General features: G+C 42.8%; 12 protein-coding genes and 1 long non-coding RNA gene across 18 annotated transcripts in view; 6 read left to right on the top strand and 7 right to left on the bottom strand.

The window, feature by feature from the left end:
- Positions 1-2,712, top strand: part of LOC146271805 (uncharacterized) — a 3,015-nt gene extending 303 nt beyond the window's left edge. Inside the window, exons 1-2 of the mRNA XM_084708111.1 lie at positions 1-170; positions 1,212-2,712. The exon at positions 1-170 is cut by the window's left edge and continues 303 nt beyond it. Coding sequence (XP_084564237.1) covers positions 1,344-2,204 — 861 coding nt within the window. The 5' untranslated portion in view covers positions 1-170; positions 1,212-1,343 and the 3' untranslated portion in view covers positions 2,205-2,712. The remainder of the gene's footprint in view (positions 171-1,211) is intronic.
- Positions 2,713-3,375: 663 nt separating this feature from the next.
- Positions 3,376-5,039, bottom strand: tmem70 (transmembrane protein 70). The gene is made up of 3 exons (XM_084708112.1): positions 4,748-5,039; positions 4,176-4,290; positions 3,376-3,951 (listed from the first exon to the last, which is right to left on the bottom strand). Exons 1-3 carry the CDS (start codon positions 4,922-4,924, stop codon positions 3,506-3,508), a joined length of 738 nt encoding a protein of 245 aa, XP_084564238.1. The 5' UTR covers positions 4,925-5,039; the 3' UTR covers positions 3,376-3,505.
- Positions 5,040-5,517: 478 nt separating this feature from the next.
- LOC146271803 (retinol dehydrogenase 10-B-like) lies at positions 5,518-8,300 on the bottom strand. Its single transcript, XM_084707475.1, has 6 exons — positions 7,886-8,300; positions 7,119-7,348; positions 6,909-7,007; positions 6,462-6,607; positions 5,834-5,965; positions 5,518-5,696 (listed from the first exon to the last, which is right to left on the bottom strand). The coding sequence occupies exons 1-6, from the start codon at positions 8,145-8,147 to the stop codon at positions 5,561-5,563; spliced, it is 1,005 nt and encodes a 334-aa protein (XP_084563601.1). The 5' UTR covers positions 8,148-8,300; the 3' UTR covers positions 5,518-5,560.
- Positions 8,301-10,984: 2,684 nt separating this feature from the next.
- On the bottom strand, positions 10,985-25,970 carry kcnb2a (potassium voltage-gated channel subfamily B member 2a). Its single transcript, XM_084707828.1, has 2 exons — positions 25,376-25,970; positions 10,985-12,991 (listed from the first exon to the last, which is right to left on the bottom strand). Exons 1-2 carry the CDS (start codon positions 25,952-25,954, stop codon positions 10,985-10,987), a joined length of 2,586 nt encoding a protein of 861 aa, XP_084563954.1. The 5' UTR covers positions 25,955-25,970.
- Positions 25,971-29,679: 3,709 nt separating this feature from the next.
- Positions 29,680-38,702, top strand: trpa1a (transient receptor potential cation channel, subfamily A, member 1a). The gene is made up of 27 exons (XM_084707545.1): positions 29,680-29,751; positions 29,905-30,055; positions 30,426-30,601; positions 30,784-30,891; positions 31,215-31,323; positions 31,556-31,701; positions 32,026-32,162; positions 32,276-32,324; positions 32,488-32,587; positions 32,680-32,780; positions 33,072-33,241; positions 33,514-33,678; positions 33,820-33,934; positions 34,175-34,341; positions 34,937-35,036; positions 35,228-35,287; positions 35,382-35,480; positions 35,596-35,666; positions 36,066-36,225; positions 36,325-36,414; positions 36,561-36,730; positions 36,933-37,062; positions 37,181-37,363; positions 37,646-37,714; positions 37,899-38,003; positions 38,228-38,337; positions 38,465-38,702. The coding sequence occupies exons 1-27, from the start codon at positions 29,680-29,682 to the stop codon at positions 38,700-38,702; spliced, it is 3,351 nt and encodes a 1,116-aa protein (XP_084563671.1).
- On the bottom strand, positions 38,116-45,665 carry dnajb6a (DnaJ heat shock protein family (Hsp40) member B6a). 2 transcript variants are annotated; one of them, XR_014767153.1, is made up of 11 exons: positions 45,518-45,665; positions 43,804-43,899; positions 43,573-43,682; positions 42,938-43,003; positions 42,641-42,751; positions 42,115-42,258; positions 41,785-42,010; positions 41,579-41,649; positions 39,505-39,804; positions 38,456-39,403; positions 38,116-38,305 (listed from the first exon to the last, which is right to left on the bottom strand). XR_014767153.1 is itself a non-coding variant. In XM_084707546.1 (10 exons), exons 2-10 carry the CDS (start codon positions 43,866-43,868, stop codon positions 39,339-39,341), a joined length of 1,158 nt encoding a protein of 385 aa, XP_084563672.1. In that variant the 5' UTR covers positions 43,869-43,899; positions 45,518-45,665; the 3' UTR covers positions 38,116-39,338. The 2 variants fall into 2 exon arrangements, 1 of the variants encoding a protein (XP_084563672.1); XM_084707546.1 differs by having other exon boundaries at positions 38,116-39,403.
- Positions 45,666-48,373: 2,708 nt separating this feature from the next.
- LOC146271799 (uncharacterized) lies at positions 48,374-50,473 on the bottom strand. The gene is made up of 3 exons (XR_014767109.1): positions 50,361-50,473; positions 48,889-48,957; positions 48,374-48,654 (listed from the first exon to the last, which is right to left on the bottom strand). It is a non-coding gene; the product is annotated as an uncharacterized LOC146271799 (long non-coding RNA).
- A 4,013-nt stretch (positions 50,474-54,486) lies between these two features.
- shhb (sonic hedgehog signaling molecule b) lies at positions 54,487-57,721 on the top strand. The gene is made up of 3 exons (XM_084707166.1): positions 54,487-54,786; positions 55,872-56,133; positions 56,533-57,721. The coding sequence occupies exons 1-3, from the start codon at positions 54,487-54,489 to the stop codon at positions 57,207-57,209; spliced, it is 1,239 nt and encodes a 412-aa protein (XP_084563292.1). The 3' UTR covers positions 57,210-57,721.
- A 9,791-nt stretch (positions 57,722-67,512) lies between these two features.
- On the top strand, positions 67,513-75,587 carry cnpy1 (canopy FGF signaling regulator 1). 4 transcript variants are annotated; one of them, XM_084708348.1, is made up of 8 exons: positions 67,513-67,638; positions 68,924-69,012; positions 69,143-69,175; positions 69,718-69,823; positions 69,993-70,108; positions 73,367-73,576; positions 74,395-74,491; positions 75,269-75,587. In XM_084708348.1, the coding sequence occupies exons 4-8, from the start codon at positions 69,721-69,723 to the stop codon at positions 75,307-75,309; spliced, it is 567 nt and encodes a 188-aa protein (XP_084564474.1). In that variant the 5' UTR covers positions 67,513-67,638; positions 68,924-69,012; positions 69,143-69,175; positions 69,718-69,720; the 3' UTR covers positions 75,310-75,587. The 4 variants fall into 4 exon arrangements, with proteins under 4 accessions (XP_084564474.1, XP_084564476.1, XP_084564478.1 ...); XM_084708350.1 differs by lacking the exon at positions 69,143-69,175; XM_084708352.1 differs by lacking the exons at positions 68,924-69,012; positions 69,143-69,175 and having other exon boundaries at positions 67,518-67,638.
- Positions 75,588-80,709: 5,122 nt separating this feature from the next.
- en2b (engrailed homeobox 2b) lies at positions 80,710-84,433 on the bottom strand. Its single transcript, XM_084707593.1, has 2 exons — positions 83,964-84,433; positions 80,710-81,807 (listed from the first exon to the last, which is right to left on the bottom strand). Exons 1-2 carry the CDS (start codon positions 84,427-84,429, stop codon positions 81,488-81,490), a joined length of 786 nt encoding a protein of 261 aa, XP_084563719.1. The 5' UTR covers positions 84,430-84,433; the 3' UTR covers positions 80,710-81,487.
- A 7,683-nt stretch (positions 84,434-92,116) lies between these two features.
- On the top strand, positions 92,117-100,217 carry paxip1 (PAX interacting (with transcription-activation domain) protein 1). Its single transcript, XM_084708380.1, has 20 exons — positions 92,117-92,350; positions 93,256-93,390; positions 93,613-93,656; positions 93,911-93,974; positions 94,126-94,236; positions 94,963-95,613; positions 95,809-96,706; positions 96,829-96,923; positions 97,035-97,130; positions 97,248-97,385; positions 97,468-97,589; positions 97,705-97,889; positions 97,984-98,095; positions 98,343-98,445; positions 98,658-98,826; positions 98,991-99,091; positions 99,224-99,358; positions 99,514-99,589; positions 99,729-99,789; positions 99,878-100,217. Exons 1-20 carry the CDS (start codon positions 92,270-92,272, stop codon positions 99,891-99,893), a joined length of 3,393 nt encoding a protein of 1,130 aa, XP_084564506.1. The 5' UTR covers positions 92,117-92,269; the 3' UTR covers positions 99,894-100,217.
- Positions 100,218-101,812: 1,595 nt separating this feature from the next.
- Positions 101,813-125,449, bottom strand: LOC146271794 (sickle tail protein homolog). 2 transcript variants are annotated; one of them, XM_084707845.1, is made up of 22 exons: positions 125,342-125,449; positions 121,986-122,296; positions 118,768-118,987; positions 118,425-118,623; positions 117,901-118,000; positions 114,910-115,195; positions 114,497-114,707; positions 113,666-113,998; positions 113,367-113,497; positions 113,046-113,212; positions 112,576-112,772; positions 110,632-110,780; positions 110,362-110,509; positions 109,964-110,207; positions 109,558-109,731; positions 109,012-109,345; positions 108,395-108,645; positions 108,105-108,272; positions 107,666-107,785; positions 105,145-106,833; positions 104,409-104,522; positions 101,813-103,530 (listed from the first exon to the last, which is right to left on the bottom strand). In XM_084707845.1, exons 1-22 carry the CDS (start codon positions 125,385-125,387, stop codon positions 103,504-103,506), a joined length of 5,619 nt encoding a protein of 1,872 aa, XP_084563971.1. In that variant the 5' UTR covers positions 125,388-125,449; the 3' UTR covers positions 101,813-103,503. The 2 variants fall into 2 exon arrangements, with proteins under 2 accessions (XP_084563971.1, XP_084563972.1); XM_084707846.1 differs by having other exon boundaries at positions 106,735-106,833.
- Positions 125,450-138,629: 13,180 nt separating this feature from the next.
- The window catches only part of c10h10orf67 (chromosome 10 C10orf67 homolog), a 14,212-nt gene continuing 11,904 nt past the window's right edge, over positions 138,630-140,937 (top strand). Inside the window, exons 1-5 of the mRNA XM_084707776.1 lie at positions 138,630-138,945; positions 139,285-139,405; positions 140,063-140,206; positions 140,495-140,569; positions 140,696-140,848. Of these exons, the coding sequence (XP_084563902.1) occupies positions 138,851-138,945; positions 139,285-139,405; positions 140,063-140,206; positions 140,495-140,569; positions 140,696-140,848 (588 nt within the window). The 5' untranslated portion in view covers positions 138,630-138,850. The remainder of the gene's footprint in view (positions 138,946-139,284; positions 139,406-140,062; positions 140,207-140,494; positions 140,570-140,695; positions 140,849-140,937) is intronic.

Below are 140,937 nucleotides of genomic sequence, written 5' to 3'. Positions count from 1 at the left end.
TGACGCCACCATTTAACTCTTCTCGTCATCCGGATCGTCGGTTGGTCTTCACCTGCTGCCGCCCTCCCTCCACTGTGTGTGTGGCTGCACACATGACTGAAGCCTTGAAGTTTGTGGCCATTTTTGAAGTCTGCAACACTACCTCTGGGACAACAAGAGCTCCACCAGAGGTACCTCCTCTTAGTGTCCTCTCCTTTTCTCCTCTCCTCTCTCTTCTCCTGACATATATCCTCTCTTCTTATGTCTCCTCTGTCTTTTTTCCTCCTACGTTTCCTCTCTCCTCTTCTCCCTCCGCTTCTCTCTCCCTCATTTCTCTCCTCCCCTCTCTTCTCCATTTCCCTCTCTCTATAGCAGGGGTGGGGAACCTTTTTTCTGCAAAGGGCCATTTGGATATTTATAAAATCATTCGGGGGCCGTACACAATTATCAACTTAAAAATGTGCCTGCTATATTTGGTCAAACATTAAATTAACTCGCCCCTAATGTGTGATGGCTGGAACTGCTTCTCTTTGTGATGTTAGCTGGCACGTATGCAGCCTGCTTTGACTGGGGGTGCAGTGAACATTTCTGAGTGGTATCATGATTACGGAAAGGGATCGTATTATTTTTTATATTGCTACCATTTTTGAGACTGCTTATCAATCCGAGTGTTAATCAGGCACGGAGCCAGACGTTGTAAACATTCGGGGCTTAGGCCAAACCAACAACGTATTCTGGGTTTGATTTGCTAGAAAGGAATTCCACACTTTTTGGTACATTGGTACGCAACGCTGCGCGCCTCCACGGTCCTCTTCCACATATGAAAATAGTGCTGCTGCCAACGAATAATGCACCTAATAATATGGTTCATGCAGTGCCATGGCGGGCCGGACCAAATGACGTTCCCCACCCCTGCTCTATAGGAAGAGTGGTGGGACTTGTAACATTGAGCCACACAAATCACTGACTGCAGATGTTCTTAACCTACAATATTATTGACCTTAACTGCATTCGTATAGTACAGGACTGAAATACAAGACCATTGATTTTGAGTGAAGTTAATTTCATGTCAATACTTCATTTGTCTCTCTTCTATTACTACCTACAACCATTAAACCCACAGACCAGGATTGCAACCTGTTAATCTCTCCCTTACCAAAGCTTGTCATTTTAAAACTATGTCGTTTGTATTTAATTGTATTACATTTATTAATTTGCTCTTTCTCTTCCAGGACCAAGGATAGAGTCTTCCCAGACTTAGGTGTTCTCCTGCTCCCAGTGTCCTCTCTCCTTCACTGCCCAGATCTACCTCCACAAGCACATCAAGAGGTGCCACCACGACCTGTATGTCTCTCTGCTGAGGAATGAAGGGATCAGGCCAGAGATTCTGTCCTCCTCGACCACGCCCCAGCACCACTTCCTCCCTCCCCTCGGTCCCCACCCAAGGAAGCATAGACACGGAAAAGGCCAGACATCATCTCTGTGACCAGTGTGGGAAGAGCTTCAGTCAGTCAGGACACTTAAAGACACACCAGCGTCTTCACTCAGGAGAGAAGCTGTACCAATGTGACCAGTGTGGGAAGAGCTTCAGTCAGTCAGGAAGCTTAGAGAAACACCAGCGTGTTCACTCAGGAGTTAAGCTGTACCAATGTGACCAGTGTGGGAAGAACTTCCGTCAGTCAGGACACTTAAAGACACACCAGCGTGTTCACTCAGGAGAGAAGCCGTACCACTGTGACCAGTGTGGGAAGAACTTCCGTCATTCAGGAAGCTTAGAGATACACCAGCGTGTTCACTCAGGAGTTAAGCCGTACCACTGTGACCGGTGTGGGAAGAACTTCAGTCAGTCAGGAAGCTTAGAGACACACCAGCATGTTCACTCTGGAGTTAAGCCGTACCACTGTGACCAGTGTGGGAAGAGCTTCAGTTTGTCAGGACACTTAAAGATACACCAGCGTGTTCACACAGGAGAGAAGCCGTACCAATGTGACCAGTGTAGGAAGAGCTTCAGTGATTCAGGAGTCTTAAAGAGACACCAGCGTGTTCACTCAGGAGAGAAGCTGTACCACTGTGACCAGTGTGGGAAGAACTTCAGTCAGTCAGGACACTTAAAGATACACCAGCGTGTTCACTCAGAAGAGAAGCCGTATCACTGTGATCAGTGTGGGAAGAGCTTCTGTCATTCGGGAAGCTTAAAGACACACTTTTGTTCTGGGAAGACTTGAGATCCTGGACTCTAGATATCACTTAATAATCCAACCTATATGAACATAGGAATTGTAAGTATTTGTATTCATTATTTAAAGTATAATTGAACATAAGATATTTGATTTATAATGAAAATGTATATTGTATATAAATGTAAACACTAAATACAGGCTATGTATGATTGTTTCATTGTTTATTATATAATTGTATAATAATAATAATTGATTCTGTATGACTTAATATATATTTGACTTATAAACATAAACTTACATAACATGCTATGTTATGTGATGTAGACAATAATAAAAAATCAACCATAAAATACATGAAATTATTGAATGCTACTGTCTTAGATGTTTGTCTGATCTATACTGTGAGCATCATGTTGTTATCAGACTTCGAGCCTCATTTCCATATCGACATTGTGTGTTTATGTGACTGTGTTACATCAGGATGGGAGAAATGATGGTCATAGACACACAATACAAATTATTAATCATTAATTAAAAACTGTTAATGACGTTATGAGAACGATCTCACTTCCCTCCACAATTAAACACATTAATAAATATTAAAGCTGTCTCTCCGCCACTTCCCAGAAATGCTGTTATATTGAATATTGTAATATTCTTAAGTGTTGTCAGTCGACGTAATACAGTCGTGTTTGGTTTGCTCCAGCTGGAGTTTGATAGACAGGGCTTTCACAAAATACACCAAGGAGGAAGACCTATCAACACGTTTATAGTGGAAAAAGCTGTTATTTCATATTTTTACTGAAATAACATGTTCCTATAATTGTTCTTATTAATCAAATGTAGGGAGCAAAAGTAACTAACGTGAGCACCTTCATAAGACAGTGAATGATTACCTTCATGCATTTCAATAGTCACATTTTGATTATGAAAATAAATTAACAAGAGGATGGAAAAATAGACAGCCCTCCTTTGAGGATGTAGCACACTATATTTTCAGGGCACACCATCTACTGAGATTTTCTAAAACAAAGTCTGACATTAGTACAGAACAAAGACCCCCTTTCAATTGAGAAACATCCTTGTGTTTCTTCCACTTGTCAGATGTGTGAGTATACTAAACAAAACCAATTTTAGAAATCTTGAAAACTTGGTATTATGGTTTAAGTGATGTTATTTATCCTTAAGACAAAGATGATGACAAGTCACACAAAAGTCTGTGTCCTACAAAACAACTTTATTTACTTTTAAACTTTACATTCATCTAACAATGGTTCAAAACAAATGTGTACAAAAATGTTTTCACCAGATTGCAAAAGCTTGGCTTGGTCAGTCTCTTTTACACACTAACTCTTATCAGGATTATCAACATCGTATATGTCAAAAGAGAAAGGCTTATCATATCCCATAAGGTGGTTATAATCATCTTGTATTTCAAAGAGTTGAGGGTTTATCAGCAGGCCTTTCTTGCCGGCAAAAAAAGTGGTGAAAATTCGACTGACATCCGGTATCTTCACGTCTTTTTGATGAAATACAGTTTTTTTCTCCATCAGCAGGGCACTGTAGGTGACGGCTGTGTACATGTCTGTGTCGGCATTGTGGTACAAGCGCACTACGTAGCCTTTAGTGACATGGTGGAGAAGGATAGGCGTGAGGAAAGTGAAGAAGCCAATAGCCCCGCAGAAGACAGCCTTTAACACCAGGCTATTCACACCGATGCCTTTCTGCAGCAGGATGTAAGCAAGGAAACCCAGACTCATGCCACTGCTGGAGTAGGAGAATATCTTCACGCCTGTAACACAACACACAAAACAGACAGCAACTTTCCGGTAATGTGCTGTTGTCGGATGGATCGGAAGGCCAGAAAAGTTTACAATATTCTAAATCTAAACCCACACTAAATACAAATGAATGTCAAGCCACCGCATGTTAACAGGACATGGCTTAGACTAGTGGCTATAAAGGACTTACAACATTAATAAGCTACTGATGACAATGAGCTGATGATCGACATACCACGAACAGCTGTGCCCAGGTTTCCTGTGTAGATGAGACTACCTTCCTCAGAAAAGTGTGTGGTTGATGTCGAGAAACAGCGAGCCAAGAGAGGCTGTGAAAAGGATGACTGCACCTATATCAAAGAAGCACAAATTGTGAACACAATTCTACATTTCTCGCACAGTTAAATAGACCCATTGATTGTATTTGTTTAGTTAGGCTTAAAGCACTGTCATTTTTACCCCCAAAAAAACTGTAAAAAATGTATTTGACACTAATAAATCTTACTGGATCTCAGATTAGGCAGTGAACACATCAAATGCAGCAGCACGATCGTACAGTACTGTCAATTCTGTTCAGCAAGCTAGCAGGTGGAACAAACGAGGACATAGAAAGCTAGCTGAGTTAATTAGGAGACTACAGCTACATAGGCTAACTAGCCAAATAGATTAACGCTAGCAATATCTCTTAACAGAAACTGTTCCAAGTCACACTGGGACTCATAGAGGGAGAACTCTACTAGACACTCGAGTACAGTATTACTATAGCTATTTTATTGCAAGCTAAAAAGAAAATCTACAGTACAGTACCTTGATGGCCTCATTAAGAAACGACCTTCTGGCAACATTAAATAAGTGCTCATGTCTTTTCATAGGCGGTCTTGCATGCCTGCATGCATTCGAAGAGGACCTCAAATCCCGTAAAGACCTAGTTAACGTTTGGTTGAAACCCGCACGGAATCCACGAGCAATGTAAAGTTGAAACATTACAGCTGAAAATGTGTTAGCTAGCTAGCTAGCCTATTTGAAATCGAGGTGCTTTCAGATTGTGCATGAAGGCTGGTGCGTCGACCCACAAAACTAAGCTCCTTCCGCCGGCAAACTGTGAGGGGAGGCGTCTTTCGGACGTCAGATGACGCCAGATTGGTAAGGGTGGAGTTACGAATCCATAGCGGGCACAGTGAGTTTTGTTAAGAAGTATATGGTGGGACAAGTGTGGCATTATCAAATGACGCGTTGTGGTTGCGAACAGATATCCAACACAAGTAGACTAATTCACCCTTTAACCAACCACTCCCATAAATTATATCTAGAAATAAGGTATAAATAGTAGGCCTACTTACACTGAAAGTGTGGAAGTAAGATTAAGTTATTATCAAATTTGAAATGGGTGAACATATTCTACGATGATGTCCACGATGTGTCCTCATCTGATCACATCCAGTTGGCAATTTTTCCAAGATGATAATACAGTCTGTAATGACAATTAATTGATAGGCCACTAGCACCAAGTAATGACAACTAAATAATTTGAAAGCTAAATAACAATGAAATAACTAAGTAAGAATGAAAAATAACAATTTAAGTTGACAACAAGTTTATTGAGGGACTAAGAACAATCAATCAACCAAGCAAACAACTCTCAGATTTGCCTTGATTGTTGTTTGTGACATCAGTCCTGCGGGCCAGGAAGGGGTACATGCACTTGTCCGCTCCAAGAAACCGGTACATGCACACCGTGGCATCAAAGGGCAAGATTCTAACAACAGTGGGGAAAAAAAGACAAGGGTCAGCGACAGTGGGCGTGGATATGAAGGAATTCTGAATAAGTAGTAGCTGTGACTAAATAAAAACTATGCATCTATAGATACAGTCCATGCCTGTGTGTACACTTACGTCTTCATGAAGGCGACTATATACATGGTTCGTGGGGTGCAGATCATAGGCTGGTCTGTTAGGATGGCCCTCATGGTCTGCTTCACACACTGCTCTGCTTTCAACGGAGGGAACATGGGAGCCAACTCTTTCCTGAGGAGTAATACATAAACATTATCAGGGGGTCAGATGCCTAAGTGGTTAGGAAGTCGGGCTATCAATCAGAAGGTTGTTGGTTTGATTCCCGGCCGTGCAAAATTACGTTGTGTCCTTGGGCAAGGCACTTCACCCTACTTGCCTCGGGGAGAATGTCCCTGTATTTACTGTAAGTCGCTCTGGATAAGAGCGTCTGCTAAATGAATAAATGTAAAGGTATCAGAATCAGAATTCGGTTGATTCGCCATGGATGTTATACAAACACGGAATTTACTGTTGCAGGGAGGTGCAAACACTAAACATATACGAATCTTAAATTAAGTAAAGGTACAAAAGTTTAACTATTCCTAAGAATTAAACAATCTAAGAATAAAACAATTTAAATACAAAATCACATCAGCAACCTCACTCACAAAGCCCATATCCTCTTCATCACATTCGCAAAACTTGGAAAAGTCAGTTGTGCCAAGTGTGTGTGATCAATGGTACCCACCGGATTCTGCAGCCCGTGAACATTCTTGTGTCGACTAGAGAGGGACAAACAAGCGTCATCTTGATGCCTTCTTTCTCTGCTGCTTTCAGCTCGTGGCTGAGAGACTCGTGGAAACCCACCGCACCAAACTTACTGGCACAGTAGTCCTTATAGAGAGAAGGAAACTTTAGAAGTTATTCCAGTTTTCTTTCACGTTTAGAAGACTTTGGTTGGCTTTAATAATCAGTTTTTGTATTATTGAGCTAAGATCAGGTATGTCTGTAATAGGCGTAATTTGTACATTTGGTGCTTTTTTGGTATGTTGCTTTGGATTAAAGTGTCTACTAAATTAATTAGATGTACATTTTAATATAAAATATGCCTATTCTATACAGTAAATGTAAGTGGATTTGTATTTATTTTGGTAATCTGTTTCTATGGGATGGACTAGGTTGACTAGATTTTTACCTCTACACCAGCAGTGGTGAACAGACCCAGTGAGCTTGCGATTGTCACTATGTGTCCTTTGTTCATCTCTAGCATCTTGGGGAGAAAAGCCTTGGTAGTCTGAAATCATAGAAAGGTTCAGAAACAATAACATCAATATAATAATGAAGGGGCTTTGCGACATCATAGCTCCTTTGTAATCACTCAAAAAGCTAAACAAGACTGACTGACCCAAAAATGAGCATGGCAGTTGACCATCAAGGTACGCTGGATTAGCTCATCAGGACACTCCAGCAGGTGTTGCCCTGACACAACCCCAGCGTTGTTGACCAGGATGTCCACACTGCCCACCTCTCGCTGCACTTTCTCTGCAGTCAGGTACACATCCTCTGGCTTGCTGACGTCACACTCGTAGGTGTAAACCTGAGTCTGACAAAGAGGCTCATCCCTATTACCCTCCCCTGTGGATGAAAGAGTTGCAGACACGTTTCAATGTTCATCTGTCAACATCCACTTCTCCCCATACACAATATCCAATAAATGGCAATACTGATCGAGTGTTCACGAGTTAAGTAGCCACCAAGACATGGGCAAACATCTCTTGAGTTGGTAAAACAATAGGCTTTTTTTGCAGAACTATGGAAGACAGGGCATGGTGAATTAATGGCACGGTTTATTGTAGTTTTAGTTGACTTCACCAACTTTTGTATTTCATCATCAGATGTTTAGACTGCAGTGGCTTTGAAAGTGCAAATGACACCAACTAACATGCACGTCATCCTATTTGGGGGGAATTGATTCGTATTCGGGGGAGTTTTTTTCATTTGGGGGATGCTATCATGTTAGTGGGAGTCAATTGCACTTTAGGGCCACCGTAGGCTATTAGACGAGTTTGAACTGCTGTTCACAATTATGAACAGATTAAATGTACTCGAAACAAAAATAGCGCTATTCTCTCTTGGTTAGTACCTGCCTGGACATTGACCAGCGAGACTCACCGTGGCCAGCGTGGATAAGTCGCACCATCTCTGCCGTTTCCTCATTGCTCTGCGGATTGATGTCCCACAATACGACCGTGGCACCTCGGCGTGCAAACTCAATGGCAAAGAGCCTACCTAAACCGCTTCCACCACCGGTTATAATACATACTTGGCCGCTAACATTTTTTTCCTTCGGACGCACAATCCATCTCGCCGCAGCTAACACAAAAGCCCACACAACTTTGCATGTCACCAAGCAAAACTCGACAAAAACATTCATTGTTGGTTAACTAACATGGGGGTAAACTCGTCACACGTCCAGAGCTATCACCGTGGACACAGATACGAAGAGATAAGTGGTCTGGCTGCATGTAAGAATTGTAAACTTTGTATCTTAGGTGCTGTGTTGAATGTTTGCACGCCTGTACCAAGAGGTGTTTATGCAGATCATCATAGGGTTGATTTGCGCAAGAATTCCGCACTCCCAAATCATTCCAAACGCAAGGACTGCGCAGCTTTACAACGCCTTTTCTCCTTCTTGAACAAATAGCCACACTCTCGGCACCACCCATTTTCTATATTTCATGCATGCGATTAGATGTAAACAAACACTGTAGGCTACTTTGTATTAAGTCACCACGTGACCGATCTTCATACCCGGTTATCAGTGTTCTTTAGGCCTCTTCTAATTCATTGGTACTGGTAGCGTGTGGGATTTTGTGTTCAGAAGAACAAGCATGTTAGAAGGCAGATGTGTCTAATAAAATGGGATAAGGGGTTTAGTTGGGCTCATTTGCAAACTGCATAGCTACGTAAAATTATACCAGTCTAACTCTTCATTGATCTATTTCCACGTCATGACCACTATGGAAACATACAAAGAACAAGGGCACATCACATGAACACATTTTATTTGTCTTGCATATGGTATCAACTCATTGGAAACAATAAGTTCCTATTATTTCACTAGTTATGTTGACTTACAATTAAAAAGGACTAATGGTCACATACTGTTAAAACAACATGGTAGGGATGTAGGGGACATCAAAAGAGAACAAAGAAAGCAGGCAGGAATTAAGAGGAGGAATATAATACTGTATGTTGTGGTTTTATGTAATGACTTGAGAATCTGAGATACGTTAAAACTAGTTGTACAAAATAAATGAGTGATAAGTACAACAAACATACACATGGACATGGAGAGTATGAAGTTTGACAGATGGCCTGGATGTGAGGATGTGTTTCAGTGGAGGATCAGCACGGTTGCGAACTCCCTGAACGCACTGACATCTCCACAATTGACAAGAACTGACATCAAACAATCATACTGATATAGGGGGACACAAGCCAGATTATGGCCAAGTTCTCAGGTTGCACATTAAATCTGAGAGCTCATTACAAACTACTTGCATATCGCCTCATGCCTCCCTTAAAGGAATAAAGGAAAAAAAAAAACTTTAAGAGATTTCTAGGACCAAGCCAAATTGTATGTAGTTTTCGCCTTCTCATAAATATCTTTTTATGAAAAGGCACACAATTCATAATTTTATCAGAAAATAACACAGTCCTGAATTATTTCTTAGAAAAATAGAATCACTGACTGATTCAACCAAATATATGGTACCGTAATTCTATAATAGATACTATAATAGAAGCACATACTTGATACATTGATCATATAATTCAGATTGTCAGCACTCATAGGGTGGCCATTATGACCACATATGATTTTGTGAGTATTCTTTTAAAGCTGTAATTGTAAAGATACCCACCTCTTAATATTGTGTGTGTATGAGCCATGCGATACTTAGATGCACAAATAATTCAATAAAGATGTTAATTTCTTCTGATATTAATAAAGATTGCCATTAGAGATATTTATTGTGTCTTTGATTAATAAAGTGCCTTGATATTATCTGCCTCTAGATGGCAGTGCCACCTCTTTCCCTCTGTGAGTGCCTGGATGCTCATGGCCTCCGTCATCCACATACAGTTACAATTACACACATCAAGAAACACCCACCCACACACACAGTGTTCATTCAAACTATCTCCAGCTAACTGTTTACATTTCTGACTAAGCGAAAGGCAGCATATAACATAAATACTTTGTGGAAAGTTACAATAAAGAATGATTAGTTGATACTCAGTCACAAGCACATCACTTAAGGGTGACTGAGCCTGACTGATTATTCAATTGATATTGTGAGTGTTCGCATGTGAATGTGCAAGCGCTGTCCTTACTGCGTTGTGTACACATGGTTGCCTCACAGCATGGCTATGACAGATGGGACATGAGCTCACTTTTATGAATATAGAGTAAAACATAAAATACTAAAATGTAATCTTAGATACTGATGTAAAAGCTATTGATAATACTGTCTACTGTACCTATTTCCATACAGGCAGAGGAAGAAGAATTGCTATATAATATGCTGCACTGCAACTCCCTTATTCTTTTGCTCAGTTTCCATTGTCACATCACAGAACAAACACCATTTGTCTTGTTCCATATACAGTATGTCTCTCAGATGACAGTTAAATAAATTATATATAAATGGATCATATTACATGAACTAGAATTGAGCTTTTGTGAATGAATGCATGCCATATTCGGTTTCGGTTAAGATATGAATGGCATTTAGTGATCCAACACATTTAAATTATTGCAGAACAGAATCTCCACAAATGATTAGTATTTCCTTTCCCTGTCCCTGTCTTCAAGTGTCCAGTCAATATTTCAATCAAAAATAGTGAGCAAGCTAAAAAAAAAAAGTATTGCAATAAATAACTACTCCAATACATAAAAAGAACAGGACAGAAAATCATTTTATAAAGACAGTAGAATGTCCCCATTCATACTAAGCTCTCTTTGCTCACACTGGAGCCTCCTGTGAATAAAATCCACAGTCTTAGGTCCACTCTGTGCAGCAAACAGCAATGTCATTGGTCTTCACAAAATCCTCAGTAAACACACTTCTCCAGCTCTGCAGACATTCCAGAATGTTCGCTACGTCACTGTGAGTGTGTGCTTCTATCGTTTACTCACGAAAGCGAACCGTGACGGGCTCTGTTTGTCCCTTTTCCCTCCCACAGCTCCATAACGATGAGTTAGTGTCACATGCTCGTTTCGCAAGGTGGAGATAGACTGCCATCCAGAATGATGTGGTTCTCTACTCCAACACCCTGGCTTAGGCCGCTCCCCGCTGTGACTTCCCCTCCTCCTCCTTCTCCTTCACCTCCTCCATCCTCCACCCCTGCCACCTCCTGCGAGCAGTTGGGAGTGCTGGGTTTGGGTGACAAGGGACTAGCGCTGCTTGCCACCCTGTCCATGTGATTCCTCCCTGTATTGCTTAAGCTGGATGGCTGACCCTCACCCTCTAAGCCCTTGGCTGCAGTCTCTCCTCCCAGGGAGCCCGGGGAAACAGGGGACGTCAGAAGCCCAAATGGAGACTTTGCTTCCACTAGACTAGCACTGAGAGACTGTGGGGAACGGGACACTGTGTCTTCTGCAGTCACCTGAGGCAGCCTGCCTTGTGCGCTGGTTGGTGTTGACACCTTTGTCTCCTCCTGAGATTCAATGAAATTGACTTTCAGGGCCTTCGTCTTCTGGGGGTTGTTGCTTTTGATGGAACTGCGGATGCTCTCCACGGTCATGTCAAAGGCCTGGTTATCCTCCCCTTGGGAAGTTGTGCCTCCACTGCCCCCTCTGCTGTCACCACTGTCTGGCTGGGTGGACACAAACTCATACAGCCCCTCCTTAATGATGGAGGATGGCTGGACATTCTCAGGGCCCATGGCATCTATGGCGGAGATCTGGCTGAGGTCCAGTGGAGGTGGCCGCCTCTGCCCTCCAATGTTTGGTAGCAGGGAGCCCTTTTCCCCTTCGGCGAACTCAGCAATGCAGCTGGTAAAGCTGTCGGGGCTGGCTGTGTTCTTGATATCGGTGGAGGGTCTCTCCTTGATCTGTGGAACTCTGGAGCTACCGGTGACTATCGTCATTTCCAGCTCTTCTTCCAGCCTCTTGGCCTGCTCTTGAGAGGCCGCAGCTCCAACTTTCAGGGTCAGGCTGGAGGATGTGGTCATCTTGTTGTAGACGTCCTCCAGGCGTCGGGCATTCAGGTGCTGGGGGCTGGCTCTGCTGGGGGTCAGCCGGATTGGAGAGCCCAGTTGGGCTACTTCCTGGTATCTGGGATGCAGAGTATGTGGGCTGCCTTCATTGGTACCGTGCTTTTGGAAGTTCCACCTGCTGGGTGAGAGGTGGTTGTCGATGGGGTGTTTCTCCTCTCCCTTCTCCACCACCACGTCCATCAGCTCCATGCTGCGGGCAAACGCGTCCTTCATGTTCATGGAGACGATGCTGCCGTTCCTCTTGGCCCTCTCCAGGGCCTCCCGCCTCTTGATGGCCTTCTCCTGCCTCTTCTGCTCACGGTAGAACTCGGAGAAGTTGTTGACGATGATGGGGATGGGCAGGGCGATCACCAGCACACCGGCAATGCAGCAGAGACCGCCCACTATCTTCCCTAGCAAAGTCTGCGGATAGATGTCGCCATAGCCTACTGTCGTCATGGTGATGGTAGCCCACCAGAAGGAGGCAGGGATGCTGGTGAACTTGGTGGCGTCTTCGTCCTTCTCGGCAAAGAAGACCAGGCTGGAGAAGATCATGATGCCCATGGCCAGGAAAAGTATGAGCAGGCCCAGCTCGTTGTAGCTCCTCCGGAGGGTGAAGCCCAGAGACTGGAGTCCCGTGGAGTGACGGGCTAATTTGAGAATTCTCAGGATCCTCATGATCCGGAAGATCTGGACCACCCTCCGCACGTTCTGGAACTGCAGCACGCTCTTGTTGGACTCCGTCAGGAAGATGGTGACGTAGTAGGGCAGGATGGCCAGAAGGTCGATGACATTCAGGGGGCCCTTGATGAAGTTCCACTTGTTGGGGGAGGAGAGGCAGCGGAGGATGTACTCCATGGTGAACCAGGCGATGCACACGGCCTCTACGTGGGCCAGCTGGGGGTTGTCGTTGAACTGTCCAAACTCATCCACCACCTGGAGCTCAGGCAAAGTGTTGAGCGATAGCGCAATTGTAGACAGGATGATGAACGTGATGGAGAGGACGGCCAAAAACTGAAATAGAGATAAAATAAATAAAAACAAATGCGTTATTTGTCAGCTTGAATATGATCATAATCCCACCATAGTTAATAAAATGCGGGTATGCATTTTGAGTGTTGTTGTGTCTACTTGTTATGTGTAAGAGCTATAAATAAATAATCAATTTAGATTGATTGCATTGTTCTATTTTAAGGTGTACGCTTATACATAAAACAATAAGGCCCAGTAAAGGTCCACACAACACATTTTTCAGGACCACAGCATCCCACCAACAATGTTAACAGTTGGTTAGACAAACGGTGTGCATGTGCACATTATGTAATATCAGATTAGCATTCCCTGATACAAAGGATTATCAACTTGAGGACGGAAATCTGTAATAAGAATAAGATTACATCTTACTCAGGCAGTCCACCAAGTCATGTAATATTTATCTGTGGTTGTGTGAGTTAAGAATGCAAACCATCTGAATGTGATAGTAGGTCCCAACTGATTTCTTCATATACCCGCTGTCCAGACATGGCACATAGGTAGGCTGAAAGGCTTTTTAAAATCAATGCCTGTACTAATATTATCTCAACAACACCTTTTAGTAATTACATATTTCTGTCATAGTTTGTACAACTTTATACTATAGGTGAAATGAATAACTGAATCTGAAAGGGGTAACACTCAAACACTCAAAAAAGTGTGTATGTGTGTTTTTTTATTGTCATGGAAGCCCATTAGAGGACAGAGGCTGATACACATTCACAAGTGTTGTTAAAAGTGCTGACTAACAGAACAATAACTGTATAAAAATAAATAAAACATGTATTGACTGAGATTCATTGACATAACCCTGAAATAGGAACTGCATGCCAAAAGTTTGGTTCTGTTTTTAATGTATGGGAGTAAGTAGAGTGTGACTTTCACAGTTTTGTGTTGTTGTTTTTCTGACAAACTTATTCAAGGGCACAAGTGACGTTCCCTATATTAAAATTCCCTTATATTTACACTATAACCTTCTACATCCTATCCCAGTTAATTTTAGATGAATGATGAATTCCAACCTTTCCCTCTCCTCCGTTCTTCCCCTCTTTATAACCTTTCCTTGCTACCTCTCTCTCTCTCTCTCTCTCTCTCTCTCTCTCTCTCTCTCTCTCTCTCTCTCTCTCTCTCTCTCTCTCTCTCTCTCTCTCTCTCTCTCTTTCTCTTTCTCCTAACTCCGCCCCCCCTCACTCCCCACTTCCATCTCTCTCTGTGTCTCTCCTGGCTCCACCTGTCCCGGAAATGACGTGGACAACTCGCAGCACTCACTTAATCGCTGCAGCGGAGGAGAATTAACCCCAAGTAACAGTCGAATCGTTCACTAAAATAGACCACTCCCAGTCACTACACTCTGTGTGACAGAGGGCGGAAGTGCAGTCTTTCTGCCACCACTGGCACCTGAGGTTTACTGGGAAGTTATGTGGTAAATTTACTTCTGGCTCTTCAGTTCAAATGATTAAATGGTATTTCCTGGAGTCAGAAAAGGTTGCCAGTTCGATTCCCGGCCATGCCAAATGACGTTGTGTCCTTGGGCAAGGCACTTCACCCTACATGCCTCTGGGGGAATGTCCCTGTACTTACTGTAACTTGCTCTGGATAAGAGCGTCTGCTAAATGTAAATGTAATTTCCTGCCGGTGCTCTTTATTGTTGGGCAGTAGTTGCAGATGACATGGGCAAGATTTTCTGGTCTAAACAGTTTGTTACTTAACTCCTCCAGAGGATGCATAGGTCCTGTGCTTCGCTTCTATTGCTTCACCGCAAGGTCTCAAAACACAACAGGAAGACAATATATCCAAATGAGTTAAGAACCTAAGCGTGTCCGCGCCGGAGATTAATCTTATAATAAATAATAATTTTAATAATTTGTTCTCAAACTACTAAACGCTGCATTCTTCTGTGTGGAGAGAGAAGGAAGAGGGCTCCCAGAGCAGTGACCAATGAGAAGGTGTGATGAATCTGACTTGATGGGACCTTAGCGAGACATGATCAGTTTCACTCCCCACAATCCCTTCACCTGCCCGACAGATTCCTCATGACCCAATAAAGTTACAGTTAAATAGCTCTCGTTATTTTTCCAAAGACCTTAACATATTATCAAACCCATTAAGGCAGTAAGTACTAGCTTAACATCTTGGATTGTACATGACTTTCAACAAACCACCTGGTTTCATAATGACACCAGACAGAACTGTATGCAGGCTCACTAATCTTATGATTACTGTGGACACCCTCAAAATTATACAAACAATCTCCTATGAACGATATCTTATCCATGTCAAATGTTCACAAGTTGATGTGTAGAATTACAATGTTGAATAAAGATGTATCAAATTATTGGTTGATTTTTCCTGTTGGGGAAAGAATGAGTAACTACTTCTAACCTTTCTCTATCCTTACTATAGATAGCAACCAAATCCTATTACAATTATCCTGAAATGTCCTCACGCAGAGACAAGACAACGCAAGCACATGGTCAGGTCTCTATACTTATACCTGACAGGACTGGACGTTTAAGTCCTCATACAGGAAATGGATCACCTACCCCTTTTCACTACCAATTACATATTTTATTTGAATGAGATGTTTTATCAAGGTGCACACAGGGTGGTTTGGTGTCCAGAAAGGTAATTGGTGTTCCTTGCCTCCAGCTGCCACGTGATAGGGCGACAACCGTCAGCACTTGTTCTGCCAACTTCTCTTAGAAAAGCCTCCTGCCATGAGGAGCCAGGAGCTAAGTACCCATAATGCATCACTACGCAACGCACCTCACCTCACCTCATCCTTACATCTACTCTGGCAGAGGTCTCCTGTAGGCATGTGGGGTGGTACTCAAATGTGTCCGTCAAACCTTGGACATACGTAAGGTGTGCTTGATTTCTGTGGAATGTTGAGGCAACCTAAGCAGAAACAAGAGACCAACAATAGACCAAGTCTTGTAAACTGATCTAAATGTGCATGTAACTGTAGCCTTCATGAAGTTATCAAATCTCAGCCTTGATGGAAGACAGGAGGAAAGCGGAAGTCTAAATAATATAATTAGACTACAGAATCTGCTGATTATGTAGAAAGACATGAAACTACACTGACTAATTAAAATGACTGTTCAGACTAGTTGCAAGCAGTGTCCCAAGCTAACCTAACCCTTACTGTGACCCTAGCAAAAATCCAATTAGCGCAGTGAAAATAAACCTTCAAAATTCCTACATAATACACACATCAGACTGAGCTGTATTTAAATTGTTTGTAGACTCTAATAAACAGAGTATGTCGATTTCAGATTAAAAAACACTTGGTGGTGGGAGCTGTAACAATACAGACAGATGATATTCTAAACCTTCTAATTCTAACCCCAATTTAATGGGGTTTGGTTGTTACAGGTACCAGGTTATGCGTTTGTGTCTAAGCAGGACAGCTGAGCAGGAGGAGCCGAGCTAGCAGAGGAGAAATAAAAGGACAAAGTCATTAGCGCAGCCTTGGTGACCATCGCGTGATGGAGGGATTGTCTCAGCCAAAGGCAGGATGAAACCTCCGTCTGGCCACTTGTATCTACATCGTGGCTGAGGTTGAGTCAAAGGTCACCACAACACACTATACGGTCTTCCCGACGACACCGGAAGAGAGATTATGACATGTTCCCCATGTTCTCAGGGAAGGGGAACACGAGGGAGCCCTCCTTGAGGTGGGCAGAGTAAGACCATCGTGTTTAAGATTTCCGTTGCTACAATTAGTGTGGTGCAGAAGCATCGCTGTTAAAAGGTTCGACCTTGACTTGGCACCTGGGAGCTGAGGCCACTGTAAATCCTCTGACATTCAAGCTGCTTTAGAACATGGAGCGTACAAGACCTACTTTACGTCATGAAAGCCTTTGCTGAACTAGCCTTGTGAGGACAGGTAGATTTCTAAAGAATGACAATTGAAACCTTTTACTGACTAGCTATAAAACCTTTTCATGGATACAAAGAACGACAAGCAATCAACTGACATGACATGATCGTTACAAGTAAAGTTCCTCATTAAATAAATAAATAAATGGACAGGCTACAATGAAAATATTTTAGCATTTATGGCACGGTATACAATCTTGCAGCTTTTGTCTTTAATAAAGAACAACATAACTGTGTGCCTTGCGTGTGCCTTGCATGTGTGTGAGAGCCAGGTAGACAGGCCAGCGTGGTTCGAGGAGCGACAGAGTGTGTGTGTGGGTGGTGGAGCAAGGATTAGCTGCCCGGCCTTATCTTTAGATCTGCACAAACGTGATTACATGAGCCATGATGGGGATATAGAGAGAAATAGACAAGGTGCTGTGTCTGTGCCAGGGTCAGAGCATGCGTGGAAACAGGGAGACAGAAGGGAGGAAAGGTGGAGGGGCGGATGACACAGGAAGACAGGATACGCTAACATCCCTGAGATGGAACGGCCCTCCTCATATGGTACGAACGTCAAGATAGTTGGATGTAGAGAGGTCTCACCATCGTATGGGTTTGGTGCTCTAAGTGTATAAAGTTACTCTCTGTGAGAAAACACACCAAGAATTTGTGAAATGTAAATATTCTAAATGGTTGCGTCCTGCTTGGCAGGTGTTGCTGTTATAATGTGGTGCTCCAGTCATAACAGAATATTTTGTTCGAATATTATGTCAAGAAGAGGCTTGTACACTCTCTTTTAGAGGTGGGGGATCTGAGCTTTCCACATTCGTGAGTGCTCGCTAAAAACTGGCCCTACGTCAGTCCTAAATGTTTTCAGTGGTTTATGATGAAAAGGTTAACAGAGGACAATATATGTATGCCTTGTAAGTCTTACAGTATATGCAATACAAGTTATTTACAAATTTGTAAATTCTTTTAACATTTCAATCTTACACTTCGGCTGCAGAAACTGTACTCACTGACATAATCCTAAAGGTGGCCAGGTGTCTTTTCCAGTACAGTTAGGCGGATGCCAAAACCCTCATTAAGCTTTAAAGTTGACCCCAATGGTGGAACACAGCTCAGTTTCCAGGTAAACGGCCTTATACTATACAAACCGCCACATGTAATGAATCTTGCACAAATATGTAATTTTTAAAAATATTAATACCTGAATTACACATAAAAACTTTATTTTTCCTTGAGTCGAAACGGTTACTTCTTTGAAATGTTCATTATTTTGTACCACTCCAGATTTTATTTGGTATTTCTGGCTATAGTAATCTTTGTGAGGTCCTTGTCCACAACATTGGATAGAGAATTTGATTTCAAATCAAATCATTAAAAGAATGTCGAGATAAGAAAAGTATGTTCATTTGCATACAATATGCCAATCAATATGGCAAAACTCTCCAAGTATACAGTTGGTGATATACTGTGCATTAACATTGACCTCATGCACAATGGCGTGCTACAATGTCAGCCAGGTGAGGACCAGGGTTTGTTTGCCTGACAGAGTTCTGTGATGGTTGCTCCTACCACCAGCATGTTCTCTCTCTGAAACATGCATAGTGAATCCCTACTGTCGCAAATGCCATTCTAAAGGTTCTACTGTATGTGACACAAAAATGGCGTGAGAAACACTGTGCATGAAGCTTGTTTTCCATTATAGTGGTGCATTTAAGTCAACCTAAAGTGTGCCAAGTGGAAACCCCTTTCTTGAGGAAGTGGCAAATTGTGCAGTCCCAAGACTTGGCAAGAATACAGTGTTGCTAATACAAACTACATTTGCTATTACTGACCTATAGTGTGCATTCTTTGTAACATCTGGCCAGCCTAGAGGTAAGAAGATTAATTGAGAGATGTAGATTTATGCTAGTAAGCCGTAATGTCTCCCCTCTTCCCCTGCTGTTCTGGTGCTTGTGACTAAACTTAACAACAGCACCAGGAAACAACCTGACAAACAAAGACAACAACAGTGTTCCAGAGAAGACTGTTCATTCAGTAGATGCCAATCTGGCTAAACACAGGGATTAAACTGCAGAATATAATCTGCATCAGTCGGAGTCCTGGAAAGGAGCACGTTGAAGACTGGAGCTGTGTCTGTGTGTGTCTGTGTGTGTGTGTGTGTGTGTGTCTGTGTGTGTGTATATGTGTGTGTGTATATGTGTGTGTGGGGGTGTGTGTGTGTGTGTGGGGGGGGTAGTCTCACAAAAGGCAAAATGGAAGATGACATCTCCATTAATGGCATCAATTTGGCATATACAGTATACCTGTTTAATAACTGTGATTTAAATCAGTCAAATAATCTACAGTTAAAAAAATACAGTTCGAGTCAATCAGATTATGGAAATCGGTTTTGTAAAATTGACTACCGTGGGGTTTATGTATTGTAGCTTTCATCTTAACAGGGTACCAATTCAGATCTCAATTGTGTTTTAACTGCAGGGTAATACAATTCTTATCAAATGAGCTAAAAGGTTCAGCTCTTTAAAGATCCAATTTAACAGCAGACAGCTTTATTTCTGATTTAACAACTTGCTGAAAACAGAATAACTGCAAATTGCTTCAAATAGAAGCCGGCCTCATATAGTATAAACCACCATTTCTCCCCGATTAGATTTAAAAGTACACGAGGACACCACATAGAGGATGAGGATGGGAGGAAGGATGAGGGCTAGACTATTTCTAGAGGAAGTTATCACTGCAGCAGAGTGCCTGGGAGGGGGGAAACCGACCCAGCGGAGACACCCAAGACCGTCTTGATCAATATCCCAGGATATTTATGGAAAGGGACACAGGATCTATTGGATTGTTGGTGTTTTCACGGGGCTAATGTATTTGAAGCCAACCTTCCACATTCGTCAAAAAGCTTGTGCTGAGTAAGTGACACAGTTGCAGTTCACTGTCCTTTGTACTGCTACATCAACTGAAATTATGGTTTAAACACTAGACAAGACCATGGCTAAAACAGTACCGGCTGGGTCTCACAAATTGACGAGAGTGAAGATAAAACATATACTGGACACAGCAGTGAGAAGCTGGGATGGATATGCAACAGTTTAGTTGGATTGGTTATAGTCAGAGTGCGTGGGTGTGGTCAAATGCTGATGGTCAAAGGTTGATTATGCATGTCATGCATACCACCTTTTTTTGCATACCAAGATGCTCACTGAAGCTTAAGTCCGCAGTTTTCATTACATATGTAGACATTACATTGAGGTTCAACTCAAATGGACTCAAATTCAAACCCCAAGTGAAGTAGAAAGCTCTTGATAACAACCTTGCTTATTCTCAACCAAAGCTTTCAAAGCTTATCTCCATAACAGACAACATACAATTACAGTCCAAAGGGTTTTCATTATGTCACTCTCTTGGTGCTCCAGCTATTGTCTTCAACTTCGAGGGAAGAGGAAAAAGACCTTGACTATAGTAATTAGTCAGAAACATGCACTTAATTGGGCATCCAGACACACAGGCCAATTACAGACTAGTAATTAGTAACATGTGTGTCCATGTGACGTGATACTTATGGATAAGGAGGGGGCGACACTGTTACTTAACTAATAGTGAGTGAATATATATCAAAACCCAACCTATCCACATAGACCACTGTGTACCTCATACATATTTACACCGATCGAGCAAGAATAGCCTAACAATCTCTGGGGCCAACCTACTGATCACCCTGCCAGCCACAGTGGCATGTCTGCCATGTTTACACACAGCCAGGAGAGCATTTGAGCTGAGTGCAGCCTAAACAAATCAAATCTTATCTCCATCCAGCACATCTTATCGCCCACAACTCTTATCGCCTGCAAACCATGCAATAAAATACCTCCACAAAACGTAACTACCAATTCGTAGAATAAACCAAGGTCAAACTTTAGAAAATGTTAATAAGCTTTACACAAGTTGCTCACCATGGTAACAAAGTTGTATTTTTGTATGATGTTTTGGTGATTTCTACATTTTTGACACATTGGTTGGTTTGCTTCTTACAACCAGTGGCCCAGGGACACACTTACGTTTCCAACATCACTAGATCAACTGACCATATCAATCATTATTTCCCTTTGCAGACCAAGATCAAATTAAATCAAAGTGTAAACCTGTGATGGGACATTGTATGGAGTGATGGTGAGAGCCAGTTTCACCAAAGAGCAACAAAGATGATTTAGCCCTGCACTATAGACACTTTAGATAGAGGCTGGGCCATAATGGAATGAAACGCTCTCTGTGTTGCCATAAATCTAGGAAAAAAAAAAGGCAAAGTCATTATTTGAAAAGTTTAAACAGCAGTTAATGAAAAATAAGAGTGGCTGACGGTCGCTCATGTCTTGAATCTTAACAACTTCCTAAACATAATGTGGAGAGCAAGGGATGAAACACACAACGGATTCATATCTAAAGGAAATACTGGATAATGTGCTCTGACGGACAGAGTCTGAATACATCTTCCCTGGAGATGGAAATGAACAACAATCTTATTGACCATCAAGTTAAGCCTGGGCAAGGACTTGGGCCCAGAGAGGAGGGGGAGGAAAACGGCATGCAGAGGAGAGGGAAAAGAGGAAGAGACACCGATATGTATTACTGTATTATGTATTATGACAGGGGAGCATATTATAGTGCTACATGGAACCCTGTGACATCATTTTCCTGCATGGCCCTGTGCTATGGCTGCCAGGATATGAGCAGAGGGAGATTCTGCTGCAATGGCACATTCCCTGCCAAGACCCGACATCTCCACTCCTATATATCAATAACAGCATAACATCCCTAGAATAATCATAATCATAATCCAGCCCTGCCTATGAATTTTGTCCTTCGACTGCCAAAGATCTTAGCAGCAATTTGAGTCGCTTGCCTTGATGAGCTGGATCTCCTTGTCACGATTGTTCCTCTTGTTAGAACCTAGTAATGAGGACACACCTAGAACCTGTACTGTCAGAACAACCTCTATTAATCAATGTCATCATCAATCTTTCTACTTATTTATCTATCTATCTATCATGGACCTAATTGCCTTGTCTTGAATTTGAGTGACTAGTGATTGTTATTTTTTGCCAAGTCAAGTCTGAAGTTGCCAAATTGACTTTACTTGAGTAGGTCTAATAAAGCTTACAAGTTAGTACTTTAAATACACACGTGACTGCTTCCTGGAAACCATGACAACCCAATGCCATTAACAGAAATGAAACCAACCTCAAGTAAAACTCCAGCCAAATACAGTTCCCCAGCATTTCCATGACCTTTCCTCCTTCACACCCTCCACATCCCGGCCTCCTCCACCTCCCTAACCCCTTCCTGTGGACCTAGCACAGGGCCAGGGACAGACGGTGTGCAGCCTTTGCAACAGTCTATTTGCAGAAGCAGACTGGGGAAAAGCCCCAAAGGAGATTAAGTCTCACTCCCAGAGTCCCATCACTCCCTACAGCACTGTGCTGTAGCGGTCCAGAACTAAGGGGGACTCTATTCATCTACCAAGGCAGATGTTGGGCATAGGGTGTTTAACACAGTTATGAGTTGTTTTTTAATGAGGGGGGACATTTTTACAGTAATACGGTTAAATGTTGGGAGTAGATCGTTTTTTCTTTCTTTTCTATTTTACAGAGGTGGAAGAAAACATTTATTTAGTGATTACATTATTTTAAAATATATTTTCACAAACTATACAACAAAATATGTTCTTCCCTGAATAATTAAATGTACCCCACATTGACCAAAAGTAGTAACTGTTATAATTGACAGCCCAAATCTGGTGAATGTGAGGTAATATAATTGATTTTCCATATTTCTGAGCGCTAGCCAATGATATCATTATTGTCTGTAGTGGGGAAGCTTTGTCACCATACTGCTGCGATGAGTGCTGACTCACCAAAATATGACTGACTGGCAGCCAAACGCACATAACTACCTACAGCAGCTTGTGTGCCTTCTTTGTGACAGCCAGCAAACGCACCCCTGCTGCTGTCCCCGCCTCTCCACTTACCTAAGCTTATGTCACACCTAGAGGGACACATGAGGTAATGCAAGCTAGCTAACCACCTAGCTCCAGACTGCCTTTTGCTTTTCAATAGGACCGGGTGTCCTTTCCTAGGGCCAAAGGGGAGGTAGGGCTCCAGGATTACTCCTGCTTTAAGTACTCCTTAAGCTCCATGTGCCAACCCCCCTACCCCTATCTTGAAGGCCATTGGCAGCTTAGCGCAAGGGAGGGGTGAGGAGGGCACTCTCATCCTTCTCTACAAATCAACCTTCTAATTTAACAAAGTGTAGTCCTTTGCCTGTGTCTTGTCTTGGATTTGAGTTGTCTTCTATCAAACTGACCCTCGTTAAAAAGAGAGCATACCCCAAAAGTTCTTTTTTTAAAACTAAACGCAAACATTGAATAATCCAATGATGATCCAAGCTAATACTTCCCTCACCTGTAAGGCAGCCCAAACATATAACCCCCCCCCACACACACACACACACATGCCACAAGTGAAAGATAAAAGAGCTATAGGACGCACAATATTGGATGCTGGTGACAGAGCTTTAAGAATGGAACATTCATAAAGCTTATGCCACAAAGTATATGCCACAGACAAGTCACACCGTGGTGTACTACAGTTGGTTGTCTGGGTGGTCTGTCAGTTTGGTGAGGTGCATAACAGAAGACCACCAGCATGTCTGTGTGGTCAAGAGCTTCAGGAGGACCTGCCTCATGACCATGTGTCCAGCTCTATCCTTCTTCCTCTTCCCCCTCACACCTTTTCCAGAGTTTTCATGCATCTCTCTATTGGTCTGTTAGTTGATGCTTACTCCTCAAGCTAGGGTCAATGTGGAGTTTTGGCTTCATGCTTCGGTTTATATGTCTGTTGGAATTGAAGCCACAGCCTAGATGTACAGACACCATATGCTCCTTTTCATAACTGTTATGATCTGCTTGCGAGATTTGCCCTTCTATCTTGAGAACTTGAGAATCAGTGTTAATGGTGGTCACAATATATAACTACATAATATGTATTACAGCTCTACTGAAAATGTATGAACAGTTCATTACAATTAACAGCTTTGATTACCTTTATATTCTAGAAGCGACAACATAACTACTTAGAGAGCACCCCATTTTTCTGACAGATTAATTCTGATAAGAAAAAAAGGCAGACAAAAGTCTAAACTTGAAATAACATAGTAATGGTCTGATTGACTGATTTCCTTTGCAGAGTTCTATGAAACACACAAGGTTCCGTTGGCTGACCAGTAGGAGTTTCAGAGCAGGCAATATATGACTCTGACTTGCTGCAAAACAGCATTCAAGGTCTATATCACACCAACAATAAATCTCACACATCTATGGATCTAGCCTACATTCAAGTGAACTTAAAAAGCTAATGGTTGTTTACTCATCAAAGAACCTCTACTAGATGCAATTAACTTCAGAAATAATCAGTACCTGTTGCAATGTAAGTCTTTATATTTGTATGGCCATGTAAGTAAGACCTTTACAGTACTGAGCATCATGGGAAACATGCTAACCATAATCACCCTGCCTCTCTCTCTCTTATCTGATTACTTCATAGGTTAAAGGGGATTAGGTTCCCCATGCCACAGCATTCTTCCTTCACTGTTTTGACCAAGATGGAGATGACAAGGAGAAAGGGAAAAGGCAATAGGTGATTCAGACAATAGATCTGTGGCCGGGATAAACAATGTACCATACAAAGGACATATTTATGATGAAAGTTAGATATATGGATCGTTATGATGAGCAATCAATTCAATAAACTGTGCATTTGGCTATATCACCCTTAAAATCAGTAGCATTTGAAAATTGATAGAAGAGTGTATGAAGTCTGTATAGGGTGGTGAATGTGCTTCAGGCCTCCCTATAGAATACTGCAACCACTTACAAAGTATTATGCCAGGAAAGCACACTCGTGATCATAAATTCACAAATGGATCCAATTACATTTATGTGCAACTGAAGTGACAATATTGGTAGGGAGAAAGTGAAAACATCAGTAAACAGTCGGCTGGATTGAAAGGAGTTTTTGACACTTTGAAAAGCTTTCATAGTGCACGTACCCAAAAGTACTCCGGTCTATCAACATAGCCAGGCCCATGCTACTACAGTAGGCATTTGTCTCATCTACCTAGTCTTCATCTCTAGGGCATACTCTGGTATACCTGATTGAATGTTTGAGTGTTATTCAGTTTGGTGAAACTCCACCTGGCCTTGATAAGAGCTATCAGGACAGAAAGGGCATTAACCTCATGTCAACCTTAAATCCCCTCCTGAACATGACACCATTTGACATGACTGAAGGCCATATTTAAAACTGGACCTATTCATAAGTTAACGAGCAAACTTTCAGGAAATAATGCATGTTGTAATGTAATGGGGCCGTGTATAGTTTGTATGTGTTGATTGAAAGACTATAAATTAATGGATTTCCTTGGCCTCTGCCTTACCTTGGCGGCAAGAGAGGAGCTGGGTTTCTCCAGGAGGTCCCAGAGCTTCTGTCTCTTGTCCGGGCAGCAGCCATGTTCCTCCTCTACTCCGTCCTTCTCCCTGAGCGACTCCGCCTCCCTCCTCAGCTCCTCGTTCATCTGCTCCTTCTTCTGGTGGTAGCGCGCCTGGCAGCACGACTCCAGGTAGATCTCATCGATGCCCCAGTAGTCCAGCTCCTGGCCGAACGAGAGAGCGCACATCTCCTCCATCATGTGCAGCTTGCCCGTGCGGTAGAAGTTGAGGATGGAGGAGAACGCTCCGGGGTGGCGGTCGAAGAAGTACTCGTTGTCGTTGAGGCTGTAGTCGTCGCAGATCTCCATTAAGGACTCGTGGGTGTTGCAGTCTCTGAGGCGGCCCAGGCGGGTCCTGGGGAGCCGATCCAGGGTCCGCCACAGGACCTCGTGGACCAGACCACCCACATTGATCCGGACCCTCCTTGACCGGGCTTTGGTGCGGATGATGTCAATGGGCTCAGGCGGGAGGGAACCTCCAGCCCTCTGGCTGGGTTTGCTGATGCCATAGGTCATCCGGTCAGTCATGATGGTAAGATCAGTGTGCTGGGGTCACAGCAGTTCAGCTTTGATCTGGGGAGGCAACTTCTGATGCACCCTGGGATTGGAATGGGCACCGACGCTGTCTACTCAGAAAACGTTCAATGATTGGTCCATGGCTGAAGGTAGAGAGGGATAAAAAGAAGTAGCCCAAGGAACATTTAAAATAAAGAGCAATTGTACCGTTTTCTCCTGCATCCCAATACATTTTACAAGGCACACAGATGATTAGGACAATTTCTTAAGATAGTTTCTTAAGGTGAACTAAGAGTCTCTTGAGACTTGCCTTTTCAAGACTGTCCAACAGCTAACTTAATAGGCCAACACTTCTTTTATTGTGAAAGTAGTCTGCTCTCCTTTTTCTTTCAAATGTTATAATAAGGATGGGTGAAAACTGAGGGAAACATATATGGATTATAGCCACAAACAGCTGATAACTAATCCTCCAAGGGATTGATAGGCCTAACGCGTGAATTTAAAATTATTAAGAAAATGAAGACCAACACTAAAACATGTACATTCAATAAAGTTTCTTTTTAGTCCTACTGCAGGTCTTCGAATGGAGAACTATTAAAGAGCTTTGAATTGGCAAAGAGGCTTTCATGTGATTGTGTAATTGGGAGGGCCTACAAATCCTGGTAGAAGTACAGTCCACTGAAGGCTACCTGGGATAATTATAGCTGCTCTAACTACGTCTAGGACACCGTAGGACACACGTCAGTAGCCTATCAGCCAGGGTACGTCACTATGAAAGTAAATCAGACCCAAATCAATTTTCATTTAGACTTTCTTCCATTCTTTCAATTCCAAAAATGTGAACTTTTTTAAGTGCCTGTGTCATCACTGGTGTTGTAAAACTATGTTTTCTTACTGACCGTTTCAAATGTTTCTTCCATACCTACCTAAAGAAGATTAGTTATAATCCAGAATACAACTGTCATATCGACAAATTCCATTCAAAATTTATAAAATAATTCTGTACTTTACCTGTACATAGAACTCTACTTTAGAGAGGAACTCTTCTCTTTTTTGTATGGATTACACAGGTTGATTTTGTGCGATTAGGCTTCCTTCCCATCCGATTCCGTCTTCAAGCCGCCTGTGATTATGGTGGAGGGGTATGTCCACATCTTCTGCTTGAAAATAATCGGAATTAAACATACTAGAAATATCTCCCTCGTGATAAAATGACACTACTCGGAGTAGTTAAACTGCAGATTGCGTACTCCATGAGCGTTAGACTAGAGTTAGGAAGGGAGCCCTCCGTTGTCGAACATGAAAAAATAAATGGATGAGCGCGCCGTAGGGCTACTGTAGCCTATCTGCATAGCAAGACACAGGAACAACTGAGAGGAGGGGAGCTTTCCTACCCGCTGGCTGCCACAGCCCGGAGGTGAAACCTAATTGGATTGAGCTGTACATCACCAAGGACAGGTTCAGATCAAGTGGAGCGCGCGAGTACTCCAACTATATCAACTCAATGCGCGAGACCTGTGTAGAACTCAATGAGACCTCGGAGGAAGTTAAATGAAGACTTTAATTCGTTATAAGGCAAATAAACGGTGTAAAAGGAGGAAACTGTAGCTGCAATTGTTGATTTAGGTTTTGTAGTTACTAACACTCTTTCAATACATTTCCAAATATATGACAATAATCAAAATTCACAGGCTATGGGTTTTTAAAAGGAAGTGTAGACCAAACCATAATGTACGCCACGACAATGCACAGTAATCCAAACCACTGGTCAGACTAGGCTAACACAGTAATTTACCTTTGTGGTTTCTGGTTTAGGACTTCTACATGATGTACTGGATGTGCTGTAGGTTTCAGAAGTCACCACAGGGGGGTTGGTTAATCAACATTAATCCAAGACCACTTTTGGAGACTTCTAAAAGCAACCGTGTTATTTCTGCTCTCCTTAAGTATGTGAATGTGCCTGTTTCTATTCCCTGCAGTTTCAGATCTTGTCATATCAAATTAGTGATTGTACAAGTCATACATATTTACATTTAGTCATTTAGCAGACGCTCATATCCACAGCGACTTACAGTAAGTACAGGGACATTCTCCCCAAGGAGGGTGAAGTGCCTTGCCCAAGGACACAATGTCATTTGGCAAGGCCTGGAATTGAACCAACAACCTTCTGGTTAATAGCCCAACTCCCTAACCGCTCAGCCATCTGACATATATGTTACATACAAATATATTACATTACAATAAATCACATTATTCAAATATTGTCAAGACTTTTTCCATGTAGTTATTGTAAAAGAAGGATGATTTATTGATGATTAAAAGTGTCTTAGAGATGTCTTGATGAATACATCGAAGCAAGCATATACCTCATATTGTACTAGATCAGCATAAGTATTTCCGAGCTAAGAAATTTGATGCTGTGGCAGTATCAGATTTTCCATTGAAACTCTAATAATATCTTATTTTTTCCATTAAATGGCAATGGGTCAACAACCAGGCAATCAGATAGCCTATATCATTATTTCATCCAATCACAAGAGATATGACTGTGCATGACATGACGTTTGGTTTATTTAAACACCAACTATTGCCAATCAAAGATTAAATAGTACATGTTTAGTACAGGCAGACTACCGTAAACCTACCTACTTGATGGTGAAGAACAATATTTAGTTCACCTCTGCCTCAAGGCCATAAGGTTCAACTCAATAAATATTGACATGGATTTGACTCACTAATGAAGGTTTCTCCTTGATAATGAAAATATTGTTGTCCCTATCAATAGATCATTACTCCAGCTCCACAGACTGTATTGTTGTCATCACCCAAGTGCATTAAATCTCAGTGGTAGAAGAAGAAGGACCAGCTGTTTCACTAACCTTTAACTGTTGAGTATGGGATATGGGTGTACATTTCATGTGCAAGGGTGAAATAGCAGCCTTTGTCTATCTGCCAACGTGAGAAATGTAGACTAAGATAAGCCTACCTAAATGTCACAATTTCAGCTTTGTCCTGTTTGCTTCTTCACAATTGGAGTGTTTTTCTAGATAATGCTATACAAAGTACCAGACATTTACAAATCGGGGGACAGAGCGTTTTGTAAATAAATTCCAATCCCAAATTCACTTTGTAAAATTCAGTTATAGGCTATACGAGCCTGTGCAAAGTGACAATGTGTTTTTTTTCCTCATTAGAGCAAAGACACAGCTAATGTGAGTTCAGAAGAGGGATTTTTGTACAATTAGGTGCATTATGGAATCCATTACAGCATTTGGGTTGGCGTCCTGGGGCTCTCTCCAGTGTCTGATCAAAGTTCACCAGAGTAACCATTGTCATTTGATCTGCCAGATGGTTCAGTCTATATAAATGCCCACTCTGGTAGGAACTGACTCTCAAAAACTCTCACATCACTCCCAGTCAACTACAAGGTAAGCTGTGTCAGAGATTGATAACTTTATGGTATGATATATTTAGTATTCACACTGAGTCGGTTTTCCTATTCAAACTGCCACACTAAACTACACTTTGTATAGTTAGATGTGGTTTACTGTATTTGTGTTTTGTAAGTTTATATAATTAAGATTGTTCTGTACTAGTTTGAGAGGTGTTCAGATGCTACAATAGGAATCAATAAGTATTTGTCAGAGCTACAATTGTAATCCCGTAGTTTATTAAAGTATTCACAGAAATGTAGCCATGAGCTGGAGAGCACAATAAGCTGTTCAAAGACCAGTGCAATGGAAAACAAGATCTACCACAGTTTAATTTGTGGGGATTACGGAAACAACATTTCAGCCAAAATATTCAACGTAAGTAAAAATGTGACTTACTTAATATTAATATTTTTACTGACACTCAAAATTAATGTGACAAAAAAATATTTCAGTTTAGATTTTGCTTTTCAATAAAATGGCTTTTTGTACCATTTAATTTTTCTAAAACATCCCTCCAACCCACGTCAGTGGGCTCGTCAGGGTAACACTGCTGTTCTGGAGAAATACCCTGAACACCTGGGCATCAGAGACCAGTCTGGGGCCAGCCCACTGCACCATGCCTCCGCAGAAGGGCATGTGGGCACTATACAAGTCATAGTGCAGATAGCAGGAGCACAAGGTCAAATGCATTCTTCACAATACCTCCTCTCTTCTTCTTTATCGACTGTTGTACATTCAGTGGAACAATAAACGTGTCTTCAAAATGTTTTTGTTGAACGGTCGGATGACATCAGACTCGTTAATGCCCTAATGTACGTTCTAATGTACGTTCTAATGCACGTTCTAAAGCACGTTCTAATGTACGTTCTAATGTACGTTCTAATGTACGTTCTAAAGCACGTTCTAAAGCACGTTCTAATGTACGTTCTAATGTACGTTCTAATGTACGTTCTAATGTACGTTCTAGTGTACGTTCTAAAGCACGTTCTAATGTATGGCTCTGTGGTTCTGCGTGCCCATATGTGCCTGTGGCAATCGCATGTGTGCAGAGCTCAACTGCCGTGATGATGAGGGGAACACCCCACTCCACTGGGCGGTGCAGAAGAATCAGAAGGAGAGTCTGCTGTGTCTTCTTGAGAAGGGAGCAGACCCCAACCTTCTCAACCAAGGCCTGATGTCCCCTTTGCACTTGGCGGTCAACCAAACATACAACACCCTGGTCCATGTGAGTCCGTCACTGTGTTTCCACAGTCTCTGACTCGGATTGAAAATCAAAAGTTGTATTCAGAATTTATGTTTACATGATAGCAGTAATCAGTTGGCTTTCATAGTTGACGGTTCTAAAGCCTAACTGACTAAATGTGTGTGTGTGTGTGTGTGTGCGCACGTGCGTGTGTCTATGTACAGTTGTTACTGTCCCACAGCGGCACTGACGCCAACCTGGAGGGAGATCTGGGGAACACGCCTCTCATGTTGGCCTGCTCGGTAAACAACCACAAAGCCCTGCAGATACTGGTGAGGACATCACTTACAAACACTCAGACACACACTGTCCTGGCTCTCTCTCACACACCCACACCTCCACACACTGTGAGAGATACAGCATGTTTACAATGCAGGATATAAAAAGTCCATATTGACTCCACGATGGATGATTTACAGATATTAAAAGCTATCAGTTACTAAACTGATAAGACTGTTGGTGAAACCATATTAAATCGGAGCGCTGATCTGATTGCAGGCTGTCAAAAAGCCTTTTTAATTAGACGATTACTCCATCTCCTGTCCCTTCAGATCTTTTGTTATGCAGGCTTGATCCTATACCTGTTGTTTTGCAGTTTAAACATGGTGCCAAGCTGTGTCAACAAAACAAGCTGGGCCATTATCCCATTCACGCTGCTGCCTTTGCTGGGGCCAAACAATCAATGCAGGTGATTCTCCAAGAGGGTAGGTCAATTATCCATTTAATATAGTCTTGAATATTTTGTATTACTCCCAGTTACTATAAGACAATTACATTGTACAAAAACATTATTAGGTGATAAGCAGAAATAGATTAAATATTTCCAATCTCAAATCCTTCGACGAGACCATTTTAGGGTTACTGGTCCTCTGTAGTATGCATCTGGTGCAAAGATGGCCAAATAAACAATTTTTCTTCCATTTCTCTCTCTATAAGGTGATGTAACCGGCCATTCCATAGACTCCCACATAAATTATGTGGACAAGTTCTTCTGCAGCCCACTCCACCTGGCGGTCCGTGGGGGAAACCTGGAAGTCATTAAGATGTGTATCGACCATGGAGCTCGCATAGACCAGCAACAGGTAGATTTCTCATATCAGTTTAACTGTCCTCGATAGTCCTGGTTTCAACAGAAAAAAAGCCAGATAAGTCAACTGGATGGCAATGCTTTAATAAGGAAATACATGATTAGTAAGAACAGAATGATGTCATGTATTCATATGGGAGGGCTCACTGTGGGCTTTTGAGTGGTAATGCCACATGCTCAAGTACAGATCCATTATCAGTGCATTATCAGATCTGGTTTCATCTATGGTCAACCACTCACAATCACATCCAAATCATTGCAGATTTTCCTCACATCCGTATTCATCATAAGTGTGTGACTGTGTGTTTTCCTCTCCTAGTGTGACAAGTCCACGGCTCTTCATTTTGCCTGTAACCAAGGGGCCATGGAGGCCGTCAAGCTCATGCTGTCTTCCTATGACAGGGTCTGTGATGTCATCAACATCACTGACGGAGCCTCCCAAACACCTCTACACAAGTACAATCTGTTTCTACCGAAGAAAAAAAATACATATATATATATATAAGACAATTACTAAGCGACAATGACTTGGATTCTAAAATTTTTGTTTTGTCTTTTTCGAACTGAAGGGCAACAATATTTGACCACTTTGAATTAGCTGAATACCTGATATCTAAAGTAAGCATAATTTTCAAGGGTTTCAAGACACATGAATAGCTCTGACAAATAACCTGTCAAAGTTGTACAAATTTATAGTAGTTCTTAGTCATTACAATAGAACCAAATTGTAAGATACAAAGACATAATAAATGATCTTTTACTCTTGAATTGAATGTAACAGGGGGCAGACATTAACTTCATTGACTGCAAGGGTCACACACCACTGCTCCTAGCAACAACCTGTGGGGCCTGGAAAACTGTGAACCTGCTCCTAACCAATGGTTTGACTCCTAAAACATACACCTACAATTGCCAACCACATCTCATGCAATCCTAATTCTAATAATCCTTGTTTAAACGTTCTTCTGTCTAGGGGCTGATCTGAAAATAAAAGACAAAACTGGCTGTAGTTTTCTTCATCTTGCCATCTTGCAGCCCAAAGGTCTTAAAAACCTCTCTTCTGGGGTTCTTCAGGTAATTGTGTATTTTGTACCCGCAAAGCATTTCAATGCCTGTGACCAGCAGGTCCATGGCTTCGGGTTAGTTTTGTCTGAAATGTGGCATCTTTATCAAATCCCAAGATTAAATGCACAACACTGCCATCTAGCATTCAAATATCACAATTAGGGTGACAAACACATTTTCTCCAACACAATTTAAACACATGGAATATACTTTTCAGACTCTTCATACATGTCATCAGATAGGGGACCTATGGTCTGGAGCTAAAATGGTTATGTTTTGCTCCCGTGTTTCCCGTCCCAGCTGAGCAGTGTGAGGGAGCTGCTGGGAGCAGAGGACCACGAGGGGTGCACCCCCCTGCACTACGCCTGCAGGCTGGGCATCCCCGACTCTGTCAACAACATTCTGAACCTCAACGTCTCACTGGAACACAAGTCCAAACAGAAGAAGTCTGCCCTCCACTTTGCTGCCGAGTGAGTCATTGTATGAGTAGGAAGATAAATGTGGTCGCAGACCACTTCAGACCAGGCGTGGAGGTTTGGTTTAGGATGTCGGTGTGACTGGGAATGTGAGGGGGACTATTACAAAATGTCTAGATCAGAGGTCAGGGCCCCCTTCGTCCCTCCAGTCCCCCCAGTCATGTACACTAATCCTTCAGAGCGTTCAGTTCAATAAAATAGATATTGCGATATATTACGAGCCGATTGGATTTGAATCAAAAAGTTTCTCTCTTTCTCTCCGTCAGGTATGGAAGGATCAACACATGCCTCAGGCTTCTGGACAACATGGCCGACACCCGCCTGCTTAACGAGGGGGACGAGAAGGGGATGACGCCCCTGCACATGGCGTCCCGGGGCGGCCATGTCAGAGTGGTGGAACTGCTGCTGAGGAGGGGGTCACTCTTTCAAAGGTACGGCACACTGTGAAGCACTTCTCTACAGCAGTCCCTGTCGGAAGTCAACTTCAATCACCAATACATTGTCACTGATTAGGTATGAATGTTACTGCTGACAATTGTGTGTGCGTGCATGTTTGTTTACTTGCGTTGTAGCGACTACAAGGGCTGGACATGTCTGCACTACGCGGCAGCCGAGGGCTACACCCAGACCATGAGCACTCTCCTGACATCTAACAGCAAACTGCTGGACAAGACTGATGAGGAAGGGGTCTGGTCTCTCTCCTACCTCTGCTCAGAATTAGCTCACCAAGCAAAAGGCTTCAGCACAGCCAACGCTTGAAATGATAGAACATGAACATTTGAATAATACACTCGTCACATACACAAACTCTATAATGGCATCATTAGTTGCAATACGAATCAAGATTCAAATCAACCGAAAATCCCCAAAGACGAATTCATGGTTGTATCTTATTCACCCTAAAAAAACCCTCACTGTGTGTTCCAGAACACAGCCCTTCACCTGACATCCAGGGAGGGCCACACTGCAGCTGTGATGTTGCTCCTGGAACGAGGAGCCAAAATCACCCTCAACAAGGCAGACAACAGCTTCCTGCACGAGGCCGTGTTCAGCGGTAGGAAGGAGACCACGGACAGTGTCATCAGGAGTGCCAGGTGGGTCCACCGTCCTAGTGACACCTCTAGTCTGCCATAACATGGGAGTCAGATGGCAGAGCGGTGAGGGAGTCGGGCTAGTAATCAGAAGGTTGGCGGATCGATTTCCCCACCGTGCCAAATTGAGTTGTGTCCTTGGGAAAGGCACTTCACCCTACTTTCCTTGGGGGGAATGTCCCTGTACTTACTGTAAGTAAGTCAGCCTCCGCCTGCTTCTGTTGGCTCTGTCATACTTTGCATGCCTGTAGGCATGTCTGTGTTAAGTTTCCTGGCTTCATTACGGTCACTTTCTGGCTGGTTTCTGGTCCCAGCCAGCAGGGAGTGAGACCTTGAGCAAAGAAGCACAGAATGTGCTGAGAAATGTCTAATTGTCCCATTAGAAAAATATTGTGTCTAGACTGAAGTGTTATGTGGAAGCCATGGTATTTCGGCCCGTCTGATGAATTGTAGCTATCTGTTTGTAGTGTCAGCCAGGCAAGATCCAAATTTGGTCAGGAAATAACCTGCCTAAAGTTGACCCTAGTATAAAATCCAGACAGTAGGCGTCAAGAACAACTAAAAATATGGTGATTGTAATTTTGTTTTCCATTGGCAGAGGTGCAGAATCTCTGATAGTGCACAATTTTACTTCTGAGGACCCAAACAAAAGATGTGTTGTCATGGATATCATCGAGTTTCTGCCAGAGTGTTTTAAGGTCTGTGTAACAGGATCCTAGCAAGTCATTCATACAGCTATGCTGTTCTGGAAAATAATGAAATGACTATCTTTACAATATTACAATATTGTATTTCATTGACTTTGTGAGTTTGAAATGTATGCTTTCCAAATCATTTCACTTGTGTTAAGAGTATGACAAGTTCAATTGCTGTGCCTGATTCTCTCCAGACTCTTTTAGATACCTGTATAAAGGAGTCTGAAGATGATGTACACAGCATCAACTACTTTGTAAGTCTGACTCAAATTACTTGTTAAGAATTCATGTTTTCATATAGCACTTCTTAAGATGTCCATGTTGACAGCAAAATATTTCAATAAACAGATTGAATACGACTTTAGATGGCTTCAAGCTCCAATCCATGTCATGAAGTTGGCAAGAAAAGACAAACATTACAGATTTGAACCTCTTGTTGCCTTGAATGTAAGTCCTCCTATTCCATTGCTTTGAGGTTTAGAGAATTGTGTAATAATATTCAAGAAACTTGTTTTTTTTGTGTTGCATTTGTAATTGTTGTTGTGTGTGATTGTGAACGCAGCACATGGTCAAGCTTAATCGTGTGGAGCTGTTGACCCATCCTGTCTGCAAGAAGTATTTAGAGATGAAATGGTGAGTGACCGGGGTCAGAAACCTGCACTTATAATCATCATTGTTACCCAGAGTGACTTACAGAAAGTACAGGGACATTCCCCCGAGTCAAGTAGGGTCAAGTGCCTTTCCCAAGGACACAACGTCATTATGGCACAGCTGGAAATCGAACCGGCAAATTTCTGATTAGTAGCTCAATTCCCTCACCGCTCAGCCATCTGACTCCCTATTTTCACTATGAATCCTCTTCCATGTTTTCCCATTTGTTGCTCGTTGACCTCGAGCATCATCGCCCCCTCTCACAGCAGGCACAGCAATCAAAAAACATGTCCCTAACAGTCTGATAAAGATTATGAAAGACAAAATGAACATAATTTAGAATCCCTGGACATCCATAGTGTCCTCTCCCCCCTTCCCCAGGAAGGCCTATGGGGTGAAGATCCACCTTCTGAACCTGGGGGTGTACTCTCTGGGCCTGCTGCCGCTTACCCACCTCATCATCAACCTCAGGCCCGTCGTCACCTCCAACACAAGCCGGAACAACACTTCCCTTAGTATGGTCACCAACTCCTTTGATAAAGTAAAGAGTTCCTGTCTTTTGGATATTACCGATGTATTTAGTTCACTTGCATTTGAGATTTGAATTTCACCAAACATTTTTTTTATACTTTTTTTGCAGCAATGTTACCTTATCACAACCTGCATGTTTTTGGTTCTGGCCATGAACCTGTATTCAGTAGGTAAGGAGATCGTGCAGATATTTCAACAGGTAAAAAACCCCAGCATTCTCAAACTAACTCACTAACTTCAATATACGGTGCATGTCCGCAAACCAACCTCTACAAACGATTGAACAATTGTCTAACATTATAGTTACTGTTTTTCTGGGGACTGTTGTTGCTGCCATCTCAACAGCGTTCCAGGTACTTCCATGATGCGACTAACTTGCTGGACTGGTCGGCTGCTTTGAGCTCCCTGCTGTTTGTGGTTCCTCTGCTAATGGATCAGAAGGATACCTGGCACTGGAAAGCAGGCGCCCTCGCTGTTCTGGTTTCCTGGTTCAACTTCCTTCTCTACCTGCAACGGTACACACACTCCATCTGCTGGCTCAAATATATTTGACCACGTTTTGTCAATGTGAAATACTGTCCTGATAGTACTCCTTCCAAGTTTCTGCATTCACAATCCCTGCAAAACAACTTTGAATGTGGAACGTACAGTGTATTCTATGACTGGTTTAGGTATTTTGTTGGCTCGAGTAAATAATTTATTGTCTGTTCTGTCCAGGTTTGAGCGCTTTGGTATCTATGTTGTGATGTTTCGAGAGATCTCCAAGACCCTCCTCAGTATCATTTTACTCTTCTTCTGTCTGATGCTGGCATTTGCACTCTCATTTTATGCCTTGATGATAGATCAGGTACATTCAATTCAGAATGATTTTGACCCTGAATCAACATGGCAAATAACACATCTCTTTCTAGTGAACCACTTCCAGTGGAATACAATTGATGAATTCACTTCTTTACCATCCACAGAATCAGGTCAAAAATGTACAGTTGTCGGTGATGCAAACGTTTGTCATGATGGTTGGAGAGATAAACTACCAGGAGAACATTCTGAAGCCCTACCTGGCAGGTCGTCTGCCCTTCCCCTATCTCACCTTTGCCATCTTCATCTGGTTTGTCCTGCTTGTGCCCATCCTGCTGATGAACCTTCTGGTCAGTTTATCACTAGACATGACAGTAACACATTTGTGTGTAAATGTGCATGTGTGGTAAAGTAGTGCTGTCTTGGACTGAAAAGTCGCAAGGATCAGCCTCGGGCTGGATGCTGTTTGGCTTTGGTTAGTGGTGGGATGTTTGGTTATTTTGTGGAGTTGGCAAATTGGATCTCTTCTGAGACACCATTCAACAGTCTGAAATACAAACATTCAATATAGCACAGGATTATTATTTTTTGTCATTTTTTCACCTAGACTTCTAACCTTTGTTGTAACCTAGATCGGTTTGGCTGTTGGAGACATTGCGGCGGTCCAGAACAATGCTGTGCTTGAACAGATTGGGATGCAGGTGTGTCTGAAACGTCCAAAATGTTTTTAATTGTGCTACATTCAAAGTTTAATCAAGTAACCCCTACAGTAAATATGACAATCTGTTCCAACTAATAAGTTCATGTAATCACTAACTATCTAATAAATGATCTCCCGTTAAGCAACTCATTTTTTACTTTTCCACTTTTCCTGTGCCCCGACAGATTGATCTCCATACCAATCTAGAGGCGAAGCTGCCTTACTGGTTCATGAAGAGAGTTGACCAGGATTCCATCATCGAGTACCCCAACAAAGCCTGCCACGGAAAGGTGTGTGTGGACATAAAAGCATATAGAACTACAGTATCCAGTCTTGCTGTAAACAGAGGGTCCCGGTTGAACACACAATACATTTCAACCAGTAGCAAAAAGAAAAAATAGAAAATGTCAAACTATTTATTACAACAAATACAGTTAAAACACTCAAGACTGTCATCCCTTGCCTTAGATAACTTTCCAAAACTCCATCTAGCTGTTCTGTCTTTTCTTTCCAGAAAGGGATCTTCTGTTTGAGGAATTCTGGAGGAACCGTACATAGTCGTTTCAAGCCTGGCACCAATCAAGCCCTGCCACTGGAACAGGAAATAAACAAACAGAAGTACAGGTAGCCTCAACAACCCAGAACCTCAGCTTGCCGAGTGATGTATCTGGTGTACAGTTTGGAATACAATAATGCTGTAACCATGACGGTCCCCCGGTTCACCATATACCCATCATCATACCTCCTACAGGCTGAAGGAGATCTCGAGCGTGATGGAAAAGCAGCATCACCTACTGAAGCTCATCATCCAGAAAATGGAGATCAGCTCAGAGGCCGAGGAGCACGACGGGCCTCAGCTGTTCCAGGGTTACCGCAACCGGGCCAGGAACAGGCTGGGGCTGCAACTTTCCAGCAGCACAAGCCGTTGGGACCCAGTGCTACAGGCCATAGCCGCCAGAGAGTCACCTCTATGTGGGGGAGGGAGTTAGACATACAGGCGGGGCTGGAGGTCTGGATGGACCAGACTGATCTGGCTAATTCACATGTCGCTTCTCTTCCCATGAAGTGACTTTAAATACAATTTTAAAAAAAGTGTGTGCAGCAGTCCATATGGGTCCACCAGACTAGGGGTCAGATGATATCAAAAGTACATACTGCATGTGTTCTGGTCAAAGTATAATTCTCACCAAAGGTGTTGGAAAAGTCAGTCGTTCAGTGTCATGAGGGTTGGTGAGACGATCACAACTATATAGGTGTCAGTGAATATAGCATGATCAGCCTTTACAGCCACAGATCCGATAATCTGTGACCTTGGTATGAAGCTAGTACCTACCACCCATACATATGTGCAGCTAAGCAGCCTAACGCATTACAGTTGACAAAAACCTAGTACTTTTTCCACTTAAAGCATAACGTTAAAATGTGAATGCAAAATAATTTGGTCAAATTCCCTATGTAGGGTTATAATTGCTGTAGATAGGCAGTCGAGATTACAGAATTAATTGAATGTATGCATTTGTAAATGCAATTATCCCTCTATTAAATCATGTTGTCTTGTTTAAGCAGTAAAAGTGTGTGTTTGAGATGTTTGTATGCGTCCATGTGAGTGTGTGCTAAGCTGTATTTCATGTTCTTCTCTTCTTTGCATCTTCAGTAGACATGGGTCTCTTCCTCTTATGGTCAGGATTTCCTGGAAACACAGACAAGAAGAGGTTTTCAAAACGTTCACGCGATACTCATCATTGAGATATGACAAAAAAAGATGATCCAGCTGTGACATTTTACTCCAACCTGACGCTGAGCTCCGCCTGTCATCTCTGTCCTGATTGTTTGTACAGGAAGAAGTCCCTGTGCTCCGCCCCTCCAATCTGTCTTGGTTGGGGGTGTGGTAGGACGCGTTTGAACTCAGCCCCTCCTCTCTGTCCTTACTGGAGGTGTGGTAGGACGTGTTTGAGCCTCGAGTCTCCTCTCTGCCCTGATTAGGTGTGTGGTGGGAAGTCTTTGCGTTTTGGACATGAGGGAGGGGGCGGGATGTGTGAGGGGGAAGCCCATCCCCGTCTCCCAATAAAGCAGGCGGGTTGCTGGGTTGGCCTGGGGAAGGGGAGAAGGAGGTGGGAGGGGGCATGGGGTTACTAAAACATAGAGATACAGTGACCCAGGTCTAAAAGACCCACATTCATAGGCATAGGATATATGCTTAATGTTAGGGTCACATCCATTCATCGATCAAATTAAATGACAGTCATGGAAATAGAGGTGTGTTGTAAACCAATTGTAATGCCTTGCTGAAAAAGGCTTCAGTCAAAAAAAGTGATACCAACAAATAGGGAAACGGACCTCTTATATGTGGTTTAGTTGGTCACTACATTACTTAAATTCTCAATACTGGTACTACTCACTGTGGAGTGTGATCGAGTGCAAAGTCATCCATTTAAAACATAAGGATCCACATATGCAAGTTAGTACCGAGCCGGCATGCAATCACACTGAAGAATATGTTAGCATAGCATCCCTTAATCCCAAAGCAACTTTCAGACTCCAAAGGACATATTTTTTCTTTTTTTTCCTGACATGCTGGATTAAGGCAAGTTTCTAATATATTTATTTTAGTTTAGACCTCTCAGATCTAGGGAAAAGGGGGTGATAAATGATTTAAAGCCACATCAAGCAATTCTACTCCTTCGGAGGAAAATTGTGTATAGCTCTCAAGAGTAAAGTTGCTTCTTCCCAGAGAAAAAACAGCACAAGCCACCCAAGATCTCGACATCCCCAAAAAAGGAGGAAATTCCATATTTATTGATTTCAAATTGTTTTACAAAGTGCACAAAATTCTATGTATATATCATTTATATAACGACGACTCCTTAATTTGTGCATGGTTATGCAATAATAACATTAAGACTCAACAACATTTATTGGCATACATGCTTCTTAAAAGAAAAGAAAAACACTTGCATTAGAACAAATGAAACAACATCATCAACACATTCTACCAGCATGTACAAAAAAGGAAATGTCACCAACATGAGGTTAGAGAGACAAGCAGTAAAGTAGTAAACAAGGTTTGGAAAGCAAAGGGTTACGCTTTTTTTTTCTTTCTTTTTTTTTCCAGTTCAACACTATTCAATATCCAGACGAAAAAAGCAGTCATGCTTTAATCCAAATGTACAATGTGTCCCATGTCCAGAACATGATCAAAGGCTAAGCGCCAATTGGAGTAAAGATAGGGCGACAAATAGAGAGCGCTCCAGAGACAGACTGTAATAGGCTGAAGAGCATACAGAAAGACAGTGCTGAAAATCAAAATGTTGAGGGTCGCTTCATTAGGCAAGACTAATCAATCAGCCAGCTAAATCTGAGAACATTCTTTTCCTGGGTAAATTAGGAGTGATAACCTGAATATGATTTCATGGGAGTGTATCTTATTGTCCTAATTCTATACAAAATGGTTCATGAACTCACAAATACAAATGTATGTCTATTTCAAAAGATACATTTTGGAAAATTAGCTGGTTGACCTTTCGATCCTGCATACTACAGTGCCCTCTGTGGTCCTAAAGAATACCATGGTCCCCAACGCAAGCAGAACACCACCCTGAGCCAATCACTGACAGCTCTAATAAATACATTAACAAAACAAAAAAATGCATAGAAAGTGTCATCTAAATAGACACCTTGACCTACCAAGACACGCAGAACCGAGGGGGGGGGGGGGGGGGGGGGGCGAGATTTAAAAAAAACTAACATACATCCAAACAATGTCAATTTAGTATCGTTTTTTTTAAGCTCAAGTTTGTTTGTGCTGCAGCCAGGTAAAGTTCCAGGGGGTATTACTTGTTATCCAGTCGCAGAAGCTGTTCCTTACCATTGATGGTTAAAGATCTTAACTGTCCATCTTCCTCCACCTCCACTCGCTCCTGTCCATTCTCCACGATTCTAAAATAAATAAATTGAAGAGAGAGTTATAACTATTTGTATGGATACAAATTAAGTAGTTATGTTTGTCAACAACTGCTCTGTTAAACACTTTTGGCCAAATACAGAGCATAAACAGACAGCAGATGGGTGTACCTCTTAGTGGTGATCTTCCTGCCATTGATGAACTTGGTTGAGGTGGACACGGAGCGGAAGTTTCCCATGCTGCTGATGCTTCCTCCTCCGCCCCCACCCCCAAACGAGCTGGAGGAGAAAGAGGTGAAGCCCCCGCCGCCACCGCCGCTACCACCTCCCAGGTGACCCATGTGACTCATATGACCCATGGAGCCCATGTGACCCAGGTGTCCAAATGGTGTGAAGCCTGTCGTGGAAACAGAGAGTGAGATGGGACGGGAAAAACAGAGGGAGATGAAGACGTAAAAATAAACTATTTTTCTGAACATCCGCTGGCTTGGTGTGTCTCACCTGGGTCGAAGGGGGCAAAGCCGGCACCAAAGGGAGGAAACCCACCAAACCCTCCAAAGAAGGGCCCCCCAGTCCGGCTCCGGCTCACCCCCCTATGGTGCCTCCGACCTCCACCGAAAAACTCATCACCAAACGGGTCCCTGCCTGCCATGAAGGAGAGGGGAGCAGTGCAGCGGTCAATTTAAACCCACACAGTTTCTCATCCCACCTGCACCTGCCATTAACTTAACAGGCCTTGCTCGATAGTCTCCAACTAAATACAGTCCTTGGTTGGTCTGTGTACATATCCAAATGTAAGCTGTTTATCCTGTGAATGGTAATCTAACCAGACAAACATGATCCTGATCAGGGATGTCTTTCTACTGCATTCTTCTGAGCTGACGTTTTGTGATTTAAACGATCATCTCCCTCTCCCTGATGGAATCTCTCAACTCCATCCAGTGAAACTTAGTACAACACATCAACATACCTTGGAATGAAATCCAACAAAGAAAACTGCCTAGTTTACATAAGTTAACTCACTCACCAAAGAAATCTGCAAACGGATCTCGCCCTCCAAAGAACTCCCTGAAGACATCCTCAGGGTTCCGGAATTGGAACCCTGTGTTAAAGTGGTCGCCATTGTGATAATGCCCTCCTGCAGATGCACCAAACCAAATAGAACATTGATGAAGCTGTGATTACTTCACACATTCAATCTTCTTGGTGGCCTCAATGTGTAAGCTGGTTGAAACACAGTCTAAAAGGTTACATCTCCCACTATAGCCTATAATGGATTGTATTTAGACAATCAAATACGAGTTCCAACTGAAGCCATACATACCGCCTCCATCAATGTTTCCATTGAGTCCTGCCTTTCCATGGCGGTCGTACAAGCTTTTCTTGTTGGCTGCAAGATGAGGAAAAACAACCTCAATTCACAACTAACACTTGCATATCACTTAATATACTCTGTTCACAAGGGGGTATCATTCTGTAAATCCTCCCTTCACTGCTCAAGGGATGCTGCTCTTCAGCGGACCCTGAACTAACCCTCTGTGCATGCATCAGTGTGTCTATGGGGATAGGGAGTCTAGGAACCAGAACAATCTGCCAGCATGTTATTTTTGCTCTGACAGATGGGTTTGGCCACCCTCCCATTCAAACACATTTCCTTTTCCGACCAGAATCTGGTTGGGTCAATCATTGGTTGGGTACAGGCGAGCACCGGTAAGGCATTTTCCTTAAAAACCAAGACAATGTTTTGTTGCATCTATCCAAATACATCTAGATGCATTCAGATGGATTTTGGTCTGCGCCAGTTGATAACGCCCCTTGGAATTAAAAAGTAAACTGACAGGATCCAAAACCATTTGCGACTTGGTCTGGCTAAAAGATGGGTATTGTGAAAGCCGAAAGCTTACTTTCCAATTGCAAAGGGACCAACAGGGAGGAATTTCATTATGGAGTTCTACCCACCATCTGACAGAACTTCATAGGCCTCAGACAGTTCTTTGAACTTCTTCTCTGCCTCCTCCTTATTCTCTGGGTTTTTATCTGGGTGCCATTTCAGGGCCAATTTTCTGTATCTGCGTGGAAAGACGGAGACAGGAAGTGGGGTTGAGTGCCAGGCGTTGAGTGTGAGAAGGACACCACTTGAGAAAACAACAGCCCACTGTTGAACTCTTTAGGATCAAAGGTTAAACTCACGCTTTCTTTATGTCCTCCTGAGATGCATTTCTTTGCACTCCTAAAATATGGTAATACTCCACCATGATTTGGAGAGTGCTTTCCAAACCGTGCAACCTAGGAAGGAAATCAAAAACTGTCAGTTTAAATTATTGTGCAGTATAATCACAAATACATGTAACTTTTGAGACGACGAGCAAGGGGGAATGGCCTATGTGTAAAAACAGCTTTATCTCGCTTGTAAGTTTTTTAGGAATATACTGCCTAATATATATTTTGTCATTCTTTTAGGGGGGGGGGGGGGTGTTATGGGGGGACAGGCCACCTCTTCAAAACAATGGTAGTTGAAACACTGAACCATCATCCCTCAGAAAACAAACACAATTGTGAAATTCTTCAGACATTAGTTTATAGCAAATCTTCAATGAGAATCCATTTTTGGTCATATCAACAATTAGACCATAGAAGGCTTGTATGGTCTAACCTAGAACCAGTTCATCATTACACATTCTAAACTGGTGTTGATGGAAAAATAACACTCACTGAAAGAACAATCAGCAGGAGTTTAAACTTTACTAATCTACTACACCGGCATCACTAATCTACATGCACTGGGGCCCCTTTAGGACTAATCTTGACAATGCAAAACCCAACAGTAGCTTAATTTATTGCCCCACAGGACAGTTGCCTGCTGCCCTAACGAGTTTATTGGACTGTCAACTGGATAGCGGCAGTGTGGGGTTAGAGGTCAAGGCTTAAGACAAACCACAGCCGTGTGGCGCAGAAACACAAGTAACTGATGGGCAGAGGCACATCAATGCACGCAACTCAAAACCAGAACCAGTGTTCCCCAAGTTCTGCCACACCAATTTGTCTCTTGCATAGGCCTTGCACGATTATGCAGCAACCTGACTAGTAGCATGTATTAGCTAGCAAATTACCTAATTAGCTAACTAACCTTCATAATGTGTGTTGTTTTCTCCTTAATGAAACTGAGAAAACGACGCAATTATTTCGGGTTATCCATTCAGTAAAAGAGTAGCTAGTCTTATGGTTGCCTAAAGTTAGCTGGCACTGGCTAATCGATTAAGGCACAGTTGGAAAATCGTAAACCGTTATGTCTCCGTCGTCAGCCCGGTACTAGCATGTAGCTACATGATACCTCAACGTTAGCACGGCTAGCTTCTTGTATCCATTTTGGGCTGGGACTGATTCGTTATCCAGCTAGCTCGATAGCTGCAACTTAGCCTAGCTAGCTTCGTGGATTCCATGGTATTAGCCAGGTGAACTTGGTCTTATTAACTAGCTATGTAACTAGCGAATGTAATACGAGTAAGCAACTTGAGGCAAGAGCTTGTAAAAACACAAGCCAAAATTATCTGCTTTCACACGTTAATATATTTCTAGCAGCGATATCTCGCGCATGATCTGGATAGCAAGGGACCCATCTTCGCAAATGGTCAATTACGCTGGATAGGCAGGTAGCTAGCAAGACATTTTTGTATGAACGACTAGTGGTTTGCTCGACAGATCAGATCCCTCCTTACAATGTAATTGCTAGATGTCGAGTTCTTAATGTATGACTAAAAACCCTCGTCGTAACCAGATGTTTTTGTTCGCCAACAAGCTAAAGTAGCTAACTGCGCGTGAAGCGTTCAGCTAATTAGCTAGCTGCAGTCCATGTATGATCATCAAAAGAATGCACCTGATAAACACAATGCAGCAGTTAACTTACCTGGCTCTTCAGAATTCTCCCTTTCCTTTCAGTTGAGTATAGCTATGTAAATCTTAGCTATTTGTTCGCTTGTTTCTAGAAAATACTATTATTTGGTCATGGTCATCACCAGCCTGTATGGTTGTTTGTAGCAAGATTACACGCAACATCCGGTTACATCGCTCTTACTCTGCCTTACGTCGCTGTAGACAAAAGTCCGGATGGCGCCCCCATGCCTCTGAAGTTTGCGAATGTAATTACTACAGCAGAATGAGCGCAGAGTTCGTATACAATTTCCTGGGCTCGATTCATGATTGATTATTGTTATGTTAATCAGAATAATGAGCACGATACAGGGGCCTCATGCTCAGTAATTATATTTTATTCGGAACGGGGGATTACAGAAACTACACAACTCAATGTATACAAAATATAGAATCGAATTGAATATTTTAGAACTGGGGAGCAATTTAGAGACATTTTACTTACATTTACATTTAGTAATTTAGCAGACGCTCGTATCCAGAGCGACTTACAGTAAGTACAGGGACATTCCCCCGAGGCAAGTAGGAAGTGAAGTGCTTTGCCCAAGTGACACTTGTGATATATTACAACTTTAATCAATAATATAGTCAGGCTAATCTACAATATATGTACAGTCTATTCTAGAGTGATTTGTGTTTATTGCTCTACCTATCTATTTGTACTACCCAACATTCTTATTACAAAACTACAAAAATATATGAACCAAGAAATGACCTTTAGGTACCCACAAAATCTTAAACTGTTCTAATTTTCCCTTCTTAGCTCATTCAAACAAGGACTCATCTATTTTTATCTCTGGTCATTAAATAACAACTCATAAGAATCTCCAGTCGGAGTCCGTCTGATTAATCGATTCTGCCATCTCTATTCTCTGGCAGGCCTAAAAATAGATCTGCTTCCTTAGAGGGAAAGGGGATAATAGAGCCTCATTAACCATGTAATAGAATATAATTGTAAAATATAGAGGAAATATTTTTAAAAATAAAATATGTATTTATGTTAAATAGACTGTGCCACAGGATACATTCTACAATTCCATGATGTGTGAAGAGAGTTTAGAAAAATGCATTGACTACTGCAGCAATACCTGCACGGTAAGTTGTTACAGCGATGCGCAAGTGGTGCTTAAAGGTGCGCACTTGGAAACGTACTTATGTAAATGCTATTAATTTCAAACTATAGCTTCCAGTCTTTATGTGAGAGACACAAATGAACTGAGTTAAATGAGCTGCACAGTGAGATCCGGGTGACTTACCAGTACATACTATTGAGGCTGACAGACAGTGTGCTAGGAAAGACAAAATGGGTTGGACCATCTCTTTCTTTCTGTGTCTGTTGCTTTCCTTTGTCATTTGTCCCCCCCCCCCCCCCCCCACACACACACACACACACACATACTGTATACATTGTGACAATGTAAAGTTATGCTAAGGGATATGGTATTTGGAAAGAAATCGGTCATTCAACCCTGAAGTCCATTGTCCCTAGAAAACACGTAATGCATATTTGATTGGCCATTTAGATATAACTGATAGAAGTAGTGGTAGCCACTACTTTGGCTAAAAATATTTCATGAATCACATGTCTTAAAGCATTACTGAATCACTCTGAGTCGGCCTACTCAGCGTACTATAGTTGTGGATCTCTCAATATTTAGATTAGCACTACTCGATTTCCTTCAACTTATTTGGGAGGTGGGAGGAAGGGGTTTAGGGAGTCTTTTAGCTTGTATTGATTGTTCCCTCTTCATATATTACCTTTGGGAGATTGAGAGAGGTGCAGAGGCACTTAGGATATTAAACAAGATGCCAACTTTAGTGGACCAGACCTTTTAGTGGTGCCATTAATTAAACTGCATTGTGTACATGGCAAGTGTCTGGCAGTGGAGGCAGATGGACATTGGGGTGAGCTGGGTTGAGAGCTAGCATTGCCAAGGAATGACGCATTCTGGACTCAATAGGCAATAGATGCCAACTTGTAGTGAAAGTTTTTCAGTAGATTCCATTTAAACTTTCTGCAGCAGGTTTGCTGACTGCCATGACACAGTAACACATTTGGAGATTAATAAAATGTTCCTCAAAATGCATAAGATACTGATTAGGACAACCTATATAAATGTAAGAGGTTTAAAAGAATAGGGAATTGGACACAATCTATAAATATTAAATTAGGAATGTCAGAGTAAAATCTTTGGGCAGCATGGAGTTTAAACCCAGGGCTATGGCAAGTTGCTATATTATAATCACTCTCCCAAAATCTGCCACTCTGTCTCTAAGTGATGGGAAATCTGTGGCTTTCCTGAGACAATGAGTAATCAATAGCTTTCAGGACCATAATAATCGAGACATTCCATCATATTTTTGCTGCTATTAAAGTGGCCAATATATACTCTATTTGCGCAAGACTGTGATGAAATATTGATTTCTTTCTACACTTCCAATGTTTGCCACCATAAATATTTGATGTGGTACATAATGGTTGTTTCTTTCTCATTTGTAAGATGTTATCTCATCATAAAAGCCTTGATCAATAGGCTGCCATTAAATACAGGAGCAACTATACTTTCCCAATCAGACAGGGCTGACTCGTAAGCACATATGGCTCACTCTTGGTATAATGGTAGACAGTGCAACAAAACAAGCAGTAGACCAGCAGATTCTGAATTAACACATGTAAAGGACTGTTTAGTACTAGACAGTATTCCTACACAGATTCCAATATCTAGGGTCTGGAATGACTGCATGTTTTTGTGAGTAGTTGGGAGAAAGATTTCCCCTATGTCAGGTTTATTAGCACACCATTCATAGTCTGTTTAATATTATGAGCTCATTAGGATTACCTTTAGCAAGGTGACAGTTTAGGACTCCCCAGTCTCTACGCGGCTAATTGCGAGGGCAACTAGAAATTAAAGTTTCTATGGGAGATGTTATGAGGTACTTGGGATGAGTGATAGATCAAGACTGCTGTCTGAGATGTCCTTGAGACTCCCAAAGTGGGTAATCTTTACAATCCATAAAAAGGAAATACGATGTCTACATTACAGTGATATATCTGATTAAATGGATGTTCCAATTCTTGATCCTCTTCAGAAAGGGTTTCACTGCGGCTCTGTTCTGATACAGTAAAAAAAAACATGGAGCTACACGTTGATGTAGGTTTGGAAGGTTATGGATGGAACAAATTATTGGAAAATATTGACGGTATTACTAGCGACAATAAGACAGAGGTCAACAATTAACACATATGAAGGTGCTCCCTGGTTTAGAGACCACAATCTTTAGCCACTGCAAACCTTCATTTGTGATTAGCTGACTCAGCTGGACTGCTATATAATTCAATGAGCTCACCTGATAGGCCCAGCCATGTATCTGTCAGATGGAATAAACTGTGACTGCTGTAATGGTCTGTCTGCTGAGCTGTCAGGAAAAAAACATGAGCAGAAGCTTCAGTACAACTAAGGTCAACATATTGAAGTCTTCAAGTGGTCCTTTGATAAACATTTTCAAAAATATTGTAACGATTGGCTATATGTAATAAAAATGTTAAATTTTCAGAGGTTTTAATTTTCTGACAATACAACATAATAATGGATCATCTGTGAAAATGTCAGATTGGCACACAGTTGGGTTAGCTTATTGTTGATGGCCATGTTGATTTGTGAGGTGATGAGGTTCACAGCATTTGTTCTGCATTGAGCCGTTCATGGTGGCTGGAAAAAGATTATGAAATAGAAATTAATCTCATTAGTGGACTGATTTACTACTAATTCCTGTACACATTTCCCATAAAATCCTCTTTTACCAGTTGCTCAGTGCGTGCACCTTCATGTTGTTCCTTCTAAGGGGTTATTTAGACGACCCTAAATTCCCACTCGATGAAAGAAGGGTTTGGATGGTTTAAAACAACCGATTTATTACACATAAATTATGTCTCTCTAGTAAATGTAAAAGTGTAACTTAATGTTTAATACATAGTCATTGCACATACAATGTGCATGTTTGTTGTTTGTTGAGTAATAAAAATCGACATTTTAAGTTCAAGTTACCTGTGTGTCTGAGCACAGCACTCGAGTTTTATGCGTGTCCAACCTAATTATTACCATTACACCAATGATACATCACTGGTCAGAGACCTACATATGGGCTTGCATGTACTGGTTACAAAACTATACTGTAAAATTAAACAAAATAACGATTGAGAAGGAGCCTACAAAACTAATGGAAATGTTTTGACTGAGCCATTGTTTGTATGTTGCAATTCTTTCTTGGCCTTTGTATACCTCCTGCTCATAATCATGTTTTAAGCAGCTTTTCTCAAAAAAGTGTGATCTTGGCTGAGCATTTCCATCACAATCTGCAATTGTAAAACTTGTGCTAACGATGTGCTTAATTTCTCTGAATTCTACGGCTATATTTAGACAATTATTACAAAATCGTTCACAAATTAAGATCAAGGCCATCAATTAAAAAGGCACTTGGGCCTATTCAACATGCAGAACTGACCGTAGATCAGCAGTCTTACACGGAGACGCTTTGCTCTGTCCTGCCATTTTTGTTGTCAACGACATTGTCGTCGACAAGGGAGAACATGATCCGTCAACTTCACAGTTACCTCAAAATCAAGTCGTGTTTTAGCCCAAACCCACAACTCGCCCACATTGATATAGCCTAGAATTCAACCACAGTGTGCAGTAACATCCAATTACCAGAATAATTAGCTAGTGTTTTCCTGAGTCTTAGCGTCTAGACTTCTCACTCTGCAAGAACGATTGACAAAGCTATTAGGTTTCTCTTTGCAAGAATACTGGCTCTTGACATACGTGCAGTGTTGTAGCGACCGGAGGGAGCCGTCGCTGCTGTTGCTAGCTTTAGCTAGTTCCATAATTGTAACGCGAGGACTTACGGGACTGTTAAATGTTTTGTCTTATTAAAATGATGGTTGTGAAATGTGGGATTGTAGTGTGCGCCTATAGTGTTGGCGTGACGTGTTGTAAATGTGTCACTATGACTGAGGCGCAGGGATTGATCACATCTGGTCAAAATTCATTCACTTGACCTGTTACTCGGAAATCACTGCCTCTAAAGCAATAATATGTCAACGCTAGTTCCCAATAGTTTAGTGCTACTGTAAACTACAGTAAACTAGTTACCTGGTTCTGGCTTCCCCACTTGGAGGAGTCTGTAACACCAGAGGCCAGGTTTGGAATCCAGCTATCTGCACCTGGGCACCTATGTCACACTTCCTTAAATTGCTTGTATTGTATGTTGTAGTTCTTCCTGTGGTGTTGGTTTCAGCTATAGAATGTGATACAAGACTCAACAAAGGACTGAGGTGAGTAATATGTAGAATGATATGGGTTAGCTGAAATGTCCTTAATTGTGGTTTGAAAGTTCTAGCATCAGCTATGGCAATCCATGACACATCTCTGGTCATGGCTGCGTATTTCATCACGCAAAGCAAACACATTTGATACATTATAATCTAAACATGCAGCTCTTTTTGCCCTATTCTTAAGGGAGGTAGCCATGTATCCAGATGAGTCCTGAGGTCCCTGTTAATCTTCATTATCCTTCTTGGCTCATATTGATTGCCTGTCCAGCCCACTCCCTTCTTTTTCCTTCACCTTGTGGAATTGCCTGTCACTTTCCTCGAAGTGGTTACCATAGCAATAGACCGTTTGATCCAACCACAAGTTCTGATGGCTGAAAAATTGTCCTCGATGAAGAGAATGCCCTCTCTTTCTTTCTCTCTCGCTGCACTTATGAGTGATGTTTGTGAGATAGGAATAGCTGGATAGAACAGAAAGCCACAAGTTCTATTCATCTGCATGAAGAGGAGCCATGGACTCGCCATATAATGCTTCAGGACATGAGACCAACAGAGGAATATTATAAAGGCGATATAATAATATGTTAGGTAGTCTCAATATCCCTGACAATAATACTTTTACTGTCAATCCTTGCAGCAAAACATTCAAAAACAAACTTTGTGCTGCCTGCAACATTTCAATTTAAGGGCCTAAAAGTCTCTGCAATTTGACAGCCTAGAGGCCACAGTTACACATCACATATCAACTGGAAATATCTATTTTTTCAGTATAAGAATATACATTAAAAAAGGAGAATGGTTTTGGTTATTTCACAAATTAAAGTCAAAGTACCAACAGTTTAATGTGGATCCAGGATTACTATCAGTGTGTGAGAGAACAAAAACAACATAACAGCTTAACATTTTTGACCCGCTAATAAGGGTTATAACAGTGTGGAATTCTACCCTTAACTCGGTCTTGTTTTAGAACACAAATGAAGTCGTTTTAAAACACGATCAGTTGATCTTTGAATTTCAAACTGTCTGGATTTCTTTTCACAAAGAGTTCTTTGTGAAGCCAACTGATTGTTTGTAGTAGCTTGTTCGTTTAGACTGAGAAAATTATGGTGTGTTTCTGATCCTCGTTGCAAAGAAAAAAGTAGACATTAATAAGAGTATAAAAAGATTCCTCATATGATATGTCTCCAGAGAGCTTATGAGCAAAAACCGGTCTCCACAAAATGCTGTAAGTGGTAAAACTCCCTATCAGTTATGAAATGTAGGCCTAACTAAGTCAAGAGAACGAAGATGGTGAAACATCACAGATGTCTCATATAAGTGTGCCCTAACTTTAAGGCCAAGTGTTAACTGAGTGCTGCTGATCTGTCTGTGTTTGCAGACTGAAGTTAGCGTACCCAAGTTGGTGACTTGACAAAGTGTCGTTGGAGACCAAGAGGTCTGAGGCAGAGTCTGGCTCTGAAGCAAACAGACTCTGTAAATCACACACTTACATGACAAATATACAATCTTGCAAATTGCCCTTTCTTTTTCTTTCTCTCTTTCTCTAAATTTCATTCATTTATTACTCTTTTATTAAGGACATTATTGATTTGAGGTGAGGTCATGTGGCTGGACTAGAGTACGCAATGGGACACACAACCAGTGTGATTTATATGAATGAAAATAGACTAAACATTTTTTAAATGCGTAAAAGGAAATGGATCTTGGAAGTGGCAAGCAAAAAAGTTTTTTAATTATTTCACTATACAAACTTTAGAGGTCAAAGGCAGCTGGTTACCTGGGGATGGTCATTGTATGGTAACACAGTGAATAACCTGAATAGGATCCTTTACTGTGAAAAGGATGGTCTCTAAAGACACTGATTCAGATTATATGTTCTTGGTGACAAATATCTTTTTTTCTTATTCTTTCTCGTACCTGACCTCTGACCTCTGTACCTGACCTCTGTCCCATGTGTTGTACATACCAGCAGACTTTAGATTTTGTCCTCATTTGAAAATATTAAAGTATTTTGCGTCTGTCTTAAGACTCTTAACATAGTTTAGGGATCAGGATTAAAAACCTTGTGTTAATTCTAATCCTAACATTTTAGCAATTCATTCCTGAGGCCTACTTCTAGATTGCTTTAAATAATGGCCTTTTCTCTGAAAGTAAAGAAAGATATTGTTCATTGGACACAGATGCGATATTACAGAATGGAGATATACTGTCTTGTATGCACAGTGCTTGTTACAATGTTGCTGTCATAGGAAATAAGGGATACTTTTGGCGCTATATGGTGTTCTTTCTAAGAATATGGTATATTCACCTTTTGTAAATTGATACTACTAGGCCTGCATTTTAACTATTTGAATCACAAACATAATTGTTGTGTTGGGTGTCTTTACGGGTCTGGCTCAGTAAGGTAACGAGTGAGTGAGTTTTTTCTCACTTACATGTTATTTTTCAGCAACCAATGTGAGCCCGGGACAAGCAAACGTCAGCAATCAGACTTGGCAAAACACTGACTTCCAACAAATCTATGGCAAAAGAGGGCAGATTATGTGGTTAGGGTTTCCAAACACTTTTCCTGCTTGGGGCAAATCTCTTCGTTAGGCTGTTACACCAACAATTGTCATACAGAAACAGAAAAAGTGTGACCCCTGTTCTATGGTGTGTAAAGCCACAGATACTGTCCACGATCTGAGGTTGTTAGTTTGTACCTGTCTATGAACATGGCTGTCAGTCTGTCTTCCTGTTTTTATGCCTTTCAAGTTCTCTGTTGGTGATTCTTTGCCTGCCCACCCACTGATAGATCTGGTTGCAATCCTGCCAACCTACATGGCTTTCTGTCTATACCTGTCTGTCTGAACTTCTGTCTGACCGTCTTTCTTTCCACCTTTCTGACATTCTTGCAGTTAGTTTACCTTGCTTGTGTGTCTTCATGTCTGTCTGGGTTAGGGTTAGGGCAAACCCATTTCCTCTAAATTCCAGATACATGAAGATGCTGTGAAACAGGGTGGATGCAGCCAAGGCATCAATCTGATAAAGAGGTGGGTCGGTGTTTGTTTAACAATCTATTTGAATACCAAGTAATTTGTCAAGGAAGTCAATAATTGAGTCAGGTGGCTGAGCGGTTAGGGAATCGGGCTAGTAATCTGAAGGTTGCCAGTTTGATTCCCAGCTGTGCCAAATGAGAGCAAGGCACCTTACTTGCCTCGAGGGAATGATTACTTATTGTAAGTCGCTCTGGATAAGAGCGTCTGCTAAATGACTAAATGTAAATGTAAATAATCCAGTTCACTCTGTCTCCACACACTGATGACATACCGGCTTATAAGAAGGAAGCCAACTCACTCATAATCTTCCACTAACGCGTGGCACACCGTCAAAGCGTCTTCTCTCATCTCTGAAGTAGCCCACTATAGCAACACCCTGCTCCACTGGCGCGCAGGCTAACGCAGGAGAAGTGTTGGATACGGCACCTGCCTCAATAGCGGTCGTATAGACTTCTATGAAAGGAGTTAAATTGAAAGAAAGGAAAAGAAGATTAACAAGGAGTAACAGAGAAGACGATAAACTAAGAGAAAGGATATACAAGATATCGATAAAAAAAAAAAAAAAATCTAACAGACGAGATGCTGATCATTTTAAGAATAGCGCTCGTGGGATTTGTCTGCCTGTTCCTAGCATCCGCTGGGTCTGCCTGCGGTCCAGGCAGGGGGTATGGGAAAAGGAGACATCCGAAGAAACTGAAGCCTCTGACATACAAGCAGTTTATTCCCAACGTGGCAGAGAAGACATTAGGGGCCAGTGGCAAATACGAAGGAAAGATAACTAGGAACTCCGAGAGATTTAAGGACTTGACTCCAAACTATAACCCAGACATTATTTTCAAAGATGAGGAAAACACTAACGCTGACAGACTTATGACACAGGTAGGATATTATTATGTTTGACATATTAGTGAATAGCTAGCCCACCAGTCTGCTAGCTTGAGGCATGACATGAAGGGTCATCATCTTTTATGATAGTATTGCTTTTTTAGGTTATGACATTCATGTGGTGCCATTTACTGTAATGATTTCCTATTTTATTTAGACATGAATCAGTGTAAAACAAGTACTTAGTTGAGCGTATCGGGTTTTTTCAGTGAACCGTGATGTAAGTCTGCGGTTAGGTTTAGCGGAGCATGACAAGACGTCACCGTGGATGCGTTGCGCACGAGGGCTTATGTGACCGGCTCTCGGTAGTTAATGGAGCTATAACTTCAATAGGCTGCCCTGAGCCCATGCATCTCTTTCTCTCTTTCCTTCCTTCTCTGTGTCTGTGTTAACACTCACGCTCGCACGCACACAAACTGGCAAGTCAGGCGTGCAGCAAAGGCTATTGATCCCGGAGGCATCTGTTCCGATCAAAATACAATGAACATGTAGGCCTACATCGTTCAATTTTAAAGCAAACGAAACAAAATGCTGACACAGATTATGTTCATAGGCTATTTATCAATGATCAGAGCCACACAAATTAATAATCGATGCATGATACAAGTCACGCATGTTCTATCGATGATGCAAATAGATGGCCTTAACATCTCTTAACTCTCGCCTATATAGCTTAGATCATTTGATTATTCGATAGGCCACGTACATTTTCAACTTTTTTGTTGCTTGAATCAGTCATTTCGCAACCTGGTTTTCAAATAATTATATTCGCCTAGGCTATCATGGTGTTTATCAAATATTTATCCTAACTGACAACTGTGAAGCACAGCCTAAGATTAAAACTTTCACCATTCCTACTCAAACTTTTGGTGGTGACCAGAACACTTTGGAAGTTGTCCTTTCACCTGGACACCTCATAGTCCCACTTAATAGCATATTGTTTGGTTGGGGTTAACTAAGAGTAAAAGTCTAATATCCTGCTTTCACGAAATTAAGTCCGTTATACTTTTTGAAACCTTCCAATTTACTTGGTCTGACGCAGCATTATCTTCTGATGGTGACCCGTTTTTCCTTTTCAGAGATGCAAGGACAAACTGAACTCTTTGGCTATTTCAGTCATGAATCAGTGGCCAGGAGTACAGCTCCGCGTGACAGAAGCTTGGGATGAGGATGGACACCATTCTGAAGAGTCCTTACATTATGAAGGGCGCGCGGTGGACATCACCACGTCTGACCGGGACAGGAGCAAGTACGGAATGTTGTGTCGGCTCGCAGTAGAGGCAGGGTTCGACTGGGTATATTATGAGTCCAAAGCCCATATTCACTGTTCTGTGAAAGCAGGTAAGTGGTTATTTTCATTCATGAATTATTAAGTGTCCTCATGTCAGTAGTCACACTAGACTACTCATAGACTATGCCAAGTTGCCTTATACATGAATTATTAAGAATAATTAAAGAGGCTGATAATTACAACATATAGGATCTTAATGTTATAGTCCAGTTATCAAATGGATTAAATCTACTTTTAAAAAGTTTAGACTACTTCAGGCAGGCATAGCACACCTATTTAAACGTTCGATGAGATACGCATTTGTTCATCATCTTTAATTGCATTTTAAACGTTAAACAGTAACAGTTTGCCTTTTGTATGATTTATAAATACTTTTTGCAAACGAATGTTTGCTTACTAATGTTCAGTTAGTTTTCGAGATACTCTATTTTTGTTTTGTTTCCACACAGAAAATTCAGTGGCTGCCAAATCAGGGGGCTGCTTCCCAGGATTTGCTTCCGTTATCCTCGAGGATGGTCAGAGAAAGATGGTGAAAGACTTGAAAGTTGGCGACAGAGTGTTGACAGCGGACGATGGGGGAAATATTGTTTCCAGTGAATTTCTCATGTTTATCGACCGGGATCCAAAGACAATAAGAGAATTCTATGTTTTTGAGACAGGGGAGCCTCGTAGTACACTAAGATTAACGCCTGCGCACCTTGTTTTCGTCACTAACAACGGCACAGGCAGCGACACGACAGCTGTGTTTGCCAGTAACGTAACACCTGGGCAGAAGGTGCTCGTGGTGGACGACGCTCTCGAACACCTGAAGGCAGTAACCGTGCAACGGATTTTCGTAGAGGAATATGAGGGGTCTTATGCTCCAGTAACTTCGCATGGAACCATCATAATAGACCAAGTTTTGGTTTCATGTTACGCGGTGATAGAGGACCACAAATGGGCGCACTGGGCCTTTGCACCGGTCCGGGTTGGTCACGCGTTCATGTTCTTAACTGGCCTATCGAAGGAGCGGGAGTACCCTCCTACCAGAGATGGAATACACTGGTACTCGGACATTCTATACCACATGGGAACATGGCTGCTGGACAGCAACACTTTCCACCCTCTTGGAATGTCGAAAAGTTGAAAAAGAAAGCCCATAGGCTGTATATTTTAATTTCAAAGACACAAATGCGTATAAACTTTGGGCCACTGGTTCCAGAAACTCATATTCATATCGTATTTATTCACTTACGTAGCTTAGGCTTCCTTCATGAAATAGTTGCCTACTATGAACAGTTTGTGAATAATCATTTTCTTAACCAATTTAACCAACAGTTAGGCCTATGACTGCAGTGTTCAAATGTGTTCTGAAATCTCTTCAAATGTTATACGATTGTTATATTTTCATGGTTGAACAAAGTAGATATGGTCAATAAATTATATTTTTATACACTGTAAACCGTAGGCCTACTTTATCTGGTTAAGTAGTCTAACATCTGACAGTTTCTAGACTATTTCCAAACGTCAAACGGGGCAGACTTGCGCTGACCACGCATGTAATTTAGGCTACACGATCTATAAACCTTTTGAGAACGATGCTATCTATTCTGATAATTCAAGTGTTGGACAATGAAAATAAGTTTACAGGTGATTGGTCCTTTCTTTCCGGCCCGCTAATACAGGTTTGAACCTCATGTGGATTAGTTAAACCCTTGTGTTATCTTCGGGTCATTGTGACCCCTCAGTCATTGTGACACCCCCCCCCCCCCCCCCCCCCTCAAGTGCTGCAACAACTTTACCCCATGCAAAAATAAAGAGAAGCATTTTCTTTAAACCGTCGGCCTGTCTCAAGAAAATCAATTTGATTTGTTTTTGTATTGGGTAAAGTTGTTGCAGAATAACGATGGGTCGTTGTGAACCTTGGGGTCATTGTTGTGACCCGAAGGCAGCACAAGGGTTATAGATGGGAACGGGGTATCCTGCCTTCAAACTTGGTACAAGGGGGGCCTCTGGTGGCCATAGACCAAATAACAAATATGTCATTGAATTGTTGTCAAATGGCCCAATTATTACAAGATGAGTAAGTAAGATTTTGATTTTCATGCTGGCAGATAGGAAAGCTATACCCTACGACTAGACACAATTAACATTGACATTCTGCTTTAAAAGGAGATTCCACTCTGGAGTTGTAAAGGTACGCTAGTCCTTTGACACAGAATAGGCCTACTGCTGGCAGTTGGAGGCAACAGATGTCTTGGCAACATCTTAATCCATAATTTACACAAATCAATCAATAACTGCTTATCCCTGACCCATGCAAATGAATTAGGGGTTTAAGAATAACTCCTAACCCTCATCTTCTATCAGACAGGAAACGAAAGCCAGCCAAGCAGAACCAATAGCCTAACATTTCTTTTGTGATTTCATATGCTGTTACTCTGGGCTTCTCACAAAAATCGAGAGCAAGGTAGTGTACTCATTTGCATTTTAAAACTGGAAAATACTGTGTTTAGGATGCATGCCTTAAATTCAATTAAACTAAACTCTTTCAACATTTTGATATGTCACATGCATATTTCACAATTGGCTGAATGTAGTCATATTGCCGCAACTGCCGAAGAATTCAGATACTGCGTTGTGCAACATTCACCACAAGGTGGAGATGTTCGTTACCGATAACGTTCATAGAGAAATGTTGAAAGTAACTGCGGTCAAGTGCCGGCTACATTATTAGAGGACAAGGCCCTATATGCCAAATACATATTATGAATATATTAGATTGAACTATCAGATGAATTATGATCCACCATAGACTACGTTGATTCATATGGTACTAGCTCAACCCAACAGCCTATATAGGCTAAAGATAACATTAATGGGCCAATTAGCGGCTAGATTTTGGCTACCACTCACATTTTGCTTACATAATTAGAAAAGTTTCATTTGTTTTTCTTTTTATGTTTATTCATTAAATATGCATTGATCTAGACTGTTATGCTACTGTTACGGTAACGTCAGGAATTTATCAACCTGTCTGCGCGTTGCACGTACAGGAAACAGGATTCGCCATCAGAAGGGTTAAACTCACCTGTTTTCACAGTAAATTGCACTGATTGTATCAATCTTCTCGAGGATAAAAGGCGGGCTGACAGCGTGAGCGTGATGCACGCGGGGGCAGGTTTGACCTACCTGAATGGGTCCTACTGAAGTCAGCAGGATTTTCAGGCGGACACTGGCAGTTGATGAATAAAGCCCTTCAATTGACACAACACGGACGGGCGAATGTCCGCTGGTCTATCCCCTAGCTCCCTCCCTCTCACACACTCGTCTGTTTGTCTGGCACCGGGCGGCGCACGGCCCATCTGGCCCATCATGGCACCGCCGCGCCCCCGCACAACGACCTGCCGCGAGAGCCAGGAGTGTGCTGAGCCAACCAATTTAGTTTGCCCTTCTGGCGTCTCGTGATGTTTCAATACATCAGAGATAAGATCATCTTTAACGGATATTCAAAGGTCATTTTTGTGGGCCTAACACATTTTTAGATTTGTAACTGAGATGGGCATGTCCCCCCCCCTCTTTTTCTCAGCGCTTGGGTGTGCATGTGTGTGCTGTTTACATGGACTAATTATTGTTAGCTCACAGAGCTAAAGTCCAATTCATTAGCTCTTGGATCTCCAGTTCTATCTCTTAAGTTTATGACTTCCAGTGCAGTCCCAGTGCAGTCTGACCTTCCTTTGCTACATATGGCCTATCCTCCTCTGACTGTGCACCCCCTACCTGATCTTTAATGAGAAGGCCCTGAGCACTAACACACCACAGGACTCCATGTAAGCATCCACACAACCCCACTACTAACTCCACACGCAACTCTCAAGCCATATCCATCCACGCACAACTCTCTCACATACCACACTGCCACCTGATAAAGCTCTTCCTCGTCGGCACATGGTTCAGTGGTCCAGGGGCTGGGAATGAAGTGTGTAGACGTTTTCATGATGCATTTGGGGAAGGGCTGTCATTTCTGTCTGTCAGAGACATAAGCTATCTAGAATCCTTTAGAAACATTCTCTTAAATTCCATTGAGCCATGTGAAACAGACATACTCACCTGACATACAGCATAGTTTAAATGGTTTAATCCCCCACCCTTATGAAAAACCCATCACACTCTCTGATAATTATAATCATATCATAACAAGAAAAACATATCCAGTAGAGACAGCTTGTGACTCCTCCCCCCCCCCCCCCTCCTACTCTCACCCAGGGCTTGTGTTGTCTGTGAGACATGTATCATACCTGATGAAACATTAAAGACCTTTATCTGCTGCTACTAAGCTTCTCAATCTAAATCCCCGGTATTGGCTGAGCTTTCTTTATTCTTCGCTGCAACACACACAGATGCACATACACCCCCCCCCCCCCCCACACACACACACACACACACACACAGACACACAGAAATAATAATTGCGCACCTTGAGGGGCTGACGCATACTGGTGTTTACCTGAAGGATATTTGCTACTCTAGAGAGGGGAGGAAGGAAAAGAGAAAAAAATTGAAGAAAAGCAAGGAGAGAGGGAGGAGGGGAGAGATAACATTGTTAAAGGCTGCTGAGACTGACAGTAGAACAGAACAAAAATGTCCCTAGGTAGCATCCTTACTCTGATCTGCCTCTCAGCAGCCTTCTACCTCCATGTCAGGAGAAACTCCATTGATTTGTCTGTCTCTGGTTATTTTCCATCACAGGCCTCCACGCTCCACCACTCTGAAGACTGACATAATGTTATCTTCATTGCCAGTCAAACACTGCCAGCCTCTCACTTATCAGGCTGCCAGACAACAATGGCTATTAATTAATTTGGGGACGTTTGCATACATTGACTTCAAGCACCAAATCCAACATGTAAAATCTCATCATCATCTCTATATCTCAAGAGAGGCTCTGTTGTTTCAGTAATTTGTTGGTAAGAGGATTATTTTTTGACGATGGTCCTTCATAAATCACAGTATATTCTAGGATTACAGATAGTTTACAATGATCTCCAGTAAGTAATGGAGAGAATGAATGAGGGTGAAGAAGCAAATTAAACATGAAGAGTGATCCAGGGAGCTTGAGAGTGACTGAGATGGTTAGCAGATGAGGAGGTACGTGAGTGAAGGAGTTTCTGATAGGACAGGGGAGCAAAGCATGAATGCATGTGAGAGAGAGGCATTGCATATGACTGCATTGTATTGAATATAGATTTCAGTTCCAGAGGCAGGGGGAAACATGGCTGACAGTCGGCATTGATTGGCAACCCCGCCCACTGAAAGGGCCCTGACTGGGTTTATTGATCTATCTCCAGCGCATTGTCAGAGCTCATCATTGGCTCTAATGATAAGGCTCTGAATCAGGCCCTCGACCTTGGACTGGACGTGCTGGCGGAACAGACCACTCACATCACCAGCTTCAAAAAGTACATCCCCCAGAGCACACTGAGGACCACTGACTGCTTCGGGCTCAAGGGAGTGCAATTTGTGCCTTTAATTAGTGTATATGATAATCAGTCAAATACTAGCACTTTAGTATATTCCAATGGAATTTATACAACTTTTGTTGATACAACAGTGCATTTTCTCTGATCCGGAATGTCTTTTTTCCCTCCATTTCTGTGGAAGTTGGCATGCAGACTGGGCAGATTGACTTCGGGTCATCAAAAGGACAGGGACTCCTCCTTGACCTTTTGAACCCCCAGTTTCTCCCTGGCACTCAGGGCACTGACAGCGTCTTGGCAGAAGCTCTTTGGATTGGTGGAGGATAAAGGGCGCCCATCCAATAATGGGCATTCCCTTGGCAGGAAGAAGGAAGGACAGCCCGCTCCCACACTATTAGTGAGGCCTGGTGACCCCAAATTGCAACGTTTTAGGGTGTGAGTGGTTGTCAGGGAGTGTATGTTTCTGTATCTTTCTTTACTCTCAATGAAGAGTCCTGTAAAAGCTCTCTCAGTCTGTGTGGTGATTACTTTAGAGCAGCAAACCTGTTGGTTTTCTGCACTAGAGGGCAGTATAGATCTTACCTAACTGTGGGACATGCTTGTGTTCTTTGGCATTGCAAAGACAAAATCATATTTTACACAGGGGACAGAGAGAGGCTTGCCATGTTGATCAGGGGCCAAGTCCAAGTGCTCACCCATATCTTAGCCAGGGACATGGGCAATAAAGCGATATGTTTTGCATGTTTTTATATTGGGGTTCGTTGCCGAGGAAACCCATGTGAGCACGAGGAGAACCTGCAAACTCCACACAGAAAGGCCCGGGAGATTACCTACCTAGCACTGGATGGAAGAGACTGGCTCCGGGGCCTGTCAATAAAACCTGTGCTGTCCTGGGAACCATGAGCGGCAGAGCGGTAGACGAGGAGGTAGAGGGCAGGAAGTAAAACATGAGGCGCCATATTGCTCCACTCCTGCTGATGCAAAGTGACAAGTATGCTTCTGGTGGCACCTTGGGTGCAGGAGGACACCCCAGAGGAGCCCCATGTGTTGCTACAAAAATGTGAATATCTGATTGAATACACAGACATTTGTGTTGAATATAAGACAGTGGTTGCCTCACTGTTTAAGCTATGTTTTATCTCAAATTCAACTGGACTCTCCAAGGAGAATGACATGTGTAATATACAGAAATAGAGTAGAGAGAGAGAGAGAGAGAGAGAGAGAGAGACAGAGACAGAGACAGAGAGAGAGAGAGAGAGAGAGAGAGAGAGAGAGAGAGAGAGAGAGAGAGAGAGAGGGAGGGAGGGAGCGAGAGAGTCTCTGAGTGTAACCTAATTTTCTACAGTCCCTCTTAGCAGTAATAAGCTTGCCCCCATAATGTGTCAATCAGAGCCACCTGATACCCAAACAGGCAGCCTGCACTACCTGCTTGAGCCAGACAGACTTGGCACACACAAAATCACCCACACACATCTATGCACACACACCATGCACGTACCCACACACACACACACAAGTGACTTTAACTCACCATCCCTTTACTGAATCAGTGCTGTACCACACAAATAGATTTTGAGATTTTTCTCATCCACTTTAGCATTGAGAATAATACAATAACAATAACCACAATGACTAAATCCAAAGTCATGGCAGTTTTTCAGAAGAAATAGAGAGGATGCTTAACAAGTGCACTTTTACTGGAACATTTTACTGTTTGTGCCCATTGGTGGGGAATGGCTTGGTAGGCAAAACCCCTCACCTCTCATTCTTAACAGAAAATATGTGATTAAGCCTCAATCAAAAAGATTTTCCTCATCCTCTCATCCTTTCATTCCCTTTTTCCCCTAAACGGAATAAATCATTAAATCCCAGAAGCTCATATCAAACACTGCCAGTTGTGGAGGCAGGGGGTAGCCTATCAATGTTTACCTTCTCTCCAAACAGTGTTTAGCCATGGCAGGGCGTTGTACACACGTTGTGTGTGTGTGTGTGTGTATGTGTGTGTGCATGCATGCGTGTGTGTGAGTGTAGACAGAGAGAGAGAGCAGCTGCTACTCTCTGGGTGTCTCTGGGGACCACAGCAGGCCTGTGTTTGCTTTGTGAGGCACATCAAGGGCACACCAATGAGAGGACGAACCAAACCTTTGGACACCCCTCTCAGAAAGACACATACACTCAGGCAGGGACACGGTCTGAGACCAAAACAGAAACACAGGGACCAGGACAGAGACAGATACCAAGACACGGACACACACACACACACACAAAGGCAGACACAGACTCTCACAAAGAAAGATGGATACACACACGCTGATACAAACCGAGAGGTGATTAAAGCAATAGTCACAGGTAAAGGAAAAGAGGGAAATGCACGATGATAAATCGTTTGAGGCTCATGCTACAGTGGGACCTATAATACCAATCTAGTACGGCTATTGGCATCCATGATTAGGTTGAGAACCACACAGACCATCATATATACATGAGACACCCCCGGGGCAAGGGTATTGTGTGTAGATAGAGCCCGTCGTGGGGGTGAGACAGTGGGGGCACACTTTGGCCTGTGGTGCTTAAGAACCCCCTGCAGCTGTCTGTGTGTGTTACTGCTGTGATGCAGGATGAGGCCGTAGCACACACACACACACACACACACACACACACACACACATGATGTCTGGGTGTGTTGCTGTGATGGAAGATGAGGCCAGAACTGCAGAATGCTCAAGAGATAGGACTGTTATTAATGACTCATCAGTGGATCGTCAGTTGACAGACAACCACACACACAGACATACACACACACAGACACGTGCACGCACACAGTCACATGTAATGATTCTGCTGGTTCTATCTTATTTATATATCATGCTTCTTTTGGCAAACATTAGCCAGCCAAATGAATGTGTAACTGTCTATGTCTGGTAACATATAGTACAGTAATGACCCTGTACATATCATTACTACCGTGAACCCTGTCAGAGAGACCCAGGAAGCTGCAGAACCATGACATGCAGTAATATCCTAGCCAGGCCTCTGTAGTGTGTGTATGTACCTCCCAGACCAGTCAGCCGCCAGTCTCAGGGAAATGTTAGGGTTCAGTGATACGACGAGTGTATTCATCATTCAAACAAGGAATGTAGATGTTGACTACTCAGCCATGGTGCAGCAGCAGTCAAACTCCTGCAGTACTCTAGTCTCACACTCCCAGAAGGAAGAAGAGTCGCTCACCTTTGAATTAAAGTCAGTCAGGATCTGCAGATTTAGATATCCTGGATGACAGTCTGGTGTGGGATTAAGTGGGAAACATTGAGCTGTTTTATGTGATTGAATCGTCTTCAATAAGATGTATTGCAAAGCATGGATGTTTACATTAATATTGTACGTGAAGCATACGTGAAACAAAAGAAATGTCCACCAACATTGTAGCCCTGATCATCTGCTTGAGTTTTTATTATCAACCCTCACTAGGATTAAGAACAACTAAATCTCTGACGAAAGCACAATTAAATTTCCAGTCATGGGCTCCAGTCGTGGAGCTGAGCCAATTCATCCAGCATATAATCCTATGTATCAACATGGATAAGAGAAGACAAAGGCTTGGTTAATTGGCATTTTCAAAAAACAAACTCTGACTACATTCACAAGGACATGTCAACAGACGGATGGAAGTTTCCTGAAAATCACAAACAATTTTGACAGAGAGAATGGCAACCATGGCGTCTGCCATTTGCACACAGCAACGAACATAGCGCCCAGGCTGTGGTTTGTGGCGTCTGTAGTGATCTGTAGATATACTATGGTACTCTTTAAAGTTCATGCCCTGGCACAATATTCTAGGTTTAGAATGAAGTCCATGCAACGAGGACCAACTAATACCATTCAAATCAATAACACAGAAATAAAAATAGGAAAATAACCTGCTTTAGTGATAATGTTGTTTGAATAGTAAGTAGAAGCTTGAATTCATAGTAAAAACATAGCGCAATATCAGAGTTGACAGGCAATCTTCCCTAATGCACTGAATCAGCAATTACATCCTTGGTACTAAATGTCAGAATTAATTCCACAACCTAAAGTAATGCAATGATTTCACATGACATCTCCAATCGGTGAGTTTGGAGGTCTGCCCAAAGAAAGAAGAGACTGTCACATAGGGTTAGAAATGAAGATAAAAAAAAGGTTTTAAATTAAACAGAAATATTTATCAGGTTTTTGTTTAAAGACTCATGTGAAGTCATAGGTAAAAACATGTATATACCTCTATTGCTCTCTATGTATTATTTTGTCATAAATTATTTGAGGGGTTTTCATTCAAACAATAGATAATCACCATTTTTGGTATTCACAGAATACACAATGAAAAAAGTAAAAGATGGCATTTACGTCAACAGACCTGCTTTAGGCTGTCACATTTGTATTGACACCAATCTCCCTCTACGCCCCCTCTCTCCACGCTCCACTGCCACCATTGCTTCTCACCCACCCCCAATCTCCTTCTCTGCCACCCCTAAAACTCCCCCCTCACTCACCCTAAACCCCCCCTCTCCTGCCCTCCCAATCTCCCCCCTCTGCCACCCCCACAGCTCCCCCTCACCACTCCTTCATTGCTCCCTGCCGATTCCTTTTTGTCCCCTCATCCTAGACACAAACAATATGGCTGCTGTAGCCATAGATGCTTATTATATCATACAAATAAAATGTGTTCATAAAAACAATTGATTACATTTCTTCTACTTTTACAAACAAAATTTGAGAAGTGACTTTTAATTATCATCAATGTAGAGAAGTGTCCTCATGTTGACTAGAAAATATATTTGATCTAGGGGACAGGAAGGAGGAAGTGCCACGTCTTTATCTCTTGTGTCCTTGCTTCCCATCCTGATAACCATGTAACAGAAAATAAATCGACCACAGTTGACAAATCTCACTCCACCATCTTGAGGTTAATTTAATTTTCCTCTGAGAGCATAAAAACAAAAGTTCAGAAGCAGCAATTATCTCATCACTTTCAAGCCTCCTTATGCCTTTCGAAAGAGGTCAATAATCTTTTCACCGATGTAGAACTCTATCAGATTTTCAGTCCAGCCTGGATAGAAGCCCTTGTATTACCTGTCACTGATAATTGGCGGTGGATATCTTCCACACAATGCCTGTTTTCAAAAGAGACCTTGCTCTCAAGGTCAAAACTGAAGTTGCCAAGGAGGATGGTCAGAGGAAGGCAGACTGCTGACACACTGTCAGCACAAACTTTGTCATTTTGGTTGGACATAGCTGAACTGAAAGGGAGGGTTAATGGATATAATAGCACCTAAACACCTCTATCCCTTCCCTCCATTCCTCATCCATCAGCCCCCCACCCCAACCCCATTCCCTCTGAAATAGACCTGAGATCTCCCCTCTGTAAAACGCCAATGCAGTGTTATCTTTAGTGATTGTAATGATAAAAGGGTCACTTGAAAATTCATTACCACTTTGGTAATTATTGATTTTGATGTCGTCTGGTGGTGGATGTGGTCTTCTTCAGCGTATCCATGTGGTTTGCTTTTCAGGCCCTGTTGTTTCTCATTTTGCAAGCATTGCAATAGCCTCAGCTCTGCAATGACATATATCAACTGTATTATATATCGTGAATTATATATTATATTAATTGATTAATTAATGTATTGATATGATATATTATATATCGTCATGATGTATAAATCATGTCCTACATGCTTCTGTCAAGACGAGTGTTGTTAGATCTCCATAATGTCTGGCAATCCATGCATCAGATGCCAGATCTTTTGGGGCTCAAGCAGATCTAACCACATAGCTGTACTGATGTGAAGCAAACTAGGTGCTGGTGCTAAAGGGGTGTTTGAATGTGTTTGTGTGTGCTTTCTTCAAAGCAGTCACGTCATCCTTGTTTGCCGATTTGTCAGGAGTAGATAACATGCCATGTAGTGTGTTTAGGCTGACCTTGTTCTAGAGAAGCTTCACGAGGACACAGAGAAACAACCTTTATAACAAACTGCTTACCCTTACCTTTGACAGCCGTAGGAGCAGGAGAAAAGTTCAGCTAACCTCTTAGTTTGGGTCTCGTAGCTCACCAAAGTAAAGGTCAGTGTTCATCTTCTCCTCTGACATACCGACTACCGTTCAGGCTTGACAATATTGCAATATTTGGGTTTGTTACTGTAATGTAAGTGTACTTCATGATACTACTTAAATCCTATTGTAAAGTGGGTCTGCATGTATGTGAACTCATGAGGTAAAGACATCCATACATTTCACATGGACATTAAAGGATGGTTATTTGAGAAGGTGGATCCATTGTGTTGTCATCGTGATCCTATGGATAACATTCTGCTAAAGGAAAACAGGTCAGATGTCCCTGTGTAGACACCACCTGTCACTATAACTAGGGGTAGAAGGTGTAAACGCTGACTAGCTCTCATGTGATGCTTGGGTAACAGTGGACAGCATCTATCCATTATTTAAAGTGAAGTAATTTACATTTTGAAGAAGATTTGTCAATAACTCAATTAATCTACCCAGACTCGATTTTTTCCACCGAGCCTTTTTGAAACTACAGTACTGCAATTATGATCAAATTTATGATCTGTGCAGAAATTAATCAATTATTTAGTTAGTGGTCATGTTAGAAATCCATAAAACCCATGAAGTAATTAGTTTTAAAAGCTCTTTCAAAGTTTGAAAGAGAACAAGGTCATATAAATCATTGAATACCTTTGGTCTATGAATATAACTTATTCGTCAACACTTTTGTGTAGTACAGGAGGGTTCTTATTACAAAGGAGACAAATCAATGTCAAGAGTAAGCATGATCTTGCCTGTATGCAAACAATCATGCTTGAATCAACACAAACAATGGCATATCCCAAAGCACAGGAAAACAATTTAGATAAGCTAACATGACTAATTGTTAATTTATTAACTGAATGCATAGGGGTTAAAGGGTAGGCTTAATCCTTACAGGCATCCACTCTGGTGCCGAGGTGGTTTAGAACTAGGCTAATGTCTTCTTGGTCTAAAGAGGACTTGGGCTGTGTAAGTGTTCTCTTGGTTTCTGCAGGAAACCCTAGGTTAAAAAGGTAACAAAAAGCAGGAGGTCAAGATAATGAATTTACGCTACATTATTAAACGTAGTGGAGATTAGAAGTTGGATGGATCAGACCATTTATGCTGCGAAAAACTCAAACTTGCAAATTAGAGTTTCTGAAATGTGTGAGTCCAACCCAGTTCCCAGGTTTTGTCGTTTCATACTCGTTAGGTAGCAACAACAGAGTGTGTTGACCATTCATTGGATAGTTGCTTGTGTGTTTTTTTCTCTTTCCTTTCTTCCTTCCGCAACACTATTGGCTCAATGCGCTGTCATTCTCAGCGGGTGGCTGTTTTCTTGCTGAACGTGGCGACGCCAAAAGCTAGCACGTATGAGAAGACTACTGTCGATATGATCGAAATTTAAAGCAGGTAACGATTCCAAAACGAACTTTAGAAGAGACATTCTATCCCGTAAGAAATACAGGCAATTGTAGTCGAGTCCGACCTTACGTCTGTTCCATTCTTAACTGTTTGATTCAACTTTTGTCCCTCACCCTAGTTTAGGCTACACATAGTCTACCCTTCGTGAAAGGTAAGAGCGGCATACACGTCAGGTGTGTAAGCGCACAGGTGTTAGACTTATCAAGCAATTGCTGTAAAAGTAATGTTACTTGTGTTGGTTAGCTGTCCATTTCATTTCGCGCAGGTAGCATTGAAACCGAATTGGTTCGAAGTCATACGGAACTGCAATAGAGGCATTCTTTAGTTTGTGACCTTATCATTCTTGGCTCTTAACGCCATAAACGAGGGGTTTCCCTTGTCAGACCATATCGCAGCCTATTCAGCAAGACTTGTAAATCTATGTTTAAGTGATGATTGATTTTGTTGGACTGTTAAGGAAATATTGGCACTCACATTAAAACACACACATACACCTATTTGAGAGTGCCCTGACTGGTAGAACTACACGATGAGAAGTTTGTCCCTCCTTTTTGTTTAGTGTGAAATAAAGCAAAATGTGTGTGCCTCAGAATGTATACTTTAATCCTGCCACGCTCAAGAGAAAATGTTTATCTATGCATGTCCATCGTGAACTGGCTTTGATGTCCTGTCCTTTACAAATCTCTCTTATAGAATATGAATATGGCACCATGGATTATCCTAATGACTCTGGTGACTTTGTCTACCATTTTTCTACCAACGACTGAGGGGAAAAAAGATGAGATTGTGTACTGTTCTGGTAAGAACAATGATATAGTCATAAACATGTAACTTTCAGATGTTCAAAAAAGTTGTTGCCTGCACATCGAAAACCAGTTTTTCAAAGTGCAATACATCAGTAACATAAAGTGTTGCACCAGGAATGCTCGTAATGGCCCACTGATTTTTTTAAATCTTGTTTCGTTTAGCATGTAGAGCTATAGTGGATGAGCTGAACTTTTCCATCAGTCAAGTTGACCCAAAGAAGACCATTCATGTTGGAAGCTTCAGACTAAACCCTGATGGCAGCATGGTTGATAAAAAGGTACAGTGTCATATACTTCACTGAACACTCTAACTCAGTCAGTCTTCTGGAGGAAAACTCCTACATGGTCATTACCAGGATTTATAATGCCAAGACAGCTTTTGCTTACTGCTATTTGAACCATTGCAAAACGTACATTTTGTTGTGTATTTTCATGCATTTCTACATAAACTGTTCTAAAAATAGACATCTGCAAGTCTGGTATCGGATGGATTTTCTATACCAGGTATCGTAGCTCTTTCTACATCCCCCAGTGCCCCCACCAAGGCCAGTCTACATTCCCCAATGCCCCGGCCAAGGCCAGTCTCTATCCACCAGTGTCCTGGGACAGAAACTGACTGAGTTATTAGGTGTCCGGCTAACCTATTGATCTTCAGGGTTAATCCCCTTTTAGACTGTAATTGATAGGTAATAACATGCCTTATGTTTAGACAGTTGGTAAATGTTTCCTTTCACGCCAGGCAGATACCTCTTGTAGGACATTTACATACCTGGGAAGTAATCTGTACATTTGTGATTATAGGATCATGAAAAATAAACAAATAAATAAGCTAGCTCGGTTATCCATTAGAAATCGGGATTGATTATATCAAATACCACAAATGCTCCATTAATAACAGGCAATGCAACATGCAATTAAGTCAATCATACATGTTTTAAAGTTTGTCTTTGCGCACAGAATAAGAATCTCCCTGTCAAAACAAAGGAGAGCCCTAGCAGGGTATGGATCTGATGGATCTGCATGTCATATTCATAGACTCTCTCATTAGGCAGCCCCTTAAAAGTGGCTTCATTTTGGTAATAAATGCTAATTACAGTTCCTATGCCCTTGTGTCCTGCTCATATTCCATTTGGTTTATGCCCTCAAGCTCTGTGTGGGTGTGGGTGTGTGTGTGTGTGTGTGTGTGTAGAGGGTGGGGGGTGGCTAAGTACAACAAAATGATTAGATTTATCATTAGTGACTAGATATATAATTTAGTATCAGTGCTAAATTTTAGGCTCATGTTTCTAAGAAACGCAAATGATCAGTTAGTATATATATATATTTTTTTTTACAAATCACTAGAATGTAGATGCCAAACACTCTTGCTAAACCATTAGAGGTACAGGCCCTTACTGTACTTCTTGAATCACTGATGATGTCAATGTTTGGACCAGATAGGGAAACTACCCCCAAGTGGCCTTTGAAGGTGTCAGAATCAGAGAGAGGGAGGGATGCCAGAGCTTAGAAACATCATCAGGGAGATTTGCAAATTTAATTCTTTGCTCTTTGCTCTCTCCACAGTGGGGTTCCAAAATGCCTCTGTTTGTCACCATGAAGTTAAACCTGACATAATGTAACATTTCACCTTAGACATTGAACTTTAATTGCAGTATTGTACACCGTAAGCAAGTTTTGGTGATTTATTTGCAGTCTGTATAATGTTTTATTGATTGGGTTTTTAAGAAAAATATTGTTTTGTTTTCAGTTTGTGCTGTTTTAGAACATTCCTGCAACAAGCCTGTATAATTCTGTACCAGCGCAGAACACCGCGTCACAACTATGTTTATTAGATTTATTATTATTAATGTATGTGTTTTCATAGGCCCATATCGCTCACACAATAAACTGAAAGGCCCTGTCGTCAGTGTGGCAATAATGGCTGGTTTTCCAATGGGAATTCAATGGAGGATAGCATCCCTGAGTAGCCTATTCTCTGGCAGGCCTTCCCGTTCCCCCCTCCTCATTCTCTTGGTCTGAAATGATTGACAGGCCCCTTTCACAGCCCTCAGACTGCCGAGGAAAGAGTTTAATTCCAAACCATTTTCAGGATTGCATGATAAGGACTAAAAGCAGAACCACATCTTTCTTGCCGGACACTTTTTTTTCTTCTGCTCTGAGCAGTTAATTCCAGATTTGATTTCAATCAAGCCAATATCTCATGACTATGAACTAGACTACACACCATTGATAGAATTGATATTAATGGCAAAAAATATTGTGCTTTGTTGTTGTATATTATGATTTTTTTGTAGGTACCTAAACTTTCTAAGTAAGTTACTTCAGCTTTATGTTGTTGATGTTGAAGTGGTGATTTATTTGGGTCAGTAAGCCATCATCCATGATATCCAGTATTCGTGTCAATGGCTATTCCCACTATGTTCAACTTTTAGCTCATGGTACACCCACCTTAATATATTCCTTTTTGCAGGCTTGCTTTGCCAGGTCCCCCTCCAAAAGGAGGTTTTCCCACCTCATGGGATCCTTCCTGGTTAAATAAAGGTTAAATAAACTAGCTTCCTGACAGTGAAAAGGCAGAGATTGTGTGGCAAGGTTCAGGCCATTCCCCGAGACCTTTTTATCTCCCTGCTGAACAGATGGCAGTGAGCCACGGAAGCCCCCTTTGTGTCACCCAGAGTCAGATATAAAAACAGAGAAGGGGGGGAAATGCTTCTATAATGTAATCAGGAGGGCCGGAAGGGTCCATACTGAGCCTCAAAGGGGACAATAGGGTCAGGGATATATCTACATTGCAACAAAATCCAGTTCATCTGCAATATGCCCCCCCTCTCCCTTTTCCTCACCCATCCCTTCTCTTCCCTTCCCTTCACCCCAGCACCTTTTGACCGGGCTTGACAAGGAAGACTTCCTTCTTTGATCACTCGAGGGTGGAGGGGATGAACGGCCTAAAAGGCACCAAAGGATGAGACTGAGCTGTTTACCCCTGCACTTGGCTGCTGTTTAGGCCTCCCCCTGTTCCTTAACCTCCCTCTCTTCATCCTTCTCCCCCTGTTCCTTAACCTCCCTCTCTTCATCCTTCTCTCCCTCACGGCCCCCCCCCCCCTCCATCCCCCCATCCTTCAACCAAGCTTTTTCACTCCCCCTGCCACCCTCCATCACCCACCCAACCCACTACCCCCACCTCTGTCACCCTTTCCCCCACCCCCTTCCGGACAGGCCAGAGGGGCCGGAGCAGAGTGCACCTTGACCTGTCTAGACACCACTACCGCTGCTGTTTTGTCCTGTTTCCTAGGGGAAAGGAAAGGGGGTCTCTGCCTCTACAAGAAAAGGGGATACAGGTTAAATGTCATAGTTACAGCGTATTGGGGATGTTTGTGTGAATCACGTAGCCATCGGAAGCGAGGGGTCACACCCAAGTGACCTAGGTGCCATGCAGTCTCTTGGAACCAGAGTACAAAGTAATTACGGATTAGCCTGTTTATTTAATGTATTTTTAGATTATTTTTAATATTTGTATTTGTATTGGATTGGTTCAGGTTCCTCTGGCTAGGTCTGAGACTCACCTCAGCGATCTTTTGGAGGGGGTTTGCAGCAGCATGAGTGACTATGCACTCTATGAGGACCCAGACACCCAGGAGAAACAATACAGGAGGTTCGCTCCCAGAGACGGGAATAATGTGGATTTCCCTAATTTCAACAACTTCAAGTTTGATGGGCCTGAGGGTTCCACTGCCCTGAAATTTGCTGTAAGTCTTACTGATTTATCGACTATTCATTTTGGATGTAACTTATTTTGTGACATTTTAGATGCAATATCAGCATACATCTAAAATGTCACAAAATAAGTTACATCCAAAATGAATACACTGTCGATAAACCAAGTTTGTTTTACGTTTTTCTGAGAATCAGTGTTTTATCATTCATTGTCTTGTAGACGTTCTTGAAATTCAAAAGTAGTTCCCAATATTGTTTTAGGGACAATGTTGGGACATAAATGTTATATATTAAAGTATATGTTTATATATGTTAAAGTAATTTTAACATTCCTTATTCACACTATGTCGTGAGCTCAAGTAATTCCTTGATTATTTTTGAATGAAAGGCCGTTAATAAGTTCTATTGTTTTTGAAAATGGTAATTGCTGTAATAGCTGGACAACAGCTTTTAATTAGCCTAATCTATGTAGAGTTTGTGTTTGATGCCAAATATGATTCCAAATTGTAGTGCTATGCACTTCCATTGAACTGTATATTATACTGTAGTTCTCACTTTCATCTCCAGACTCCATGTCTGATGTTTTTACAGTTGTTTAAAATAACAAAGTACCTAAATATCGCGTTGTTGTGGTCGGTTGTTGTAGCCTGAGCCCTCAAGATGGCCGAACAGCATGGCAAACGAAAGATGGCCGCCGCTATCCAACCGACCATGCCCACTATTGTATAAACGACATGCTTGTGTGCCTCTAATGTGTGGAGGGCCTAGCTTTGCCATCTGTGCATGAGCAACTCTCCTCTCGTTTTCTGTCCCCCTCAACTCTGCTCTCTTCTTTTCTCGTCTCTTGAAGTGTGAGACCATCGTTGAGGAGTTGGAGGATGATATCATCACTCTCTTCTCTCAGAACTCAGACCATGTGGTTGACAAGTTATGCAACAGGATTTCAGGTACATTTCAGACATGATGTTGTGGTCTAATTCACCCTGTCACCAAGCCTCCTGTTTGCCCGTTGTGGCATGTACAGCTCTGGTAATGCTTGCACCTTTGCCAGAACTTACAGCGTGCAGCTCACATTTCAGTATTTTCAGTGACCACCTTGATGCCCAAAATATCAAGTAGCTTGTGTTGTCTCAAACAAAGACCTCGAACATGTGACTACCTAACTGTCATGAAACAATTAGCATTGTTTTGGGGTACTGTGCGATTACATAACTCATCTTTCCGCCGCCATTTTGTTTCATTTCATTGAGAACCTTCTGGAATATGGAGTGTACATAGAACGGGCTGGGAGAAAGATGTGCCAAACAGATTTTGTTCCATGTGTTTGGGAGCGTACCTGATTGTGGTTTTTTCTTTCTTCTAATCCTGAAACAATACGCTGATTTTAATGTTGTCTTTGCAACAACAAAAAAGATAATACTAAAGACAGACGATTTACTACAGAACTACATGTTTAATGGCTTCCTTACCTCATTCAAATGTTAGGGTATTTTCAGATTAATTAATTACAATTCAAATTACAGTTTACTTTCTTTTTTTTAATACTGCTGGGCACATTCTTTGTCAACAGAATGGTTTACATTGTGTCATCAATGTTGAGCTGTAAACATGTACAGTGTGTACGTTGATAAATAAACTGTATGAAGTGTAATGATAGCATGTTCAGCTGAGATTAAAGTAGGGTATATCTAAACACTAATGTAATTTTATGTTTTAATTTGCAGATCATTGTAAAGACCCCAAACTCAAGAATGAGGAGCTATAGTTACAGGAAACATTGTTTACAAAGATGGGACCACTTAAGATGTTTACTTTTACAGAGGCCTTGCATAACAATCTGTGACAATCAACTTGAACCTTTTAAAATAAAGTTTATTTTTTTGTATTGGCAGTTAGCTGCTGTTATAAAAGCCACCTTGAAGGAAATGAAGAAAACAATAATGTGCGAAGTAAGAAGTTCTGTAATACTCTGTAATACACGTACATCATTATCACTTCCATTTGAACAGTTGACTCAAATTAAAAGAAAAGATTCCAAATTTCCCTTCTGTCTTGCCATTCCTTAAATCCAGATGAATATTTAATTTGCTAATGAAAAAATAAAAAACATTAAATTGATTTCAAACTTAAGAAACCATACTTTACTCTACTGTGGACTGGATAGTTGTTTAGATTTTTTTTAAATGTTGGTTACAAACTTTATTGGGGAAGTGGCCATGTGTTTCAATGAGAGGGACTGATTCCAAATGAAGATACTAAATATAGAGAGTTGTACAATAAATGCTGTATCAACAACTGTAAAATCACATAAAGATCTCCTGATCACACCATCCACAGCAATAAAGAATTACTCAAGGCTGTTGTGAGAAAAAAAGAAGTTAAAACTGTTGTCTTGCTCATATCAGGCGACAGCTCATATCCCTTCTAGTTTGTGTTTATTGTATTAATAAAAATAGTAGCTTGAAACACCACCTCACTATTACAAGTCATTTCAAATATTGCAAACAAATTCTGCTATTACCTATCACTACTGCAATGTAACATGTTTATGAAACTCTTTTAGCTGTCAATGATCAAACTGACTTTTATCTTGAATTCAGTTGAGAGCTGATTCAGTCAAACTTGGGTGAGTTTTACATTAAACGTCTTATGTTATAGTTAAATGACAGATTGGTTTTGTGTTGTGACAAAAACCTGAAACTCATTTACCTTGGATTGGTAGAGGAAAAATGTACAGACGTACATGAGGAGTTTGTAGGATACAAAGCTGGGTCTCTTGAAATCAAACACAAGTGTCTTCCATCAGACCAAGGGGACACCTTTGTAGTCTCGCAGAGACAACTAATGTAGTCTTCGAAGTCTCAAACAAGGCTAGCTGATCACAGAATATTTGTTCCAAACCATATCCACCACATTCATGCTTTTTTAACTTACTATATTGTAGAAACTCATCAAAGTCACGGCAGCATTGTCAATGTTTAGATTGGACACCGGGGCGACAAAACAATTGCTGTAGCTTTTAGCAGTTTAAAAATGTTTGGGGTGATATTTCTAATAATTTCTTGTAGAGTTTAGTGTGTGGTCAAAATACTTCTGCAGAGGTGCAGATTTTAAAGCAAGTGATCTAAATTGCACCTGTTTTATGATCTGTCTACTTGTGGTTTGAATAACTACAAGATTGATGTTGTTCAGATTTTCATTTGGTTCATCTGAAGCCCAAGATAAATAAATATGGGATCCCGAAAATCACTGACTTTTTCCTTCAGTTCCACTTCCTATCCAACAACAAAAGTATTTGACTTGTTGAATGTTCCCCACACACAAACTGTTGCGAGCGTGAGTTGAAGTTTGAGATCCTGAGTCGAGTGTCAGCAGCTTTCCTTTGTGTGCCTAGCTGTCTCAGGGTGTCAGAGCCTGCAGCTTAGGCTCATGACAGATCAAGGGTTACCAAGGTACTGTTGGGTAGGGAGCTCAGTGGAGGGACAAGCTCTACTCCTCCACTAAATGCTCATTTCCTACGCACATAAGTGCCTTTGCGCAGTTTGCTGAGTAGACTGCTGGAGTATATTCTTTCTCTCATTTTCTCCTCAGATGTAAAGCACCCACTCTGCAGGTAATGAGCCCAGGCGATAACTCATTCTTCCGAGCAGTTTTTTTTCTCCATCAGATTTCCGATGGTGCAAGGCCACCACCTCGTTTATTAAAATATTTGAGAAAATGGATCTTTAGCCCCTATACTATATAAAGTTCAGTCTTTGAGCTGCGGCATTAACTTGTATTCTAACAAGATTAAAATATATTTGTCCTGCAGATTAGCATACTTAAATCCCCCTTTGCCTTTTTGGTGGTGGCAGCAGGCTTTGATCTGTGTTGCATGGCGAAGAGCTGGCTTGGGCCAGGCCATCCCAGTACCAAGTGTGAAATCGGCCTGATGTCATCCTCCATTCTTCACCTTCAACATCTTTCACCAGCTTAATTATATTTCCGCCACAAAGCCCCAGTGCTTCATTCCATATTCAAGTTTGACTAGGAAGCGTTTTGAAACTATGGCTAAATAACTCAGTGGGGGGAAGGGACAGGATGGGTCTTTTGTTTGAGAGAGACACAGGGGGCATCAATACTTTTCTGATCAGTATTTTTCTATTCTCTCTCAAGCTGCCCTTTGCCTCCACCAATTGGAGGGGTTAAATTTATGACAAGAGATGTGTGAACTTATGATAACTAAGATGTTTTCCATTTCTTTTAATATCCAGTGTGTATGTGTGTCTGTGCATGTATTTTAAATCAGCTTTTCATGAACTTTGCATGACTGGCAAACCGGATATGAAATTATCAATTACAGAAACAACATGGATGGAAAAACATCCTATACTTGAATGAACTCTCGAAACTTCCAATGTAAGTTCTTTAACTTTAATTAATATCCTGTACTAGTTTGTACTCTTGAGTTATTTTTTTTCTAGAAAGTTTTATTGTAAAATATACATATTTTCAATACATACCCTAACACTATTTTTTCTTACGGTGAACCATTCTTATACAGAGAGGAATACAGTAACAAGGTGAAAAACATAAAGCCACCTGCGACAAAGTGTGTCTCAGCCTTATAGGAGCAATGACTTTGCTCCTAGCTCTCTCTGTGTCAGCAGACCCCTATTCAGAACACCAGCCCAGTCAGCCCAGCCCAGTCAGCCCAGCCCAGCGTCTGAGAGTCAGATAGAGAGGCAGCAGTCCTACTCAGCCAGGGCGAGCTCATCAAGTCAGTGGCCGTTGGGCGTAACTTCCACATACAAGCCGCCCAAGAAAGGGAATGCAGATGAGACTTCTGGGGCTATGGAGGGAGCAGGTCAATGCTGCAGGCAAATGGGCCGATCAGATAACTGTCCTTTTGTCTCGGATCCGTCTCTTCTTCCTCGCTTTCTCTGTTTGTGTTGTAATCAGCGTCAGGTAAACGAAAAATAGTCAAACTAGTACATGTTAAAAACTCAGAGGGGAAATGTTGTTGTCTGAAAGGAGTTTCTGAAGTTTGCTTGATTTTCAAAAATGGCTGTTTTCGTCTCCATTTATGAATTGGTTTCAAGAAGGTTGTGTTGTGCTCATCAGGAAGTGGATTTTGGGTAATGAGGTGGTTACTGGATACCTTTTCCCTTCCCATTACTACTTTGAGGTTAGCTTTGTACTACAGTAGACCTTAACTAGGTTTATTCAGTCTTTTACGCTCTCGGATACACACTCTCCAGAGACAAGCGGTCTTGTCAGAAGTGGGTATATTCAACAGAGCACATCATCTTTCGATATTGTTACATATATTGGTATTGTCTGGACGTAGGGAGTATGGTTAGAAAGTATTTATGATGCACTCTGACTAATTGATTAATTTACAATTCAGAATAGTATAGAATGAAATGCTATGTTTTTTCCTCACTGGCCTGCCCTTATATAAAGATGTGTTTGTTTGTTTGTTTGTTTGAATGCTTGCTTGCTTGTTTGTGTTGTTAACGTTGTGTGTTTTGGGTACCATGGAGACATTGCATGTGCAGTACTGCTTTATTTCAAAATCTTATGCTATAATAACGGTTTTGAGGGACATTGTAGTTGTGGCCTTGTGTTTTCATGCATTGTGTGTCTCCTGGCATTGGCACAAATAATTTTCTTTGCCCCAGAACTAGTGCAATCTTATGCTACTACTATTACAATAGTAGACATGAAAATATAGTGCACTTTTAAATGACTGGTAGGTAAAAAAAAAAAAGATGGGTGGGGAGGGGGGGGTTGTGACACCCAGACTGAGGTAGATTGCTTTAGATTTGTATCTTCAATAGCTTGCAAATGAAGTTATACTTCTCATCATTTAGACCTGCTTTTAAGGACTAAGTTTCTGACCAAGCAGAGCCTGAAGACAACCTCTCACCATTTTACATCATCAAAGAATAATGTATGCCTCTATGGCCTTACTTTAGGGTCCACTTTAAAAAGCCAAATCAGCATATGATCCACACATGTATTATACTGTCACACACTTCAGATTATTTTATCCAAGATAGAAATTGATTTCATAGAGTTACACAAAAAACCCTTTTACTATAGACAGTATTTGTGTTTTTGCAGAGCCTCAACTGTACTATTGCTAAGTGGAATTCACTACCATGTCTCAACATTCAAGAGAAGTCTGGGATTGTTATGCTAATTGCTATGATGTTGTTTCTCCACAACTGTGGTGTAGCTAAAACACATGTGTGCTCACAATTTTTTGGGACAGAATTGACCTAAATGTTTTCATCTCTTTTGAGTTCTGGTTGCACAGTTTTTTTATTTGGAATGTAAACAATCAAAATTAAATGTAAAAGCTCACGTTAGTATTCTTGGTGTTTATTTACGATTAATTACACAGTTATGATACACGTTTTACACCTGTCTCATATCAAAACATGAAATGAAATAAAAATACAACTGCAACTTTGTCCTTTTTATACACAGAGTATCCTTAGAAATTTAGAAGTAAATATTATGTTGTTTACCTCTATAATCAGTTATATAATCCTTGAATTTGATATTCCTTTGTAACATAGGCAAAGTTCACAGAGAACTTTTAAGGCAAAGTGTGTCAAAGAATTTTAATTTACACACTTACATTATTGACAATGAAATATCATTCACACCACCTTAATTAAGACCACAATTTGGCTTGGATACATCAACTTGTGTTTGATAGCCCATACATGTGACATAATGCAGCCCCCCATGCAAGGTCCCAAACGTTTCATTCAAAAAAAGTTATTGCAAGATAAATAAGTTATGTAAACATTTCCAGAGCCTCACCTTAATAGCATGGCTATAGACTTTCAATATGGTTATAAATATGAATACTATGGTCTTTTGCAAATAACAATAAATGTAGCCTATTTTACTATGGAATGCATACCAGTGACAAAACGGTAGGTAGCCACACGCTCAATTGATCTCATATCGGCACTATAAAGCAACATATCATGACAACATTACATATTTCCTTTTAGGAAGAAAAAATAGGTTCACGTGGCATTTTCTGTAGACAGGCCTGAACTGAAGTTTAGAGGGGTTCCAGAAAATGTCCGAGATGATATCAAACTGTTTAATTTCACTGTTCACCCCCCCCCCCCACCCCCTCACCCACACCTCTTTTCATGACATGAGATCACTTGAGGTTCTAGATCAGAGATGAGATGGAAACAATGTCTTGCGGTGAGTGTATACTTTTTTTGTTCGGCGAGACGAGAGCAAGCTTCGAACCCGACTAGTCTCAGCAAAGGGCAACTGCACATTGTACCGAAAAGTTCTTGTAGAGACGGATTGGATCGTCAAAGAGTCACTGTGTTGTTCACGTTAAGGCTTAGTGGGAACCCCAATTTGCACAGGTTTTTATGCAAAATAAATGCCCCATCACTTTACCTAAATGTCAGTTGAAGGTTATTTATGGTCTTTAGTTTTTCTCATTCATCATGACTGAATTATTACTATTCCCTACTTTCACGATGTGTATACATAAAGTTCACATACATAAATGCATTGCTGGCTATATAAACGCCAATGTGCCTCCATGACAAATCAAGGCTTGAAGGCTGTCTCTTCATACAAAACAGATAATGCAATATTTTCTACAAGAGCACCAAAACAATATGCTATAAGAAAATCATAGAATTGAAGTATAGAAAATTATAGTAAAACATAGATAACACAATGTAGGCTAAATTCACAGTCTCGAAAATGCAGCAGAAAAAAATCTTTGGACTTCAGCACAGTTTTCATATGGTCAATGAGTTCAAAAGTCAAATAGGTCTAAGCCTAAAAATCGAGCGCTCAAGAGGCAAAAAAACAGAAACATATAGCATACTGTTTTCCATTCACGTTTTTTATGCTGGTATTCTAGTACACTGGCCCTTACGTATTGCATCATATTTATAGCATCAATCGCTGTCAGATCTGTCGTCCTTAGACGTTGCGGCGTGATTGTACAGTCCTTGTGCCATCAGGTGCAAGGCCAAAGAGTTTTTATTTCCGGTGGCCTTCTTTATTTTGGCTCTTTTATTTTGAAACCAGATTTTTATTTGAGATTCGTTGAGTCCGAGTTCTTGCGCCAGACTTTGTCGTCTCTGTTCGGTCAGGTAGCGGTTGGTCTGAAACTCCGTTTTTAGTCTCTGGAGCTGTTCAGCAGTGAAGGCTGTTCTCGGACGCTTGTCATCCTTGCTAGGTGGGGTTGTCTTCTTTGGTTTACGAGATCTTGGCCCTGTCATGGAACACAACGAACTGTTAAAACGATTGTTCTCTAACAGCAACACGAATGTCTGTGTCATATTGCACAAATATTGGGCCACAGTTGATTTAAACAGGTTTTACATGGACTGACGACAGGCAAGGAATCTTGCGGACTACCCTTTTATAAATAGGATGGTTGTAACCCAATACATGCAGTAAGCTAGGACCAGTAAATAAGTAGGCCGTAGCCTATTCATATCCATCCATGATCCGTTGCAATAATTTACAGCAATGGTTTATTCCTCTATAAAATATACACTTAGTGAGCAAGTCTGATTCTAGGTGGGTCTCTTTGCTTTGTTCTAGAGTCAGATTTTAAACTACAAATAGACTTGAATATGCAGTGCATTAGATATTAGTAGATTCTAAATTGTTGCGGGGGGTTGTGAGTAGGCTAGGGGGGAGGATGGGTGAGTGATGGGGGTGGGGTTAAAGGGAGGGGGTGGTTAGGCGCCTCTTTCTCAGCTTGTTACCATAGGAACTATTTCAAAGTTCAAATGTTTATAAAGCTGCTACATGGATATCTTGTAAGTTGACTTGAGTTGTCTTCCATAAAGGTTATGTTTAAGTGGCTAAGAAGTGTACTTTTACATAAAACTTTGAATTAATGTAAGCACTGCAATTTTATCCGTGACCCATCGTTCCCATTGCCAAATTCATTATTAGTCTGGATGTTATGATGAATAGCACCCGCATTATGAAAGCATCTAGTTTTACAAGTCATATTCGATAAAACAAGGCAACATGATCTTGTGATATTCTTCAGATAAGAAAGCTTGTAAGAAAAAAAGCCTATAGGCCCACGGGCTATTCCAAGCAAACTTTTAGCTTGGACAAAGAGCATTGATGGGTCTACTTTCTTTGTCATTTCATTTCAAGTTGACTTGCAGCTATTGAACTGCTTTTGTTAGATTATTAATTTTCCTGATATAGCATTATTCCAATAGCGTTATGACTAGCTGTACGCTGTGTCAACACTTACTCAGGCACACATCGAAATTGTAGATAAATATAGCAGCACAAACCTGCACATTGCCTGCATTAAGCACAGGTTGCATTAACATAGGCTATTTTAGAAACGGGATAATGTTAAGAATGGCTTTTAATAATTGGCTAAACTTAGCTATAATTTGATTAGGCCTATTGTAAACACGGTTTTTTGAAAACATCGAAAAGCTAAGCACTGAAAATCTTTTAAACAGAACCTTTGATCTGTTTCGAGTCAAGATAAAAATGTGTAGATAACGGTTTGAAACTTGTGTCAAAACGAGAAAAGTAGCCTAATAAGTAGAATATAATTCCTAATTATTTTATAGTCCCACATTTTTCTTTTAGCAATAACCTTTGCACTCATTTCGCCATGCATCTAATTTCTCATCTCGCAATTCGGTGGGATATGGTTATAGCCCCATCTCTGTTTAGTTTTGCTCCATTGTCAAAAAATATGCTAATGAAATATTAACAAAGACAAGTCAGGAACAATGGTGTTAAACTTGGTTTTAGTCATGCTTTTAAAGTTCAAAACTTATAACGATAATTAGAAGGCAACTGATGGTAAATTGCATTGATATATGCCTACTTTTTTTTTTACATAGCCTATTGTGTAGCCTCCATCGAGTCTGACAAAAATACTTCGATACAAGTTTCATGTAGGCCTATAAAAATAGTAGAATTAAAAATAACGTTATTTCTCAGTAGTGTAATAATAATGAAATAATAACTTAATAAATATGAGAAATAAGACAATAAAGGTAACCTAATAATCGATCTGATTCTAATTCGCACTGTCATTCATTCGAAAATAGTCCATTAAGTGTCGGCTTTGGCTTCCATGAAGTGCAAGTTTAGATTGATATTATTCAAAATGTACTGAAACTGTATAGCCTACTTCATTGAGCCTACAAATTGATCTAAAATAGCACATAGGCTATTAGGCTACACTAAAACTTGCAATATTTTAATACTTGTTCTATTTAACGTGGTCACTAGTTAGATGACTATCAATAGGGTTCGAGTCCACTGTTTCATTTGACTGTTGCGCACAAATTTATGCTATCACGTAGCAGTCAAGTATTATAGCCTACTGCTACTCACATTCTCTCTATGCAAAAAAGAATGTAATTTTACCTGCTGATGGTCGGTCCGAATATCGTGTACAATACACCCAGGCTGGCCAAAGCATAGGCTTTGACGAAGGTGCAGAACTGGCTTGTGAACTATCCGAGTCCGAGCTTAGGCACTGGTCTCCAGTTTCCCCTCGAGGTTTCAGAGGCGCATCAGCAACAATATCGGCTTTTTTGGGCTCCCCGGCTGGACGGGAATCTGAAGATCCATCCCCTGCAACAGTCCGACCTATCTGCACAGTTTTTGGGGCAACGCGAGAAATATTATCTCCCCCATCGGCATTATTTTCACCATTGTGAAAAGTAAATTTCTTTCGGCGTCCAAAGTCTGGTCGTAAAATATTGTCGATGTAAAAGTTGGTGATTCTATGAGGTTGTTGGTTTCCAGGTGCTTGTAGAGGGAGAATAGCTTGGTTGGACTCTTCACCCGAATTTTGACGCTCTGCGTTTCGATGATCGTTTTCTTCCATGCTGATATTGCCTGGTCAGTGTTTAATTTCAACACCTTTCCCGCTTTCCTTCTCCAAAATAGGAATTCCAGTTAAAAGACTCCCCAGCCTCTACCTTTACTAGCGCGTTTTCAATTTTACCGGTAATTTAAAAAAAAAGATTAACAAAAAATCAGTATAGAGTACTGCCTTGTTTGGATATTTGATAGCCTACCAGCCTCTTGTCCCTTTCACAAAGAAAAATCATACCTTAAATGCAGCTATTTCTCCGTTTGCCTATGGACATTTGTTGAGAAAAAGCCAATCAACTATTGATAAGAAAAGGTTGCTGTCCAAAACCTATTCAACGTTGATGCTTCAACAAGCCCTCTAAAACTACAATATAGATAAAGAGGCGCTAACTGCTTCTGAAATACTTTCACTGTGGATTTTGTTCTCATTTTTAATAGGCTACGAGTACCCCCTGATGACGTAGTAGTCCATATCTAAGACGCGTGCCTTTGACCAATGAAGTTTGTGGGATGGTACCACCTGACCTAGAGGCTCGAGATAGATAAAAGAAACCTAATTCTCAAAGCGGTTGTAGGCTAGTTCAAATGCGTAAACAAGTGGGTTATTAGACCACGGTATACTCTCTCTATGACTTGTAACCAAATAAGTAATACAAATAGTAATTTATTCAAGTGTTTAAAGGAGTAATATAGAAGTTGCCACATATCCTAGGTAATTCAAAAGAAAGGGAATTAGCGTTGATTGAAACGAAGTAGGCTATCCTAAATAAGAAAAACATTAAAACCTGAACTTGATTTTTAGGTTTGGCTCTAATAAGGTGTACATTAAGTTCATTGTTAAAATAGAAACACTATATTTATTTTAAAACTTGTGAGGATACATTTAAGAGCATGTGAGGAGGGGGACAGGTGGGGGGTTGAAGACGGGGGTTATAAGAAGAGGGTAAACAACACATTTTTCAGTCATTTGGACCTTTATCTTAATAGGCTGTTAAAATGAAATGAGCCTCTATGCTACTGTCATTCAAGCATATACTTTAGTCAGCCTCCTAAAAGTGTCCATAAGAGATTGGGGCAACTTGTATTAGGAAAGGTAAGGAATGATGATTCAAACTGGGTTTTTTCTTCACTCAAAGTCATTTTTTTCACATGCTTTCCACACATACAATCAATGCGTAATTGTTTAAAGGTTTTGTTTTGGTGCGTAAAAGGAACATAGCGCTTAAAAACATGTCAGGAAACAGCTGAGGTGACACCTTTTGCCAAGCATCAACTACGCCCCTCTGTAACGTCTGAGGGATCTAGGCCTATACACAGGCTACATTGTAAGCTTTTGGCTAGTTCTAAAGGCCTCCGTGATCTTGAACATGTTTGCACTGGGATACTTCCGTTGGCTGTAGCTGATACCTATCATTCTTAATCAGTTACCATCTTTTTTTTATAGTCTGAACGGTCGAAAAACATGTTGAATTGTTCCCATTGGCATCAGGCCACATTCAGTTATCTTATTTGTAGTCTGAAGTAGCCCAAACAAGACTGTGATTGCTTTTACTGTAACAGCCATTTAATGTATGTTCCCTGGATCCATGCGCAATTGACGTGTAGCTAGTCATTGCTGTGGACTTCAAAGCCTGTTTTGCTCACTTAAATACTCCGCACGGCACACCACAATTATTGCCTTTACCTGCTCCAACAGTGATCTTGGATTGTAATCAGAAAGCTTTGTCTGGCACATTTTCTACCATTATTTAGCCTAATAGTATTATCTAAAAGTTAATAGTACTACTAGCGTTTGCCAACATGAATTTACTGTCTGATACGTCTGCTTCTATCATCTCATTGGATCTTTAGTTCAATTCAAAGTCCAATTTGGACACGGATCTAAATAATTCGTTTATGTGGGAAAAAACGTCAAACTAAGAGCCCACGATAGTCAACAGTTCACACTATGTGCGATGACTCTGTGTTTTGGGAAAAATTTCACTCTGTTTTGGACCAAATGTAACAGCAACAATTAGTTGCAGGGTCAGGTGCAATGCTCAAAACCAAAAGACTGACGTTTTGTTTTATAAAACACGCAATCGTTATGTTAGTAATCAATATGTTGAAAAGTGAAAGTGTCATTATGATTCAGAGACTTGGTAGGCTATTTGTTGTATTTGTACAAAATACAAAATGTGTTTGTATTCGATTTATATATACCAAATACACAATTGAATAGAATTGCCAATACATTGTAATTCCAGTATAACATGAAAGGTTTTTATAAAGAGGTTTAAGACGCAGGCAGTAGATTGATGTGAGCTAATGGATTGGGAGGGTTTCCAGAGTTTATTTTGAACTCTTGGTCTAATTGAAATTGATGTATCCTGATGTTTAAAATGTTTTACGCTGCTTGTGATGCTTCTTTGTAATTTCAGCTTGACTCAATGGTCAAATTGAAGCCTATAATTGAAAAGACAGCTTCAAGTTGTCAGAGGTCCAACCAGATGTCAGTTATGTTTTGTTAGCCGTTATTTTTCAAAGGTTGTATGGTGCTTCTAGAAAGCCTATTCTAAATGTTTTATGTATAAGGACCCAAGCATTTTCTTAAGCATCTGTGATTTCAGCCGGCAGGTGAGAACTTATATTTAGAATTTCTTATCTCGAAAATACACATTTTGTTGGGCACAAAATAGCCTTGCTGTAAGCTACATGAATGTTGTTCATGCAGTATATTTTTTCGTTTTTCGTTTTTGTGTAGGCTTATAACCTGGTGTATGGATGTTGTTTGTTTGTTAAAGTTTATTTGCGCTAGCTAAATTCACACAAAAAAAATCACAATAAAAAAAGCAAATTGTTGTCAATGGACATCATCGTACTTCGCTCTAATGGGTTTGTGCGACAGTTTTTAAACTCGCACAATGAATTAAGTAAAATGCTCCCTGACACATCTGAAGTGTTTAGCCTACATTTGTTTACAGTCTCTTACATTATCGCACTCAAGTAGGCTACAGCCTAGACTTTGCATTGGGCAAATAGATTTTCCTAATATATAGGCTGGTTTATGTTTTTAAAATATTTCAGACATGAGGTGCCTTCTTTGAAAAGCTTTCATTTGTCCGTTTCAGTGAGACGACAGAATTTTTTGGATAACCCGATAATTGCCAAACTTGGTGCTAAACTGCATGTGCGTAAACTTTAGAATTCTATGCTAAAATGCAACCCTCTAATAATTTTATCTGAGAAATTTGTGAATTGACAAGTTTGCCAACTCACGTATCATAGACGGGATCACCAGATGTGCAGCGTTGAATGGCTGTGATATTGGCTCTACAACAATGCAGGGGTCATTCGGGATCTCCTCGCTTCCTGTCCGCCTTTGAAAAACAAACTGAGGAAAAGAAACACAAGGGGGTCCCCGAGGATGAGGAGAAAGGTTACGGAGCACTTCCTACTCCAGTCTGGATAGCATGGGGGAAATGTTTGGCACACTTGTTCATAACTTTTGCGTCATGAACAGTGTGCCATAATAAGCCACTTTTAGACGTCAATGACACAACTCAAAAAGCTAAATAGTGAGAAAATATTGAGGGAGCCACATCGCTGAATATTCAAGTTGACTTGAAACTCGCCTCTACATTATAGCCACGTTAGCTATATCATATGCTATGTTTTTATTATTTCACAAATAGGCAACACACATTTTGTTTATTGTAGTCCTACTTGTAACATTTAGCCTATTGAAGACTTGCCTCAGAATTAAGCTAGGCAACTCACTTCTCAGCATGCATGTCAAACGTATTGGCTAGCTAGATCAAATTAGTTTAGGCCTACCGTGTTAAAGTCCTACGGAAGAATACATGCTCGATGTTTTTGGTCGTGTTTTCAAAAATAGCCTACATTTATTTTAAAACTTCTTTCTCGATCACTTCAGGCTTCACAACTTTCCGAATCCCACTTTTGCTCTGTGTCGAATGGCTGTGGTCCCCTAGACCACTGAAAACACTGACAGCACGTTGAAAAGGCCAACAGGACGATTGTTTATGGGTTTTAATTACTCGGTAATCCGCCTGATCGTCGTGGCGTAGATAAGTCCTGTCTGAATAGAAGGGTAAGGACTGAGCCAGCTTGGGTTTGTCCTCTCAGCTCCTCTCTGGCTTTACGACGGGTTTGGTCGGGGTCCTGCATGGATGACCAACACTAGCGACAAAAGAAGGTCTTGGGCCATTGCTTTTTAATTTCAAACCGTCTTTTTTGGCTTAGTGATTAACTTAAACATTTCATAAAGTGCATCCGTATGCAGCAGGTAAACTGAAAAACGCTGCTATATCAGTAAATGACAAGAACTTGAAGAACATTTTATTTATTTACAATGAACACAAATCAAATAGGCTACGCTATTCTGTTTTCTTCCCTTTCTTTGTTGTAGGCCACAAACTGTTTTGTCCAACATGTTTATAACCTTGTGACCTTGACCTGATAAATGGAAACCTGGAGTCTGTCATTTCTGTCTCATTTTCCTTTACTTTACTTTTTTTAACTTTACCTGTTTTTTTTCATCAACCAGTAATTGTTTTATTCTGATAAAGTATGCCCTAATTAAAACTGTGTTGCTCTCTTTTTTAATTTCATCCTGGTGATTGAATGTGAAAGTAAGTACTACTGTATGTGAACCCAAGGGATATTTCATTAGACATACTGGCTTTCCACTTTCGCTTCAGCAGGTCATTTTTTAAGTTTTCAATTAACAGGGTGTTATTAAAATGTAATGGGGCTGGTGATCTACTGACAACAAGTCCTTTGGAGAATATGACCGTAATTTAATTTCTGTCACCCTGACTGAACCTTTATCAGTAGGTATACTAAAAGTTGAGGAAGATGTGACTGTCTACCCTAAACTGATTGTGTGCAAAATGTGAAAAGCTTGTATGCTTTCAATATGTAGTGTGTGTTTGTGTCTGTGGGTGTGTGTGTGTGTGTGTGTGTGTGTGTGTGTGTGTGTGTGTGTGTGTGTGTGAGAGAGAGAGAGAGGCGGGGAGAGAGTGAGTAAGCTTTTGTCTAGTGCTGTGCACAGAGCAACAGAACCCAGATTACTAATGCTACCCATAGAGCAGCAACATCATATCAACATCGACTGTCATATCAACAATGACTGCACTTCAGAATAAACCGTGACAAAGTTTGTAGAAGAATAGAAAAACAGTCCACCATTTCTTTAGGGGATGACTGCAAATGTATTGGACAGAGAAACATAATTAAACAAAGCAAATGAATGCTGTGACTTTACACACACCCCTCTGAAGGTTATTTTTCATACCTCAATGTGTTGAAAACAGCAGGTGTGCATTTTTACCTATACCCCTGTGTTACATGACTCAAGTACTCATGATGACCTGGGGAACCAGACACTGTAGTAGCGCTCTCTAGCGAGAGGTTTGGGAATACATCTCTGTACCTCTTGGCTTTTCCCCTCTTCTCCTCTTTCAATTGAAGTGTTACTATAGAGCCATTTTGGGGAATAGATAAGATTAGATCAAATTGTATCAATACCTAAAGGGATGTTCAAATGTTACAGCAGCACCAATACAATCTACATCAGAAGGTGCCAGGATCAATTTTAAATTAAGAAACATGATATAAGTATACACCATAAATATAGTTTTGCCTACAGCAGTGTTTAAAACAAGGAGCATAGTATATCTCCTTTTAGATTGTTCAGTGTGAAATGGCTAAAAGGTCAGAACTAAATGTAAGCGTACCCACTACACTGACTCAAGGAGTTGTATCCAATACACAGATCGACTCATGTACAGTCTCATGAATGCTTGCAGGATGGACCTAAAACAGGGCCCGCCCTCCTAATACATTTGTCCAGTCTCTTACAATTCGCCTCTCTGATACTGATGCCCCAACGCATTAAAGAAAACACCAACCACAACTCACTGGAATTTGGGAGTGGAATGTTCAGCATGGACCTAGAAACTTCAAATGACCTGATCCTCCTCAGAGAGTAGAGCCGGCCCTTCTTGTACAGACTCTGGGGCTGGCTTAGTTTATTCCTGACTGTTGAGCTTGGAAGTGTTGTAATATAATGTACGGATGTAAACATTGGCATAGTTCCCAGAGAACTCTGAAGGATAGGTTGACAGTCAGTCCCCCATCAGGTAGGAACCCTGTGGCTGGAGGGAATGAGCTGGCATAGATTTGCCAGCTCAGTTTGGTGTCATCTAGTTGCAAAACAGACAGACCTCGTGCCAACAAAAGACAGTACATTACAGTGAATTGAAAATCAGACAACTAAAACATTAAATGACATTAAATTATAAATTATAAATGAAAAGTGTCTTGGAGAACAAATGTATGTATTTTTTTATGTTACCAAATATTATCCTTTCAAACATGATCTATAAAGCCTGATGGTTTACCATATATCTCATATGAGGACAAAGACTATATTCACTCATATGGGGTTAAAATGAACGTAATCAATCTGATTCATCTTGTCAAACAGAGCGTCTGAACGAGATCCCGTTCCAGCTGTCTAAGGTCAGTGGGTCTTATTTCCAGACCTAATGTAGCTGTCAACGAGGTGATCCAATTACAGGTCCAATTGGGCGCATTTCAGAGTTTGTCAAGGTATTTTATCACTGATGCTTGTGATTCACCATGCTACTGGTGGGGCATCATACACACATACACGCATGCACTCACACACACACACACAGTTGCACACTCTCTGTGGTGGTCTGAAAGTCTGCTTGACACCTCATAATTAATGAGGTAATTAGTCCAATTAGCTAAGTGGGAGAATGAATTCTAGAGTGGATGACATCTTGGAAAATCTGAATTACACGTATCTGAAAATATAGTCTTAGAGGAGGAACAGTGGTCTTCACCAGGCTCACGGATGATGATGCTGTACATATCCCTTTATCTGACATCATCATTAACATTCAGTCTACTGAAAGTCCACCAAAAAGATCTCTTGGACCCCAATCTACCTAATGTATTCACCAGTCTTGAGAACATCAGACATTCACAGAAATGTGTGGATGGTACTGCATTTATGCATTTCCTTACAACATTGAGATATATCCTCTTAAACAAGGCAAATTAACTAGTGAGCTGAGATTCAGCCATCCATAATGTAATTTTATCATTAATTTTTTTTCCAATTAAGGTTGCTCAGAAGCTGTAGGAGCGATGCATGATCTGTTAAATTCGGCAAAATCCTGCAACAACAAAAAAATGGATGTAAAAAATGCTAACAAAAAAGTTTTTGTTGGTACCACAGATACAGGGAAGCCTCATTTTGTGAGGGTGGCCTTTTAATTTGTGAAGTTTTTTAAACCCTTTGTTGCATTCACATGGTCAGCAATTGTTAGAAACAAACATAGACACATTGTTTGTTTTGCTGTAAGACATTGTCTAAACACAATTATGAGTAAATGGAGAAATACAAGTATGTGAGATGTAAAGTCCATACCCCCTTTCAGGACATTCTCTCGATCAGTGATAATGGTAGGAAGACTAGCAGGGCATGTTTCCATTTCTTCTGGAAACCGGGGCAGGGTATTGTTGTTTTGTTTATCTTATGATTTATTGCCTTTGTAGTATTGTAAGCCACTGACATCACATTCCCGAACAGTAGGTGGTGGTAATGCACTTTTTAATGTTGGTTGCAATATTCCATTAAAACTGATAGAAGAAGAAGAAAGCGCGCCCATCGATATTTGGCGCTAGAGTATCCTGTACAGTCTATGGAAGATGAGCTTAGAGTGTAGCTAGCAGGGACAAGTTGTATGTCATTTGGCTTTCATTAAAGCTACATTTCTGTGCACATCTCGACTATTTGTGTATGGACAATCATGTCGGATGAAGAATCGAAGGTTCCCGAGGAGCTTTTCAAAGATGTCAAATTCTACGTGGTCGGGGACATTGATCAAAAGGTGAACCTAGCTTGTAGGCTAGCCATCCACTAGATGCATTGACATTGTAGATAGCTAGCTAGCTGGCAAGACTGTTATTAAGACTATATCTTTGCTGTCAAATAGTGTATTTCAATATTGCGCTAGGAAAATACATTTTCAAATTCTTCTGGCCAAATCAAAGTTAGTGTATTTGATGAAAAGTTATTATTTTCACTCCTGATCAGTTTAATAAGTTTGCTAGCTTGTTACGCTTCCTAGGGCTCATTACCAGGCTAGTCCTAGCTAACGTTACCTAGCTAGGATAGTGCCCATAGATACAGAGCTAGCTAACGATAGACAGCTAGCAAGTAATAACTGCAGCAGTAGTAGTAGCTTACATTGTAATTAGCGAGCAGCTATTTTGTGCCAATTAATGTGCTTCTGCATGTCTGCGTTTGAGTCAAGGCTGAGACCTTATTGCATGCATTGTTTCTGCAGTGTAATATTCACCTAATACTACGTTTTCCAATCAAATAGCTAGATTGCTTTCTAGCTAACTCTAGGTTGCTAATCTTTTGGCGACATCAGTTTGCAACATTGTGAGCTTGGTTTTGCGCATGTGCCAGATCATATTTTCCCTGGTAACACAGGATCATGGATTGCAAACTGTCTTCCTGCTAAATAGTGACTCGCAGTCGTTATAGCTTTCTGCTCATATCCTCAGATTACAATGTATTTAGTTGATTGATGGTTATAGACATAGTGTATTATTGTGTTCTATGATCCGGGGGTCGTTTCTTTATACAGCAAATTAGCTGACATAAACGTTTGAAAAGTTTCGGAAATTTAGTGAACCATAAATATACAGTCGATTTATTTATATTACCGGGCACAGTAGATCTCTTATGTTACACTGACCTCTCCACCTCTGTGCTGAATTGTAGGTGGTGCAGTTGCTAAAGGCAGGAAAAGGGAAGGAGGTGTCATACAATGCCCTGGCAACTCACATCATTGCTGAGGATGGAGACAACCCCGAAGTTGGGGAGTCACGAGAGGTCTTTGACTTGCCTGTTGTTAAGGTAAGGGTGTGGATAAGCTGTAACTTATTGTAGAATCAACTCTTCATAGCTGTGTTTTAAGTATAGGAAAAACAAATCAAATTGAAAAGCTATCAGTCACTGCAATGTCCTCCATGCTGTTTCTCGTATGGCATCATATTATTCCTTGTTTATGGTGGAGAGAGAGGTTATTGAAGAAAAGTTGAAAGACTAACATCATTCATTCTCCCCCCCCCCCCCCAGCCTTCTTGGGTAGTCCTTTCTGTAAGATGTGGAGACCTGCTTCCGTATCCTTCAATTAGAGAAATCACAAACACGAGTTGTTAACAAGTAACATGTTATTGGACACTTTTACTTTCCTCTTACTTTATTACGTCACTTTTCTGTTGGGAATTACATATTAATTATTTGGAATTGCTGATGTTAATGTGTCTACCCCCAACCCCTCCCTCTGGTTGTCATCTACTCTACCACATGCTCATGTGTCTGAATTGGAATAGTGCCTACTTTTGTAAGTATTCCTTAATGACTAACATTACAGAGTAACAGGATTCTCCCCAGAATCTGGACAGATATTTTTTGGAATCACGGTTTGTCTCCCCAAGGTAGGCTCGTAGTAGAACATTTTATAACGGCTATTTTTGTACGTGTGAGTGTGTAAATCCTCACTTGTCTATGAAATCAAACAACAAGTGTTAGATTTCAGTTGGACGTTTTGTCTTTCATCTTTTTCCCCCTGACCTTTTTTTTTTTTAGCTCCCAGAGGATCTCAACACCCTTTGGGCCTTGGTAACGTTCTATGGAGGTGATTGCCAGCTGAACCTGAATAAGAAAGTCACTCATCTGGTCTGCTGTGAACCTAAGGGGGTGAGTCATTTACCTCATCGCCAGACAACTTTTAGTGTGGTGAAATTGATGTAAACTGTATTATTTCAACAGAGAATATGTACATATCTTTATCTATAGTCGAACATTAAAAGGATTAAAAATGAACAATTATGAGCCAAAGTGACACACATTGGCTTGGTTTTCCAGATTAGTTAAGAAGTTCTTAACGCTAAGAGCTTCTTAAGAATGTTCTAAGAGCGCTGTAGAAGGCTCTTAGAATGTTCTTAAGGAGCTTTTAGCATTAAGAGCTTCTTAACGAATCTGAGAAACCCAGCCATTAAAGGTGAAGCTTCATAAGGAAGGTAATGGCACATTGAACACATTGTAATCTTACATGATTTAAAGAAGGGCAGTGACTTGACAGTAGTTGTATGTTTATAAGTTGGGATCCCCAAGTGCAGCCTGGGGTGGCTTGTCTGGACTTGTTCATTAGCAAGCCTTTGTCACCATTTCATTTGATTGTTATGGCAGGAAGAGGACAGCTTGGTTTTACTGCTGTGTTTATACCCTGGCTGCAGGGGGCAGAGCAGGAGGGAGGGAGGGAGGACGGCTTATTGGCAACAGGGTTTTCATCTCAATTCTAGTTTTTAACCTCGATGTTAGCTGTCTTCCTGTTTGTCCTGGTTTCTGAAAGATATCTGACTTGTCTCGAGGCATGAAGTGTTAAGAACCTCAGTCTCACGTGTGTGCGTGTCCGCGCTCCAGGCTAAATACGAGTGTGCCTTGAAGCACGGGGGCATCAAGATCGTCACGCCCGAGTGGATCAAAGAGTCTGTGGATGACCGGACAAGGAAGGAGGAGGCCCTGTACCACCCCAGGCTCACCTTCCAGGAGCCCGAGGAAGAGGAGGACTACAGCGGGGAAGAATACGACCAGCGCTCGCGCTCAGACGGGAGCTACAGCGACCGGCGCTCCCGGAGATCCAGCCCCGCCTCGTCGGCGGACGAGTCGCCCGCCAGCGGCCGGGGCGGACACTCTCCCTCCCGCAAGGCCCAGCGACGGGACGAGCTCATGTTCGACGATTCGTCGGACGAGTCGCCCGAGAAGGAGGAGAGGAACCTGAACTGGACACCGGCCGAGGTGCCCCCTGGTGCGGCTGTGACGGCCACAGCCGGGAAACGCCGCCAGCCGCCTGGTAAAGACTCTGGCCTGATTAACCTGTGTGCCAGTGTGCCGCCTGTGCCTGGTTGTGCTGTGCCCGCGCCCGACGGTCGAGCTGGCTTGGTGCCGGCCAGTGCCCAGGGCTCGGAGAGGCCAGACGGCATGGGCGGGTGGAGCCCGGCTGCCAGAACGCTCCGGAACATCACCAACAACTCTGACATCCAGCAGGCCAACCGGCCCTCCAATGTCGCTCATGTAAGACCAAAACACTTATTACACGGCATTCTGTTGCACTACATAATACGTTGTGGGGTTTTCTGCTATTGGTTGTATTTTGGTTCATTTTTAATATAATCAAACGTCAGTTTAAGAGCATTTCTCTGGAAATGGTGTTGAGTGGAAAGGTCATGTTAAACTGGATCCACTCAGCATTTGATTTTCTCCACATAGATCCTACAGAGTCTCTCTGCTTCAACCAAGACAATGGAACAGCAAGCCAATCAGAGCCAGGCCACTGCCCCCAACAACAACCCTCTCCTCTTTAACCAATCAAAGCTCCCTGGTCAGCAGCTCACCCCTGAAGCACAGCAACAGTTACTACAACAACAACAGCAGCAGCCGCATCAGGTCGCACAGCAACAGCCACCACAGCAACACCAACAACCTCAGCAATTGCCTCAGCCACACCCCATGATGCACCTCCAGCAGCAACAGCAACTTATGCAGCTGCACCATCAACAACAACAACAGCAACAGCAGCAGCCGCAGCCAGGCTTCCCCCAGATGCCCCCACAACAGGCGCCAGCTCCTGCCCATCAGTTCCTCCAGCAACAACAACCGCAACAACCACCCCATCAACAGCAGCTGCACCCGCAAATGTTCAACCAGCAGCAGCAGCAGCAGCAGCAGCACGCGTTCTCTCAGCAGCAGTTGCGCCCCCAGCAGCTCCTGAGGCCTCCCATGCAGCAGCAGCAACAACAGCAGCTGCTGCAACAGCAGCAGCAACACGCTTTGCAGCAGCAGCTCCAACAACAGAGGCTACAGATGCAGCTCCAGCAGCAGCAACAACAACAACAACAGCAGCAACAGCAGAACCAACAGTTGCACCAGCAGCAGATACAGCAGCAGCAACAGCAGCATTTCCTGCAGCAGCAGATGCAGCAGCAGCAGCACATGCAGCAGCAGCAGCACATGCAGCAGATGCAGCAGCAGCATCTGCAGAATCAACAGCAGCAGGCCCTGCAGCATCCCGGCCAGCAGCAGCAGCAGCAGCAAGCGTCGTCTCTCCAGCCACAGATCCCACCTCCTCAGCTCACACAGCTGTTTGGTCATGAGCCGGGACAAGAGAGTGAGTCACCCAAGGGGGGGGCGGGGTTTCTAGTCTTCATTCACTATTGGAGGAAAGGTGGCTTGGCGACCAATCTCAAAAAGCGACATGGTGTTAAATATAAGGTATCTCTGTCTGTCTAGTTCCCGAGGATGGCTTCTTGGTGGGCTGTGTGTTCGCCATAGCAGACTACCCTGAGCAGATGGCCGACAAGCAGCTCCTTACCACCTGGAAGAGGGTACGTTTCATGTCTTATCGTGTCTTTCTAACGAGTCGTCTGGGTTGGCTGTTTGTTGCGTGTGACGGAGGGCCTCGGCTCCTAACGCATGCTTGCGTTGCGTCGTGACAGATCATCCAGGCCTACGGGGGCACTGTGGACTCCTCCTTTAACAACCGCTGCACTCACCTGCTGTGCGAGAGCCAGGTCAGCAGCATGTACGTCCAGGTAAGAAGGCTACACTGAAACCCCTCGGATCTACTCGAGGGATCTCTCTGTGTGTGTGTGTGTGTGGCTGCATACAAGCTGTGGCCCTGCGAAGGTACTACTTCCTGTGTCCTCCAGGCCCTCAGAGAGGGGAGGCGCTGTGTGACGGCCCACTGGCTCAACACCATCCTGAAGAAGAAGAAGATGGTCCCTCCCCACCGCACCCTCCACCTGCCCTTCGCCTTCCCCCCCGGGGCCAAGCCCTGCTCCCAGCACGTAAGGCCCTGCACCACCTCCTCCTCCTCTACCTCCTGGCCTGTGGAGCCTCTCATCCACGTTCCCTCTCCCCTCCCCTCAGATCATCTCCGTGACGGGGTTTGTGGACGCCGACAGGGACGACCTGAAGCTGATGGCCTACCTGGCGGGAGCCAGATATACTGGCTACCTCTGTCGCAGCAACACCGTGCTCATCTGCAAAGAGTAAGACTGGGGACGAATAGATGGATGAAGAGATGGATGAATGGATGATCAAATGGACGGATGCTTGAATGAATAGATGAATAAGATGTGATTTCCAATGTGGTCCGTGTCCCAGGCCCAGTGGTCTGAAGTATGAGAAGGCCAAGGAGTGGAGGATCCCCTGTGTGAACGCCCAGTGGCTCTGCGACATCCTGCTGGGCAACTTTGAGGCCCTCCGCCAGGTCCAGCACAGCAGATACTCCAACTACAACCTGCAGGAACCACTGGTGCCCAACCAGCACCTGGCCCACAACCTCCTCGGTACGTTGCCCGTGTTTTTGTGTGTGACCTGCAGGAGTAACCGGGTACACACTGGAGGTGTGTGTGTGTTAACACGTGTGCTCCCCTCGCTCAGGGGCGTGGCGTGCTCCAGTCAAGGTGGCCCCTGAGGCTCTGGCTAGTCTGCTGCTCCAGCAGAAGCACAAACAGACAGACTCCAGCAGCCAGCCGGTCAGCAAGAAGCCCAGGTCAGTCCCTCTGCTGCTTGCACGCCTCGCTCCATCCCACACACGGGGTGGACTCATGCTTATGTTGCTCCGACAGTCATTCGTTTTGAAAACATATAAATATAAATATGTCACCTTTTTGTATTAGGTATGTGCACCGTTGGAATGTTGAATTAGTGTAGTTTCAAAATGTTGAATCCTTGTGGAGACCCGCTGCTCCTTGTCTTTATGTCGCTGTACCCCCGCTCACCCTCCCCTTCCTCTGCAGGCTGGAGGAGATCCAGTCTCCCAGTAAGAAGCTTCCTCCAGAGTCCACCCCACATGTGTTCTTCACTGGCTTTGAGCCTGCCCAGGTGCAGCAGCACACCAAGGTAACGCCACGCTCACCACCACGGAGACAACCTCGTTCATCTGGCTTGTCCATAGAGTTCAACCAGGATCCTTTTAGCTACCACAAAATCCACCGATTTAATGTTTACCTCTATTTTCCTCCCCACCCTTTGTCCCCTTTTCCCTTTTTCTGTCTCCCATCTTCCATCCCTCTGTTCCCCCCCCCCCTTCTCTCTCTCTCCTGTCTCTGCAGCGGTTGCATGCTCTTGGCGGGGAGCTGGCAGAGAGTGCCCAGAAGTGCACTCACCTGATGGCCAGCAAGGTGACACGCACGGTCAAGTTCCTGACGGCCGTGTCCATGGTCAAGCACATTGTGACCCCGGCCTGGCTGGAGGACAGCTGGAAGGCACAGAAGTTTGTGGGTTCGTTCATGTTCATCTCTCGTCCTCAGTGTTCTTTTTTTTTATCGGTTGTATTTCTGCCAAACAGACTTTCTTGCTTTTATTTTGTGGGTTTCTAAGCTTGGAATGAACTGTATTGAACTGTACGGGTTGTTTTGTGTGTATGTGTGGGTGTGTGTTTACAGATGAGCAGGGCTTCATGCTGAGAGATGATGAAGCCGAGGTTCTGTTCAGCTTCAGCCTGGAGGAGTCCTTGAACAAGGCCCACAAGGCACCTCTCTTCAAGGTCAGTGGAACACGTCGCAACTCTGGACGAATCCGTCCATGTATTTACATGTTCTTTTCCCATCCCTTCAGAATTGTTCTTGACAGATAATGTCTCTGTGTCCCCACTTCGTCTTCCCCTCGCCGTCCACAGGGCAAGTATTTCTACATCACCCCAGGCATCTGCCCCAGCCTCAGCACCATGAAGGCCATCGTGGAGAGCGCTGGGGGGAAGGTGCTGGCCAAGCAGCCCTCCTTCCGTAAGATCATGGAGCACAAACAAAACAAGGTAGCTGCTACCATGTAACACAGGAGGTCCGGGCAAACAAGAAGCCGGGTCATGTGTTTGTTTTGTTTATACTGCCGACGCTTTTGTCATTAAGGTATATGCGGTGTTATGGTACGTGTATGCGTAAACCAATGCAATGCTGATGTGCTCCTCAGAACCTCCCAGAGATAATCCTGATCTCCTGTATCAACGATCTCCACCTGTGTAGAGAGTACTTTCTGAAGAACATTGGTGAGAGGAACATGCTTGTGTAAACCATTAAGTCGATCTGGTCCTGTCGATTGTGGTGGCGGACGGCATTTTTGGAAGATGCTCTCGTTTTTTGCCACTCGAGTCAATCCAACTTTGTCTCTGTCTTTTTGGTTTTCAGACGTGCACAACGCAGAGTTCATTCTGACTGGAGTCCTGACCCAGAATCTGGATTATGAATCATATCCTTTGAGATTAAGAATGTAGGGGGGTGTTTGTTTGGATGGACCTGTCCCTCCTATAACCAGCTCTGTTCCTTAACTGTCTCACGTATAAATTTACTTGATGTAGATGTTGACCGGATGAAAAGGAGGAAGTTTGTTTCCTTGTCTACTGAAGTCCTGTATGTGGAAGAAGCAATGACGATTTAAAACAAGCTGCAATGTATAGTCACACTGATATATTAAAACCTTTTGTACCCTGTGAATAGATAATATGTTGTTTTGTAGCTTTTTGTAACAGCAGTTAATAATTAATACATAAATGGATGTTATTTTTGTGAACTGAATGTTTAAATTATGGTTGATTCATTTTAACATTTTTATTGTACTGTTGAAAGGTTCTGGCAATCCTTACTGCTTTTGGAATTAAAATATGAACTTTTGTTGTCTGTGGACTGGTGTGGAGTTTATATACAAATAGTCCTTAATAGACTATCAGGCATTTCTCACACAATACATTTAGCAATAGATTGTCAATTCAGATTAATATTTGCAGTAGAAATGACTACTTACTGGTAGTGGTAATCCTTTACCAATCCGAGACCACTGCGCCACACTGTCTTATTACTGTCAGACAATGGAAAACACTACTCTCTCAATTCTCAAAAGATGACAATTCCACAAAGAGTTGATTTAATTAATTGTTAATGAAGTGTTAGAGTAGTTACTGGTGAAAGCGTAATTGCTAGCTGTCAGACGACGTGCCTGGGGTCATCTCCTAGCACCAGCAGTGTGTGTGTAGCCTGCGGTGATGCCCTCAAAACCACTGAGCTGAATTAGCGGGTGCCTGTCCCAAGGTCGTGTGCTAGATTCTGCCTGCTTGGAGGACAGAAAGACGAGCCTTTTGTGGTTGAAAGAAGTTACTAGAAGCTGAAAACAAGGACTTGAGGTGGCAGGTTGCAGTCAGTGTTTTCTGACCTCAACTCTTTGTCTTTCAAAATCCCTTCAGGTGTTTTAAAAGACTTGTGTTGTGGATGTAGAGCATGCTGCACAGCTTTCTTTCTCAGGATGTTTGTATTTTACAGATTATTTTCATTATTTAAAAAAACCGTTACTTGACATGTTTACTTTTTACACTTCTATAAACGTAATACACAGAAACGCCTATCCTGGCTGTACCACCTTGCACTGCTGTCCAGGTTTACCACACGAAGGAAGAAAAACAGCTGTACAGGAAACTCCACTTGGTTAAATTGGCAGGCATGGATACTAATTGTGCTACCCTTATTAATTCCAATTAGAAATGCAAATTAGAAGGCACATCTTTGATTAACACACATAAAGTTCCTTGTTGGTTTGTGGGTGTCCTCCTAGACCATTCCTGTTGACGAGGCCCAGTCAAAAAATGTTGTAATTAACATTTAAATGCTAAAGTAAGATATTTCTAATTACCTCACACCCCTCCCTCTGTGTTGCATCCCACAGTTTGGACTGTGTTACTTTCCTGTGTTAAATATGATGCAAAAAATTACATGCTAATTACAGTAAGATGGGCATTGGGAATCATCAACCCTGAAATTTACATATGAGATAATTATCATTTAATGAAACTAATTACTAATAATTTTACCAATTAATGAGCTGCAGACATCTCATTATGTTTTGCCAAGTGCCTTGGATGAACTGATGCCATAAAAAAGAGCTAAATCAATTTCTGGATGATAATTACTAGCACCTATAATTTGTACTTTCAAAGATAAATATTTAAGTTACCAGAACAGAACAGAAATCTACTGCATTGTGCATGCATCATCTTTCTATTGATAGAAATTATTGTTTTAGTTGTCCTAAAATATAAATTCATGCAATTCAATAATTGGACATTTGACCTCGTGAAATGTACAAAGTAAAGTGTGGTCTTCTGGTACTCTGCCTCTCAACACATCAAAATGTGTGTGTATACTGCCCTCTACTGGGCAGCAATAGGAAAGCCAAACCAGAAAAGTATTATTCCTCATTAAGAAACAACACATCTAGAACAGTGTAAAGTCAGAAAGCCCTTTATTAATTAGCCAACCTCACAAGCATTCCACTCTACAATACCTCTGTGAAACATGGCTTACAGTTTTACATATTGAAATATATTTACATAATTGTGCAAACATAGTAATTTCCTCCAAATTACAGATACAAATCAGAATATCTGCATGCATGGGAATAAACTTTGACAACGTAACAAAAATTAAAACTATCAGCATAAAAACACCAAACACTTGCACTAGGACTAAGTGTAAACTTCTGTTACTAATTGTTTGAACACACCTCCATCCTGTTCTCGAGTCTTTCATTAGCTGTGATTGTTCAAACATCTTAAAGGTACTATATGCAAAATAAAAATGTCCACATCATTTTTGTCTCAAAACATGATGAATTCAAAATACTTTGGTGTTAGCACATCGAGTTCTGTTTGAATAGTGGAGAAAGTAGAGTTAGATGGTTTACAAACCTCTGTTTTCAGCTACAGTGGAAGGGTTTTGGCAGTGCATAGTTACTTGGAGAAACATCAAGCTCATTTAGTCAAAGGTCTCAAACACCTCATTGCACATCTATGATGATAAGCACAAATCCAATTCACCAACAATTGTTAGATTAAAAATGTAACTGTATACCTTCATCCTCCCCAGATCTGCATACATTTTCATTTTTCTTTACATGATATATTCTTTACATGATTTACTGCATCATAATTTGGTAAGACTTCTGTTATGACTCACATTTCTTGAGAGCCTATATAACAAAAAATAAAATAAAATACATTTTCACTAAAAACCACACACCTCTCACATCAAATGCAATAAAACAGACATATACTCTATGTTCAAACCTCAACATGACTTAATTACATGAGCAAACAAGTGCACCATCTTTTTTTACCAATTGGGATGCAACATAGATTGTGAATGTGGGGTTCTATTAAAAAAGCTGGTTTTAACAGTAAAACTGAGGACTCCATCCATTGACTGAAGGTACTGAATCAGCTTGCCTCAGCTGTAGGAAATCAGTAATTTCCCTCAAAGCTAGTGTATTTAATTACAAATACAAGTATTATTCAAATCCTAAACATTCTTCTTTGTTTTCTCAAACTTTATATATTTTTGGTGCCTATGGATTCAATATATTTTTATTTATTTATTTTGGTCCTTGTAACTAATAAGAATAGAAGAGACTCAGTTCTCCTGCTAAAGGGTAACATTATCACCGATGATAATCTGTTCTATAGATGGCAAGACAGTAGAGTAGAAAAACAGGATAAAAGCACACTATGCCTCTCCAGTCAGTGGCTATAGACAGACAGAGTTCCCCACCAATCTTCACTGAACTACATAAGGGATCAGCGATCACGACAGGTCCTTGGAGGACGGTGCTGGTGTGGAAGTGATTCTGCCTCTGCTCCCGGTGTGGATCTTGTGGCCGGGGAAGCTGGGTATGTGTGCAGACGTCCTCCCACCTTGACTCCCAGCCGTGGGGGAGAGGAGGGACGGGGAGGGAGGGGAGGAGGACGAGGACGTGGGAGACAGGGAGGAGGAGGTGGAAGAGGAGGGCGAGGAAGAGGAGGAGGAAGAGGAGGAACAGAAAGAGTAGGGGCCGGTGCTGTGTCGGCTGGTTTGGTGCTGCGAGAGGGAGAGGTGCTGGCACTTGTCATTGCGGGAAGGGCTCGGCATTCTGGGAGAGGCGTTACCGGGGGACTGCGAGGAGGCGTGGCTACACATGGGGACGAGACGACTCAGATTCAGAGATGGAATAGCAGATTTGTGACTGGAGGAGGAGGAGGAGCGGGAGGAGGACGGGGAGGGGGGTGATTTGACAGGGTTAGAGACATTAGTAAAGGGAGCAGACAGTGATGCCATGGATGTCTGTTTTCCCAAACTATGACAGAAGGCTGGGATCTTAGAAGCAGGTAAAGCAAGGAAAGAGTGATTACTATCCCCACCAGCTTGTTTAATACTTCTGTTAGCCTGCAGACAGAGATGGAGGACGATCACAGGTGTTGAGAAAGGCAAGAGAGGGGTTAATAGTAATAATCACATTAACGCAAGAATCACTGAGCATCATGTTATAAACAAGCATCAAACAGTACTTGATGCAGAGGTCTGACAGAGAGCAAGGGTAATCAGGAGATGGAAATGGAAATGAAAGTAAACTACAAGAGATGATGTGTCAAGTGAACACACTTAACCTGGGTGAATGTACATAAAGTAGGCATAGGATGCAGGACGCACGGTAAATGGTGTAGACTGTTAGGGTATAGAGAAAAAATTGAAAGTGGACAATGTAGGCTGTAGCATGGAGAGTTACAGATGAAGAGTAGAGGTTGTAGATGAAGGTACACAGTGACCATGGCCATACACAGGACACAACCTCCCAGAGACCGGAACCAGACATCCATTAGGGTTGGCTCACAATACAGCACAGTCAGTTCGACCACAATCATGTCTGCCAATCATTTACAGTCTTCTCCAGTGCTTCTGTCTACTCTACTAAACTGTGATAGACAGGGGCTGTTGAGATACTAGCATAGTACTAGCATAGTACTAATGCAGTATTGAAGCAGTACTGTACCAGTTTCCCAGTGAAACTACCTGTCGGAACTGCCTCTGGTTGTCCTGCAGACTCTGGCCTTTGGCTGGTTTTTCAGGTGACCCAGATGGCTTGGATGGGCTCAGACGACTGGAGGAGGCGGGGCCACTGCCACTCTGTTAAAAAACAGACGGAACCAAACAGACAAAAAGGAACAAAAAGGTTATGAGATAGGTACTGATTGAACTGATTGGGGTGAGATAGGATAAGAATGGAAGAAGCTGCAGTCGTTGAAACCCAATCTTGGAGGGAGTTGTTAGCATGCTTTGATGTACCAGCCAGCACCCTGCATTGCCAACATTGAAGACAAACTCAGCAGTCGACAACCACATTTAGAAGCCGGTCATTTTGGAAAAGTAGTCAAAGCTTTGCTGTTCACTGTTCAGAGGGTGCACACGGGTGACAGACAAACCAGACATAAAAAAACCCAGAGGACTACAATCGCGGAGGACTCAATGTCAGCTGATGTTAAGACAAAGGACTACAATCGTGTCAGATTATGATAAGCAAGAGGACTACAATCATGTCAGTTTAGACATGACAGCACCTTCTCCCTGTTATCCTTCATTGGCACCTGAAAGGTCTTAAACATGTACCAGGCTTAAGCACAACATGCTAACCCATTGGTTAAAGGACATGGTAACCCTTTAGAGTCATTGGTTAGAGGGAGAGTGCACCCCAGAGACCAAGCCACCAGGCAGAGCTATATGCAAGGGAGTATGGGAGCGTGAAGTAGACCTGTTTCTTGGCGGAGACAGCCAGGGTCGGCTTGGGGAGTTGTGATCTGGCCTTCTTAATCTGTGGAGCTTTCAGAGCCTTGGACCCCTGAGAGGCGGGTCTCTTGGAAGTAGTGCCCTCCCTCTCCTGTTTGGCTGGGATGGCAGGGGAGATGGTGGCGGTGGTGGTGGTGGTGGAGGGCGACCGAGGTTTCTGGCGGGACCCTGGGTTATGTGTATTGGGTGAGGAGACACCTATGGTGTCCACGGTGATCTCTAGCTGTTTGATGGTCTTTTCCAGACTGTTTATGGAGTCATAGGCACTCTTGCAGATCTCCTCAGTCCTGCTCTTGGAGTCTGACCTCAAGGGAGAACCCAATGAAGGCACAGAGATACTTGTATTCGTTACAGTGGCTCCATGTTTGGGGTCTTGGTAGGGTTTGGGGGTGATCTCCAACTTCTTGATTTCCTTTGTGGTCTTTCCCTCTACCTCTCCAGCCTCCACCTCATACTCCACCACCTGCAGAGTTTTCTTGCCCGTCCTGGTGCCAGTCCGAAGGGCCTGGCTAATGGCTGCCAGTGTGTTTTTGGGGAACTTGAATTTGAACTTCTTTTTTGTCTCCTGCTTGTTGTCGTTGGTGGTCTCTGTTTTTGCCTGGTACTGGTCATCTGATGTGCCTCTTGCCTTCCTCTCTACAACCACAATTGAGGGGTTCCCAGTTGAGGTGTTTACAGAGTTTACAGCTTCATTCTTCACCTCCACTACATCCTTGCTGGTTGTTACCTGATGTAAACTTCTCACTGTCTCCTCCTCTTCCTCTTCCTCATCTTCCTCCTGAATGCACCCCTGTGAGGCCATCATCCGGTCCAGTTCCTCCTCACACTCAAAAATGGTGGACAGCCTCTTGTAAGCCGAATGGATATCCATGGGCTCGTCAAAGACAAAGATCACAGGCTTCCTGTCATACTGGTTATCATAGTGCTCCTCCTGCTGGTCAGTGGAGGTAGCATCGCCATTGCTCACAGTGACAGTCTGGACCTGCGATCCGCTGGTGCTGACCAGCTGCTGGTACTCCCCCCTCGACAGGGCTTGAACCTTGCTATTGGTGATCATAAAGGCCATGTGGTCCAATGAGGGAGGAGGAGGAGGCGGGGCCTCTTGTTCTGGTAGGTCGGGATTCAGGCTGCTGCCCTCCTCTGTGTACCTGGCACGAGCCCGAGATGACCTCATCAACACCTCCTGTTGGCTGCCCTGGGTGTCAATCACACTCTGTGGAGATGGTGAGGGAGGGGGCCCGCTTGTGCTAACGGGATCTTCCGGACCTGCTTTGTGACTCTGAACCTGCGGCCATGTTGGCGAGGTCCTGATGGACACAACTTGCCTCACGGCAGGGCCTAACATGGAGGAAGGCATCTGCTTGGCTACCTCCACTACCTGAACAGGACCCCCCGTGTCTTGTTCAGTTCCTGAGCTCTTCTCCCTCTCTTCCAGCCCAGCTACAACTTGCTCTGGGTTGGGCACGCCATCTTGGATGTTGGACAGAAAAGGTAACTGCTCTGGTGTTAGTAACTCTGGCCGCTGGGTTAGATCAGGAGCAGTGCAATTGGCCACCTGTGAGGAGGGCAGGGTCCCCCCCTTGCCTTCGGATTGGTCAATCCCTCCGGATGACACATTCTCATTGGACATCTGAGCCGTGACGTAATACAAGACCTGGAAGACAGGATGAAAAAAGTTTTTGTCATAATAATGTATACTGTCTGTGTCTGTAGAAAACCTTGTAAGAGAGGATAAAAGGTAATTCCTGACAGGGCTAGGGCCAACTACATATATGTTTTGGAACATAGCTGTTTTCTTTGACACATTAAGAGGAATTCAGACCTGCTACACCGTAGCAAGAGAACAATTAGTTGTTACAGAATGGAAGAGAACAGAAAGTAATACCTGGTGTGAGTGGATGAAAATCGAGTGATCTCAGCCAACATTAGTACCATGGAGCTGTCAAAACCATGAAAGGAAACGTTTTCCAGATGAAAAGAAAGTTCCACCCATGAATCACCTCAGGACTGACAAGCTTGGCACAGAGCAGAGAGGAGATAGACTGGAGCAGAGCAGACTGCCTTTACATGCACATGTTATCTTGAAAAGTGAGACAGCCACATAACATGATTTCATCGCAGTCTTCCTTCAGTTTAAAAGGGAAAAAGCAAGAGATGTCAGTGCCGGTATTGAAGAAACCTTTTTCTCAGGTGCCTGTACTGAAGAAACTGAAGAAAGTGGATCCATTCCGGTGGTGACCGCAAACCCCAGAGGTAGGACACAAGTTACACAATGAGAGTTCAATCATAACTCAAATTAAACATCTTTGTGAAGTAGATCGAGTCAGGTTAGTTTTAGGTAGTGAAGATGTGAGTCAGTGTATGTTAAGTATATTAACCAGGAAAAACACACACACACACACACCAGGTGTGGTTAGAATGAGAAAGTAAGTCATTATTTTGGTAGCAAATTAGGGTTAGTCCAGTGACCCGTCAAGACCAGTTACCTGTGTGTGTGTGGGTAAGACAGAAGGCTGTGTCTCTATCTCTCTAGCCTTGGAGCCAGAGCCTGACAGGTCAACCACACACCTGGCTCCTACCTCCCTCACAGAGCACTTCTGAAACACCTGGGGAGGTCAAAGGTGAGGTCAAAGGTCGCCAGGGGTTAAAACAATATTAATGACTGCCATGTGTGGGGCACATAAAGATGGAATGGTGTCAGAAACAGCCAAGGTTGGTTCCTCTAACACAGTCACTCTGAGCCTAAGACATGTTAATGGGAATTAAACTGAATCTTCATGGTGATTCATTTGTTGACCAGGAGATGGCAGTAGAGTCACACTCCCACAGGATGACGGCGTATTCATCGGACGTTAATGTGTAATTAGTACTACAGTGTAACTGTATGGGTACCGTCAATTATTATTTGACAGTGTTTGTGTTTACCTGTAGCTCCTTCATGAACTGATCTTCTTCCTCCTCTTCCTCCTGATGTTCGGTTTCGGGGGCAGGGGCCGGGGGAGGAAGGAGGGTGGTCTGAGGTTTGGGTTTGACTTCAGGGGGCTGTCTGATGGGTTTAGGCTGAGGAATCACCACCTCCTCCTCTTCTTCTTCCTGCCAGATACAGACAGAGTCCAACATGTGTTCAACTGCATTTTGACAACACATAAACAGGTTTCATGTACAAAACACATAAATGGGTGTGCTCGCTTGCACACACACACACACACACACACCTGTGTGGTGACAGATTCCTTGCGTGTGGTGTAGATGACCTCTCCTGACCTCCCGGTGGTGAGCCCGGGGCTGGCTGGGTAGAACCTGCGAGGGGGTGGTGGAGGGGGAGACTTCCCAGCCTTGTCAGGGCTCTGTCTCCTCTCTCTCTCCACGCTGGGCCTACGGGGCTTCTCTACCATGGGCCTGGGGGGGCGCTCTACGCCGGGCTGGACTGGGGGCTCAGCTGGGACTGGGGAGGACTGAGCAGCCTCTGTCAGAGATACACACACCACACTGTTAAAACCGGTCAGGTTGAGCCAAAAGGTCAATGCAGCGTGTCTTTGAATGGGACCCAAAATACGTATATAAAAAAGGAAAAGGAAAGCATTTCTAGTTCTTTAAAACAACTTCAAGAACAAACACAGGCAGTCTTGCTTACTATCATTACAAACCCTAACCCTATATTTTAAATTGTTCTATTTTTAGATTGTTTAGTTCTTAGAATTAGTTAAACTATTGTACTTTTACTTAATGTAAGTCCCGTATATGTTTATTGTTTGCACCTTCCTGCCATAGTAAATTCCGTGTTTGTGTAACATACATGGCAAATAAACCGAATTCTGATTCTGATTCTAACCTCGGGCTGCTGGTTTTGGCTTGGGGGCGTCCACCTCATCTGGCAGGGTTAGGCCAGAGGGGAGATCTGCAGGGGGCAGGGACTGAGAATCTATGTCTGAGGCTGGTAGGGGCTGGGAAGATGTGGTTTGGTCTGGCGGAGCCTGGACTGTGGCTGGCTGGTCTGGAGGGGTAGGAGGGCCAGAGGAGACTTCCTCCCCAGGCTCAGGAACCTCTAGGTTGGGTATGGCTCTCATCAGGCTGGCCTGGGCCTCCTGGAGGATCTGGTCAAGGTCACTGGGGTTTGGGGAGGAAGACTCGCTCTGCTTCACCTCCCTCACCGTGTCCTCTGCATTCTGAAGTGATCAGGAAAGATGCAGAAAACAGAAACAATTCAACGGATGCATAATGGGTTATTCTCGTGTGTATTTCGACTGGAAACATTTAACCCAAGAGATCATGATTTGAAATTGTCTAATTTGTTATTATATTTCACACATTTTAAACAAACGGTGTTAAATACAAATGCAATAAATGCCGACTAATGGTAAAAGACCACACCACCTACCTCAGCATCTGTAGCTAGGGGTGTGTTGGGGCCCACGCTGGCTTGGCTCTCGCCGAGTGGTGCCGGTCGTGCGGCGGCCTCTGTAACGCCTGAGGAGGGGGTGTTCCCCTCCGCCCTCCAGGGGACCACCCTCTTCTGCAGGGCGGGGCTGCCCTCTCGACTTCTTGGGCTCACCTTGATGGATAAGGGAAAACCATACATCGTTTTTTTTACATTTAGCGACTTTAAGTAGCGACTACGTAGGTTAAACAAATGTGATGATAGATCAAGAATTCTGTCAGTAACCTTGGCGACAGTGGGCGTGTCTCGGCCGTGGGTGGGGGTGAGAGGGGGGGGGAGGGTGGTGCGTCGGAGCAGAGGAGGCGGCGTGTTGGCATGCTACGATAGACGCAGGGGAGCTCCTTACGCGGTGGCCGACGCCTGGAGAGGCAGGTGCTGCTGAAGCGGGCGTGGGGTCAGGCCTCGGGGTGGGGGTGGCGAGAGGGGGGCGGACCGAGGAACGGGGCTGGGGTTTGGGGGATTGCTGGGCGGGGTCGGGTCTCAGGACAGGGTCGATGGACTCCTCCATCTCTTCCAGACCCTCCATGGTGGCTGGCTTGGCTGCCCCAGACCCAGCCTCAGGGCCGTGAGAGTGACTCTCTGTCACATATCTGAAGACAACACAACTTGTCAGCTTTTACAGGTCAGGGAATTTGAACTGGAGAGCTCTACAACTGATTACAGCTAAGACCTGATGAGATATTCTAGATTTACAGCCATTTAGCAGTGACAGGAGGAGTTCTTGTCTTCTGGTTTGATCTGTACCTCCTGAGTCCACTCAGAGCCTCTGTCAGGGCCTTGACCCTCTTCAGCATGCTGTCCATCTTGAGAGGTTCCTCCTTCAGGAAGCGCACAGCCTCCACCTCCACTCTCAACACCGTCCTCATCTTCCCCTGCAGGGAGGGGTACTCCGCTTGGGGGAGGAGGCCGAGGGGGAGGAGAGAGGAGAGGAAAGGGGGAAGAAGAAGAAAATTGAGTTTAGCTCCAACAACCTGTCCATGCAGATGCACACAGGTCATCCTGCCTAAGCCTCACCTTTCAGGCCGGCCAGGGCTTCACCCACCCTCCTCAGGTTGACTGCCCCCTCCTCAACGTCCTTCAGGGTGACGGACAGCTGTCCAGGGTGGGAGTCAGAGGAGGGGGAGGAGTCTCTCCTCAGCTGGACCACATACTCCTCCAAGTCCCTGAACAACAGAATGGAGAGATGGAATAGAGAGATGGAATGGAGTCCATCACCAAGCCAGGAGTAAAGTGATGGCTGATTTGAAACGTTTCTTTCTTTTTTTCCCCACCACCCGAACGTTAGTTTTTTTTTCTCTGTGTATCTTAGATGTGATCTTTTATCCAGGATCTATGTCTGAGTAATAGTCTGCCCCTGTGCCAGGAGGTTAACCTGTTCTGCATGTTCTGGAACTCTGTCAACATGTGTCTGAGAACTCTGTCTGTCTATTTACAGAGCTTGTCTTAAAGACCTACCAGACCGGTGCTCACCAGACAGGTGCATGTATATAATGAATAACTGGAGTATTCCACACATACTAACTGATGTTCCAAGTTCAACTTGAAATCAACATATACATGGAAACCCCTAAAGAGTTGAAACTCACAAACCACACAAAACAGGCAGTCACATGTCGCAAGTCAATAAAGAACTTCCCTGGAAAATATATCAATCAAGTGTGACAGATTCTGGATAAACCAGAACACAAGTAGCAATAGTGAGCTAACCAAAGTCCTATGAACTCTTGTGACTCTCATTACCAGTAATGTTGAGAATTACTTGACATGACATGGCAGGAAGCCAAGTAAAGAAGAAACTAATTCCAGCATTACTGAATTATACTTTCTTAGGTTTGCAGTAGTTTAGTATTGTCCTGTATTGAGGAAGAAGCACTCATGTTCTTTCCTGTACCCTAGGCCAAGTAAATAAGTCACTTGTTTACCCTCATGCTGTGAAAGTACAGTCAATGAAGTCAGTTTCCAATTACAAGTTCAAGACAATCAAAATCATATATGTAAGGTGCAGTTGTCTGATACACTCAATCTGAGCATCTCAGATGATTGGACAAAGAATACAGGAATGAAGGGCAGTTAAATAGTATCACAATATTGGAAGGGGGGTGACAATCAACATAGCCTTCGCAAACACAGACAGAAGACCCCACATGGTGCTAGATAGCTTGTTTGGTCTTTAGATAGGGCTCCTAAAAAAAATCCCCCTGTTTTCCTAGTTCATTAACCACTTTGGTAACATTCTGACCTTGGACCTCCACTAGTGTCACAGACATTTCCTAGTCGCATCTTACAAAGCTTATAAACGTCTTTCAGAATGCCCAGCAGCAACTGCGCATTTGAAAAAAAAAAGCATGGGACTGGTTGATAGAATCCTGATATCAAATGTGGCAAGAGATTTTTCAAGAGCTTATTTCCAAGTATGCTCTCCTCTTTTTCCATTGTGACCATGCATTCCTCCGCAGACAATCAGATGAGCACCCTAGCTCTACATTCCTAAAAGTCTCAGCTTGGTGAGTCTGTAGTTGTGACCAGTCATGCCTGACCAAGACGCTCTGTCTGACACAGTGTCTTTGACAGCTCACCACCGAGTACAGAACTGGAACAGCTTGAATTAATCATGAAAAATAAGATCAAAAAAGATCTTATATAAGAAACTAATTACCACACTTATTTCAAGTCATTACACATGCCAGTACACTATTATTCTATTACATAAGCTTAAACTTTTTTGGTTTGAACTGCAAGCTGCAGTCAAAACATGATTAACAGTTAAATCATGAGCTGGATGGAGGTGTATCTGATACCTTGGCCAGGGAGGAAAGGCAGAGAAAAGGAGGATCTTATGGGAGGTGAGCCAAATAATCAACCAAGGTTTCCTTTAACAAATCTCAGTTATCACAACGATTAAACAAGCTAAACCCATCGCAGGAAAATAAGTAAAAAGAGGGAGTATAATCCCCTTACCCGAGTTGCATGAGCACCCTCTCCTCCATGCCCAGGTACTGGAGTCTCTCCTGGTCCACAGCAGCTCTCTGCCTGTGTCCAGGCTCTCTGGAGCTCCTCAGCCTCTCCTCCATGGTCCTCAGCCTGTCGGCCATCATGGATGCCATCTCCTCCTCCATCATCCTCAGCATGCCTCGCACACTTTGCTGGTTCTGCACCTGGAGAGACAGGGAGCCCCGCCACACGCTCGTGTATCACGACTTGACCCAGTGCCATCCCACTACACTGTGCCAGTTCTTACACCTTGACATGAAGAACCACATCACAGAACCTAAACAGGACCACCTCTCTCCTACCCTCATCTCCCACCTCTCTCTCCTGGTTCTGTATGAGGGAACCCCCAGTCACGTCCTCTAGCTATGGGATTGAAGAGCACCAGAACAACGACAGCCATCTTACCCTCGCCGAGGCTGTCTGCCGTCAGTCAGTACCTGCAACTGTCGTAGCTGCTGCAGCTGCAGCCTTAGGTCCGAGACGTTCCTCTGGGCTGACGACAGGGCTGTCTGCAGCACTGCGTCTGGGGGAGGGGCCTGAGGGGAGGAACCAGCGCTATCCGTCAAGGGGGCGGGGCTCCTGGCTGCAGGTACAAGCGAGACTCCTGCAAGTTGACGCATAAATAATCGGTACACTAAATACATGAATCCAACAATAGAGTTGAATGGATCATAGACCTATTGTTTAATAAGCCCATAGCAATTGTAGTATGTAAGATTATGAGGAGGGAGGTTTATTTATAGTAGTAGTTTACTTACCCAGGCTGTTGTTGACTGGAATGGCAGCAGTCTTGCCATCTACCTCACTGATGGTTGGGGCTATGGCTAGTGCATGCTGAACAAGGCCGGCCAAACTGGCAATCTGCTGTTCCATAGCCTTCATTCGCTCACTAGAAAACAGAACACATATTCAAGCCTTAGAGCCAATAAAACTTGTGCATACTATGATTATTTCCTGTCAACTACTGACATGATTGACCGATATGACAATTGACAGATCTTTTTCTGTCTTCCTCTCTCTTTTTCAGTTTCTTCCTTTCTATCTCTCTCTCTCTCACCTGGTCTGGGGGTCATTGGGTGTGATGGGGCTTTGGAACACTCTATCAGGATGTCCAGCAGGGAGGTCGACAAACACCGACGACGACGAAGATGATGACACACTGCTCCGCGTCCGACTGATGACCTCCACTGTCCCGTTACTGTCTCGCCTCAGGGACCGGCGAATGGGAGACATCCGCTCTGCGGCCACGTGACCCTGGGCAGCTACGACCGTGGCAACCGCCGAATGACTGTCAATCATCCTGACCTCACTGACTCTGTGAGGGGAGGGGGGCGGAGTTTTGGTACCCATCGGGGGGAGCTGACTTTCTCCATACCTCCTGGATTTCTGCCTGGAGAGAGAGAGGGTGGATAGGGAGGTCGGGAAAGTAGAAGGCTTCATCAAAGGATAAACTTGACCTCATCAAACGTATTCTGGCCTAGACCTAAGAAACCAATTGACATGAGAATGTGCGCTGGGTTAAGTCTTATGCAAGAGCAGCTCACAGTTCACTGCACTTGTACATAAACAGCCCATCCATCTACCTCATCCCAATAGTGTATTGATTTATTTATTGCAGTCCAGTATTTCTACCTGCACTTTTATCCTCAGTGTTAAACTGTTTTATTTGTAATTACTGTGCTTATTATGTTTGTTTATTCTAGGTGAAACTCTGTTTTATGTGTCTTATTGCTATGTTGTATCTTGGCCAGGTCGCAGTTGTAAATGAGAACTTGTTCTCAACTAGCCTACCTCGCTAAATAAAGGTGAAATAAAAAATAAAAATAAAAAAGCCATTACGATGAAAATGTCATGTGTTTTTTCCAAGATATGTTGACAGATTATCTACCTGTAAAGCGAATGCTGTTGCTCCAAGACGTCTCCGTAGGGCTTGATGGAGGCTCGGTCCACAACGTCAGCCAGCGGGGCGGGGGCACTGCCCTGTGAGGAGGCGAGGCTCAGCCTGCCGCCCTCCTGGAGGGTGGAGTAGGGGTCAGGGTACACCCCACCCTCACCCCGCACCACCAGAGCCATACTCTTACTACAACCCAGGTCCTCGTCTGAATGAACACAGAATGGATTGAAAGGAAGGAAGGAAAGAAGGAAAAAAGAAAGACAGGATGGAATGTGAGAAGGAAGGCAGGTAGGAAGGAAAGAAGGAGTGAGGGAAAGAAGGAAGTAAAAACGTTTTAAAGTTCACAGGCAATATGAAACACATTCCATGAAGAATTGCTCCCACAGTTTTTGAGTTAAGTGTGTTACCAGGTTTGACATCGCGTCTCTCCAGGATAGCACTGCTGCTAGGGCAGGGGGTAACGGAGCGCCCTGTGCCCACGCTGGACATGCGATCCCTGGGCAGCGTGGCACTGCCCGCCCCCCCTGCACTCCCAGCTCCCCGAGAGCCGTAAGGGATCCTGGAGGGAGAGGAGGGCATGGAGCGGACGGTGGGGGGAGACATGGAGCCCTGCAGCGTGTGGAGAGCACTGCGGTTGGAGGACTGGATGGTGTGCACTGGGCTGTGGCTTCCATACAGGATCTCCCTGGGTATCTGTGGAGCGGCATTCGGAAGAAACAACATGTCTCAAAAACCTAGCCTGCTGTATACTGGTTGGGACCTAATAGACCACTAACAATAGTGGGCATTCAGTCAGTGTCTATACATATAAAGAAAATAAGGTCAACATGAATCAACAGATTCAACTGGGAGTTCGATTGTAAATGTGTATGACAAATACCACAATGAAAATCTGACCGTTTTAAAACAATCTAGGGTTTTACTCTTGAAAATACAGTTTGTTGGACATGTCAGGACATGGTTTCATATTTACAAAACAGACACGCTTGGCGTCTCTTACCATAAAGGGGTTAAACAAATGTGTGACAAAACCGAAGCACCAGCACTTGAATAGAATACAGACTGAATAGAACTGGATGTAAACAACTCTGTGTGTTGTGACCTGTCTTTGTAGCCTGTTCATGCGTAAAGGTTTAGATGTTTGGATGTGCGTGTTTGTGTGTGTGTGTACTATATCTGTGTGTCTTTAAGTCTGTGTGTGTATGTGAGCCATGCGTGCAAGACAGGTATATGACTAACCCTCATTATCATCATTAACTTAAAATTCCCCCTAATTTACATATTTTTCTGCTTGCTTTGAACTCATAGTCATGGCATATCTATTCTCGACGCTATTCTGTCCCAACATCCCGTCCTCAATGAAGCAACTTCTATCTGCCACTGCAAATGTATGGCACTGCTATTTACTAATCGTTATAATTTCCCATGATTCCTACTCTCTCCTTGGTTTTCAGTCGTTGGAGTCAGCAGCTTTTCTGGTCTTCAGAACGGAGGTGTGAGTGAAGGTGTCAGCTTCGAGGCTGGTTGCAAGATGCGAGAAGGAAATGTACTGTATCAGGTTTATGTCAACAGCATAACTCATCCTTCCTCTGGGAATAGGGCGTGTTCTAACAGATGGAGCCCGGATTTCAACCTTCTATATTACTTGATTGTTAACCCTACAGGTCTGTTCACTGTTCAATGTGATGTGAGATTTGTAGTATATTGTCTTAACATTTGCAGTGTCTTGCTCCTGTAAGGCTTTGACCTACAGAGCTCCAGCTAAAACAAATCCAATCCAGGTTACAATCTCACTCACGCTTCCCATAGCCACACAAGTGTCAAGGGACTAGAGGAGCATAAAGTAGCCGTTTGTTCTGGAACCAGGTGTTTACCACTATGGAGTCTCTAGATCCCCGTGGCCTAGTATCCTGATGACCTGGTGAAATACCATAGCAACCCCTCATCCTCAGGGATTCAGTTCCAATCCTAGACTTGACTCCTCAAATCCCCTGCCCCTCACCCAGCTGACTCCCTACGTCCTCACTGGTCTACAGGGGATGACAGGAGGGGAGGAACTGGCCAGTTGGTTAGGTTCCTGGCTTACTCTCACCTCCTCCACATTCATCCCAGCTTCTCAGGCATGGGCGACCCTCAAACATACTTGAAGATGAGAAGGACGACTTTATTTGTGTAACTGAGATAGCGGAGCTATTTCTCAGGGCTGCAGGATACTTATTTCCGGACAGATGCAGATATGTGGACGCTGTACATCTATGGGATTAACCCTCAGTGAGTGAAACCAGGGCTGATATCAGGGACAGACAGCATCCTCTTATCTCCACCTCCCTCCAGTGTGGATCATCTCACTGTGATCCAGACATCCACTATCAGGAGGGTTCCAACAACATTCAACATGGGTCCAAACTCCCTCACTCCCTTTTGGGGTTGGAGATATAAACAGCGGCTACCTTTCAGTGAGGTCATTACTGTAGTTCGAGGCGAGAGCGATGGACTGGTGCCACTGGGGAATCTGCGAAAAGCGTCCCTTGGATCAGAGATCTAGTCTCCTGTGCCTTGACCTGATAATCTACCGCAGTCTCCCAGAACAGGATACAGACAGGCGGGAAATGTGACTGACGTTTCAGATGAAGGATAAAAGTGACCAGAAGACTGGGAGACCCTGAGGAGTCCTCACAGGCTCCTGAGGGATCAGTCTCCCATCCTCTCCCTGTCCCAGCGGCTCAGCATCAGCAGAACGGCAGGGCAGGGGGCATTAGGGTTGCTTTCGAGGACGGCAAACAGACACAGAGGGGAAGCTTAGCTGGATGTGATCGTACACAGAGAGGTAGAGAGCCCTGTCTCACACATTTACAATTAGTCATTTAGCAAACGCTCTTATCCAGAGCGACTTACAGTAAGTACAGGGACATTCCCCCCGAGACAAGTAGGGTGAAGTGCCTCGCCCAAGGACACAACGAGATTTGACACGGGTGGGAATCGAACTGGCAACCTTCAGATTACTAGCCCGACTCCCTGACTCAAACTCACCACAGACACGCTGAAGGAGCCCTAAGACTGGCTAAGACTGATGAGCTCAGCATGTCAGGTCACAGTTTGGCGTGTGGACGGTGCAACCCCAGATAGACAGTAATAATGCAGACTATTCTATTACATATGTCACTAGGTCTGGGTCTGGAGACGGGGGTCTAGAGTCCAACTGCACACAAGGCAAGGTTTGGAACTGTTCGGAACAATCCCAATGATAACATGGATCTTGTTCTATCATATTTCAGCTGATAATTCCATCGAGACAAAAAGATGAGAGATCAGAGGATGATGCATAGTCATAACACAGCTGTTTTCTAAGCCCCTATCCGTCCACACTACCGGGGTGGGGGGGATGGAGTTACACTCACCCTGCCGTCTTGCGAGTTGCCGGGCCGGGCCGAGTTGCGGTTGAAGGCGTGGGCGGGGTCTTTGTGGTACACCTTTAGACAGGATTGGGCTGTGATGTTCCTGGGCGGGGCCAAACGTGCATGATATCAGTTGCGTGTAGTATTGTGTGTGTGTTAGACTGTACGTGCGTTAGTGTGTGTGATCCAGTCCTGAGGGGAGCTGGGGTGGCTGAGTGGGTGTGGCCAGGGAGAGGAGACACCCTGACATCTGCACACGCTCAGACGTGGGCCTCCTCTCTTGTCTGGGGAACAAAAGCAGCTGAAACGCCTGTGCAGCTGAACTAAAAAGATGCGGGTGGGTGGGGGGGGGGGGAGGGGAACCTGACATGCTTGAGAGACCTTTGAACACAACAGAGCTTAATCATGGGCCTCTTTGATTGGTAGATGAGTCCAGTGGGTTGGAACTGGGGATTGATTTGAAGGGTCTAAATACGGTCTTGATGGAATCAAACCAAACTCTGTCGATCACTTGTAGCAGAGCTTACCTGACGTCGGAGAGTTCGTAGTAGACGTTCCTGGTGTCATCTTTGATGTAGATGGCTACGCTAGGAGACTCCAGCATTTTCATGGTGAGCTGCTGGGGGAAGGCACTGACGAACAGAGCCCTGACAATGTCCCCACTGCTGATGTCACTAGGCATCCGGATCTGCTTGGTCTCCTCCCCATACTGCAGGTACAGAACCCCTGGAGAGGAAGGGGTCGGGGGGGAACAGATATTTAACCAGGAGGGGAGTGGCAGACAGACAAAGAGACAGATGGACGGTGGACAGACAGACAGACAGACAGACAGACAGACAGACAGACAGACAGACAGCAAGTAAGACCTACCCAGTGGCCTGTCTCTGGGCTGGCTGGAAGAGCGGGCCACAGGCAGGCTGGCGCGGGCTCGACAGCCCCGGGTAAAGGCAGCGACAGCAGGCAGAGGGTCCTCCTCAGACATGGTCTCCAGGGACTCCAGGGACACTACAGAGAGGGGGTCCAGTTGCTCCCCTACACCCACAACACCTGCACCGGGAGGTGGGCTCGCCGATGTCCGTGTGGTCCTGACCTGGAGAACCAGGGAGAGAGAGATTGGGGGAGAATGTACCCACGCTATCAATCCCAATCTTGTATCAACAAGTGTGTGTGTGTGTCTTTGTATGAGTGTGTATGAGTGCAACTTGTACACTCAGCTGCACATACAAGAATAGAGAGCACAGAGATGCACACACACTGACACCTACGACACACTATCCTGATGCAGGATAAGTTTGCCAGGTCACTCAAGCCTCTTAACTGTCAACCTGTCTAGAATTCAATTACAGGAACAGAAGCAAAATAGAAGCATGATGCAGCAGTTCTATACTATGCTTTGGCTCAGAGTCAATTTGCCGCAGGCTATAAACATACCCATAACCATCAGTTAGAGTTTATTTAAAAGCCACCCACGACCCATTTAGGAGACAAGCAGATGATTTCATTTCGGGGCACAATCATGTGTTCCTCAATTTGTCCCTGATACATGAATTCTCTTTGACATGTGCAACCTGACACACACAGATACACTCTCTCACACACACCCACACTTTGACTCATTGTTTTTTCACCACAAGGTTGGCAGTTGCTCTGACGCACTCCAGTGAGTAATCACCTGGGGCACCCGACCCCTTAGATTTACCTAACATTCACCTCCTTACACGCACAGTTGTGCTAGTACAGTTGGATTGTCAGACCGCATCCGACATTTGGACAAGATTCAGGAAAAGAAGCAAACCTACTTGATTTACACATCGAGTAAAATCCTTCTTGTGTGGACCTGTTTTTCTTTTCGTGCCACAGCAAATTATGCTTGTTTACCCTCCTCGGCTTCATAAAGCCGGAAAATCCAGCATGAAATAATCTGCATCATAAACTTGGCAATAAACCTGATTCGGATTCTGATCAGCAGATTCTTCAAATTATTATGTTAGCATACATGTTCAGTATTTCACGTATGTTTTACATCAAAGAACATACGGAACCATGATAATTATGGGTGTTGGCATTCCATCTGTCAGGCACCTGAGTGAGGACCCTATCTGTCACATGTGAGTTACAGATGTTTGTCTAGAATCTAGAGATCTACGGTATGAAGGAGTAACAAACTTTGAAACTGGAGATTATAGGGTCTTTCTTTTGCCTGTGCCAGACAACACTTAGACTTCCTGAATGCCAGTATCAACACCTACTTATAAGGTAATTACCTTGTCAGAAACGAGGAAATTACAGTGTGATTACTATCACATTGTTTGATTGTGACAACTGCAACACAGAAGGGTGTCATAGACATAGCTTTACCATTGCATCCTTCAGAGAGTCATTCTAAATCCATTCCAAACCTTGATAAAGACTCTTGGAAACAGCAATACAGTCAATAGAAACTGCAGTCCATCCAGCTGAAGACCAGTACAACGGCTTCAGGTGAAGAACCCCCAAACCATTAAATCAATAAGGGCTCGTTGTGCTGGGCTGGCACGCTCTCCGACAGCAGCTAACACTTAACACATTGGTTAACCCATAACCCAGGTGGCAGCAGCAGAGAGGAGAACTATATGGATGAAAGGACCCAAGTTGAGCAAGGTTGGATCAGGCCAGGCATGAGATTGCTCAGATGCCCCACTCTTTGACCAGTAATGGCTGTCAGATGTATGGTGAAGCAGTGACTATAATGGCCAGTCTGTATGGTAAGGTGCCAGATCATTGAAAGCAACTGGCTGTTATCCTCCACATCACAGAAGTCTGACACATAAAGCACTGTAAGAAGCACAGGCTTGCAGGGGGAGAGTGAGGCTAGGGAAGAGGTAGAGGCTGAGCTGCACTGAGGCTGGGACTGAAGCTGGTAATGAGGCTGGAACTGAGGCTGGTACTGAGCCTGTTACTGAGGCTGGTACTGAGGCTGAGTCTAGGCTGAAACTGAGGCTGAGCTGGGCTGAGGTGGGTACTGAGGCTGAGACTGGGTTGAGAGGCTGAGGCTGAGGCTGGACTGAGGCTGGACTGAGGCACGGGTTGAGGATGGGAATCGAGTTTGAGTTCTGGCGTGAGGCTATCAAAAGTATCCATGCAAGGGGGATAAAATACTACACTCTGTCAGCAGAGCACACCACGTTAAATTGAGACAAGATTATTGTGAACATTGACTTTGTTCATATCCATATTACAGGGAAACGCCGAAGCACAATGTGACACCTAAAATAAGTTTAACTGTAATAATATCGAACACATTTCCCTGCAAGCAAATATGGCAAGGCTGACTGCAACTATCGGTTCAGACCGAGCAGTCCAAAGACCGCTTTTAAGATTTTTACAGGCTTACCTGGACAGAAAATAAAAAATCCAACTCGGTCAAGCCGAATTAATCCAATTCTGCAAGCGCATTTTCGAATTATAGATTTGACAAACTATCCAGCCATCTACAATACAGAGTTTCTTTCGCAAGACTTGAAGCTGACGCTCGCATGTAATGAGTGCTCTGACTACTGTGCTAGCCTACGGAAACCCCACCCTGTCCAATAATGCTGGATTTACCTGTCCAACTAGCAAGGCAGTCCATGTTTATTTTGCACCATGTTTATATATCAACGCAGTGAGCGACAATAACAAACGACTAGTAGCTGAGGTAAGCAACCACCTCGCCCGTTAACGTGTAAGTTATCATTATGTTCTATATTGCACGTAAAGGTTACATGTTCAGGCAATTATTAGAGTTACATGGGTTAATTCAACTAAAGCAACTTTATTGTGTGGAATACACTATTAAAAGGATATTACTTTGAAGTGAAACAGATTTTAAGATTCAATATGTTTATTAGGCTATATGTTAATAAATGCTGTATGCACCAGCCCACCACAGTAAATTCGTTGTTTGTGAACACTTGGCAAATAAACACAATTCTGATTCTGACATCAGTCCATCAATCGTAGTCTGACTCTCATTAGGATGCATTTCTCAAAGCATATCATACAATTCCCCTCACTTTCCCTCCTTCTTTTTAAACCCCTAGCCTACTGTCTATCTGGCAATGACTGACCTGTTCTCGCAAGCGCTCGTGGTGACCCATGATGACGGCAGCATGGTGGGGGTACTTCTGTCTCAGGTGATCCAGGAACACCTCCTTCCTTCTCTCCACATCAGCCTGCTGCATGGCCTGGCTGTCTGGGAGGGTTCTGGGCCCGTCCCTGGCTCCGCGGGCGCCTCCTATGGTGTACCTTCTGGTGCTGGGGGAGCGAGGGGGCAGGTCTGTCAGGTTGTCGCCGGCTAGGATCTGCTTCCTTTGGAGGCGCTCTGGGTCCTCTGAGCAAGATGAGGAGAGTCTGGGGAGTGTGTGTCCTCCTCCTGGCTCTGTGGGGTTGTAGGGAGTAGTGGAGGAGAGGTGAGGAGAGTGGAGTGGCGATGAGATATGTGGGTATTTGTGTGAATTTGTGTGAATTTGTGTGTTTGTGAACTGGATTAGAATGATGCACAATTAGAATGATAGGAGTCTCTACAGTATACAAGTTGATGTTACCCAGCATGACCTTATCAGACTGAGTGGAGCCTGGGGGCAAACTAAATGCTAGGAAGATGCAAACCACATGCAGCAGCCATACAAGACCCCATGGGATGGGATGGCCATAAATATCCTATAGTAGGAGGCTTTGATATACAGTGGGGCCTAATTATTCAACATTTTAACATAAAAACCACAAAAAAAAGTCACAAATTATGAGGGTGGTCATAATTTTGAAAACTAAAAGCTTGTACGGTTGTCTAAAGACTGCAGTAAGAGAAGCCAAACATAGTGACTGGATTAGGGTTAGTCTATGATGTCTGGAGTCAGAGTGAGAGTAGAAATTACATATTCCTTTGTACTCATCCCTTCACTATTTTGGAAGAGAAGTAGAGAGTGTAAAATAAAGAATGAAAAAGGTCATTACAGTTTTCATTAAACTTTGATATGTGAATGAGGCCTACACTCTATTTTATGAAATCCAAAAGGAACATTGTTGAAGATGACGTTTCGTTTAAGATCAATTACAGCTCTGAAATCACAGGGCAGAATGCCTGGAACCTTGAAATACATACGTCAGTCATGAGAAAGATTTAAGACCGTAGACCAATCCTCTCAGCTTCCACATACATTTGCCTCCCGCTATTAGGAACGTCAAAACGTCAAGTGAACTGTTGGTGACACGGAACATTCTATGCAGAGGGCTGTGAGCAATGGGTCTATGCGGTTTGACAAAATAATCAACGTACTTTAAATGCCTCGTGTGCTCCACGGGGAGAAAATACGGAGTAAGCGACTGTTTACGTGATGCTGAGTGACGGCGTATGTCTACATTGTTGAAAAGTCTCAGCAACTACTTCAGGCTGAAGCGTTGCGGCACAGCGCGATGTTGACATTTGAAGTCTTCCGGGAGGTATGTTTGTAATGAGGGCCTTGTTGGTCGAGCAGAACATGACTTTTACAATACTGCTGGGAGAATGACGACAGAGGAAAGGGGGAGCTGAGGTTACTGCCACTGCTTGTAAAAGGAAAAACATCCTAATAGCCTATAAAACGGTTTAAAGTTGTCATATAAATATGACCATAATACAATAACAGGCTCATTATGTAATTTTTGTAGAGTGGCTTTTTAAAACATCAGATATGAGTTTAGTAAAGAATGGGTGAACACTAACAAACTGGCTCACACACACTTCCTTCCTGTCCAGAAAAATATCAGTAAAATACCATGATGGGGTGGAAAACCTCACTCATATCTATTGGAGGTGATTCATATCTCTTCCCACTATCTACAGAAGCACTGCTAATCAACCAAGCTGCACAGCCACAGCCGCTGGAGGGAATCCAGAGGTTTCCCCCTCATGTTAGCTTTTGTGTGTGTGTGTGCGTGTGTGTGTTTGTGTGTGTGTATGTGCATATGTGCGTGTCTGTCTGACCAATGGAGCTTCACAGCTTTAAAGGATATCCTCAGGCCACCAGGCCACAGCAGGATGTCACTTATGAGCCTGTGGACGGTGATGCTGTGTTTCCTGCTCATCACGCAGAGGAAACCTCCCCCGGCTACACACTTAAGGGCAGGACCCACAGAGGTCAAGGTAGGGCTAACCAAGGTGGGTGTAGTCCTAGACCAATGGACATGCCCTTCTTCCAATCCATATCACTAAACAAATAACTTACAATTAACAGTCATTATTCCGATGTACCTTTCAAGATGCCAAAAGAGCTGGGGGGGAGGGGGGGGGGGGGGGGGGTTGTCCAGTGTCAACACACTGGGAACAATATTTTTTGACTAGTACATGCACATACTGCATCCCCTCAGCTCAGCCCAGTAAGATGGTAGAGGAGGTGGTGGAGGCATATCATCCAATATGCAGCCCCCATCTCAGTGATGCTCCAATACTCCAGTACTTGTAATCAACAGGGCTGAGGGCGAATAGGGAGACATGTAGTACAGTATGAGCCAAAGCCCCCATTCGAGTTGAACTGTGTGGCCCTCTCTGGATTAGGGAGCAGCACTGGATGAAACCTCTACTCATTATTATATTTTCTCATAGTTGTATCTCTGAACGTGTGTGGATATGTGTGTGTGTGCTATGTGAATGTGTGAGATTGAATGTGTATGAGAGAAGCACATGTACAATGAATGTTCACAGCTGTTCAGACTTTCAGCCAGCTAGCCTCTTTTGGCTCCCAAATGTGTTGTTGTGGATCTGTCTCTGGAACTAGAGCCAGAGGCAGTTTCTCTAACTTCACAATTCTTACCGATTACATTACACATCCAATCCCTGATCAAACAGTACTTACAGTAATCACATACACAGTCATTGGGAGACACTTTTTCGGCTTGTACTGCACTTGCTACTGAGCTCGCATGACTTTACAGTAATAGATGAGCTTGCAAGAAATAAGCTTAATCTACTGTACGCCAAGCAACATGTCACTGTCAGAAGTGAGAACTACATCCTCTCACAGGAAAATGCAAAGCATAACACAGGCTTTTCTCTGCTTGACTGAGTGGCCAATTACAGTCAAATTGCAGCCAAATGAACGGAGGATTACAGAAGGCTGAGGTCAGAGATATTACTGTTTGCTGGCCAATTACCTACATGACAAAATGACATCTGTAATGTAAGTTGTTCTCTTGAATTGTAGACTTGTCAAAGCCCACTGAAATCACACCTAAAATTGGGATATTCCATTGACTCTCAACATTGGAGAGCCCTCATTCTATGTACCTTAGCAGATCCTAAATGTAGTTCTGCACATAAATTCAAAGCTGATTATCCAGGTTCTGGACAACCACACACACCATAATCACAACCCCAAAATAACCTCAACCATAGTATAATCTCGCCATGTACAATATGGTGGCATACAGACATATATCCTCATCTCACCTCTTCTTTTCTCTTCAGGGAGTTCTGTTAGTCCTTTCACACCCATCAAATCAACCAGACCCAACTCTGCAGTGACAGGTCTCACAGAGTCCACCACATTTTGTAGACTAAAAGTTCATGCATGGAAAGATATGGTCAAAACATGTGTTTGTGTTTCTGTGCCTATGTGCGCGTGCATGTGTTCCTGAGGAAGCTCCATTGTAGGGCTGTCCTCACTGTTTCCAGACCTCCCCTGTTTCCCAGCTCTCTAAAATGCACATTTGGGAATTGAGCTAATCTATGAACAACACCACGTTTGAACAATTAAAAACAGGAGCAATGTAACATATCTGGCTGTTTTTTCGTAGCTTCTTATAGCTGAAAACTTCTGACCGATGATTTCTGTCTCTCTCTCTCTCTCTCTCTCTCTCTCTCTCTCTCTCTCTCTCTCTCTCTCTCTCTGTCTCTCTCTCTGTCAAACTTTTTTTTTTTTTTACGAAACATGACAAAACATGAAATATAAAAAAGTGCTATAAAACAAAATACAGAACAGAGTTAAGAGACAGACTGCAGTTTTTGTTGAGATAATATTTTGGGTTATTTTGTCAAATCGGTCAACAAACCGATCCCTTTCAAGCTGAAAGACACTTGATTTCAATTCAACATTCACCTTTAGGCACCTACATGCTCTTTTAATAGTTTAAAATTATGCTTGCACATTGTAATACTTGTACACCTTCCGGAACACCTTCCGGATCTGTGCCCCCTTTTCAAAAACTGACACAGTCGCTCAACGGCGGTTGAACAGATTCAGCGTGAAAAGCGGCGGCGAGCGAGCGGAGCTGACACTGAATGCTCCACGGTGTGACAGTGGGCACGGGCAAGTCAGGAGCAGCGCGGAGAGACACAGATGTGCAGGAGGCAGAGCAGAGGCAAGGAGGAGGCCACGGTCCGCTCCTCTCTCCTGTTTGACAAAGCTGATCTGATTGATTTAGTTCACTCCTGCCCTCGAGGTGGATTCCTGCGCGCTCTGCTACACCAGGGAGGGCTGGGGTATACGCTGCGTTGGTTCTGTACGCAGCAAGCCAACGCTTCAGCTGAAACGCTGGAAGATTACATTATGGTTATGAAGGGGACTGTTTCTATATGCGTTTCCTGTTTAGCCGTGTCATAGGGACGGAGATAGTGGACGAAAAGCATCAAATGCAACGTTGTTTATGTGTTTATGTGATGTTCGTAGACTGGTCTTGTCTGCTTGTTCGTCCATACTATACTTATCATGAGTTGTCATTCCTCCATCCAAAAATGTCACGCAACATGCAACAAGACAAGTAGACTGGAAACGCTGAAACTGAGGGACTGGCCTTGGGCTGGAGAAAGACAAAGCGAGAAAAAGAGAGAGAGCTTTATCCCAAAGGCCTTCTGTCTCCCCTGTCAATACTGGCCCATCCTTCAAAAGTCACTCCTTCGTTTTAGTGGCCTGATTATCAAACCTTGAGACCTGCTGTTCTTTTCTGTCCTCTCAGACTCAGAAAATTATTTATTTAACAACATCTCCTTCTTTATCATACATTCAAAATGAATACTGCTCTTAACAAAAGGAAATCATTTTATTGAAGGGAATGTGCTGAAGAAATTCTCAAATTAAGTATTTGAGTCTGGGAGGCAAGGGATGAGACTTTACTGTATATAAATTCTGTGTTGAATACAAATACTTAAAAAAATGACATTGAAGAGGGTTCTATTCAGTAATGAGTATGTGTGTATAACTGAGTCACCACTGAGCACTGGCTACTGTGGGGACAAAGAGCTTGGGGACGTCAAGATAAATGGGCCCTTGTGAAGAATTGGCGGCTCTTTCCTAACAGGTCAGGAAAGACTAAGAATAATTGCTCCCATTCTTTATAATGGGGGACTGTATAGCCTCAGTGATGTCATGTGCATCTCACCATGGGTCTTGTAAGCCGTAAAAATAGCTGTGTCATCCGTTGTTGCATAAATCAATTGCAACAAGTGATCAAAATAAAAGTCTGATCTGCCAAGCAGCTGTTTCAGACGCAGGGCTGTTCACTGAGGCGAGCAGCACTGTTTGTGACTTCCTTTTTTTCCCTCCAATTTTTATTTATTTATTTGTATTTTTTTTTTGTTGCAAATGTCAGTGTCGACCTCGGCCAGGCTGGGGCAGAACAGCGGTAGGGGAGGGGGCAGGATGAGAGGACGGGCTTCCGTCTGATCTGAAATCCCGCAGCTGTCGCAGGGAATCAGGGTCTGGCAGAGCTGGGGCTGTGACATGCAGAGAGATAGTTACTCAGATCACAAGGAGACTTTAGGAAAGAAGCAGAGGACTCGGGGGAGGGGGGGGGGGGTTACGTAAACTCAGGGGAAGGCTAGATCAGATTGAGAGAGGGGTTTGCTACGCTATGGATCATGGATAGGGTCCTGTTAGAAACCCTAAATGTTGTCATTTGACTTTGGGGAAGCAAAGACTCAATAATTCCATCTGCACTGCATCATGCAAACTGGTTTTGCACACTGCCCTTCTTGGAATCTCAGCTTTGCGCTGTTCAAAATAAGAGTGAGATCATCCTTTCACAAATATACATATGCACACTCACCCAAGCACAAACAGCACACCAACTCAAAGAGCCATCAGTTTTCAGTCCCCAGAAAGGAGCAAAGAATTCCATTAAACCATTTAAGCAAACCTCTCAAAACATCAGTAAAAACAGTAAACCAAAAAAAATACGTACAAACTAAGATGAAATTCTACAATCCCTTAATTTCAGCACCTAAGAAATACACTAAAATCTGAAATCTTACAGTAAGCAGTGCACAGTCTGCTTGGTGATCTACAGTTTATGTAATCTTACCACATGAAGGGTGAACCAAATCCTCTCATCTGACATCAGCAGGAAAAATGTACTCAAGCCCAAAGAGTAACATATGCTTGAACTGCAGGGTTGATTACTTATGACACCAGACTGTGTATACACACTGCGAAGCCTGGAGATGGACCAGAAAATGTAGATTTGAAGTGAAAGTGTTTATTTACTGAAAACACTTCAGTCATGGATCATTAGTCATGTCAGGGCTATATCCTCATGCAGAAGGAGGGGCAGACTGTGGTGTACTGTTCAAAAATGCAGAAGTGATCACCAAGCTTATTTGAATTAATTTGTGTTATAATGACTCAACATCACTGCAGTTCCATTCAACAGCACTTGAAAGGAATAAGACAGTTTGTGTAACTGTACAGAAGGGGAACACGTGGAAGAGAAGGAATGTGGGTGTGTGTGTTGCGAGGGGTTCACAGTTAGAAACGGAGAGTTTTTCATGTAGGGGCGGACAAGCCTGAAAGGAGAAAAGACATTTCTAAAACGGGATGAATTGAGGGCAGATGAGTCCAGCTCTCTGCGGCCTGGAAGGAGAGGATTAGGGGGAGATCTTTCTCAGAGCACCCTGGGCTGCTGCTGCATATCAGTGTGCTGGTGGCGGCAGCTGGAGTCCGATAGACAGCCAGGGGAAATGTCATCTGCTAGTTAAAGTATCATTCACACACACAGAGACCCCCACACACACACACAAACTACACACATACACACCACACACACCCACACACATATGGAATTTATGTGTATTTCTCATCTGCTAGTTTGAATATTGATGATGGACTTTGAGTCCAGGTCTATGGACTTTCCTTTCTGTACCAGCACATTTTTGTTCCTGTCCTATGCTTGAACCATAACTGATCCAAGCTTTGGAAGACAAAACACCAGCTGTAGAGAAACCCTCCTGTCACATTAATGTGACATTACAAGTACCAAGCTTCCCCACGATTGTGAAGGGCTAGGAGGAACGCTCCCCCACCCCTCCCCACTTCCACCTGTGTACGTTCACCCCCGCCCTTGCCAGGGCAGGTCTCTGCTACAGTGGCCAGACCAGACCATGGTCAGGCAGTAGGTCGCTTTAGAGCCCAGTGCAGCTGGAGATTAACTGCACTTTACAGACAGGGAATGTGATGATATGAGGGGGAATGTAAGGGATCAGCACAGTGGGAGCTAAAAAGGCTGACCCCCTGCTTAATCCCCAGGGTGCAAAGGCGGCCTACAACACAATGGGACCAGACCTCATGTGCTCTGGCAGGAATGCATGACAATACAAAACTCTGCTCTCCTGACAGAGTGATCTAAGCTCCTCTGCATGCGGTACAGTAGCTGTATAAATGTGTGTGTGTGTGTGTGCGTGCGGTTTCATCAGCGTATATGATAGTGTGAGTCTGTTTGTGTGTGTGTGTGTGTTCAGAGGCGGTACAGTTATCATGACTGGCTGTGTGCAGATTTATTTAGTGTCTGAAAGTGCCATGCTGTGAAATGATGCCATGCTGTTACAGTAAGTCTAGTGATAGACCATTTGTAATATAACATTTGTGGAAATACACAAATGACTGCGACTCAAAATGTACAAGGCATAGTATATCCCCATATATTAATTTGAATTGACAAACATGTGCTTGTGAACAAAACACACACACACACAGTTTAACTTTAGAGTTTTGGTTAAAACACAGTATTACATCTACAGTTGATATATTTGTCAAACCAATATTACTGTAAAGGTACATACAATTTTTTTTCTGTAGAGAGAACATATACTCACACCTCTGCCACAAATGTAAGATCTGGACAATTGTTGTAAATGAACCTTTAAACAAAACCCAAACTAATTCCACTGGTGCTGCAGAATAGAGAGACCTACCTTTGGCTGCGTTGGAGGCAGTGTGCAGGGACATCCCTCTCCCCTCCTGGGGTTGTTGGTGCTGGTTCTGCTGGGTGCTCTGGGCTCTCACCAGATTCCCCTCGCTGCCTGCCCTCATCAGCCTCTCTCCCACACGTAGCATGCAGGAACGGTTCCCCTGGAGCTCCTTCCTCAGAGGACCCTGCTTGGACCCCCCCGAGGAGGGCCTGCCTAGCCGGGAGGACTTGGACATCTTCCCAGCGCTGAGAAAAGCTCCGCTCAGGTACTCCAGATTGTTTTTCAGTATTTCCTCCTGTCTCTTCCTACCTCCGAGGTCTGCGCCTGTCTCTCTGAGTCTATCGCTCACTGTTCCCCTTTTCTCTCACTCGCTACTCTTGTTCTCCCTTATAAACAGATCTGTAAGCCTCTCAGTGTTTGCAGTAAACAAACTCCTGCACTAACCACAGTAGTTGGTGCACACGAAGGCGGAGGTCTGTCTAGTTGACGGGAAGATATGGTCTCTTTGGTCTCTGGTCCGTCTGTGCAGAGCAAGGGAGTCGATCTGTGTGTGTGTGTGTGAAGTCCTGCTCCTGGTAAGCTGCGGTAGCGCTGTATGATCAGCTGGAAGTGGGTCCACGTGTTCCCTCTGCTGCACGCTGCCACTGAGCCACCGCGCTGCTGTGATGCTGAGCGACGCTTAAGCCTGCCAGCCTACATGAGGGGAGTCACAAGTCTCACAAGTCCCTCTGTGCTGTCACTGTCCTCTCTCTCTCTTTCTCTCTTTTTCTCTCTTTTTCTCTCTTTTTCTCTCTTTCTCTCTTTCTCTCTCTCTCTCTCTCTCTCTCTCTCTCTCTCTCTCTCTCTCTCTTTCTGTTTGTGTATTGCTCACATAAATGCACTGCTTCTACCTCTCACCCCGTAACACAGTTTCCTTGTTTCATTCAGTCCTCTCTCATTCACAAACTTGCTTTAACTTGCTTTTTTTTTCTCTCTGTCTCCCTCTCTCTCTCTCTCTCTCTCTCTCTCTCTCTCTCTCTCTCTCTCTCTCTCTCTCTCTCTCTCAGTAATCTCTTCACATGCCTCTAGTAAATGATCCCAGGATCATCCACCGCTGGTGTGTCAAGGACCCCTAATCTACTCTAATGTCCACTGGTTCAAGCCAGGGTCTAACACCAAGCTAATCTGAGAGAGCAGTGTGTGTTTACACACACAGTATTCATGGTCTAAAGCTGTAGGCAGAGCCATGATGATGATCAGGGAACAGTTGTCCTGCATCTACAGGGAGGTGGGGAGGGAGGGAGGGAGGCAGGGAGGGACAGAGGGAGAGAGGGAGGGAGGGAGGGAGGGAGGGAGGGAGGGAGAGAGGGAGGGAGGGAGGGAGGGAGGGGAGGGAGGGAGGGAGGGAGGGAGGGAGGGAGGGAGGGAGGGAGGGAGGGAGGGAGGGAGGGAGGGAGGGAGGGAGGGAGGGAGGGAGGGAGGGGAAGAGAAAAGCACAGAGGGAGGGAGGTTTTGGCAGACAGAAAGATAGGCAAGCAGACAGACAGGCAGACAGACCAGACTGGATGTCTAAATGTGTCATATGTCAGTGCATTAGGGGAGCTTGGTGGTTAACAAAAACATGTTTTGTCTTTCCAGGGAGGACTGTCGAAACTACACACTACTGCACCTCACTGACCCATATCAAGCTTAAATTAATGGTCCACACTAAGAATCCTCCCGGCCTCCCACTAAGAAATACCAGAGGGTCAAACACAGTTCACGCTCCCAGCAGATCAGAGCCATGTACAGTACAGTACCGTATCGTGAACTCTCCTATCTTCTCTGCACTCTGGACCCCTTACTGTTAAACCAAATCATCTACGTTACAGATATGCAGAGGCTCTGGACGCCTCACAGTTAACTGACCCAATTCAATCACATACTATAACGAGAGGGATGGGCTGTCGGAAGGGTGGTATGGGATGGGAGTGTTTTAAACTCTGAGATCAGTTCTAGCTTTTCTGTTTTATTGGGGAACTTTACACTTAAGCTACTGGCGAGTAAGAGACAACATAATTATACAAAACTGTCTTCATTCTGTTCTGAAGCATGATTCTCAAGCCCCAAATGATCTTATCAAGTTCTCTCTGTGCAGGCATTTAAAGCCAAGTCCAGCTGAAGCAACACAAATGTGTTGAAATAACTTAATTATCTCACAATAAATGTATTTGAGGAAAACACTGTTGGATAACTTGTGACGGCATTGCTGATGAGTCAGTTTTCTACTGAATCAAATTAACGCCCGTGTGCCCACTAAGGCAAGATAGAGACATCTAAGTTTATGAGGTGTTTAATTATCATCATAATGATTATGATCACTGGCTTTGAACTCCATATCATGAAACTGTTTGACACAGGGCTCAATGTGCCAGTAAATGGCCAAAAATATCTCCCTCAGTCACCATGTGTTTCCAGAGAGGGGCAGCGCGCTTCTGCTGTCATGCTTCTCTGAGGCACAAGAATAAAATGGCTTTAATGGGGGAGGGTTATTTTCAGCCAAACACACCCTCCCTTCTTCTCTCTCTCTCACACCCCATCTCCCTCTCTCTCTCTCTCTGTCTCTCTCTCTCTCCCCCCCCCCCCCATCTCCTTCTCTCTTCCCTCTCTCTTGCTCATTTTCATGCCCTCACGCTCTTCTTTTTCCGTGGCCGGAGGACGATCTTGGCTGGCCACTGGAGTTTCCCTCACCCCAAGAACTAGGCTAGGATGACATTGGCACGACAGAGAGGGCCGTCCCTTGCTATCCCAGTAAGGAGAACAAGATCTGGCACGTTCACTATGACCAATATAACGTTGGCACATGAGCTCCTGTTGAGAAGGACTGTTGTTTTGCATTTGTTTTGTTTTTTTGCCGTGCAAGTGGAGAAAAACTAGAGAATCAGAAAATACAAGGTGCTGGAATTTGGTACCAATCACAACACACTCAAACTGTGCCAGAAGCTGTACTTACGGTACAATATGGGATAGCAGCGGTCTAAACATGTCTGGCCTATACTGCCTGGGAAGAGTGTCTCTTTTATATAGCTAATGGTCAATGACAGGTGTTAACACAACATCGCAACTTTTGTGTTTTTCCATACCACACCTTCATGTTTTGTCCAGGGCTGTTTCTGAACTGCCACTGGCATCTCACTATGTATATATTCATGGTGTTTCTTGAATCAATCTTAATGAGATCAGTAGTTTTTCTTTTTTTTTTTTTTACATTATGGACATGAAAATGACTTTTCTTGGCGTGGTGGTGGTCTGAAATATTTCTCTCTGAGGCCCTCATGTGGTCAGAAAGGAAAATATATTTGGGGAAACAGAATAGTATTGCTGTGAACTGCAATTTCTGAATAAGTATTGTATGAACATCCATTTGATAACACCAAGAACTGCACAACCAGTGTGGTTTCTAATTTACTTAATGAAAAGCAACCCATACGGATACACACTACTTTCTTTTGAACAGATTCAGTTTCACTCTAGTACCTCTAAACCAATTACATGTATATTAGATAATGTGAAGTTAATGAGGTTTGCGTTTCACAGAAGAAAACAGAAAAAAAAAAAATGGGACATATGATGCAATTCAAGCACTGCTCATTTGTATTATCCTGTTATCCCTTTGGGCTGGAACTCCCTTTCTCCCATTAATAAACCATATGCCAGATTAAACCTCAAAGTGTCCCCCCATACCTCGTACTAATTAATTACTTTGTTTATTTGCATACGACAGAGGGGGCTTAAACCATAAACATCAGTATGGGACGCTGTTTGGCCCAAAAGGTTGTTTCCCCTCTGTGTCCTCTGTTTATGTTATTGTCACTGTGAGGGCTGGCTGGCAGTGGGTGGAGCCTGTGAAAGAGCTTTGTTTTGATGTGTTTCCACCCAATCTGGCCTTCTCTCTCTCTCTTCTCTGTGTGTAATATGTGTGTGCGTGTGTGTGTGTGGAGCTCCCATGGGGCCATGGGGTTAATATGCTGACTCCCTCTTGTCCCGTCCCTGTTGACAAGTCGCCTGCTGGGGGCTTTAGCCGCCACTCAGTGACTGAGTCATGTGATGCCAGGGACCTAATCTACTTTGAGGGGTATTTAGTGATTTCATCAAGACCCCCCTCTTCCTGTTTGAACACACATGCACACACAAATAACGGTGTAAACTTTGATTCTAACTTAACGTTGAAACTGAAATGGAAAGATTAGATAAATTACTTTTGAATAAATAACAAAAAAAAAAAAACATTCATTTGACTTTATCCATTTGTAAATATAACTACATGTTTACATAGCTTTCATGAATAATTGGTTCAATACACATATGGGTCCAGCCTGATTAAAAGACAGCATTACTGATCTGATTTTCCACAGGAGCTAACATAATCAAACCCTGGTGTTCTGTATTGCTATGCCGATAAAAAGGCTGGGATTAAACAATCAGTGAACAAACAAGTACATTTGAAATTGATTCATATAAATCTATTAAGATGGAAATTAGATATAAAATGAGACTCAGTACAATTGGCCTAGTCTACTTATGCCATCAATACCCTGACTGTTTCCTCATATTGCATTTGAGCCTCACAAAGGTTCCATCTGATCACTCCCTTCTTTTTTATTTTCTTGATTGAGTATTACTATTTTGGAACACTAGGTGGCAATATAATCTATTTGACATGGATACACTTGACCGATTGATCTGTGACGCAAGAACTTGAGAAAATGTGAATCATCCATGACATGACCATTTTTAAATGGTAAATGAAAGGAATTTTGCTATGAGCTTCCCTATTCATGGTTTTGGCATGTATTAATGCAACACTGCATTAATGAATACCAAAACACAATAGACAATCACTGTGAGATAATTCAATAACAATAACAGACGTTGAAATGCATTTTTGATCAATTTAATTTATAGCTTGTTAAAGGATGCGGACCAATCCTCAACTTGATGATACTGAGTATTTAACGTTTCAATCTGAATTAATGCTGGAAAGTGACGCAAACATGGCCCCCTCAGACGTTCCTCTGAATGACACTGAAAAATCTGATCAATTAGTGTCAACAGCATCACAATGTCCTTGGTTTTCCCTTTCAACAGCTAGTCTAATGACTCAATCAGGACACTCACGGTTTAGACTAGATCCTTGCACTGTTGCATTATGGTCGAGCACAGATGTCACAATAAACATATCCGATCAGACTGACAGACAGTTCACCAACCTTCTCTACTGGGGGCCCCCTGTGAGGTGCAACAGTTTTTTTCAATTGTTTACACGCAATTTTGAAAACCGGGTTCTTTTTTTTCAAAATATAATCACAATTATCCAAACACCACACTGAATTTGCATAATTCCTAGATTGTTTGCAAAATGACACACTTCAGTCTAAACATACACACTTCAGTCAAACATATACACATATTTGTGAAAATGCTATTAGTTTTCATTTAACTGACACAATCCTCAATGATGAGACACTATTGCAGCCAGTTTGACACTGCTGTGATACATAAAAAACACATTTGTAAAAAAATGAATTTTAGGAAATAGCATGTGCTAGTTTTTTGGCCAGACATTGTTATGTAAGGGATAATTTAGAAAGAAAAAAAACAATAATGACAAACCCACAACATTCTTCATGATTAGTTTGAGATAGGGAGAATGTACATAAATAGGCCTACTATAAACATACACACACATTCGGGTGCTGCACTGCACAACACTGATGCTGCAAACTGAATCTTTCAAGTATTTATTTCAATACTTACAGTATTTCTTACTATAATCAGTTACAGTAATCAACCAACAATGAAAGCAATGAAACAAATACAATCTGTAGACAAATAAAAATCACTGCATGAAGTACAGACACTTTGACTCTGAAGAAAAACTACTGTAAAAACAACAAGAATACTGTAACTATTCATCATCTTTCCGTCTGGCTGGATCAGGCCAGAAGACTTCATCCACATCACAGGCTGTGTCTTCATTGGCAAGGCACCGTTGGAAGAATCGCCTCGTGTGACAAATCCACCCCTGCACAGAAGCTGCTTCGATATGATCATAGGCCTGCTCCATGGCCCGAATGAGGGGCAAACGGTCATAGGGCCGCAGGTCGTATACCTTCCACCGCCATGCTGAAAAAAACTCTTCGAGAAGGGGGAGTATGGGGGAAGGTATAAGACTTCAAATTCAGGGTGCTCGTGGAACCAATTCTGGACCAAAGTAGCCCGATGAAATGAGACATTGTACCCTGGGCCTCCTCCTCTACTTCCTTCTCCTCTTCCTTTAGCTCCTTCCTCTCCTCTTTGAGCTCCCTCTCTCATTCTCACTCTTCTTCTTCTTCTAGCTCCTTCCATTTTTGCTGAAGACAGGTGAACTCACCTGCTGCCTTTTGTAGCACACCTGAGTGCTGTGTTTTTAAATGAACACGTGTGCTTCCACGCCTGGTGGATGTGTTTATCCAATTAGTTCATTAGTGTGGTCATTGGTATTTTGGGGCTTTGTAATGACAAGGAAGTAACCTCCCAATCCTTATCTTTGTCTAAGGTGTGAAAATGTGTGTAGAGTTTTACAAATCACTGAGTGTAATGCTTTGCAAAAAGGGTGAAGCAGACATTGTGTGTAATGTTGTGCAAATTGCTATTTTTTGGCAAATTGTCTGGACATTTTTATTTTTGTGTGTAAACAATTGAAAAAAAACTGTAATAAATGATCACATTACATTTCAATAAATGCTGGAACATGATGGAATTTCACCATAAAATGTCAAGCAGAAACAGATAACACCTAAAATACAATCTTGTTTTGAATCAAACGTTTGCTCCATAAATCTTATTATTATTTTGAAAATATTTTTGAAGGTTTTGTTTCTCTACTTTTTGTCATTACATGCACTCACTGGCTTAGGTGTGAAACTAAAATTGAGTTCTAAGAGTCCAGTAAGGTTAGTTATTCTAGGCCTGACCATCGTTAACCAATTCTTCTGAATGGAGACCCTTGCCTCTCCTCCACTGTTCCTTAACACGGTGACATCATGGCCGCAGATGGCCTATTGTTCTTTGCCAGTGTGGCTGAGACGAATATGAACTCCGACAAGTTTATCCTCAATAGAAACAGGCCCTTTAAAACAATACATGTCAACACTAAATAAACAAGCATTCTACACTTAAAATACAAAAATACAAAGAGCAGACAAAAACATGATAATAACTTTGTATGTTATGTATGATCACCGCGACCCCCACCCCACCCCCACCTCACCCCGACCCTTCTTGGCGGTTGTCTCCAAGATGCCTGTTGACATGTGATGTATTGATCTCCACTGTGTCTCTATTTTTAAACCACACAGCTGTCAATCTCAGTAGTATAAAAACATTTTGCAAGCAACCACAATTTTTGGGCCACCCAAATAAAAGATGACTACTAACCAAGTAAAAATGACACAACAACAGCCATTATCCTAAATTATTTGGCTGGAGAGACTAAACAGTTTGATTAATTAAAAGTGCCATATTGTGTGGGCCCCAGGGCAGACTCATACAGTAGAAGCTACGCTAAGGGGAGAGGAGGGGGAGGGGACATACCGAGAGTCTGTTTCTTTAACTGGCTGGCTATGGATGGGACTTTACCATCTCGGGGAGGAATACATTTCAGATTGAAGGATTACGTTGCTCAGTCAGACTCACAGAGATTATGTTATTTAGACAGAGTCTTTGGGAGATTAAAAACAATGTTTGCCTAATAGTTTTTTTTTGTCAGTAGCTATGTTATGTGAGAACAGCTTTGTGATTAGCAGAGGCATCAAAGTGAACCACAGATGTAAAAGCGATGGTTTTTAGGAGATAAACCATTTTCACTAATCCCCAATCCATTGAGTTCAATATGTGTAAAGGTTAAAATGTAATTGGCCCTATTTCACTAATCCAAATAGAATTTCTATAACTCAAATCCCAATAAGGAGATCAGTGATAGGCAACTACGGTTGCATGATTACCCATTCAAAATAACCCAGTTGATGAGATAAATAATTGTTCACTGAGACATACAAAAAAAATTATATTAGGCTGGTTATAATACTTCACATTGAACAAAAACTTCCAAATGGCCTTTCAACTGTATATTGTGGGAGCGTTCATGTGAGTACAGAAAATGAAAGAACTAAAAGATGCAATCTGTCACTATAACCTACCACGAAAATTAACTTGTTAAGGATTATAAAATCTTGTGGATAGCAAAAATGCCCCAGTATAGCAAGTATTGTTAAATGCAAAAGAAGTCGACTGAATGTATGCCTACAGTTGAATATGATTCATTCATATGGCGCTCCACTCTATCATTAATAGGCATCAAGGCCGTAATCATATTACATATTGGGAGGGACACATCCCCGCTAATATTAAAATCTGGTCAAAATGTCCCCGCCAATATATTGATATAAAAATATAAATGTGCTACGCTACGACAGGCAACCACGCACGCTGTCCGAAATTATCATAAAAAATGTAATTCGTCCCCGCCCCAATGTTGACCCCATGGCTACGGCCTTGATAGGCATACACACTCAAGCGCACACTTGCTCAATTCGAATGCGGTTTTAATTTGTTCGTTCAGATAAACATAAGTCAGAAACATACAGTCAGAGAAACTCTAGTCCAATGCAGCGTGGTTAGTAATTGTGTCCAAGTTGTCATAGCAACTGTGCCACAATGTAGCACAGCACAGACTGCGTATATTATTTGCTTTATCAACGTTTTTTGACACCTAAAATCATGGAAGGGGTTAAGAAACAACAAACATATTTTATGCATGAAGAAGAAGAAGAAGAAGAGATGCAATTTTCCAAAGACGTCGATGAAATTCAAAGGTACTGTGGACTAGGTAGCACTAAATGCTCTTACTCATTTTAGCCAAGCTAACGCGTTAGCTAGCTTAGCTAACTAATACAGAAGTGACAGTTCATTGACTGGCTGTTCTCAGCCTTGGAGCTTGCTAGCTAGCTACTACTAGCTCAGGTAGCCTAGCTCTTCCAACTTGGAAACTGTGGCTGGAATGGAACTTGCACTGCTGGGTTTGAGCTGTTGCACATTGTAGCTACAGTTGTTGTCTTCATTAGGTGTTAATTAACACACCAAAAAAATAACCAGATATTAGGCCATCATGCCCATTCCTGCTGTCTGTTTTTGCCATTTTGACAATCCTGCAGGTCTTCAATTGGGAACCAGCTGCGAGTTGGGTTCTTTGGAAGAGATGCTTGTGCCCAGACTGACGTCTCAGAGTTGCCTGCTATCAATTTGCTCTCCAGCAACACAACTGCCCTCATTAAGGTAAGTTGTCAACAGATTGGCCTAGTTTCAGCACACAAAAGTACCGTACGTTTCTTCATTTTACGTTCATAAGTTCACATACCCAGGAGATCAAAATAAACTAAAAAGTACTTTCTGTCAACAATAAACCACACTGCCCTAACTAGGCCCTCATTGGCAACATTGTGATCCAGAATCTGCACCAGAGAAAGTGCAATGAGATTGAGTGACACTGAGCATTCCACTTGATTTGCTCAGTGATTCAATTCACTCTGTATTCCCTTTCATCTCATTAGTTTAGAAATTCCTATAACTTCACCCTTAAATGCATGGCCCCTATACCAGCCCGGACCCCCCTACCGTGAGGGCATATGGCGTCTTTGTGGAAAGGAAGAGAGTGTGTGCAGGGAGCAGCAATGACTGCCCTTTCCAGCAGAGTTAAACAAATTGATTGGCAGGCTAGTGGCTCTCTACTGTGGGCCTATTCATCCTCTGTAGTTTGAAAGTGATACTCACTCAACAAAGAGCCAACCCCCCAAAGTGCCTTGCCTGGTACAGTCGGTCTAGAGACATTGGTGGGTCTTTGTATTCAAACTACTGCCTGTCTAAGCAGTGTATTTGCAATCTTGCAAAAGACCCTCGTTTTTAATTTCAAGACATAATATGTTTGCTTGTCAGGAAATAGAAATACTGAAGAAAGAGGTGGAGATGAAAGTTAAGTTTATGAAGGCCCAGTATGAGTCCAGACTGCAAGAAGAAGCAGAGTGTCTGTATGCCAGAATCAATGACAAGGTCAAGAGTCTGGAGAATCACCACAAGGAGGTAAACATTCCAGTCTCTCTCTCTCTCTCTCTCTCTCTCTCTCTCCTCTCTCTCTCTCTCTCTCTCTCTCTCTCTCTCTCTCTCTCTCTCTCTCTCTCTCTCTCTCTCTCTCTCTCTCTCTCACTCACTCACTCACTCACTCACTCACTCACTCACTCACTCACTCACTCACTCACTCACTCACTCACTCACTCACTCACACACACACACACACACACACACACACACACACACATCAGATAGGCAACATAATTACATTCTGTTATCATGTACCTTCTTGTGTTCCAGAAAGTCCGAATTATTCGCAAAAGTTACCAACAACAATTTGCTGACGCGATACCTGTGATCAATGCCAGCTTCAAGGTAAGCTATGTTTTGGACACATCATGCCGATCGAGTTGCATTCAACTTTTTCCTGTTTCATTCAGCATTGTGTTTTCTCTCGTGCGAAAAAACATGTGTGTTCCCACAACTGTCTCTGTGTCCTAGAGATACTACATGAAACGTGGCAACAGGGTGGAAACGCTGGTCGACGACACAGACCAGATGAAGGCGCTTGTGGCTGAGCTCCAGAAAAAGACCCTTCAGATGGAGTGCATGGGTGAACAGCTGAGGGACTACGAGCAGAGGACTCTGGCCCAGGTAGGACTGAGCGTGTGTCGCTGAACAGTGCAGAGGACTCTGGCCCAGGCTGGACTGAGCGTGTGTGGCTGAACAGTGCAGAGGACTCT

The sequence above is a fragment of the Hypomesus nipponensis genome, chromosome 10 (assembly GCF_054491055.1).
Source record: "Hypomesus nipponensis isolate SF chromosome 10, ASM5449105v1, whole genome shotgun sequence".
NCBI classification, from domain to species: domain Eukaryota; kingdom Metazoa; phylum Chordata; class Actinopteri; order Osmeriformes; family Osmeridae; genus Hypomesus; species Hypomesus nipponensis.
This window is presented reverse-complemented; position numbering and strand designations above follow the sequence as displayed.

Bases quoted from the DNA above. Each gene is read 5' to 3' on its own strand.
- dnajb6a (XM_084707546.1), bottom strand. From the start codon at position 43,868: ATGGTGGAGTATTACCATATTTTAGGAGTGCAAAGAAATGCATCTCAG. The intron at 43,004-43,572 runs GTGGGTAGAACT...CTCATCTTGCAG, and splicing joins CTATGAAGTTCTGTCAGATG to CCAACAAGAAAAGCTTGTAC. The intron at 41,650-41,784 runs GTACACCCATCT...TATTTATTTTAG, and splicing joins AGGAAGATCACCACTAAGAG to AATCGTGGAGAATGGACAGG.
- LOC146271803 (XM_084707475.1), bottom strand. From the start codon at position 8,147: ATGAATGTTTTTGTCGAGTTTTGCTTGGTGACATGCAAAGTTGTGTGG. The intron at 6,608-6,908 runs GTAAAAATCTAG...TCTCTCTATAAG, and splicing joins TCACCACTGCTGGTGTAGAG to GACTACTGTGCCAGTAAGTT. The intron at 5,697-5,833 runs GTAAGTGTACAC...CACTGTTGTTAG, and splicing joins ATAGTCGCCTTCATGAAGAC to AATCTTGCCCTTTGATGCCA.
- cnpy1 (XM_084708350.1), top strand. From the start codon at position 69,721: ATGAATATGGCACCATGGATTATCCTAATGACTCTGGTGACTTTGTCT. The intron at 70,109-73,366 runs GTACAGTGTCAT...GGATTGGTTCAG, and splicing joins GCAGCATGGTTGATAAAAAG to GTTCCTCTGGCTAGGTCTGA. The intron at 73,577-74,394 runs GTAAGTCTTACT...CGTCTCTTGAAG, and splicing joins CCACTGCCCTGAAATTTGCT to TGTGAGACCATCGTTGAGGA.
- trpa1a (XM_084707545.1), top strand. From the start codon at position 29,680: ATGGAAAACAAGATCTACCACAGTTTAATTTGTGGGGATTACGGAAAC. The intron at 32,781-33,071 runs GTAATTGTGTAT...TTCCCGTCCCAG, and splicing joins TCTCTTCTGGGGTTCTTCAG to CTGAGCAGTGTGAGGGAGCT. The intron at 35,288-35,381 runs GTAAGTCTGACT...TTCAATAAACAG, and splicing joins TACACAGCATCAACTACTTT to ATTGAATACGACTTTAGATG.
- LOC146271794 (XM_084707845.1), bottom strand. From the start codon at position 125,387: ATGGGTGTGAAAGGACTAACAGAACTCCCTGAAGAGAAAAGAAGAG. The intron at 118,624-118,767 runs GTAGGTCTTACT...CTTCCTCTCCAG, and splicing joins GCCCAGAGACAGGCCACTGG to GGGTTCTGTACCTGCAGTAT. The intron at 106,834-107,665 runs GTAACTGGTCTT...CCTGTCTTCCAG, and splicing joins TCTTACCCACACACACACAG to GTCTTGTATTACGTCACGGC.
- en2b (XM_084707593.1), bottom strand. From the start codon at position 84,429: ATGGAAGAAAACGATCATCGAAACGCAGAGCGTCAAAATTCGGGTGAA. The intron at 81,808-83,963 runs GTAAAATTACAT...GTTCCATGACAG, and splicing joins TTCGGACCGACCATCAGCAG to GGCCAAGATCTCGTAAACCA.
- paxip1 (XM_084708380.1), top strand. From the start codon at position 92,270: ATGTCGGATGAAGAATCGAAGGTTCCCGAGGAGCTTTTCAAAGATGTC. The intron at 92,351-93,255 runs GTGAACCTAGCT...GCTGAATTGTAG, and splicing joins TCGGGGACATTGATCAAAAG to GTGGTGCAGTTGCTAAAGGC. The intron at 99,092-99,223 runs GTCAGTGGAACA...CGCCGTCCACAG, and splicing joins ACAAGGCACCTCTCTTCAAG to GGCAAGTATTTCTACATCAC.
- shhb (XM_084707166.1), top strand. From the start codon at position 54,487: ATGCTGATCATTTTAAGAATAGCGCTCGTGGGATTTGTCTGCCTGTTC. The intron at 54,787-55,871 runs GTAGGATATTAT...TTTCCTTTTCAG, and splicing joins CTGACAGACTTATGACACAG to AGATGCAAGGACAAACTGAA. The intron at 56,134-56,532 runs GTAAGTGGTTAT...GTTTCCACACAG, and splicing joins TCACTGTTCTGTGAAAGCAG to AAAATTCAGTGGCTGCCAAA.
- kcnb2a (XM_084707828.1), bottom strand. From the start codon at position 25,954: ATGACTGACCGGATGACCTATGGCATCAGCAAACCCAGCCAGAGGGCT. The intron at 12,992-25,375 runs GTAAGGCAGAGG...TCTCTATTTCAG, and splicing joins GCTCCTCTCTTGCCGCCAAG to TTTTTGGCCGTCCTCTCCAT.
- tmem70 (XM_084708112.1), bottom strand. From the start codon at position 4,924: ATGTTTCAACTTTACATTGCTCGTGGATTCCGTGCGGGTTTCAACCAA. The intron at 4,291-4,747 runs GTACTGTACTGT...TCTTTGATATAG, and splicing joins TTCTTAATGAGGCCATCAAG to GTGCAGTCATCCTTTTCACA. The intron at 3,952-4,175 runs GTATGTCGATCA...GTTGTGTTACAG, and splicing joins CCTGGGCACAGCTGTTCGTG to GCGTGAAGATATTCTCCTAC.